The sequence below is a fragment of the Syngnathus scovelli genome, chromosome 9, assembly GCF_024217435.2.
Source record: "Syngnathus scovelli strain Florida chromosome 9, RoL_Ssco_1.2, whole genome shotgun sequence".
In the NCBI taxonomy this organism is placed as follows: Eukaryota; Metazoa; Chordata; class Actinopteri; order Syngnathiformes; family Syngnathidae; genus Syngnathus; species Syngnathus scovelli.
In genome coordinates, this window is record NC_090855.1 from 3,462,490 (window position 1) to 3,573,312 (window position 110,823).

Here is a 110,823-nt window from a genome sequence, read left to right on the forward strand (position 1 = left end):
GAAGGTCCGCGCGATGACTCGCTTACATAAATCACCAGATAAAAAGTGATGAATGGAGAAGTGTTTGATGCTTATCTTGTTCTCCTTCCTTCAGGTGGCCTCTCTCAATAACACATCAGCCATTCAAAGAGCATAACGGAGCAATCAGCCGCCAATTTAACCTCGCCTCGCACGCTCGCATAAGCGCACCAGCGGCGGCGTGGCTGCCAATTCACAAAGCTTTCGCTCCTCAAATTCCCTCGCAAAATGATAACTTTCGGGCCCCCCTAGCGATAAAGTAATTTCTCCATCTCCTGTCGGGGTTTAGGGGACGACGGAGGGCTGCGATAATCTTATAAACAGAAGCTGTGGAGATACGGGCCATCTATTATGAGCGGGAAGAGTCGCGCGGATAGAAGCATTTATTACGGGCGACAGCAGACGATGCATTCTCATTGTGTGATACTACTGGTGACGGACACGCCGCCATCCATCTTCAAGGGAGCGACAGATGGGAAGCGAGTGAGGTGCGCGCACAGTGAGCGGGGAAGGGCAACAAAGAGTACATGCAAAGGGGCGTGAACAGGATTATCCTTTTGCACTTAGACATATTTGGAAGTACTGTTTGCACGTCACAAATGGATGGCGAATAAATACGTTACAAGACTGTGATTTTATTACGAGCTTGTAATATTGTTGTTTATTGGTCATTGCGCAGCTCACCAAGCGGTTGAAAATGTCTCGGGGTAAATATCAATCCTATAAATTGACTCTGTGGCATATGCATTTATTTTTAAAAAGTAAATTAATATGCAGTTTAGTTATGAGTGGTTTGTTGAGAGTAAAACACAGACTTTATATTAAAATGTAAATAAACTTGACCAAAAATATTCATAAACAGATATTTTAAAGCCTATCAACTTTGTTTGTTACAATAAAAATCCTTAATGTTATCGTAATAAGGATGAATTTGTGCTCGCATGTTAAGACTAGCTTAGATGCTAACAAGAATTAGCTAATTTTTTATTTTTCTATTTTAGGAGCATCTAAATGGGCAGGATGTTAGTTATAATTCATTTAAAATGGCTCACTTGCAAAAATATATGTTAACTATACCGTCTAATCTATTTTAACATATCTAATATAGTTTGTTAGCTTAGCTTAATGCTAGTCCAACGCTATTAGAGTCTTCCACACAGTCTTAAAGTTAGCTACTTTCAATGCAACAATTAATCTCTACAGGTTCCTGGCATTCATTTGATATGATAATAATGGTGTTTTGGCAGATTAACCACAGAATCTTGGGCAAACTAAGTCAATAAACACGCTTGAAAGGAAAGACAGTGATTAAGTTGGCAACTGAGACAGTGTGACGATGGAAAGTGTCCAGGTGATAATTTTACATGTTCAATTGTGTTTGTTCCATTCAGGTTTGAGCATGCACAGTGGACTGTGGAGACAAAAAAAAAAAAAAGTCTAAAAACAGCTTGTTATCAGTGTGGAATGACAGATGAGAAGCAATTAGAAGAAGCCATATGGATGATCATATGGTAATGTTATAATTAGCAGCATTTTAAAATAGAACACTTCCATAAAACAAGAGAATAAATGTAAACAAAATGTTAGTTGATTCGCAAATGGCTCTTTAAAGGGTAATTTAAATCAATTCGCTGATAATACCAAGCAAAATACAATTTACAATGCGGCTATCACTTTGTTACTTTTATCTAATTACAGCCTAATCTAATTGTTGTTTTATATCAAGTTCCTTCGGCACGTCAATAGGATTATTTCTCCAGGATGTAAACAACCCAAACGAGTTATTTTTTTTTCCCCCTACATGACTCACATTTGTCTTACCTACTGTTGTGTTAACGTTTGAAGAAAATAAACTCATTGCCGCACCACTGAGAAGAATAACTGCTCTTTTGTTTAGGTAGCAATAAAAATGTAATTAACACATTTTATGTGAGCAAGTTATAGAATATGCAGTGTGACTCCAATTACGATCTCTGTGGTTTGCAAGCATTTTATTCTTCCGTGCCATTCCCCCTCATCTATTTATCAAAGTCATTGAATCATAGATAAACAAGAAAACTGAAGAAAGGGAGTCGATGCAATCAGCTCTCGTTAAGGTAAACAATGATTCCATAAAGATGAATAATTCACTGTGGTGCCTTCAGGACATTGTTATTCATCAAACACAAGAGATATGCATCAGTTTTTTTTTTCTTTTAAATATATTTATTTCCTATTCTGGATACAGTAGGTGCTTTTCAAAAGAAGGAAGAGAGGGGAGGGTGCTGAAGTTCAGAAACAGAACTTCCATTATTTTTCATTTAATCATCGATTTTGGGGTCCCGCACGGCAGAGTCCTAGAGCCATTATTTGTCTGTTAATTGGAGTACACATACTTTATCTCCATAATAAAATATATTATATTTAATGCTGTATCACACCTTTTTTTTTTAAAGCTGCAAAGAAATCTGATCAATTTATTAAATTCAACAGATTTCTACTGACCTACATGACTGACCTACATGACTGACTTATCGATCAAAATGTAATGATTAGTGAATTGTTTTTGTATCTTGTTAGCATGGCATTCCGTGATAATATATATATTTTTTTACTTGTACCTTTAAGAGTACACAGGGGGAATGACCTTTGCATAGGTTAGCATGCCATATCTGGTGGCTTAGAACCTAAAGATGATTTACTTGCAATAGAGATTTTCCCATGTGCCCACGCAACTCCCGCATCCCCGACATCTCGAAAAGGTCACAGCCAAGTGAAACATACGGCAGCAACGTTTTCACACAACAAACACGAGCAGGAACCCCGGGGACAACCTCGCTGTGTCTATCTCTCCAGTCCCACTCAACTTCATAGTCTGCCTCATTTATACAGCTGACCAGATACAGATGAACAGTTTTCCGACATCTATTTTATTGCCAATAAAAATGCAACAGTTTGCTCGACGTGTGCTGATCTGACATTTTGTTTTGTGTTAGCTGTCTGGCTAGGATGGCTATTTTAATTTTAATTTTTCTTTCATTGGTGCAGTTATAATTGAGCCATGTGATTTCTGCCTGGCAACAAGTGACCATGCGATTATAAGACTTGACTGAGAGGAAGTGCAATTTATTTATTTTTTTGCTGATGTTGCTAGCTAAAACTTTGCTAATGGTTTTCTATTATGAGAGCAAAGCAATTGATGCCCCCGCTATTTTTTTTTTTTTACAGCATATAAAAGTTGCACTGCTGTAGATAATTTCTATAACTATACCTCATGTTTTTTTTTTTATCCTTTATAGATAGATAAATAAAAGGCATACCAGGCATGTGATGCCTCAGGGGCTCAAGTGCGCTAACTCTTCTATCGCTTCAACTTCAGAGGCAACATAAAAACACAGAAACCGAAACAACTTATCGCTTTATTTTAAAAGCGCATTCGATGAACATAAAAGAATATATATAGGATCAAGTAATGGGTTCATTGTGGGTTCACGTCATTACTTCATAACAGAAGTGTGTTTAGAAGCTCTCTGTCCTCTGGGGGTTAATAAAGCTGATTTAGCGGTATTGACAAAACATGAGAGCATTTCCATAGTGGTGTGCTGGAATAGTTACGGTTCGTCCTGCTGATGGAACATCGCGACTGGTGCTAAAGGGCTGCCTCAGGGTTGCATACTACACCCATGCTGTGTGTGTTTTTTTCTTTTTTTACTGCGATTGTGAGGACATAAATCAGTAGAGATTGTAATGTTGTGGTTTGTCCCACTTTTGGAGACACAAAAGTCTTTTTTAAAGTTATTCATTTTTATGATGAGAGCTTTGGGGTATAGAGAAGAGTTAATCTCGGAGAGGAATATAAATAAATGAAATGTCCTCTGAAGTGGTTAAAAACCGATGCGTGTGTGTGTGTGAGAAAAGGAGACAGAGTGTGTAAGACAGAGAAGATGCAACACACGTGAATGAAAACAAAGAATGATATTAATGGATACACTCAGACCTGGTGAAGAGGATGGAAAAGAGGAAGAATTGCTTTTTTTCCCTTTGACCTATTTGTAATGTGTGCAGCCCCCTTACTGTCAATAAATAATGCAAAGGCCATACTAAAAAGAAAAAGAATCTAAAAGATAAATAAATAGTGTTTAAAAATAATTCTGAAGCAATGGATAATATAAGTAATTAAAAAAATATATATATCAAAAGATTACATAATTATAATATTTTCTGTTTTATCATTGACAAAATAAAATGATTGGAAATGACTATCAGGCCTGAAAAAGAATAGCGTAATATCTTAAAATGCAAAGTTTAACCCCAGCTTACGAATACAATGTCAGGACTCAGACGGACTCATGTCAGCAAAATAATCGAAAGCGTTTCCGTGCGATGCCATGTAGTCGTAAAGTCTCGTCGCTCGGCTCACTCCTCTGATAGAATTCCATTGTAATGTTTAACTCGGCTCTATCTGCCTCATTTCTGCTCCATCTTCCAGGAAGAGCCAATAAATGGATCAATCTCCAAGACAAATAAAAATGTCACCCGCAATGTTTCCACAAGTCTCTTACTTACTCCATCACTCTTTTATCCCTTCCTTCATTTTTCTTCCCCTCCCTTCAGTGGCGAGCGCGCCTCCCTCTCGGCTTTCCCTCCCGAAATATGTCCCTCTTTATCGCATGTGACACGGCGGGATAGGCCTGTCCGGGGCAGGTAATGATTTTTTTTTGTTCTTATTTCAGTGTTGAGAGGGATCTGCGTGGTGCTGGTTATCAGGCCATTTATTACCCTGCCAGCTCACCACTCAGCTGTCTGACTAAATGCAATCTGCCCTGATTCACACAATTACCCCAAGATGGCGAGAGGAAGAGGAATAGCCCTCTCGCTGTGGGTCACCGGGAGTTTAAGGAAATACACAAAGACACCTCGGTGCTTTGCCGGAGCGGACGGCCATTTTCTTTAAGCGTACAAGCATTAAGGAATGGATATTTGCGCTAGTTACGATAAATTTAACAGTGTATGTCTACAGGCTGTTTATTTCCACTAAGCGGTACCCACTTTCAATTCATTCGAGACTGGCGGTAGGTGCTCCTGTTTTGGTTAGCAACAGACTTCACATTGGCTCGGGGGTTAACGCTTTGATTTATGTGTGATTGACCTATTAAAGCTTAAGCAATACAAATTTTACCATTACCACCTGCTACTGAACCTAATCTTTGATTCATAAATATTATTTAATTATAATTATTTATATTTAATTATAATATATAAATTAAAACAATGAATTATTATTATTATTATTATTATTAAAACTTGATGTGCTAGTGAAAACATAAGGGCAGATCAAGCACAAAAAAAATAACGTGCTTGTAGAAAAGTTTATTGGCATTGCTTTTTTCTTGAGTGGAAAGCAGACGGCATCGAGAGACATTTAAAAAAAACAGCAACAGCTTGCAGGTAAATCTGCTCCTTCCTTGATAATCGCATCGTATTGTTCGTGGTTCAATAAACTATGTCAAAATCAAAATGTTTCCAGGTAAGAACACCAAGGATTGCATTTTTTTCAGTTTTCTCGCAGCAACTTGATATGTGTGTGAGCGTTAATTGTCAGTTTTGCAGGTGCGAGGTGCTGACTGTCCATTCCTGTCGTATTTAGCGACATCGCTCAGTAGGAAGAGCTAAAGTCGTGTCTCGTGTCTAATCTTCACTTCTGCACCAGAACTAGTCCATTTTGTGGAAAGGGGAGCCAATGAATTCCCCCCCCTGCAAAGGATTTATTACAAAGATTATACATTTAGATTATCCACTCTTAACCGGAGCGGAGCCCCTCTTAAACGACCAATAAATCTTATGATTCATCATCACATGGTGAATAATGCAGCGTGTCCACTGGGTCAGACAGTGACAGCGATTACAACTTCCACCATGTGGAAAATGAACATATTCATTTGTTCCAAGGCCGCTCAGGCGGGATGAATTCACTCGCTGGCATATTGTAAGGCCCGATTCACTCAAGGTTTGTATTTTAATGTTTCACCCGAGGTCGAGACCAAAAAGAAAAAAATCGGACATTTAAGCAACATGTTTTTTCAGTATTCCCGCAAATGATGTCAATGGACGGAAGGATCAAACGAATCGATATTTGGATTAGAGAATCGATTTTTAGTGCAGGAGGTCAGTGTCGGGTGGCCAATAGAGGGTGCTAGGACACCGGTCTGGATTGAAATGCTCACCTTAATACCGCAGCAGCTGCACACCCAAATATTTCAGCTCAAGGTCTTTTATCAAATCATCATCAGTTTGCTGTGCTAACGTACGCTACATTGGAGTACAACGCGAGTCATCAAAACGGCAAAGAAACAGGCCACATTTCTCCCCTAGACCAGCAGTTTTCGTTTTGTGTGTGTGTGTGTCTGCGACAGGCTTTGTGTGTTGTTGTTGTGCCTGATGAGAAGAAGTGCTCAGCAATATTTAGCATCACTGCAGAGCGAGGCGGCTTTAGCACAGAACACGGCTCACCTCCACAAAAGAGGAAAACGTGTGATGCAGAACAGAACAAAATCTCGATTTGGGTGTGAATTGGCCAAACATGATACAGAAAAACAATATTGTAAAATAAATCAACTAAAAAACTAATTAAAAGGCAGAGAAGGGGATTTTTTTTTAAAATTATTCATTCTATGAGCATTTTAATGCCATTTATGAACCTTGACTTACTTTGTGTTATGTCAACGCATGTTTGTGTTTGCATAACAATACAACATAAGCTATTCAAAAACAATGGACGTCGTCAGATTGTGTCAAAACTGGCCTGCAGCAGCTGTTGGGCTGTCACACACACACTCACACACACCGCCCAACATACAACACGTGTGTGGGGAACCATCATGGAGGGCCTACCAAAGAGAACATTCTCTTCTCATAGGTATTTGAAATCATTAATGTAAGTCAGTGTTAACTATTCATCGCTGTCTCTTCTCGCTTTTCTCAGGATAAATAAAACATTGTTGAAAATGTCAAATGATTGCGCTTTCCCTGCTTCTGCTCAAACTGGAATTTACGCATCATCGCACTAATACATACGTAAATATATAAATATATAAAAATATATATGAAAATTAATATATAAATATATATTTTCTTAAAAAATATATACATTTAAAAAAAACTATTTTATATATATATATATATTTTTTTTTTTTTTTAACTTATTTTAGTTAGCTGACAGGTGATTAAGTGGTGTGTGCATTTTGTGTGTGTGTGTTAGTGTGTGTGTTTAATTGGACCTCCCTGAGCTAGTCTCCAGGTGATGAACCTCATCTGCTCTTTTTCTGATTAAGGACAACAGATGGACTTGGTAGCAACACACAAACAGGCCACACACACACACGTGGACACACTGAAGGTGGTTAAGTTCAATGACCAAAAACTAGTTAGTGTTTTAACAGCCTGGTTAAATGGTTTGAACGTCTGACTTACAGGTCTTCCAGCGAGGCCACTAATTCTTCTTTCATCGACTTTCTATTGAATCGAAACAAACATGAAGAAGAAAGCAAAAGCACCGGTTGAACAAAAAAATAGGTCATATTTGATAATAACACTCGGTGAGGTGAGGGAAGTGACAAGTCAAACTTTTTTGAAGTTGCTCCTATGCACAAACTTTCACATTATAGCAAATTCTTCATCTTTAAGTGGTTTCCCTGCAGATCAAAGACGTGCGCTGAAATTAATCTGAGCCTTAACAGATGACCACCAACTTTCCCGGCCTTGCAATTATGAGCCACGGTGCTGCCTCGTTAAAGCTACGGCAAGATTCATTTTTATTCGACGGATATCACCTAAATCGCTATTTTTTAAAATAGTATGAATGTCTCTTTACTATTGCGCAAGACACACAAAGGTCCTCAAACCATCAACCACAAAAGATGTTGATGAAATCGAGTGATAGTTGTGAGAAGAAATGGAAAACCCAGACGAGCGAACACTTCCTCTTTTGTTCTCGCCGATGATTCGCTTTTTCTGTCTTGGTGTTGCTGTTGTTACGCAACGCGCACAGAAGCGAGACAGTCCTCGTTTTTTTTGGGGGGGAAGACGTGACCCCGGCTCGTTCCCAGTTGTCACGCAAGGCGCCGAGCAACACTCCACATCTATTTGCCTCCGGGGGCCGCATTCGCATACAATAATGATAATGACAAGGCGCTCCGGGTATGATTGCTCATATTCGCCTGGAAAATTGGCGTCGCCCGAGATGTACATAAGGAACACAGTTCCAAAAAAAAAAAAAAAATTCTTGAAAATATAAACTTGAATGTGCCCATAATTGACCTTGACAAAGGTTCACAAATGCCCATCGTAACGACATCTTTCCATCACTTCCAAATATGCTGACTTCTTCCAGACAAAAAAAAATTAAAGAGAGTGATGAAAGATAGAAAAAAGACAAAAAGAAGGCTAGGGGGGGGGGGGCAGGAGGGGGGGGGGGGGGTGGGGGGGGTTAACAGCTTCAATAAATCATCCGGGCCAGTCACCGCTCCCTGGAGAGGAGGGATGGATTAAATTAAGCACTCCTTCGTGCCCCTCTCTCTCTCTCCCTCTCTTGCTCTCCCCCACCCCTCCCTCTCTCTTTCTGCCCCCCCACGCTTATAAATGCAGTCAGCTGATCGTCAGACGACACAGGCGCGGAACAGCTCGTCGCACAAAGCGGGAGAGGAGAGAAGAGAGAGGGAAGCAGCAGTAAGAGAAGAGCAGGGCAGGGGGTGGGGGGGGACTGCGATGAGCCGACGAGTCGCCGGGCGGACTTGAGGACTACTTCCACCGAGACCCTGGACCGGAGGTCTCCTTCCACAACGCTTCCCGATTCCACTCTCCCTTCCCTCCCTCTTTCTCCTCTCCTCATCTTTCAAGACAAACGCTGATCTATTTATTCGACATCGCACGTGAGGGTGGCGGCGAGTAGACTTCCGCTTGTCTGCTGCACAGGAAGCCGAGCGAGGAGGGGGGGAGCTGTCCGGTGCTGAACTTGCTCTCGCTCTGCCGAGGAGGAGCCAGTGGTGGAATTTCTACAGACTAAAAGACCTTCGCAACTATTTAACGAGATTGCTCCTGGTGGGCACGCTGGCCACGCCGGTCTGCTGTGTTTGCGTGCGTGCGGACTCGTGTGTCTGAGTGTGTGCGTGTGTGTGTGTGTGTTGCACCACCATGCCGAGGTCTTTCTTGGTGAAAAAGGTGAAATTGGATGATTTCTCCCCCGCGGATGATTTGGAGAGCGCCTACCGGCCCAGGACGGAGCTCAGCCTGCGGCTACATGACAAAGGTAGGTCGGGCTCGGCTTGAACAGGTGTGTGCGGTTGTTGCTTCACAAAGTGTGCAGTGCGACCGCAGCCCGTGACGGAATGTGCTGAGGATGCATTTGCTCGTTTACAAGCAGGATTTTTTTTTTCTTTTTGCCCAAAACTTCACCTCTGCATTTAATTACACTAGCCAACATAGTGAAGCTGTTTCGAGAGCTCGCCTGCCTTGCTCACGGGCCGGAATGGAACCTTCACATTCCTAAGCACTCACTCGGCCGCGACTGTCCCAGACGCACACTCTCTCCCCGCTGAGCTATTTTCAAGCGGATGTTAGCGAGAAGGTCGCATGAACTCAATCCGTCCCATGTTTTATTGATTTTGAGCTGATAGTCAACAGCCCCCCCCCTCCCCTCCCCTCCCCAATGTGCTTCCCTCCTACACAGGCTAAGTAAGGTTAAAGGAAATAAACAGGGCATGAGAGGTGGCAACTAACCTTTCAACTTTTAACTTTATAGGTCATTGAAAGTCCAAAAAAAAAAAAAAAAAATCAACAGGCTTCTGGCAATGATATTTATGCTTTTTGTGGCTCCAAACACGAGGGATGAAGTAAAAACCTCGAGCTTGTGCATTTTGAACCTTTTCAGATGGCTTTGTTTGGAAACGTCGTCTGTGACGTCATTTTAATGAGCGTCAAAGGATTAAATGTCGTTCATCTGAAAAGTAGAGTTGTCTTAAGAGGGGGTGATTACGCAACGCTTGAGTTGAATGTTTTGTTGTTTGCCCCTTTTTACAGCAATTAACTTCTTTTAATTTAATTCATGGCACACCTTCTTTTTATACCTTGGTCATTTAAGACCAAGCGCCATTATTATTACCATCGTAAGATTTTAATAACAGTGGTTAACCTCCTGCTACCTTCACATATATTCATAACATCTTTTTGTCCTTGGGCAATTTCAACCTTTAGAAGCCTTTATGTGGCAGCTGCTTTATTTGTTTGTAGATTATGGAAATAGATTTTTAGAGGGAACAACCTCCACGCATCGTGTACATCCGGAATATCTGTTACGCAATAATCGAGAAACAGGTAGATCACGTTTACTTGACTTTGGGGCAAGCAGAGTTCAGAGTGCATCAGTTGGGATAGGTTCCAGTTCTCCAGAAAAATAAAATGGATGGATATTTATAGCCATCTAATATATTCATATTATTTCAAAGTACACATGTATAATCCAAACATGTGAAATCCAAACTGTCATTGCTGCTAAAAATAGTGCTCGCTGAAAAACGGTTTCTGTTGTCAAGAATAGAAACAAGTATAAGGCTTTGAACCTTGTGGGTCACTTTTACCTCTTTGAGGATTTTTACTCAATTTCATACATTGTCGATAAAATGTTACTCAAAACAACTCCAGTAGAGTTAATAGTTAAAAAACAATTAAGTTTTATGATTTAGATAAATTGATTAGGAACAAAGTTGATGCTGTTGATATTTTTTATATTACTATTATAAGTATTCTTTTTTTTAAAAAGTAAAACTTTTAAAACAGGCATTATGACTTGGCATAAATAGGATCTGTGAGAAAAAAAAAAAAAATCACCCGTCCCTGTTCCTGCTTTCATTTTGGGCCTTTACTTTCATACAAGAAACCACCACGCCAGAGGAAAAACAACCAATCACCAACAGAAGGCGGGACTATCAATGTGTCAATTTTCCTTTTTGCATGACGCTCCCTATCAGTTAGCACGGAACAATCAATTGACTCAACAAGTCACAGACGATGACATTTGCACTCGCGGCGTTTAACGGCCCTCATTGCCGACACATCGTCAAGCGGCGGCAGCGTGACTCATTGTTGTACACGGTGAACTTCAATCCACCCTTGAACAGACGTCTCCGCGTTTCCTCTCCTTTCCTCCTGCGCCCGGGCGCCACTGACACGTTGTTGCATCAGCGAGCGCTTCCCGCGCCTGACCCCTCGCTTGTGTTTGCGCGTCGGCGAAGACAGAAAAAAAAAAATAATCTGTCAGTGGCGTATTCATCATGTCGAGGCTAACAAGCCCTGTGTGGCTTCACACGCGACCCGCAGTCCTCCGCTACCTTTTTCGACTTCCTCCTCCAAGCTTGACGTGGCCGTAACGCTCACCGCAGTGCGGGATTTAGCAGCAACTTTTTTTTTTTTTTTCGTCAGAGTTGGGAATAATTGTTTCCCTACTTGTGTTGCTTTGTGAAATGGGACTACTCGGATCGGAGGGGAAGCCCGCGGATATAAACAAAGTCATGCAGAGGTTGGCTCTTCAGAATAACAGCCACATAAAACTAAGATGACTTCATGCTGGGTCGAAACAGTCAAATAAAAAGAAAAAAAATACTTGGAAATTATGAGGAGGAGGTATTTAAATTCAAATTTTTTTTTTAGGGCAATTTCTTCAAAGTCATGGCAGTGCCCTGAAAACACGACAGGATGATTCCTTTAAAAAGACATTAGGGGGAGGGAACTCTCAAGAGCCAGAGGAGGTATTTTCAGGCGTTAAATTATATCTAAGGATACAGTCGCGCTTTGTTTTCATGCTCTTCTTCCTGGAGCCATTTCAGTTTTTGTTCGAATTAAGCTGTGACACTCATGTTGAATGCACAAATCTACTTTGCTGCTGTCCAAGTTTGCTAACGTTTGCTAACACTTTTCTATAATAGCAATCAAAGCATTTGAGTTTTAATTGCTAGCTTAATAGCTCCTGATTTGGAACAACGCTCATTTTGTTTACTGCTCTTTTGATTTCCATTTGGAACGTTTTGGGTTTTATTGCATTAATGCTAACATGCTAACAAATAACAACAACGGATTCGGCTTCGGGTGCAGCGAAACGGAGATTGAGGAGTACAACTTTCTGCAATTACTAATCCCCTAGACAAGATGGTGTCCAAAAGTGGTGAACATGAATTTCCAAACATTTATCGACCCAAGGCAGAGATTTTACACTATAAAAAAAATTTATGAATCTGAAATATTGATGACCAAAGTACTCCCAAATTTACTTCCTCAATGTAAAGTGACACCAACTTACAAAACATCCTGTTGTATTGACTTGGCCTGCTTGGAAAGATGGCTGACACAAAAAAAACAATTCCTGTCTTTGTCGCTTTACGTTTCTGAAATTTCATCATATCAAAAAGGTCATGAGGAGGACTCAAAGCGCATTGTTTTCTTGTCGCCCGGCAGCCGGCTACATCAGCGACTACATCAGCCCGTCGGCGTACGATGGCGAGAGCGACGGCGGGATCAAGGTGCCCTCGCCGGACCCCCTCTACGACGGCATCCACAGCGACTACGGCGCCCCGGACTCGGAGTCTCCCGACAGCCCGGGCTCGGAACTCACCGACGGCTACATCAACGGCGACGCGGCGGTTAGCGACGGCTACTCGGTGGACGCCTTCTACATCACGGACGGGCGCTCCAGAAGGAAAGCCATGGGCAGCCCGCGCAGCATCCAGCGGCACACCTGCAACGAGTGCGGCAAGACCTACGCCACCTCGTCCAACCTGAGCCGGCACAAACAGACGCACCGCTCGCTGGATAGCAAGCTAGCTAAAAAATGCCCCACCTGCGGCAAGGTGTACGTGTCCATGCCCGCCATGGCCATGCACCTGCTCACGCACGACCTCAAACACAAGTGCGACGTGTGCGGCAAAGCCTTCAGCCGGCCGTGGCTCTTGCAGGGTCACATGCGCTCGCACACGGGCGAGAAGCCCTTCGGCTGCGCCCATTGCGGCAAAGCCTTCGCGGACCGCTCCAACCTGCGCGCTCACATGCAGACGCACTCGGCCTTCAAGCACTTCAAATGCAAACGCTGCAACAAGACCTTCGCGCTCAAGAGTTACCTGAACAAGCACTACGAGTCGGCTTGCTTCAAAGGCCCCTTCTCTCCTCTCGGGCCCCTGGATGCGTGACCCTCTCGCGACGAGAACAAAAAAAAAAAAACCCCGCAAACCGTCCATTTTGTGCTCTGACCCGGCTTCCTCGCTCACGTTCTGCACCTCGCTTTCCCCTTGCGGCCGATCCACGGCGATGACGATAGCACAATTTTTTCCTGGATGGAACTGTTTTACGCATGCACTTCCCGACAACAACAAACTGTCGACGAGTTCTTCCTGTTCCGGATGGAGACGAGAAGAACGCAAACGCGGCATCCGGACGCCGTTGAGACTTTCACAAGGCTAGCAACGGCTGCTGGCTTCCTCTCTGCACTACCACGCGTAGAAAAAGAGTTTCTTTCTTTTGCTTTCGGAGGAAGAATAGTAATAACTATAGTAATAATGATGATAATAACGCTAATGTTCTTCTGCACCAAGTGACCATATTCTCGCCACTACTGAGGTAGAAAAATAATGTTTATTTATTTATTTATTTATTTATTTATTTATTACTTATTTGTCATGTATTTTTTTTATGTTGCACTTTATTTTTTTAGTTACTTCCTATTTCTACCACCACAGGCCAAAGCATATGCCACTTTTTAAGTGCGATTTTTTTCTAATTATTTTGTTCAATTTATTTGCATGCAAAAAAAAAAAATCTAATCTATGCCAACATCTTATAAAGCTTTTTCTTTTTTTTTACTTTTTTTTTTTTTGCCAAAATTGAATAGACGAGGGCAATATTTTTCTCTTGGAGCCTCCGTAGGACTTTTTTCAAAGCAATAATCACACTAATGCATGGTATTTTATGATGAACTTACGAAGTATTACCTACTACTGTATAGCAGTTTTAAAAATCAGGTATGTTTTACTTCACCTATAGTTATAAACAGAAAAAGACAAATATTGCAGACATCAGGGAACATGCCAATGTAGTGTTAGCAAAACAAAAAGAAACAAAAAGTCTTTCCTCTCTCGTTATGCACTGCCTGCCTCTTAGTGAGTAGAACTAATGTAGGATTCTGGAGGAGGGGGGGGGAGGGGGAGGGCTGGGATCAGCGGCTTGCTGCAATTCTGAACAAAAAAAAAATAATAACAGCCCTTTTGAAAAATTCAAACAACAGTATAAGCTGGACTCGAGGGGTGACGTGCAGGTGCATCCACCTGAAGTGAAGGCTGATGCATGCTATCGTCCGAGTTGCGCTGTGGTCAACTTTAAATGCAATGCATTATTCAACCACACATCAAGTGTGCATTCCGAGACCAAGCCTGCACTTATAGTTGGATGGCCTGCCTGCCACCTTCGTGGTTACAACACACTCGGATTCCGCAGCAGGCTTTGTCCGTTCCTCTCGAGCCGACCAACGGGATTAACCCACGAGTCGTATAAGAGCCCGGAACAATACGTCGATCCGTACGACTGATAGCGGCTGAACCCAGCTCTCAAAGCCCGCCCCCCCCTGAATAAAATCCGCTGTAGATTCCTGGAGCTTCCCTGGAGACACTCGCAGAACACACACAACTGCGCACAAACATTTGTGCTCGGTAATGACGATTGGCGTTACGTAACCTCGGCGAGACGCGCACGCACGCATTCGGAGCGACCCGGGGAGAACATCTGGGGCGTCTGATTAAACTCCACGCCCCCCCAGTCAAGCTTCCGACAATTGGAAATAATAGGTTTAATATGAACAAGTGATTCTTTTCAAAAGGACTTGTGATAATTACGGCGGTTCCTCAGACGTGTGTAATCTTTATTTAAGAACAACGGCGAGATGAAGATCCCGAATTTAATAAGATTATTCAATTAGTGATTTCAGCCTTCCACGACGTGATATTTTAGGGTGATGAAGATAAAAGGAGAGTTTGCACTGAACATGCACTTCTGACCTACTTTTACCTTCATCTCGGATATAAACAAACGGCAGAATATTGTGAAGGCAGCCATTTTGTATCAAGGTGTTGCTTTGTTGCGGCCGTCAATCTAATCTTGAGCTCTTTGAAAAATGAGTCTCAATGGAAGAAATATTTTTACCCGGGAATTGGGTCAAAAATCCAAAATGCAATAGCATAAAGGAGCTTAACAGAAGATAAGAAGTTGAAGAATAATGTGAATAAATTGCGCAGGAATAATTTGAATGGAATGTAAACAATGTAGTCAGTATAGTTACACTCCCGTCCTGTAGATGGCAACAGCGAGTATTGCAGGAATAAACAAAAAAAACCTGATTCTCTTGAGATTCTAAATAAGTCCAGAAAATGTTCAACATGATATTTCATTTGAAGTCATATCCAACCTGACAACCACTCCACAAACTTCCCACGCTAATTAAAACTCTAAAATACAACATCCTTACTGACAGTTGACGGAGTTTGAATGGACAAGGCATCAAATTTGTAAAAATGCTTTGGGCGTGCTTCGAATACTTTCCACTCAACTGTCAATCGTACGACCTGAAAAACGGATGCTACCTCAGCTAGCATCTTCCTTGTGCCTACACATACATCACTTTAGCCCCGCCCCCTAAAAATCGCAAATGATGTAATTTGCCTTCCATCAAATGATCTTCAAGCATGTTTAACATCTCGACAAGGGTCTTTAAGAGCAATAATCTACCGACCTGCAGTTGTGTGTCTCTCCACGTGAGCTCCGGATCTTTTGCTCTCCAAGCACTTCCATTGGAAATCACGTCCACCTTCAAAGAAAAGTAGCACAATGAAACTAACTAGAATTCAGGTAGAGAAGAATTGAAAAACTTGTACTAGCTTGACCTCTCTTCTTTTTTTTTTTTTGTATTACCGAGCTGAAGGGCGCTACGTTGACCGAACTAATCACTTCTTGGACGAGAGTTTGTAAAAGGACTTGAGGCGTTTTTAACCGCTGTACAGTGATATCCGACACACTTTATCTCAGGAGGTTCTGGGCTCTCTGGTGCAGAGGGAAAGGATCTCCTAGGTCTTTTTTGAGCCAGTATTTAGACAATGTAAGCACAATGAACACAAAGCATTTTGTGGCACTTCATAATAAAGAACTATCTTAACCAACAAAGATGCTTTGTTGTCTCGTTTTTTTTTTTTTTCTTTCACGTCGAGTGCCGACGGGATAGAAGATGCTTCGTTCTGGACCCATCTGATATCGGTTGAGCTAATATTGTGTGTTTAAAAGAGATAGCGAGAGGGCACAGTGGGCTCATTAGCACTCTTAAGGCTGCGAGCTGCCCGGCGGTAATGGGCTGCTTTTCTTTGCTTAAACAAACACTGCAGTTTCCTAAATCAATATGTGGACATTTAGCGGCGGTTAGCTGGAGTGACGCAGAGTCCCCTTTCACTTTCTAGTGTAATTTCTTTTCGGTTAGCTCGGTTGAACGCTTGACCTTCATCTGCTAAAAAAGAGGGGAAACTTGAAAAGGAATTATTTTTCGTATGTTTGTGGGATTTTTTTTTTTAATCAATCATTGATGAATGTTAATGTAGTGTGAAGGAAGGAATGTGATCAATGGGATCTTTTCGTATGATTCATTTATAGTGAATTTGTTTGATTGATATTTTTTATACATAGCTCACTGGCGGAGCTAGAGGGTGGCCGCAGGGGAACTGGTCCCCCTAAAAAAAATACATGCTTGGATGCCCACCAGGTAATAGGTCAGATAATTAACTTTTTAATATTTTCTGATTTTTCTGAGAATTTTTTCCTACATTTTCACCTGGCACCTGCAAAAGAAATAATTAATTTTTAATCACCTTTTTTTTTTTAATTTGATGGAACAATGTGACCCAAAAAAAGATTTGTTTTGCCGTACTTTGTGATGATTCAGACCAAAGCCTTCCCTCCACAAGACTTTGTTTGTTGCAGGAAATTAAATAACCTTGTTGCTTTTCCGCTTTGTTGATTTTTGTGCTTTTTCATTACACTTATTATTTACCGACGCCTGACCTTGAGGGTGCTTCAGGCGTCTCCTTTTTTGTCATAAAGATCCAATGTGGCTGTTTTTTTTTCCTTCTACAAAGAAAAAAAAAAAACTCTCTGTTGTCGTTGCTGTCAACACGTGTAGCATTTGCCGCTAAAAACAATCTCGGCTATCTGTAGGAGCTGAGCGGTTTCAAAACGAAAGACAATGCGGCAGCGTTTTGCAGCTTTATCAACTTGAGTACATCTCACGACTTCAACTAGAAAATTGGTTTCACAGCAGTGGCGGTCCACACCTATGAATCACCTTCACCCCCCCATCATCATCACATCTTCATTTACCCTTCTACCTCCAAGCTCTCCTCTCCTCTACCGCCAAGTTGAACCAGGGCATCAGGCCTTTGAGGACCTGCAAGTCATTTAACTCCTGCTAGATAATAAGTCTTCGAATATAGCTCCCCTCAGATAATAAGCTTTATCGCTTGATTGCTCTGCACTCTCCCCACTGTCTTTAGATTCCTGTCCAGGGACCAAGTCAAGCGAATCACACCATTTCCTTCCTGGCAAGTCAAATTAACACTGTCGGTGTGCGAGTGTGTGTGTGTGATTAGCAAGGATTGAAGAGAGCGCCCAGGGTGCAAAATAAAAATCCAACAAGTAACGGTTAAGTAAGGATTGCGAGGACACCTGTATCATTTAACAGCTCCACAAGTGTTTTATCGAAGGGTGGTGAATTTTTAAAGTCGTATACGGTTTTCGATGCTTCATCAGCAGTCAGCCGAAGGCTCAAATTTAGCAAATACTTATGCGGCAGAATCGCTAATGAATAAAAGGATAGCGAGGCAAAAAAATGGCCACTCAAGTGAAAATGATATTAAATCGGGGTCACGTCGGGCGTGAAAGGGCAAAGACGTGTAATAATGTGATGTCATGGTGATGACCTCCGCTTGTATGTGATCAGTGCAGGTTGAGGGAACAGCAATCTAATGACGATGTGACCTTTCCCCACCCCTTCTCCTGAAAAATTCTTCATCCGAGACAAGACAGTTTTAAGGACTTTTACTTGTCGTCACGGCTTTAAAACGAAGAATTTAGCGTTACAGCATTTGCATTATGATTTTTTTTTTTTTTGGTGCGGGATGTTGGGAGCAATGAGGTGAACATTTTCACCGCATTCCAGGCTATTTGTGGAGATGGCTGCTGTCATCAGAAGCATCAACAAGTGCTGCTCACAGCTCTTGGCGGAGGTGTGGACTATTCTGCCACTCGGGTTATTTAATCATTTGAGAAGAAGCATTTCTTGGACTTGCAAGCACGTGCCACTTTTCCATTCCCCCAATGGCCACGGCAGAAGGCTGGCATGCTAATTCCAGCCTTACTTGTCAAAAGACGAGCTTTGTTCCCTGGGAAAAAGCGTTTACAGGAGAATATTTTCAGGAGCAATGGGCAGAGATGCTGAACAAAAAGCCCAACAGCATTGCTTCTTCTGCAAAAGATTTGTTGAAAGGGATGTCAAAGCTGCAAAGAACCACGTCGCACTTTAAAAATAGCAGCCACTTCTAGTTTGGGTGGCAACAGGCCTGATATATTGGAGAGCAGGTTTCGTTCAACTGTTTTCCTCTTCAGTAGTGCTAACAAGACAGGGCGGGCGCACGGGGAGATTTCGGCGCCTTTCATTTTGTGTGCTGCATGCTCTTCAATGTTCTTTTTTTTTTTTTCGGGATGTGCTTCTAGTGGCCCATTTTAGTCCACAATTTGAAGAAGTCCAGCTGCCTCTACTCAAATCAGCAAAAAAAAAATGCTTATGAGCAGATGGAAACAATTAAGTCAGCATAGTCACTGGCGGAGATTTTTTTTTTTCCTTGGGGGGTCGTGAGGGGGGGGGCAAGGATCGCTAAAAATTCATTAGAAAATGCTGAGAATATTCATTACATGTTTCCCACTGGAGAACATGTGGAAAGTTTGAAATAAATTCCGGCAAAAATCAGAAAATACCTGGGGGGAGGAAGGGTGCTCCTGTGACCCCACCCCTAGCACCGCCCATGTGTACAGTACATGCTTCAAAGTAAAATTAAATATGCTCTGATTGTTTTTTTTTTTTTATATCGACAGGATCGTTAGCTCTGACGCTAGAGATGTCCCGGCTGGTCCGACACGATTATGGATCACGGGAGTACAGCATCTGCCATCTCCAGCAAATGTGATTCTCCTTATTATAACCAAGTGCGCCATCAAAATGATTTTCAAGCTTTTTACCTTGGGAGGAAATTAGAAATGCATGGCCTTAGAGGACCAGAATGCATCCCAATGGGGCCGCACTTGATTTTCTCATGCATTCTAATAAGCAAGGGAATAATCACAATGGGAGTTGCTTTTCATCAATTCTACAACGCACCGAAACAACATGTCATAAATACAAACAAACCTAGGAATGCGAGGTTGTAGTGTAGTGTTCATAAAAGCTTTTCATCTTTTGGAAAAATGTCATGAATGTGACATAATTTTCATCCTAAAATGTGAGGTCCAGTATATTGTAAATACAGTCTGTTCCAAATAGTCTGTTTCCCACATAATAAAAGTCCTTGTTAGTTTTCAATGTCAAAAGTCTACACACCCCTGTTCAGGTGCCAGGTGTTTATTAGATAAAAATAAAAACATAATTTCACGCCATTAATATGACTTTTACAACACCCTTGAAAATATAAAATTAACACTCAAATTGAGGTTAAGTCAGCACACACCTATCACTATTCATCTATATTTTAAGTTCCTCTGATTAACCCCAAAATCGATTTCTAATATTTTAGTAGGCTTGAAAAATAAATAAATACATACATAAATAAATATAATAAATATTTTCTTTAAAAAATAAATCATAAATATATATAAAAAATCCACCTTGGTTTTATTCGACCATAAAACAATTCCTCATGTAATTGAAAAATTCTGTGTATGTATCCATGCAAAGGGGAAAAAAAAAAAAAAAAAAAACAGAGAGGTGGGTATTGTCATCATGAGTAATAGCACATACTGCATGACTGCCTTGCACACCTGTATGGACACAAGTCAGTGGTTGGCCAAGCAGTTGATGGATGAACCTCTAATCCCGAGAGCCACGACGCCAATATCATAATCCCATCGTGCTATAAGGGCTTTTGATTCTTTTGCTGGATGAGAGATGAAAACAACCTAACATGAACGATTACCAGCTATTGGGGTCACGCACGCATGCACACTTAAAAATAACAGTAATTATTCATCATCGCTCAAAAATTTATAGGCCTCTTTATTTGACTTGGAGAATGGATGGGAGCACGGGTCCGCCTGCGAGCTGTGTAGCTAAGCAAATACTCCCTCCGAGAGCCAGCGAGAGAGAGAGACAGACAGACACAGAGGCAGAAGGGAAGAAAAGAGAGAATGTGGGAGGAGAATAGGAAATGAGATTAAAAGGCAAACGACATAGAAAGTGAGTGAGAGCGAGAGAGAAAACACTCGGGGAGTTGAGCCGAAAGAGAACGACACAAATGGGCGAGCGAGGGAAAGAGGAGGAGGATGGAGGGATGGAGGTAGCTCAGGGGGGAGAGGAAGGAGACTTGACCCAGATTGGAAGCCCAACAGCAACAGCGGCAGCAGAAGCAGCAGCAGCCGAGTGAGCCGGTGAATGTTTAATAGCTTTGACACACACACGAACACACACATGCTGTTGACTGGGACTCTTGTTGCTGGAGTTCACTTCAGACCTGTTGAATTGCAGTAATGGGGGATGCGATTATCATTATATTGGCAATAAAAAAAAGTCACGGCGATATGATAATGAGATGCAATAATATTCAAATGTGAATATAATGCTCCAGGGGAAATTCTCGGCGCATTTTTTTTCTTGACTGAACCGAGCGAGATGTGATTGTTAAACTAGCGGGTTATGAACGACGCTATATTCTTAAGGTTAAGTAATTCTGTTTTATTACGTCGCATTCATTCTGGCAGACAGCAGAAAAGTCTGTTTTATATATATTTTTTATGTGTTTTGCAGGACTATTTTTTTAATACTAGTCATATATTTTGTAATTTAATTAAGCACAAAAGCAATATAGTCACCTAGATTAGAGTGGGCATTTTTTTTTTTTTTTTTTTTCCTCTTGAGGCATTCAATCATTTTTTTTCTGGCATACATATTCCGACCCAATTCCATACAATTAAACATTGCGTACATTTTCTGCATAGTAACTTACAAGAAGGTAAAAAGAGCGTTCAGAACACCATAAAGGTCAAACTACTAAGTGACGTGACATCTGAAGTCAAAAATCTATCTTTGTTACTGGATATTAAAGACGATTGTGATTCTCTTTCCTTCTTTGAGCCTCATTTCAGAAGTCAGCACTTGTTCATGTTTTCAGTCCGAGTGAGTCACCCCTGCGTGTGCGTGTATGACTGTGTGGCTGCTATTTCAGCACTTTCCGGCTCTATTGATTCAAACCAGCCTGCAGGGGAGGAAAGCAGGCCCCCTTACAGCAACACACACACACAGATAAACGATGCAAAAAATATAATGCTTCTTTCTCGTCTACAAACGCTACAAAGTACCGCGAGAACATTCCCGCATATTCTTTATGTCCACTGCATATTTATGTTAACGTATGTGTGTCAGCTTCGCGAGCAGGCGTACGAACGCGGCAGGGAAGAGCATCAATTATTCGAGGATGAGCTTTAAGTGCTATAATGACTCAGTTGTGTTGTATTTCGAAAGGGAAACTTGTAACGTTCGCCCACACCAATTTGAAAGCAGGAGCTTCATCTTTGTGTGCTCCTCGTCAAGGTCACCGAGTATGCAGACACACACCTAACACCTGCATTCTCACACTTATCTGGACACACACACGCCAACGCTAGAGTACGCAGCAGGTGGAGGGTCAAACCCAGTGCGCCATGTCACACCTTTTTTTTAGTACGGCGTACTCCTCCGCCGCTGACCTCAGCTGAAAATAGAACCAGGAAGTTCTTATTTTGGGAGCTCATTTCCAACCGCAGCGGGGGCGGAACGTAATTAGCAAAACGTCTCTGTCTCTGTGACCGCCACCTACTGCCGTACGTTTGAACAATGGCGATGAAGCACTTGGCGTTTGGCGGTGATATGTTAGCTCAGCTCCTCTTTGTCAGCTAGTAGTGCCAAAAAGGTTTGCCCCCTCCTCAGAAGTTCAAATAATAATCTTTTTCCTCTCTTCATCATTGGTTAATGACGCACATTGATAACGATCTTCTCGGACCAATCGCGCGATAGAACAGAGCTAGCATTTTTAGAACGATAAGGTAGGAGGTACCAACAAATACGAATAAAGTAGGGTAACTGGGCCAAGAGTCGAGTCGAGTCGAGTCGAGTCGAGTCGAGTCGAGTCGAGTCGAGTCGAGTCGAGTCGAGTCGAGTCGAGTCGAGTCGAGTCGAGTCGAGTCGAGTCGAGTCGAGTCCAGTCCAGTCCAGTCCAGTCCAGTCCAGTCCAGTCCAGTCCAGTCGAAAGCATCAAGACTACATCATGCTATGCGGTCTGAGTCTCTTCGTGTGTACTTCCAAGTCGGTGCTTAGAATAGATTACTATTATTTTAGGGAATGGATTTTGCAGTCTGGCGAGCGTCATTGAAAATCAATGCACAGAGTAATGGATAAACAGATTGGATCACAAATGAATGTCTGGCTGCGTGTTTGTGTGTGTTCCTAATATATAATGAGAAAGTTCTTAGTCACAGAGAAGAAAGATGGCGGCTAATCTGGAGTTTGAGCAGCTTTGGTTGGGCGTAGTCTGCACGTTACATACGAATCCAAACGTACACGGAAAATGCAGTCGATATCTGAAAAGTGGAAATGTGTCGAAGTCAGCCAGAGTTCTTCTATTGAGCAACTTTCAATATTGGCACTAAACTGATGCGTCACCATCTTGGACAGCATGACAGTGGAAATGCGCCTAATTATTTTTCCATTTTTTTTGGGGAAAACAATTAAAATCCATTTTTCACTCCCTCCCTCTCGCAAATATAGAGCGCTTAAATTCTGTTTTTGTTATTGGATTGAGTCGCTCGCCAAAGTGATTGTCTCGCCTTTGCGAGATGTACAAAGCTCCTGATAAGATGCTGACAAGCTGTGACGGATGCTTTTATTCCTCCTCATATTATGCTGACGTGCACTTTCTCTGCAAAGTATCATGCGTCTATTGCGAGACGCAAACTCGAGCAATCGGTAAACAGACACACAATACTGCTGCATTCAAAGTGCCAATTTGTGTCCCCTTTTCTCTCTTTTTTTTTTTTTGCAGGACTCTGCCTGTGTAATGCGCACATTAGGAGATATTTTATGGAGCCCACTGGGCCTCTTTCTCTTCACAGGTCATAACTTCACTGTCTGGCAATATTTTTTTTTTTTTTTTTTGCGACTCAAACAAATACCAGCAAAGTTTAAACGAAAATACTGTATTCACTCCAGGCCACTAGGGGGCAGGATATTACTAGAGAATTCCAAAATCCATGCCATCTGTAACTAAAGAAGTGAGAGATTCATGATAATATACAATAATAATAATAATAATAATAAATATTATGAATAATAAATAAAATAAAAAATTTAACTCGACAAGCAAGTGTCTGATTTTGTGTCTGATTAAATAAAATACATTTTGGGTAAAATATTGAATTTTTTATTGATTTACTGCAACTCTAACTGGAAAGAAAACTTGTCTCCATAGCATCAAATATTTAAACGAAAATACTGTATTCACTCCAGGCCACTAGGGGGCAGGATATTACTAGAGAATTCCAAAATCCATGCCATCTGTAACTAAAGAAGTGAGAGATCCATGATAATATACAATAATAATAATAATAAATATTATGAATAATAAATAAAATAAAAAATTTAACTCGACAAGCAAGTGTCTGATTTTGTGTCTGATTAAATAAAATACATTTCGGTTAAAATATTGAATTTTTTATTGATTTACTGCAACTCTAACTGGAAAGAAAACTTGTTGTCTCTCCATAGCATCAAATAAATGGCCTCAAGACAACACATGCACGCACATCTCGATGCCGGAAGCTCTCCTTATTGCCTCCGGGCTTCCTGTTCTGCTTGTCACCGCTCATCTCTTTTATATTTGATAGCGTTACTACCTTCCTGATGCATATTTTAAGAAGTTCAAACTCCTGCCATGTATATTCCTCACCGACTCGCTGTCTGCCACCCACCCCACATCCCTTGTCTCTTTCCCTTTCCTCCATCCTTGTCATATTGCCGTGTTTATGGAGTTTAAATATGTCTACCTGGAGAGACGTTGGATCTCCTCGCACTCTTCTCCCGCCACCTGTGTCTCTTCTTAGCGACGGATGATTCGGAAGAAACGAGAGAGCCTGTCTCCATCTTTACATGTGTGTGTTACAAATGTGTTGATATTTTTACCCGCATTTGTGTTCTTGCTAATTTGATTAATGGGGGGAAGCAGTTAAGCAAGTGGTAATGACAAGCAAGAAGCCTGCTGTTGTAGCCAGTGGGCTTCTTCTGCTGATTACTATCATCATGAAAATAAACCCATGGAGCTATGGTGTTATGCGGTCAGTGATGCATATCTTTACAGTGTGTGTGTGTACGTGTGTGTGTTTCAGTTTCTAATCTTTAATAGCTCCCAAAGAATAACAATATGCACTGCGCAGACAAATTCCCGCAATGAAAGAGTGACAGTAAACAAGCTCTCCATCTTGAGATCTCAAAATGTCACCGCGCAGATGTGATGCTTCTTTTGCCAATTTTTTTTTTCCCTCTCCTTAAAATGGTGACGGAGTTATCACTGTTATCGGACGACAAACTGTGTCACAGGATGTTTTATTTTTTTTCCCCCCTCCCAATATCCTCAGGCTCACTGATGCTCCATTTTCAGTTAATTCTGCTGAAAAATGAATAAAGGATAGATTATTTTTCTCATCAAGGTGGACTTGCTTGAGTTTCTGCAGCCTGTTGCCTTGAAATACCAAAATATATCATAATTTGGGTGGCATTTGGAAAAATATTTTGCATTTTAATATACCTATGTTATGTGTTTTTGTGTGTTATAGCAGGTTCACTGCATTTTTTTTAGCCAATCCTGTCTATAATAAGGGTTGGTTGCTAAGCAACCAACCAGGAAGTAGCCTGGTGCTTTCTCCAGCTGCAGGACGGCAACAGGCGTTCGTTAGCACTACAAATTAAAGTCCTGAACATTTAATTTGGAAGTGCATGTCAACACATATCTTGACAGGTGCTTCTGTTTTGGTTAGCAAATGCCTTCAACCATCCGACATCTATTTGAGTAGTTTTCCTTCAATTCTAAATCGTCATACCTCACCACTAGATGTGTCCTGCCGCACCGTCAACATATGACATCATTCAATTCGGCGTAATTCACCTCCCCCACTAATCTAATCAATAACAGGTGCCTGCATTCAAACTGTTGCTGAGCACTTTGCATGTATAACCTACTTAAGCAGTTTCATTGGCGGCGGACTCCAATTCTGATGAGTTCCACAATAAGCTCCTCTGCTCCCCTATCGGCTTTCTGCTCAGCATTTGTGTTCACGGGCGTGCACGCGTGCTACATCCAAAAGGCAGCCATGAAAGCTGACAAGCAGGGATGCGAATAAACACTCGTGCACGCAGTCACACGTCGGCGCGCAAATACACACACACACACACACGTGCAGTTGGAATGCAACTGGGAGGCTGCTCCCTTGTCTTGCCTGGAGAGGGAAAAGCTTATTATGGAGCCTTATTGAAGGCTTCAAAGAGTTTAAATTAGGGTGGAGCGGAGGGATTAGAAGACAAGCAAGAGAAAGAGGAGGAAAGTGAGAAGAAAGAAAGGAGGCAGACGGAGTGAAGGAGGAAAGCGGTATGAATGAGAAAAGAGGCCATGAGATGAGAGAAGAATGTGGAGGGCAGAGGAGGAGGACACAAAAAAAGGGGTTTGCTGGCTCAAATTGATCTGTGACTCGACCGCATTTGAAGGTGGTTAGTAAGCAAGTGGGAGGCGACACTTGTGGAGGAGAGACTTGAAATGAAACAAAAAAAAAAAAAAAATGTTTTAGCCCCGCAAATTCTTCACAAAAATGCTATTTACCATTCTTTATATGTTCCCTGCAGGGGATGGGGGGGGAAATGTGGATAAGAATTCCTAGCGAAAAATAAATAAATAAATAAATACAAATAATAAATAAATACAAATAATAAATACAAATAATAAATAAATAAATAATCATAAATAAATACATTAAAACATTCAAATGAATAAATAAATAATTTCCCAATCATCTGGCTTGACACCTAGCGGGGTCTAAAAAAAATAAAATAAATAAAAACAATAAATAAATACAAATAATAAATAAATACAAATAATAAATAAATAAATAATCATAAATAAATACATTAAAACATTTAAATGAATAAATAAATAATTTCCCAATCATCTGGCTTGACACCTAGCATAATCTAAGTATATTTTAGGGGAGTCAGTGCCCCGGTGCCCCCCCTTAGTTCCGGCAGTGGGGAAGGTGTTTACCTCACAGTGTCTACTTTTCAGCTTTCTTCAACCAAGTCTGTATTATTAATCCCCAAGACCAAGATGAACCAACCTTTACGCTCTGTTGTACTTCGATCAACACTGACCTTTCCCACATATAGCCAACATGTTTAAAAAGGCTTTGGCGCAGTGTCGGAATCCATTTTTTTTCTTTCTTTAATTAATACAACTTTTGTAAATAAAAGCGAGAACTGTGAGTTGGTTGTTTATCTTTTCAAACCAAATAGGGCACTGACAAAATGTTGATTGCAGAACTTAGAGGAAATAACATCCAATTTGCTCCTAACCTGACTGAACTGAAAACACTGTCGATTATGCACATTATTCATTTTTATGGAAATTCACCGTCCTTGTTTGGGTTTTGTATCCAAATGAGCTGTGTTTTGTAATAGCACCGACTGCCTTGAACCAGAAAATGGGCGCCTTGGAAGATTTCCTTATTCCTGGCACTGTACATTTAATTGATTTATTTTAAATCAAGAAAAAAAAAATCCAGTTGCCAATTTGTGCTGATTGTTTCATGTGGGGGCTCTATGAGGACTTGGCAGCACACATCAGTTGTCTTATCAGTGTCCCTGTTGGCAAGATGCATCACATTGTTATGAAACAGGATTGGCAATCAGCTCAGGGAGGAACAGAAATAGCAACTTGACTAGGAGGATGTTTGCAAAAGTAAAACATCATTGATGAGGATGTTTTTATTCATTTATCATACAAGCGCTAATGCTAGTTGTTTTAACTTCATCATTGACCTGGAGAGAGTCCACATTTTCCATCCAAGTAGGACGATTAGTAGCCTCATTGCAGAATATTAAACATTGATGTGATGGTATTGTAAAAGTTGCAATTTGAAATCTTCACAGTGAATGACCTCGAAAAACTTGCGACGAACAACGCAAATTATAATGCGGACTTTGGAGGAACTTGCTGAGAGTACAGTAAATGATTTTCAGCTCTTTTAAAATGTTCCAGTCCTGTTTTAACATTACAATACGGCTGGTTGATTTTTTTTTTTGGCTTTCAGTCGCTCAGCTTGACTGCTGTCAGACTTTGCATCCTGAGTTCCCAGCCTCACGATTGCTTCCGATAGCTTCCTGAGTGCTTCTCGTGTTTTGACATTAAAGGAAATGAGTGGTGTCACATTCATTAGCCAATAACAAAGTTGGCTGTGTTCACTCCCACAACGGCGCAGACGCCCCTTTCAGCCTATTTCTGGAATAATAAAGAATTCTTATCCACATTTTGATGATGGGGTGTGACGTAAAGGTGCTCTACACAACCAGGCTGTTTGATTGAGAAGAATTTTGAGGCAAAATGAAGACTGAGAAACAGAAAAAGTTGGGGACTAGCAAAAAAAACTCCCAATGAGTTCATGTCACTTCTCACAATGCAGATGAGGACCTCCAGTTTCAGTCTGTCACATCCACATTTAAATTAGACTGCTGCAGTGGGACGATTTCATTGCATGGTAGGAAGGGGGGGCGGATTAGAGGGGGGTTACCGAGGGAAAGATGGGGGGGGGGAATAAGAAAAGGAGGAATGGAGGGGGAAGGCGCAGGATAAGCGAGATGGAAGAGAGAAGACACCAAGGAACAGGACTAGTTTTTCTTGCCAGACACACTCAGCACAATCAAGTGTTGTTGTTTCACCATCAGACCCGGTCCCCATGACAACTGTCCTGGATTCTGATTTGTGCCATCTCTTATAACAACACACATCGACAATAAAGCAACTCCAAATCAGACATGGCATAAAACAGAGCAGTCCAAATCAAACGTGTCACATTCATAACACTGCGAGTATATTTCCACCAGCTGAAAAAATTCCACTTCATGGTTTTCGATTGTACGTGTTAAATTGGTGATTCTTAGAGAATAAAATAACAGATGAACCCGACTCGCCGTGTGTTCTGCCAAGTTTGATTCCGTCTTACACTTAACACGTTTGTCTCCAACATAGTTGCAATATCCCCCGAAAGAAAATAACACAGTCTGTCTATAGCCTCCAGCTATAATAGAGATCTAATATAATAATATTAGAAATGATGCCACTGCAAACTCCAATAACAACAATTTCGGTTCTTGCACGAGTTTTTTTTTTTTAACTTCTTCCGAGTGACACATCCCTGAAACAGCAAGTGCCAAGCATGATGCACATTCCATTCACGTGATATCTCCTCCTTCATGATATGTGACATTTGCATGTGCTTGTGTTTTGTCAATGTGCGTTTGTACACTATGGGCGTGCGTAGGTGTCTGTCACATCCAACAAGCCCCCCCCCACTCCTCTCAACTCGCCCGTGTCTGCCGCTCTCCGACTCTCTAACCAGTGGTGACGGCTGTTCTTTTTAAAGCGAAGCCGATCGCGATGCAGGCGGGAGTGGCGCTTAATTATGGATGGCCTGTTTATCCTCCCAGGAGCACCCAGGGAGGGAAAACATCCATTCCAACTTGGCCCTGCGACGCCTTCACGGAGCTGATACAGTATGACGAGAGTTCCCGCTCTTAACGCTGCCTGCTAACACCTCAAAGCAGGAGACGCATTGAGCATGGCTAATGCTACAAGGACGTTGGCACATGAACATGAACACAATTCCAACTGGAGTCAGTTCATTGCTAATGATGTTTGCAACTAGTAGACGGAACTGATACCCATAAAAAAAAGCACCGATACTAGACAACCGATACTATTTCATCAGCCTGACCAATAGACTTTATCAAGAAGTAGTCCCTATCCACCAGATGATGTTAATCTTGTGACTCACATTTTTTTCTTTGCCTCTAATCAATGCACAACTTTTACATAATAAAATGTACCTGAATTTATTTATTTATTTCTGTATTTCTGTATTTATTGATTGAAAATATTTATTTATTTAACTATTTATTTATTTGTTTATCTGTTTATTTATTTATCAATTAGCAAACAAAAGTGGTAATATCACATCTTTTCTGCATTTATTTTGAAACTTTAAGAATGGGTCAATTTGACCCGCAATATAAAAGGAGAGTTGAATTACAGAAAGAGCAGCGACAATGCTGCTGTCTTGCATCTCCAGCTGCCATTTGGCATTAAATAACGTGTCACGGAGTGCTTTAAAAAAAAAAAAAATTAAAAAAAAGAAAGAGAAATCTTGCTTTGCCTTCTGAGAAATGTTTCCTGAGAGGACCTATCACGTCCACAAAAGCCCAAACCAATCAAGTCAGTCCTCTGACGACTGAGGCTCAATTAGCTTTTTCCTGATTGGCTCTGGAGGTAAGAAAAGAGCTGAAATTGCCCCAGTGGGAGGTTAGAAGACGGCACTTTTCAACTTCTTTATATGTTTCTGTTAATGTCCTTAAACTCTTAAATGCGTGCGAGTGTGTATGCGGCGAAAGCTTCTGTGAAGTTTTTAATTAGCAAATGCTGTGACACATTGTGGCGATGTGTGCTAGACAGAAAGCAGATGTTTATTGTTTTTAATAGTTTAATGGCGGAGATCTCCGTCGGTGCTGCACGTTGCCTACTGTGTTTGCGCTCTCGACTACACAAATGACGCATCTTCTTGCTTTTGCTCTCCGCTGTGCCCAAGACACTTGAATTCATGTCCTTATGCATACGATTTGAACTTATACACTACTAATTGCCTCGAGAAGATGCTATCGTATTGTATAACCCTTGATGATACTGGTCATATTTTTTTAAAGGCCGGTAAAGTGCAGTTAAGCACAGCTAGCTGCCACGGAATTATGAAAATAGTTGAACAAATAATTTGGGTGAAAGTAAAACTTATAACCGCTCGTTGGTGTATTCATCGTAACTAACTTGGTGTAAAATAGCGTTTTGCATCTTTTCGCTTTTCCTACTTCTCAGGAAATACCGCGGAAATGTTCAGCGCTATGCTAGCTAGCACGCCACCAATCTATGAACATTAGCTGGGAAGCTAATTTGTCGAAACTGTCCTTTCATGATGAAATTTTTTTTTCTCCCCAGGTAGTTGTATTTCTTTCTATCTCAAAAAAAAAAATACGTTAGCTTAATTGTGTATTGTTTTTCTGATTTTGCCCAAAAATTAGCCTCCAACTCACCAACAGGCCGTTTAAAAATAGCAATATATAATGAGAACATATTCCATCATTAGACAACAAATTATTTTGTTTGGGGCCGGTCATTTTGTGTGTTGTTTTTACTTTGTCCTATTTGCAACAAGAGTTAGCAAAACACGCACACCTTTAGGACACAGGAAGAAGAGCAGGATGTGGCTACAGGCGTTGGCCGGTCAGTCTATAACAGCACAACCACGGTAGGTTTGCCCACAATGCACACACACACACAGACACACACATGGATTGTGTTGCCATAGCGCCTAGGGAGTTACACCAGTAGTGAAAGGACACTGGGAAGGACTGCACACACACAATCAGACACACACACACACACACACACACACACGGTTTCTCGCATACAGTACATTCATACACAGGGGAGCAGGATAAAAATACAGTGCTGACAAGTCAATTAATCAGATGTGAAGGTGCTGAGCAGAACAATCCTTTACAAGGCCGCACTTCAACACACACCGAGTGTGTACGTGGTTGAGTGGGACTCTCTGGTTTTATTCGCATGCGCCATAAATTGTTGATTGAAAAAACATTTGAAAGTATATTTTATTATGGTGTTGAAAGGGCGCTGAAAATGCGATCATAAATACCAAGTGCTCACGTGATGTCGTTGGCATGTAAAATTAATGAAATGTACACAATAAAGCAATTTTATTTTGCGTAGACTGACAGTTTATTATTAGTATTATTATTCCGTTTGGTTTAAGGAGTACATTTTCACGAGGAAAGTTAATGACCACACAAACGGTGATCAATCATTTATTGAATTTTTCAAGTTCTCGATTACAGGCAAAAACAATGTAACCGGAGGCTTTTGGGGCTACAATTTCTCAAATTCCTTTCTAAACAAGGGTCTGTTTACTGAAAACATGAAGAAAATGCAAACTTATTTCAATATATTATTTAAATATAATCCTCTTTCTTTTGTGTTAGCTTTGTGTGAAGAAATAAATAGCTTGAAGCAAGCACATGCCATTTTTTTGTTGAAGAACTGCCTGCTATCAGGCCAGTATCGGATGTCGTAGTATCGGAGCATTTTTTTTTAGTCAGAGAACACGCCAGCCATATCCGTCTCAAGTTTGTGAACAAACGCACAATATATGTCTAACTCAAGTATTGGATGTCATTTTGAAGGATAATAAAGGTCTTTATTTTGCAAAATCAAATATACAATTTCTTAATGATTAAGTCTTAATTGATGCAGTATTATAGAGCTAAATTCTGCAACTGGTGGTATGTACCTTTTAGTTCATAGGTCATCTAACGTAACCATGCTACAAACTGATGATTAAACAATAATAAAGTGCACTTAAGCGACACCAAGTGATTGCACCGAGTCAGTGTTTAGTCTTTGGTCTCCTGAGCACTGTTAAGAGCAGTCCAGGAGCTGGAATGACAGCGCTGTGTGCACTCCCTTGAGAAGAGCTGTCAGGTCAGTGGATCATTGCTACACTGACACACAAACACACACACACGCATGCATGGTGAGACAATAGAGTGCTACTAAAATATGCGGTGGTTTTGCATGTGCACACAGTGTCAAAGTCTCAGACAGTTGAGTGTTGACACACTGGTGTCGCTTCGGTACTGCTATTCATTATGGATCCTTTGCAGTGCGTTGACACACAAATACAAACACTGCTAAAGCACTTCTTTGCATCCACTCAGCTGGATTAGAAGTGACACTGTATTTTCAATAACATGAGAGAGAGAGAGAAAGTGAGAGACTGAGACGATGGGTCGTAACACTAGGTTGTGCACAACTGCTAGGAGAGAACAGCTTTTTGCCATTTGATGGATGCTTCCTAATCCTGTTTGTTGCAGCATATTTGATGTGGACACTTTTCGCACGTTGGGTCCCCACACGACAACAGCGCTAATATGTTTTAAATTGGCTTGGGCCCTGGGGTAGGAAACTAGACTTGCACTGTTTGTTTGGGTTGGGGTGTGACAAAAGAACTATTTTGTTATAGAGGACTTTTCGACCACACATCATATTGAATTCACGGATTTATGGCTAAAATGTTACGGAAATGGGGCAAAAACATTATTTATTTTATAATATTAAATATTATATATTATTAAATACATATATTTTTTAAATGTATATATATATAAAAAATTAAATATATATTATAAATATATTAAATGTTATATATTATCAATATATTAAAATAGATATATATATATGAATATATTTTAAAATATATATATATATATATATATATATATATATATATATATATATATATATATATATATATATATATATATATATATATATATATATATAAAATATGCTTGTAAAATTTCAAGAAAATTTAGAAAATTTGTGAAAATGAAATTTCAATATTCCAGGAAAAATAATTCCAAGAAAAAAAGTCCACCTTTAAACGTAAACGCAGTTTGTTCGAGACCACCGAGACGAGCAAACAATCAGACAGGTTGCTACGACCTTTTCTGATGCCCTTTCATATCATCCGGGGAACATAGGTGTTTACGAACAAACAGAAAGCGTTCAGACTTGTTTACCAATTAAACAGTAGTGACAGATGTGTTTACAATCAACAAACGCTGCCATCCTCTGATGAGTTTAATATTCATATACCTGCTCTCCCTGGAGGAAAAAAAAAAACTGTGTAAAGCAGCAAACTCACTTTGAATACAAAAAAAAAATGAGTCTGGACGAGAAGACAATAGAGTCAATAATGTCATTTTGAGTCAAATGAAAAAGCAGTGAGGATAATCTCCATTGTGTTCATTTTTAATTGTTAATTAGTTAATTTTCAGACACTTCAACAGAGCGCGCATGTCGTTCTCGTTGCATCGTTAATCAAAAATGTGCATAAACAATGATCACACTCGCGGCGACACGCTAACAAAGACTACAACGTAGAGCGAGAGCGTTCCCATTTTAAATGCAACGCCTCGTCTGTCTTGTCACGGCCGTGTGTTTATGTGTGTGTGAGTAATTCTGTGTTGGCGCGCCGACTAAAGCGTGTTTGTCAGTTGCCGTTGTTTTTTGTGTTGTTTTGTCTCGGCAGAAAACGCCTCAACGGGCTGTCTGTCTCTTTGGATGGAGCTCGGCATGACAAATTGACAGCTTCACACACACGCATAGAAATACTATATGAACCGCCGCCTGCGTACTCGACATGCAGGTGGAGTGTTTAACAGACTGAGTGACAGTTTACTTTCAGAGGCGTGCACTTGATGCTCGAGGATGGAAAAGGAGTCCACTTTCGATACTGAACACGCGCACGCATGCCTGCGTCCAATGTTGCGTTCAATGACGGAGCCGCTGCGAGTGTTGGGTTAAAAAAAAAAAAAAAAATGAACAAAGGGAGGTCAGGAGACCGCAGCGGTTTGAGATGTGGATTCATCATGAAATAAACATACACTACATTGCCAAGCTTTGTCTAGACGTTAATGTGGGCGCTTTGTGTTTTTCCGGTTTTTGTGCTTGTGATGGGAATATTTGCAGAAGCATGTCTAGCTTCATTACCACGAGATGCTCTGTGCCTCCTTTAAGTTTCTTCTCATTAGGCTAAATATGATACACTGAGGCCTTGACTCATAACATCTCAAACCAGCTTTCTAAATATGTCATTAATCTGTTCAAGCCCCGCCCCTAAAACAACAAAAAAAATTCTGTAGCGTGTTTTAAATAGCACTCAATATATTGTATAAATAATAAAAATAATAAATTAAATTAATGAATGTTGGTGCGCCATGATTTCCTGTACATAAATAAAAAGGTAATTGATGGTGCTGCTCCTTGTGGTGTGCACACCTTGGCCACCAGGAGGCATTATAATACGTACAAAAACAGAAGAGGAAGTTTTTCAGAGGATAAAGAATATATGCATGTAAGTTTTGGTGCATGTGTTTTGCTTGAGTTTAAATATAAGTTGTTTTTCAGATTTATAATTACTGCATATGTGGAGTGGCGTGAATGACGCTTTTGCAAAGTAGCACAATCTCCGGATACCAGATTGACCAGCGACGTTCAAAGCCTTTCAAAAGAGGAATAACCAAAACAGTTTCAGTTCCTCCAAAGCCATTAAAACACAGCAACCCTAACCCGCCGCATGATTGGATTGATTGTCATAGGAAAAGCATTTATCTCAAATTAATAGTTAGCGTTAGAAAAAAAATAAAAATAAAAAAATGTAGCTTTGATCATGGCTTTAATTTTAAAGCAGATCATTTGAATGGAATCGGGAACTCCAGGGGCAGAAAAGCGGTTAATTAAGATCAATAGAATCTGCAACATGTTCCAGTTTGTGAGCACGGAGAACGCCGCAGTATCATTTCAATGAGCGAGGAGGAAGAAAACTCAATGGCTTTTTATTGCAGGCCCACACTGATGCTTTCTCTCAAGCCTTATGTGACGGTAGGTGGTCGACTTAATCCAATCTTTAGCGCGATGGCACACACTGGACTTTTTTGTTTGGAAGGAAGGAATTAAATACATTTGAAATCGTAAAACAAAAAGCCCACGTGGAGTGGAGAGCAGCGTGGTGGAATGGATAGCGGCATTTATTTTAAATTTTTTTATTGGGGCTGGATTAGTGCAGAAGACGTCTCACCGTAATGGAAAGTTTTCTTTCGGTGCATTATGTCATTTCTATTTAATACAGAGAAGTGACATCATCAATTTATTTCTTTAGGTTATGTCATCATTAGGAACGAAGTGAACTAGAGTTTATCCCAGTTGACAAATTACCACTTGTTTATCACCGATAACTCAAATTTACAAATACAGTTTTGATATGTAGCCGACTTAGACGTCCCCCCTCATTCAAAATGGATGGATGACTTCCCATTTTCCCACCGCACAAAACCAAGTGACCATGAACACCGGTGACAAGGCCTCTAAAATAAAACATCAGCACCGGAGAGCCGAGGTCTGAAAAGGTTCAGACAACAAAAACAATTGGATTCTCACAGCTGCCGACACATTTACATTAGCTTGTCAAAAAAAAAAAAAAGCCCGGCGCAACATGTCCTGACCTCCCGACGTGCTTTGCACACCGCTCTTGCCTTGCCGACCTTGGATAAGAGAAGAAGAGCAAAGAGAAGAGCTGACTTGGAGCTTTTCTCTTGCTCTGCTGTGTCGTCTAGTGTTACAGAGGAAGGAGGATGGCGACCCGACCTTCAACCCGCACTCACGTCTGTCCCACCTTGGATGAAGGTTTCTCCAGGCTAGATGTCGTTTCCACTCTGCTTGGTTTCTCCTCCCGTCTTTATTCCATCCCCCTTTTTTTTCCGCCTCCTCAGGCTACGTATCACATACATTACCCTGCTTCTCCTCTAAACACACTTGCTCTCATCACCCCGCCCCTCCCTTCCTCCATATGACCGCTTACCCTCCACGCTACTTTTTTTGCCTTCTCTGGCTCCTTCTCCTTCCAGCTTGTCCTCTATCTCACTCGCCCCCCTCCTCTCTCGTTCCCAGTCCCAGGGCTCGTTTAACAATGTCCACATTCACCTTACACGATCCTCAGAGACGAGCCAATAAAGGTAACAGTACGCGCAAACCGTGGCAGGCTCGTATAAGATTGAATATTCACGGGATCCGCGGCTTTAGGAGATTAATAAGCGAGAGTAACAGACACACAGCGATGCACACATATGGCGAAATGATTCATTTTTTACTTGATTGCAGGACTGTCGTGTTTCCCTGCAGATAAATTGTTATTCAAGCTGTTGGTCTCGAACAGTCACCAACTTTTCCCTTCACTCTCCTAATTCCTTTTTTGGGGTCTGTTTGTTTACAGATCTGTCGCAGCCATTTTTTTTTTTTTTTCCTTCTTCCCACTCTCCCGAATCTCACTCCGGCTGCTTTGAAGTCGGCTCATACCTGCTGTCACGTACCACCTGTTTCGTTCCCAGCCGGTCAGCGCCAGATTAAATGGACGCGGGACGGAGCTGAACTGAGCGGGACCGGCCTGGAGAGATGATGAAAATCTTATTGACGTGATTATTCTATTCGGGTTCCTGGGGTGCGGATAAACTGGATTTATGGGTTATAGGGGTAACTTCGGGTTCAGCTTCAGACTTTTTTAATAATAATAATAGTCTATTATATTCTATTGTAATATAATATAATAATATCAAATAAAATGAATCTTGTTATGCCGTATTTTCCGTGCTATAAGGCACACTTAAAATCATTTAATTACCTAAAAAATTGACAATGCACCTTATAATGCTCAGTTCTGATTCACCCTGACAGGTAGTCATAATGAAAAAAAAGTATATTTATCAAGATCTATCTATGATGCATAATATGTTTGATATATGATATAATGAATTCACATACAACTTTTTGTGTGTCCGTGTTCACAGGTTATTTTTTGAAAGTTAGCATCATCATTCATCCTATCCGACATCATTCGACTTTACCCTTCTCCTGTTTCCTCTGATCCAAAGCAATAGGTGAGTTGAAAGGTTAGTTCCTACTTTGACCGGGACAACTCAAGAATCCTGAGCAGAAGCCATGAACATTGCAACACACTCAAGGAAAGGCCGCTGTGTGGATGTGTGTTTCCTCCCAGGTGATGAGGAGAAAGTGAGAAACTTGTTTGATCCTTAGAACAAAGCGAGATGGGGATGGAAGCGAAGGGAGCCAGCAGGAGAGCGGAGAAAAAAAAAAAAAAAAAGGGAAGAGCGTGATGGTTAGCTGAAAGATGGGCGAGAGACAGACAGGACACAGCAAAAGAGCGAGTGAGATGGGTTGAGGGGGGATCAGGCCTCATGAGAAGAGCTTTGTTGAAGTGGCTGGGAAGATCACCCGTGGCTTTGTCAAACCAAGCGAGAAGGAAAGGAACAATCTGTGCCGTTAACTGGTGCCTGCAACACGTGGATTCTTTTTAGACCGCCATTTGTTTTCAAAACAAACCTGCTAGCTAGTCTGTCCTTGAATAATCAGCCCATTAGACCAAGAGGCTTATGCAAACTAAGCCCTGATTCCACAAGCAGAATATTTGTCGTCCATCTTTGCGCTAAACTTTAGCTTCCGTAAGTGTATTCACAAAGTCACATTATTATTTTATCCTGAACAATGTGACAAAAAGCTGACAACAGCATATCGTTTTGGAAGACGGGATTGAATTAATTCACTTAGATTGCAGCAAGTAAGAAACAGTGATAGACGTTAATGCAGCAAAATATAAGCTAGGCTGTCTGCTGCCCCGAAGATAATTACAGGACACGGCTGCATTATGTTGTTTTTATAGAATGGAAATGCAACATATGCATAGCGTACGGTTGAGAGGAGGTGCATTCGAGACTACGGGGAAGTCCCACTATCCCCACTTGGACTTTACAAGGGCAAATGAAAACAAAAAACATGGCTGAGAAACCTTTGGGGCAATCCTTTGCCACTTTTTAAATACAGAGAAGATAAAGGGATCTTAGGTTGTGTTAAATGAGTATATCTAGGATATCAATATAATGTATGAAGTCTTAGTGTATGCCCTGGGGGTCCCCCCTCTAGCTCCGCCAGTGAATTAAAAGTTTTTGGCTTTTTACAACATTTCTAAGGTATGATTTCATTTCAAAATGCATGTTCTCGCGGGCCATAGATGGGTTGTAGTTTTCCCACCCTTGCTTTTTTATACTCTAAGACCCCATCTTTGTTTCTATTTCCTATGCTTGTAATTGCAAATTGCTTATCTTTTGTCAGAGGCGACTGACTACAAACTGTCCACCTGCAGGCCTCCTATGCGGAATAAGCAGTTTGGATAATGGATGGATGCGTACTTGCATAATAATTAATGTATCACACAACTATTATTCGCAGTTGTCATCAATCATGCCGCGTGACGACCGCATTGGATTCTTTCATTCCCACAACACAGTGCGCATGACATTTTACTGATGCAAGTGAAATCATTTTACACGGAGGTCTGCGATCAGCAGGTCCCGCTGTGAAAAGCTCTCCAAAAGTGCTGAAACAAATAAAAGGAGGCAGCCGGAGGAGACGAGAAGGCGGGAAAGAGAAGGAATCGGAAAGCTAGAGGTCGAAGCGGCGAGCTAAAAACAATCTTTAATCTTTGTAAAGCGCAATTACATTGGTCTTCTTGAACCTGCTGTGTGGATTTTTTCCAAACATCACATACTGTTTATGTGACTCGGAAACCTTTTTTTTATTAATCCTAATTGAAATGTTATTTTGTTTGGCGCGCACACAACGAGCTAAATAAAAAAAAAATCTGCAATGATACAATAAATGTTGATTGAATTCTAAGCTACCAAAGACTCACCAAGCTCTTATTTATTTTTAAGAATCATATTTTGGGCAAGTTTGGTTTGAAGCAAAATTTTAGTCCAGTGATGATAAAAAAAAAAGTCCAATTTGAGTTTGGTGATTTTCTCAGACTTGTTGCTCTAAAAGAAAAATTTCCAAAGTAGCTGACATTCAACACCAGACATATACGAAATGAATCGCTAGGCAGATCACTTTCAACTGCTTAATCCATCCAGCTTTATACAACTGTCGTTTTTTTTAATAAGAAAAATATAAGAACATTTTTCTTGTCAGACTCGACTCATCTGAGCTTAAAAGTTCCGCCGTCCTCGTTATTCTTTTTTCTATAAACTTCCTTTGAGAAGCAAGATTGCATCACCGTATTCAAACAAGCAATCCCGCTGCTATTAATTCTGCGGCCTTGCGCTGCTTTTTGCTGTCTAGACTGGTTATCTGCCTATAGTTCAATCTTTAATTGGGTTTTCTGGTCCAGAATGCTTTGGTCAGCTCACAAAGACAGAAATATTGTGTCATTATTTTTGCACTAATTAGCATATGTTGCATCATCACAACAAGGCTTGGCGTTTGGGAATAAACTGCAGGATGAAGCAGATCGGTTATAAAAGGAACTCAGACTAATCGAGCACCTCAAGGAGGTCACATGTCCTGTCTGATGCCTTCAAGAGAAGATCTGAGCCACATTATGAGCTGAAGTCAAACTAGCACAATTCCATGTCTTGAGCTTTTTACATAAAGTTCAGTTCAGCATGATACCGCTCCAGTGATTGTGACCCCGTGGTGCCAAAGTATGTACGGAGAAAGAAACCAAGATGATCATTAGAAGGGGCTTCCATCAGCGACTGGGACAGCGTTGCCTCCCTGTCAGACAAGAGCAGTCGAGTGCGGAATACGATCCGGGAGCGTGGTGAGTCAGCCACCGGCTTTACATTTAACACATGCCAATGCTAGCGGGACTGAACAGTAGCGCGGCGGGAGGGCGTTCATTCCCGCGCCGTCTCTGCCGGCTTCTCTCCTCTCACTCGCATTCGCCGCTTTTTATTTCAACCAATTACCCATTACCCCCCCAAAAAACTACCCCCCCCCCCCCCCCCGCCCTTGTTCTCGCTCTGAAGTCTCCCAGTGGTCTTGCTGAGGGGCATATGCTGTTGCACAGAGGGGGGAGGGGGGGAGGGATGTCAGCTCGGATTTCAGCACTGTCACAACGGGGGCAACGCACGTGCACATAAACACACAGTGGCAAAGGAAGCAAATGGCCGTTATTAAATACTCGCTCACGCACACACGCGTGCACAGTCGCAAACCCGAGCGAGAACATGAATCATGCGGCCACTTGTACAAGACGAACACATACTGAGAAAAGAGGCTCTCCGGGGTGTAAAACGATGCTTCTCGGTAAACTGCTGGACAGGCAGAAAAAGAGTCCTTTTCAAAGAGGGGAGGAAATTGGGGAGAGGGAAATGGAAAGAGGGCCTTTTTGACCTTTAACAAACACTTTATTGGTTCTATTTTGGTTGAAAAGGAAGTCATAGAGTTAGTAAGTACACATTTGTAGACCCCTTTGCTCCTTTACATTAGGGATGGAGAGCGAGGGGAGGGGGGGGCTTTTAACAAACACTTGGAAATAAACCTTTTAAGGAATGAAAAACTGATGAGGTTTTACGTTTTGAGTCCGCTGGGAGTCGATTTTTTTTTTTCTGAAAATAAGAACCATATAGAAAGTTTATGAGTGGTGATATTCAAAATCGAAAAAAAAATCTCTCCCGTTGTATATAATAAAAAGAAAAAAGTGATGATTTGGCGTCATCCCTTAAGAGATCATTAAAGGTAGGAAGTAATTTAAAAGTACTCTTGTAAGTTATAACATGAGTTCTTTGAAGGGTAAAAGGAACAACAAGTGATGGGAAAAGAAAACGGATAACCCCTTGTGAGTGCCAAAGAGTTCTAATTAGATCCGTTACAGAAGAACCAAAATCTGACCCAAGTTTCGCTTGCATGCAAGAAAAATATTCCCAAAATATTTGTACCTGTTTGACAGAATAAATTAAGTCCTGTCAAGATTATGACATCAAAAATAGCGTTTCACATCAATTATGGATAAACAACAACACACAAAGTGTTTTTCTCCTCTCTGCCTTCGCCATCCAAATCCCGCCGCTATTCTCAGACATGCTAACAATGACCTTAGCCCAGTGCGGCGCGGTCACATGGGCCTGAGCAGAATCCCATTACTGACACCCTTCATGTGTAACATTACATCTCCGACTATGCGTATGACGCCGCTTGTATACATGCGTGACATTGCCCTTCCCGCCATCACTACACAAAATGCAAAGAAGAGCGGCGCAAACAATTTCAATTGACACAGTACGTAAACAAACCGCACACACACACACACGTACGCAAACCGGTTGTGGAATTACTCTGTCGTTATTGTTAATCCCTAACATCTTTTTTTTCACTTTTCCATCTGGGAACAAAGCTGATTAAAACAGCACTTGTGTGGGTATATTTGGGTGGGAGGGGGGGACGAGGAGTGGGGGGGGTAGCCTCTGAAGCAATCTGCAGCCTGAGTTGAAAGCGGCGCTAATATTTTTATGAAGTATGTATTTCTGTCTTCCATCACACATGAGGTTTTAAAACCCACAGATGGAAGTGCAATAACAACATTTGCTGTAGTTTAAATGCGTTTATTGCCGACGAGTGGCTTCTGCTCTGAGGTCACTCGTGGGGGGGGGGGGCGGTTGAGGGCTGCTTGACTCCTTACATTGGAATGATGAATTATGTTAATCAATAGCAAAGCTCCGCCTTTTGCATCAATTTTACCAACCTCCCAAAAAACATATGAATTATCTTTTTTTAATCGGAAGACTGCTTTGTAACCGCTGCTACTGTTATTTTCTACCTGCGATGATGATAATTGAACAAATTGTGCTCGTTCCGCATTTTAGTCCAAATAAGTTTTCACGGTGGGTGTAATGAACTTTGCGCTCGTAATAAAGTTAACCGGGAAGCTGAAATATTTAAATATCATACGCCGACACGTTTATTAGAATGATGTACGGCCACGTCAAGAGACTTAATGACTGCGACGTTGACTTTAATAGAAGAATGATTGTGATTTTATAAGCTGCTGAGGAAAACCTGAATCAGCCCTATGGCGGCCATCTGCGTTGTTTTATAGGGCCAGACGCGACCATGATTTAGTTTGTGGGAAGAGAATTCAGACAGTAACAATCAAAGTGAACACTGGGGCTGTGATGAAGAACAAAGTTATATATATATATCTCACAAGGTCATCCAGAATTTTTTTTTTTTTTTCAAAGGATGTTTCCACTATAATAAATTCAATATATTACATTTTATTTGACACATCAGGACAAATAGAACTAACGTGCAGTGCTAGCTTCCGTCAATTAGCAATCAAAATAATTAACAGGAAAAAATAAGTGCCGAAACAAGCAAGTCTCTGTTTTGTCTTTATCGCTAGTGCTGAAGAACAGCGACGCAAATTTGTCCTCTGTGTGTCTAATGAGGAAAAAAAAAAAATATTTGTGCTGAATGTTTTGTTTTCACTATTAATAGGCTTATAATGGGCCAAATGTTGGACATTGATAGAGAGTACTCACAGAAAATAAGACATGGGGCAAACAAATCTTCCAAGGACTAATTCATCCCGGAGTTTGTTCAATGTTTGTTCTGAATTTAAGAGGATACAATAATTTTTGTGTTGTCATTTAATAGTAACGTTGAACGTCAAATGTTGCGTATCCTTCAAATATTTACATATATCTAAAATAAAAGATAACTATTTGTGTCGCGATATATTTTAAATTTGAATGTTAAGCGTCATGTTCCAAGACAACTTCAAAAAGAAGCCAAAAAGCAACAGTGGAATGGATAGATGAAGCAAAAACAAAGAAGCAGAGGGGAGGGGGGGCGGAGCCAGTTGGACAGGGAGGGCGCAGAAAGGTGTGATGAAAGACCCACGATGAGTCTCTAATGAGTTTTTTCAGCTCAAACTTTCAGTGGCTCACAGTGACCTTAATAAACCGATGGGATACACACACACAAACACACACACAGCACAGTATGATGAAAGTGTTACCTCAGCATTTTCCCGCTAAATGTACTCATTAGCCTAGTTGCACATGGCTGCCTGGGAAAACAACAAAGTCAGCTGCAGAGAGCAGCGAGCATTCATCTGAGAGGCTGTCAGAGATTGTGACAGAGAGCAGAGGTCTCATGGCTGCATTATTTTTTTTTTCCAAGACTGACTTGTGTAAAAAAAAAAAAAAAAAACAATCACTCATGAAGACAGCAACTTTACAGTCGACATGCTACGTATGCGTCCGCAAGCTAACATCTACATATGAATTAAAAGGGTGGATTTTTTTATTTTTTTATTTCAGCTCGTATAGTTTAATGCAATTAGCTTCCGCCAGCGCATTTAATGAAGTGGTCAAAGAGTTTGTATATAAATAACGAGCCGTTGGATTTCAACTAAATGACTCGCGCTCGGCAATTAACAATTAGCCGCGGCTTACTGCAGCGTTAGTGTAGCCGAGTGCAAGCTTATAATGAGGGTTGCGCTTGTTGACCTCGAGGCAAAGTCGCACTTTAAGCAGGAAGTGACCCGAGCAGCACGATGATTACAGTTCATTTCGAGTAAGAACCTCAGGGAACAAACCCATCCAATTCTAATGCTTGCTAGTTGAATCAGCAATGTCACGTAGATAACAACAAATACTCAATGTCCACTACGTGCACCTTGGAAAGTAAATGTTGATGTATCTCAATGTATATACATATACTTTTTTATAATAAATCAAATGGTCAATTGAGGTTTTGCATTAGCAGTCTAGTTCACTCAATGATGACAACCTAGTTTACATTTCCAGGGTTCTAAAGAAAACTTTTTATCTTTAACATCACTGTGTATATCACTCGTTAAAAATCTAAGATATGTTTTATACTTCACAGCAAGCAGAAGTTTGACAGATTGTGAAAAATTCTTCTAAAAATATTTTTTGGGGTGGGCCTGGAACAGATTAATGACATTTCAATTCATTTCAGTGGCAAAACGTGATTTGACAGTATGAATTTTTTAATTCAATGGAATTTGGGAGTAAAAAAAACAATATCAAATGTAAAAAATATTTGGAGTAAATAATTAAATCAAAAATTATAAAATATAAGCATAAGCATTTTTGTATAAAATATAAAAAAATAAGTGTTTTTTTAATAATTTTACGAGGAACAAAAACACAAACACCCAGGTACCCTTTAACAACTCAAACAGACATCTTTGTTCATCTTTGTATGTCACTCGAAGGAGATACTATTGCAGTATGTCCCGCTCCGGGGCGTACGTATGTACTAACACAGCAAAGCCGTTTGAACTGCCCTCTCCCTGCAATGTGTCATCCACTCCCCCAAGTCCAAAGGGCACAGAGAAGATGACAAAATCAAAGGCAGAATCGAGAGGGTGGAGATCTTCATGAGATTCCCCCTTCTCCAAGCTTCGGGCTCGCGTGAGGAGTCACGACCCTCGCGCTTTCAAAGGAGACAGAAAGCGAAAACACAGGAGAGACAAAGATGGTGTTCGCCGAGAAGCTTCGTTATATCGGCTGCGGTTTCACCCGCTTGGAGTGAAGGTGCAGTAGAGCATCGCATGACAGCAAATGAGGTCCTGGGAGATGCGTCGTCCTTCAGTGTGTTAGCGAAAGGCTGATTTGGGCAACAGGGGGGTTCTCTCATCCAACTAGTGGCTGAAGGCTTCAATGACTTTAGGGCTGGACCGGTTCTACTGTATTCTGGGAACACTTACAGGTAGACTTTGAAAAGTTGAAATCCTCCGGGGACCAACGCAAACATAATTCAGCTTCACAGCGAGACACTTTTGATGTAAAAATAGGAGGAGGAAGAGAGGCGAGTGCAACACAAACTGGCCTGGAAGTGAAGACAGACATACTGTATAATCACTTTGGCTGCTTGTTTTTGTCTGCAACCTGCTCGCCTTCTGTTTCCACACAGCCTCCTCCACAAATATTTCCAGTTACGCTTTGGTAAATCAATTTTTGCCAGTTTTATTGTGATTAAAAAGGGAATTGAATAATTTGGGGAATTTGGCAATTTGATTTTTAGCCTCAAACGTTAAAACAAAAAACATTTTTTTTATTTAATCTTAATATTTTGAGCCATACATTTAAATTGAATACCCAGAAAACCGACAAAAACATTTTATTTTTCCATATTTAAAGTGTCTGTTTTTTATACATAATATAATATTTTGATGCATATAATATACAATCCAATATATTGTCGGATTATAAACGTAATAATTAACCTTTTAGCTTAATGCACAATTAATGTGCAATGAAAGATCATCATTGGTGCTACGGGAAAGAATCGAGTTTCACTTAATGGGTCAGAAAACGATTCTTCAATACCAAAAATGTATATTTGCTCATGTAGCTACACTCAGACAATGTGCCAGTCAGAAAAATCAGTAAATAAACCATCTAGAACACTTGTTGCATTGTTTACGCTCTTGTCATTCTCATCATATGGGGGTGACATTGAACGATAAGAGTGAGAAATACATTTGTACGTTTTTCTCTGCGACTGCGGAGCCAAAAGGACATTTTCAGACTCGGAAAATAATTCAGAAGTTTCGTTTATACATATTCATTTTGTCATAATGTGCTGTATATATCATCTATGAGAGCTGGAGATACAAACAAGCTCCTTGTGAGTTTTTTTTTTTTTTTAATTGGCTCGTTCTATTTCCATTTCAATAAGATAGCCCCTCCCCTTTCATCGTAACTTCTACCTCCCTTGCTGTCCCCTCCGCCGTTCTCCTGCATTCCAGTGCCATATTTGACATGTCTCTTTTATCTCTTTACATCACGGGGACCATTAACTTGAGGATTCGAATCTACATATGTGAAGACATCTTTATACATGAAGACATCACAGATGGCTTCATACACGCACACACACATGCAGAAAGGGAAAGTGAAAGCACAAGGACAAAAAGGAACGTTGGAAAAGCAGCAAAAGACGTCTCCACAGCTTCATAATAGGAATGCAAGTTGATTCGAATCAGGAATCAGGTAAAGTGATCGTTCATATTAGTGCAAAGATGAAGAGGGAAAAACCAAACAGGTGATTTTAAGTTTCTGTCATTATCAGTCCTGAATCACTTTGTTTGCTCCCTCCTCGCCCTACCTCTTATTCGTACCTTCTATCTAGCTCTCTTTCGTGACGTTTTCTCTCTCCCACTCCCTGATTCATTCTTTCCCCCCTTGTCTTTGTTCGCCTTTGTGCGCTCTGCCACTCTCCGTGCCGCCCCAGGCTCCGACATATGGCGCTCTCCTCTCTGCTATTGTCATCCATTAACACCGTTGTCAGTGGGAATTACCCACACATAGCGCAACATGCGAGCCTTTGCTCTGGCTTCTGATGTCAGACAGAAAAGAGAACAAGGCGGAGAATTTAAAAAAAAAAAAAAAGAGTGTGGCGTCTGAAAAAGGGGGCAAAAAAAAAAGAGCCGCACGTATTACCTCAGACAAGAGTTCTGTGGTGAGGAATTAGGATTACATAATTTTCATGCATATAGTGGGCCCTTTTTCGGGGATTTTTTTTTTTCCTCCCCTCTTCTTTAACGCTGGGTGGGAAATCACAGCATGAGCGGGACCACTCGCACAAACACATGCATGCAAACTTCTGCTGTGTTCTAATTAAAGTGGTTGTGATGACGGAGATTTGAGTGTGTGTGTGTGTTAGTGCAAGACAGAGATAACAGCTCTATAATAATCAGTCCACGGGGACTTGCGGAGCAGGCGACTGTGACAGCTTGTCCGCCAGTAAAGCGTCAGATACACAAACCCATCAGCGCTGATCAAACCTCATTGTGATCCAACCTTAAAAAGTACTATTTTTAGATTTATTTTTTTCCCTTGCACTATTGTTGCCGTGCAATGGGAAGTCACGCGGATAGTGTGCGAATGAAGAGAGGCATTTGATGACATGACAACAAGACGAGGCTAATCAAAGATTGCGGCGGTTGCAGCCGTGATGATGATGATGCGGGATAAATGCCACTTTTTGCAGGAAAAAGAAATTCACCGTAGATGTAAAGACAGATTGACAGTCAGCTATGGAGGCAGACATCCTGCCCGAGGTGGTACATTTGCATCTTTCCTTCACCGTCTGCACGTTCTGATTCTGTTTGAAGTTCCCTTTTTCAGCGATGGGTTTTGTTAAGTCTTTTCAAGTTTGTTCTCCCTTTTTTCTCACTTGTCAAGACAAGATTTCTTTAATCTTCTCTACCCACTATCGGCAAGGGAAAAATATAACTGTTCTTTCAGATAACGGCAAATTGGGGAAGGTAGAAGTGTATTGCAATAATGTGAGTTTGCGTCGATTGGATCGTTTGGAATTGGAGACAAAAAAAAATTGGATTCCTTCTTTGACCTGCAAAATGGAGGAGGGCTTTCTCAGGAATAGGTCCAACTCTGAATTGAGGGTGATTGGTCTGTCTCTGCATGTCAGTGACAGGAGATCAGTCCAGGATGCAGCCTGCCTTTCACCCCAAGACAGCTGGGATAGGCTCCAAACCTCCTGACCCTCAACGTGATAACCACGATGGGAAATGGAGAGATGCACCAAGAGTAGATAACCAATAAAACAACCTTTCCTAAACTTGCCTACAGCACCAATTAAAAAAAATAAATCAGGAATTCAAATTGTGATGGGGGACATTGTCGAGGAGATCTCGGAATCCTTGACCATTCGAGTTAATCTCATAATAATGGAGGTCGATTTACCAGCTTGTGGTTTGCTGACGGAGGGGAATCAGCACGCTGGGGGGAAACCAAGCATTGACATTAAATTAGCGCTGCACGCATCACACACAGGAATAAACGATATGAAAATAAAACTAATGTCGCGAGCACGAACAAGGAAGACGTTTTCCCGCCAAGACTTATTATCACCCGATAGTAGTCAAACATAAACGACACAGCAAATGGAGCCGCATGATCACTAATTGATCAATTGCCTTTTAAGGAGTCATGAAATAAATCTAAATCCTTTCCGTACAGCTGAAATCAGATGATAGTGTAAAATTAATATTGCGAGCGCTGAAGGCTGACAAATTAAAAAAAGGTTCCAATCTGTGCTTCACAAAAAGAAATAATCTACTTTTGATTCATATTGACGGGGGAAAAAAAAAAAAGTCTACACTTCTTCTGATTAGTAATTGTGAAGTGTTATGTTGACCAATCACGATACAGTATTCCTGATATCACCAATCAGGCATTAAGCCACCACTGTTTTTTTTAACGTCCTTAGATACATACTCCGTGCTCTGATTTGCTTTCTATTTCCCGGACTCTATTCATCTAGAACGTGTTCGCTGATTAGACAGTAAAGGGTGAACATTTCCAACAGCCAACGATAGCACATTAAATTACGTGTATGCCGGGAGAAGCGGGGAAAAGGCTCTATAAGTCTATTAGACTTTAGAGAGCTTCTTAGTCAAGGTCAGTCTATGCATTTGGGCGACTGTGCATATGCATGTACCGAGTGTGTGTGTGTGTGTGCGTGTGTGTGTGAATGTCAAATACAATACTGCAGCCACACCACAGCACAGTAAAACCATTAAGCTTCAGACAGAAGTGCTGACTGGAGATTAGCGGTGCTAAATCTCAGTCGGGCGGAAGAAGTCACTGTGCTTTCTAAACAACATGCGGGATATGTCAATGTCTGGGACTTTTAATGCGGCAACCATTTTTTTTACTTTTATTATTTTTTTACAAAAAGTGCAACATGTTGATTAATTTTATGTATTTTTTAAAAATTATTATTATTTTGATTTTTTAAATTATTTTTACATAATTTTTATTATATAAATTAAAATTAAAAAATAAATGTATTGTTTTTTTGAATTTTTTTTAAATTAGTCAGCGAGGCAAAAATTTGTCAATTACAATCAATCAATCCAGCTATTTTAAGTCCTTAATTGACTAGTCCCCTCGTATAGTTTCACACGAGTATCTGTGGCAGTGGTTCAAACTCTCGGGCTCAATACATCCTGCCTGGCAATTTTCTGTTAGTGATCAGATGTTTGGCGGGATCATTCATCTCGAGTTCCCCGCGACAGCTCAGCCAGGAGGGAAGGAAGACGAGCAAGACAAAAGAGAGAGTGAAGGAGCAAGTTGGAAGGCATTTGGGGAGAAAGCGGCAGATAAGCAGCCTGCGTGAGCTTCCTAACCACCAGCTGACATTCTTCATCTGGAGTTGCCGCGCCTGTTTCGCCATCGGAGCACTGTGGGTTTGTCTGACTACATGAAAAAAAAGAAAAAAGCCAGGAGAGGAAACAAAGCATTTTCTTAGAGCGCCGCCGCCGCCGCCATCGGCTTTCTGTCTGACTTTCTCTCATTTCTCTCTGTGTAATATTATTTCCCTCCTCTGTCCTGCTTTTATCACCCCCACCGACTCCCGACATCATCAGCAGCATCCAACAAGCACACACCCAACAGTTTCTGTCTCGCTCGAAGATGCAGAGTTGGGAGCAAAAGGCAGGAGACAGACAAGATAAAAGATGCTTCCTGATTCTTCAGCTCTCAGCTACTCCGCTGTCAACCGAGAAGACAGCTAGTCAAGACACAGAATTTCCTGCCCAAAGTATCCCGCGCTGGAGCTGTCGCTAACAGGCACGGATAGGGGGGGGGGGGGGGGGGGGGGGGGGGGGGGGGGGGGGATGGAGAGATGGACAGGTAAGCACATACATGATAAGTACAGGGAGAAGGAAGATAATCCTGCATGTCATCCTGAACCTTTGGGCACAGCATTATTATTAGAAGGCCTCAAAGGGGATTTCAACTTGCACAGAAACATCCAAAGAACCTGTATGATGAACTTCTGGAGCATGCCTGGCTCATGGGCACCTTGACAGAAGGTATCTATGCATTGGAATTTAAACAGTTCCAAAACTATTTTTTTGCATCATAGTGTGAGCTAACAGAATTTAGTAGGATTTGATATGTCATCGAATACTAATACAAGTACCGATACCACAAAAACTTATGAGTCAATAACAGAAAATGTACAAGTACAGAAAACCTTGAAATACTTGAAATCTCAATACTTGCCCATTCCTACAGTAGACAAATTCAATAATTCAGGATTTAGCTTCATTTCTGACTAAAAAAAAAATTTTGTTTTTCGGAGTCTCTATTGTAAATGGTTCCAAAATACCGTTTCAGCACACTAGGCACCGGTTGCATTGATATGAATAGCTTGCGTATAGCGGTACTAAACATTCTGCTCTCCGTTGATTGGTCAACAGAGAATTGAAATAAAAATATGCTCGTGGAATACTTCCTAAGCACATTAAATTCCATTCTCAACCGCTTATTTATTGATACACGTATACAGCAGTTGTTTTATGGTAGATAAAATGGCGGGATTCACAATACACACTGCTGCAATTACTCTGCCCAGGTTTATTGCCTGTTGTTGTAAATACGCACTCGGATATTTTTGGAAGCATTGCCCAATAACAACGGATATTTATTACCCAATGAACCAATGTCACACTTACACACACTCTTCCATATCATCTTCGGAGGACGTGTCACAGCTTGCAGCGTATTGCCCTGCCAATTGCCTTATTTAGAAAAAGTGTCTCCTTGCAGACATCAAGCAGATTGTCAAGTGTTGATCTTTATTAGCTGATGCGGCGGCAAATATTCACAAAGCCAGACACCAGACGGGTGGTCTCATGGCTGTCTGGCTGAAATGTCACTACCTCGCTTTCATACCAGAAATATCACTTGTAGCATCAATTTCGACTGACTCTCCCTGAGGGTACGTTTCTTTATGTATGAAAATGTTGGACACTGTAACGTTCTCAGACATAAGGTCAATCATACTAACCCATTATAAATATAAATTTTAGAAGCAACATGCATCTCGTGAGATGCGCTAAATAAAGCCGCCTTGCCTAGCCTTGGTAACACAACTGAGTACACACGTAGTCCGTCTGTCGCACAATCAAACACGCCACGTCACGCGCTGAGCTGCAAAATCCACTAGCAACATGAGTCCCTGTCATTGTTCAGCCAAAAGAGCCTCAGTTTGATCATGTATGGGTTGGGTGGTGTCAAACATGAGGCTCGGGTGCTATTTTTCGGTCCACAGGATGATATTTTGTGCCCCCACCCTAAATTGACCTTTTTTTTTTTCATTAATTTTGCATAACGAGGACAATAATACAAAACAACTGATATAAAAACTCCCAAACACTAAAACACACCAAAGTGTCGGGGCCAGAACACTAAAAATTGTAGTACGAGACGCAACATCTAGTTTTCAGCCTAAATCCATTTCCTTCAAGATTTTTTCAACATCTACGCAAAAGGAAAACAATCATGCCAAAGTCCAACTCCAAATCAAAAATGACATTCATCAGATAAATTTAACATTTTCTGACATCCCAGTTTAATAACGTGGCCCCCATGTGGGCATTTTTTTTGCTTTTTCTTTTCTCTTTCAATCGCCCGTGTTACGATAGCTCAGGGTCATGCCATTTTTCGACAATCTAATTTTGAATGGACACCATTTTTCCTCTTCTTTCTACTCCACATCAACATCATTTGTTTCATTTGATGTGATCCTCCTGGCTGAGGAACATCTCTCCCTGCATCACTCGTCCAAGCCTTCAGGAAGTGGCCTCTGGAATGATGTTGCAATGTGTGTCCATCCTAAACCCCACGAGGCTCGTATAGGAGCCCGGGCCCTCCGTTGTTATTCCGCCAACTTTTTTTTTTTTTTTGCCTCTGAGCCTTCCGCGGGTATGCATGAGCATGTGTGCGCCATAGGTGAGTTTGTGCATGTGTTAATTGTGACTACGTGCAGCTTCCCCGTGCCAAAACTCGGCTTCCGTCTATTGTGTCTGCTCCGGTGTTTGGTGGCTTGTGGGCATCTGGCCGCTTTAGAGGACAATGCGGAGCGAGACAATGCTTGGAGAATTGATGAGATACTCTGCAGTACACAGGGATGAGGCAGCTAGCATGGACTTAAAGCTCCACGACTCTGAAAATCTGCAAGGCTTTGTGCCGTTTTGCATTGTGCGAGAGATGTGAGCTCTTTGTTGAGACATGAAGCTGTATAGTTCACCCGAGTGCTGAAATAGCAACAGATCCCAATCTCGGCAGGACAAGCAATCCCGCGACGGGATACGTCCGGCTAATTCCCACTGACCTCCTCCATTCAACAGGAGCCAGCTGGCAACTTGTGCTATCCAAAATCTATTAGTCATTCTTTCTTTGTCACTCCATCCATCTTTACGTCGACGTAAGCCATCAGTGTTTTTGGTCGGGATCCAAATCAATCCGGTTCTGACACATGACCTGAATCATTCATCTCTCCCCCGCTGTCTCTCTCTATCTTTTTCACCTCTCTAACTGTAGGAGTGTGTAGCCAGCTGCCAGCTAGCATCAGTCACATTGTCAGTGCCTGCCTGGCTTTGGGGCAGCTCTTGGCTTAGAGGGCAAGCTCTGGCTCAAAACTTTGCCTCGGAGTCCGACCCCAAACTGCCGAGATTGCGGCTACGACGTTTAGCATGTTTAGCCTTGTCACATTTGCGGAGCAGGTTGAGTGTGCATTACTGTATGAATCGACCGCTATACCACAATACAAACTTGGTGGACATTTTGAAAATATCATGCAATATTTATCCAAATAGAGAAGTATTAATAAGTGTTAAATGTTCAAAAATATATCTATATTAAATATGGTTCCTTACCCAAATGAAATACAAAATAAATTAATGATTACACAATCTAAAAATATAGAATTATAGAAAAATATGTACTTATTCCCAGAAAATTCATGACTTCCCCCGAAATTCCTAAAAACAATTATTAAAAAAATATGATAGTGATCTAACTCTAAAATAATCTAAGCTAGTCAAATTTATTTTTAATCATTCAGCTATTATTCATCAGCTGCTTCTTCCTTGCAACTATTTTATTTTGACAGACAAATCTGTGTGTTAATTCGTAGATCAAAATCCCTGTGAGAAGTTTATGTACTATTTTACTTGACATTCTGAAACATATTCATAAATCATTTTCCGAGCTCTGGTCAAGCCACTGTTTAGCCTCGGGAGAGGAAAAAAAAAATCCTGGCACCGTCCTTGTAGTCATATGACAACTTTTCTTTAAAAATCTAACTATCGCAAACTGTTTAATGTTACCAATGTGTCAAAAGGTCACCCAAAGCTAGCATAACTTTCAATACATTTGTTGGCATGAGCGAGAAACAAAGTGTAATCATGCTTGTGCAGGGTGTTGCTTCAACGTGGATGCTGTCTAATTAAGAGTATCCTCTCCTCGGTGAGACGGGTTCCCAAAGCCCCGGCAGCCATGATTAAAAGACAAGCTCTCAAAGGACTTCCAATCCGCTGCGGATACTTCCTGGATGGCGTCCATACGCAATCAACCATCTCATCTTGACCAGAACGGACGCTCTTTCAACTCTGCGTCTCTCTCCGGGTCCTTCTCAAGTGTGCTGGCTTTTCTCTCTCGTTTCCTTCATCTGTTTACAACCTTTTTTTTTTCACCCCCCCCCCCCTGCCCGCTCTCTCCCTCTCTCAACTCTACTTCTCCCCCAAACAGCCGTTCGCTTCCCTCCCCTTTTCACTTCTCCCAACCCTTCGTCTGCCAAGGCTTCACATCAAAGCCACTGATTGGTTTCTGACTGTTCAGAAGGCAGCATTTAATCCCGCTTTGTGTGGAAAAAAAAAGACCAAAAATAATCAGCATGAATATGGAAAAAGCTGCTTCGGTGGTAATATCCAGCTCGGTAATATCCATATCAGTCAAACTAACTTGGCTTCATTTGACTTGCATACAAAAGGGAAGGCCGTACTTTCCTCCAAAGTCACATTGTGCAGGGATAAATATAGCAAGTTGACAAGGTTGTTGATTCAGGGCTGACATTGAGTCATGCTCGCAAAGCAACAATTTAATACTTTAATTCTCTTGTTTCCTCGCTACTATCTCCACCTTCTGATGTACAGTCCCTTCACCTTGGCTTGACTGCGCCATACAACATTGTTGCCCAAGGTTGTTTAGCGCTTTGGGAGTTTTCATTAGAAACTTTAACTCGTTAGCGCGCTTTGAGTTTGAACTCCAGGAAAAAAATATATTTAAAGACGATTAGTGGCAGACAAAGTTATTTAATGTAAAAAGATATATTACTGTAGAGTTAAGAGGAGTATAAAATATTAAGTTAGATTTGTGTTGAGGTAATTGTTAAGTGGGATTTGAATTTCACTTTGGATGTTTATGAGGATTTTTTTCTTTTTAAATTAAAAGGAGCTTAATTTGAACATGAAGCAACTGGTGGACTCGTCTATTTTCTTCATCGAAAATTATTTACCTCCACAAAAAAATATTTTCTTTTATTTTTGCATGATTGTGTAAAGCAAACAAAACAAATGAGATCACCAATTAGAAATTTCACTTCTATGTCTGCATAAAATTCAGAGGAAAAAGAAAACTGCATATATGAGTGTCTAAAAATAAATGCATAAATGATTGTAACACAATGCTGTACAATACATTTGGCCAAACGCCACTGTAACAATGGAAAAAAAATAATTCCACCCAATTTTGCTGAGGTCTGGCTGACATTCTTTCTAATTATCACCACGGTTTGTCAACATCTGCCACATTGTCCATTTCCTGTTGCTGGTGAAATGAATGAACGCTTTTTATCAATCGTATAATAGAAGATTCGCAGAAAGACTTTTACATATTGAGGGAGGACAAGGGGGAGGGTGCTAGATAGATTCCCCTCTCAAAGATTGATAAAAAGGGAGATATTTCTGTAACTCCGGGCTAATTCTGCAAGTAGCGCCAGATCTCGCCAGGGATTTACAAGGCTGGCTTCAAAACAATTAGTTGGAGAATGGGAGCCATTTAAAAGACAAGGAGACAGATCTTAATACAGCTGTGGGCATTTCCCCGCGGAGGACTCATTTTTACAACCTCCTTACTGAATCTCTCTCTCCCCCTCTCTAGCGCTAATACTCCAAGCCAATCTCCTCCGTCTCATTTCACACAGAAGAGCATTTGATGAAAGTTACCATTGGAGGAAACAAAGAGGAAAAGGGGAGAGGGGGGGGAGGACAGAAAAAGAGTCAAGGAAGTTTTACAGACAAAAGCAATAGCGAGAAAAAAAAAAAAAAAAAAACACGCTCAACAATGCGATCAACAACACATAAGAGACACGGGGCCAAACACACATCGAGGGAGCCGCAAGATATTAAACATCCATCTCTCTTTATGAGGACTGTCTGCCTGCTTCCCTGTGTATAGCGAGGACCAATCAGCGAGTCCACGTGTCCACGGGGACCAATCAGTGTTCAGAGAAGGACTTACTCAGCATGTCTTGGTATGCAGGTAAACGACACTGTTAAGCCTTCCTGGGTCTACGCAGGCACTCAAAGGAGAGGCAACAACCCGGTTCTTGTTAATTAATGTGCTTTGTCAAGCCTGAATTGAATTTTGGACTAATATTACGCTCATTAAGAGGCTTTTCAGGGAGAGCCGATCCGGACATGACATCGTTCACGTTGCATTACACTGTCTCACAAGAACGTTATTGGAAGTGAGACTGAACTCGTCGTGTGCACTCAATAGAAATGGGCGTAAATGCTGACTAAAACGATATGTATATGCAGAAAACTATAGGTATGGACAAAAAGTTGGGGGTTTTTTTACAACATGTTCACATTTTAAGTGTTCCTAATAGTTTTCAGTATCAACAATCTCCTTCTTTAGCTTTAACACAAAATAATGGTCTTTTTTTTTCACAGAAAATACAAAAACTGCACCAAATAGTGATCAGATATTTAGATTTCTTTTTCAATTCATCTCCTTTTTTTTATATATATTTCTTACCAGGATATATTTTCAATCAAATTCAGCAATCTTGCACAGTAGAAAAAATAATTCCGCAAACTCAAACTAACCTAACATTATACTGATAATGTATAGATTTTATGAAAACTGCAGCTAATAATGAGAATTACAGTATTTAAAATATATGTTCTTCCATTGGGATGAACTCAACAGCGCCCCTGTTGCAATTGCAGAGTACTGCACTCTATTTCGACTCATTGATGAGAGATGCAAATCATCAACAGACTCACTTCTTAGCAATCAATCATTCGACTGTTAAACCCTTGCCAATGAAATAAAATGCCTTCCTAATGGTATATAATTCTCCAAAATTCTCCCCATAATAGGCTTGCCCATTAATGTTAACTATTTTCCCGAAAGGCTTGCGATCCAAAGCGCACAGCAGACTCATCAACATACCTGCCATTTGTCGAGTCCCACTTAAAAGCTCGGATGTCACTTGCGCTATCAGCCTGCAGAAAATTGAAAAGCCGAAGCAAAGAGGGGGCTGCAGTTGTCAACTACTCACAAATGCCCCATTCAAGACTCTCTGTATTGGGATTTTAATTCAGAATTTCTGTATTATTTGCATGTTAAGGTGTCTTTTACACTGGGGAGCAATTAAATGATAAAGCGCCGCTGTTGCAGGTTTATGTAAATTCCCTCTGCTCCAGGCTTGTATTGAGAGAAGGCTCGGAATTACAGCAAAGCAAATAACTTCAGGTAATGCATATTATTTTTTTGCTTTTAATTCTTTTCTTCGTTTCAGCCTTTATTTTTTTTAGTCGGTGCCGCGCAAGCAAACATTATAAATAAATAATTAAAGCAATATCGACGCAAGGTACAAGCAGAAAACAAAACAATTTCACAGGTACGTGCATACTCGGAATGGATTGAGTCAATGATAAAATATGTGAAACAAAAGTAATCAAGGCATCCACCAGAAATTGTAACAAATGCTTAATTAAAAAAATGAATTATGTCATTTTTTAAATTTATTTTATTTTATTTTTTCTAAATTCATCTGGAACATTTAGGATATTTAGAGAAAAGGCATCTTTATATTTGTTCTACGTCCTTAGTTTCCTAATTGGGCCTTGTTTATTGGCAACAAAATTAAAGATTTTTTTTTTTTTAAAGCTACATTACGATTTGTGATAACAGAGTTACAAAGGGCACGTCTCATTTCTGGTTTAATGTAATATTGATCAGTTGATATTTCCTGCAGAATGTTTTGGTGTCAGTAAATAAACGTCACTCAAGTCTTTGTGATATTATGCAACATACTTTTTTGGAAACATACAATTTTGCATTTATGTGAGGGAATAACAGTTACAATAGGCGACCACGTGTCAAACCGGTGTGAAATATATCGCCTGTGACACAAATGTCGAAGCACTTGCGCTACAGGTGGGCACTTTTCTCACACTCACCCTGTGAAGGCCCTCGTGTGCGCTTTCAACCTTCATCTTTCCAGCTCATCAACTCCGATAGGAGGGCTTGGTATTTCGCTTTCAAGTCACCTCTGAAACACAAATGAGAAAGAAGGTGATGTGCATGAAAACGGAGGGGTGGCGGTGGCGGCGGCGGTGTTCTCTGACAACTTTAAACTGGCTTAAGATCAATAATGCAACCCCGAGCTACAGTGGAGCTGACAGCGCTGACTGACTTAATTGCTTTGGACTGTCATGGCACACTCTGTAGATGTTCACCGGGTGGGCCGTCCTACAGGTTTGTCCTCTGTTCTTCACGTTACACCGCGTATTAGTAACTTGGTAAGAAGTCTCAATTCGTATGTTCTCTCGTACTGTAGAAGCTGCGAGAATTGTTATGCTTGTGACTAATATTGATCATGAAAAATCTTTTTTTCCTTACCTGGCAAATCAATTTTCCCAATTTGCTAGGAAATTCTATTGTGGAGCTATTCAATGCTGCTCGCAAGATTGCCCATACATGCTGGAGAGAAGCTTTATATACTGAAAGAATAATAGGCGTCAAATCAAGAAGTGGATCTGCCCTAGGCTGTACTACTGCTATCAATGATAAGAGTGAAAAAGATGTGCCCCCCCCCCCCCCATTTAAATCAATGGCGACTCTAAAATCTATTTTCCCTTACATGAGAAATGTTGCATACCTCTTAGTCAAATGACCCTGAGGTTGAACAATGTGGAATTTGAGCCACAATTTTGTGAAAATACTCCTAAAATTGGACAAAAGGTTAAAGCCTCAATGTGTAGCAATTTAAGGATTAACTCCATAAGTAAGACTACATAAAAATTTGTTTTCCTCATTACAGCCACTGGCGGAGCTAGAGGGGGGTTCATGGGGGCACTGGACTCCCTTGGAATATGCTTTGTGAATTTTCCCATTTTTTTTCTGGATTTTATTTTTAACATTTCCCCCATATGAAACATATTGATTTTTTTAATTAGTGTCTGAATAATTTTGGTTTGTTTGTAAATTTATTTTGTTTTGTGGACCAATTGAGATATCCCCGGGAAGAAAGAAATCCTAGCTCTGCCAATGATTACAGCCTCCTAGAGGACTGGAGTAGAACTAAGTCCAGCTCTTCAACTCTTCAACTTTATGTTCGAGTCTTTATCTGGTTGACACCTGTCTGAGTTGTTCGCTTATAAATCATTCAGGTGACACCTTAACAGCGGTATGTGCTCTCTTTTGTTTATATTGCTGTCATTTACACAGGTTTTGTTTGTTTTTTTACACAGAAGGCATTAACAGGCAAATGGAGTCCGGCTGCTTAACATTCAGACAGTCGGTAATCCCAATGTCTTAACAACTGTTGACACGCTCTTTAAAATATGCGCATCTGTGTATGTGTGTCTCGAGCTGTGAAGGAAGTTAGAGGAAACAGTTGGCACCACCGCGTCAACACCCAGCAGTCAAGTATTGATTTTTTTTTTTTTGCTTCACTATAGCTTTTTTTTTTCCTATCATCAGTTTATATTTCACTCGTCCTGCCTTGTCCACCCAATGGTTTCATTTTAACACCTTTGCCCAAAGCTAATGTTTTAGTTTGTGTAAAAACTAAGAAATATAATCCCCAAAAGAACAACCCATTAAATTTGGGAGACGATCCAGAATGTTTTGTTTATTTCTTTCGGAGGATTTTGCAAAAGCTTCTTAACTGTACAATACAGCATTCTACAAAAAAAATAAAAAATTGAAAGGGAAGGCCATGGGCCGTGAAAGTTCTATCTCCCGCATTGCAACAAATGTTAACCAACAACAGTTGTTTCCTCAGGTTGGAGCAACAGAGTGAGAAAACAAAACTCAATACCGCCACCCTCAGGTGATGACATGAACTTACTCACAGCAAGACGAATAAAAACCGTACATACATACAAAGATAGATACATCATTCTGCTCCATAAGCTAGTTTGGTAACCTTGGGAAAAGGAGGAGGGAAGAGGAAGAAAGTGTATGCGTGTGAAACCGACAGAGGGCAGGGGGGCAGGAAACAAACGAGAACGCGTGTGTTGTCAGTCTTATTGCCGTTTCAGCATCTTGCTTGTCAGCTTGTGTCTGCTAAAATGTTGAAATTGACATCTGGGCCAGCAACAAAGACAAAGAGACCCATATAGGAAAATAAATAAAACTACAATGAGAGAGTGACAATAGCAAGTTAGCTAAAAAATGCGCTATTGCGTTTATATTAAATGAACTACTGCTAGCATAACAGCTAGCATAATAGCATTTAGGAGTCACTTCTGGCAAACATGGCGGTTAAAATAAACTGAGCCGTTTACGTCATGTGACTTTCCAAAGCAATTAAAATGAGTGTCATGTGTCACTCTGGACCAACATTATTCAAAACCAGTGTTTACTTTCCCTTAGTCTGATTTGACTAGCACAGTCTACACAAATCCCCTTTGGTGCTGATTTAATTGGCAATTTAAAGATGATGAAAATAATTTTCAAAAATAATTCCTGCAAATTTGAGGCCGTTAGCAACAAAACCTCTCTGATCAAGTTGCCCCTCATGAAAACAAACAGCAAATAATCTCTGGAAGCTTTTGCTTTAAACTCCACACACACACACACACACACACACACACACGCGTGTATATATTTTGAATAGCGAAGCAGAAACAAACATGTGCATAACGTTCACACATGGGGCGATGTGTCTGCGCACGTACCTTTTCTGGCAGAAGATCAACAAATGAATGTGAGTGTGTGTGTTGTGTACAAAGTAAAAAGAACAGCTTCTTGGACAAATCCAGTCTAAATAATCATCCCGTCCTGGCTGTTCAGATCCCAACACTGTGTCCCATGTGGCTTCATTACTGTTGCTGCTAATTAAGCAGCTCCAAATAAACACCATCTTCAGCCTTCATTACCACAAACACAGCAGCAGCGAGCGGCAGCAGCGGCAGAAGCAGCATCAACACATGCTTCAACTGGATAGCTGTCCATGCTGGCATGGATAAATATGCAAATGTTTTATATATTGTTGAAAAGGCAGAACATATAAATATATAATTAATTGCAGACTGATACTCATACTGTTACTTGAATGGGTCTGTTGATGTGAACTTGTTGAATATATTTTTTTATTACAGGGAACATTTTTCTATTGCATTAAAAACTTAGCAAAGGTGAAATCTTAGCTGTTATTAAATTTAAGAAAACATTTTTATCGGTTATTTTAAAATTTAGTTTTACTGGACAAGTATGGAACTACTGAAGTATGGAAAAAATGTTTGACTGGAAAATGGGTTCAAACGTACTTGCGTAATTCCTTTCAAATGAATTTCACCGAGTTGAAGTCTTGCAAGTTTTGCAGAAATCTTACATGAGAACCTCTTGAAAATTTAACCATTGTAGGATTCTGAGGAAAATATTCCACGAGAATTTAGTCACTTTCTAAAACCGTTTGATGATCAACAATATCTGCACTTCTTGACCCGTGTCGGTCACGAATAACGATTTCGTAGCAGCTGGCAACGACGCAGTCGACAACAAAGATCTGCTTTCATTAATTGCAATCTGCAGTTTAAGTGTAATTACAAAAGCGCCGACTTTGCCGGAATTACATCCGAATTATAGAAAGCAAAATGCTTTGAAGTCCCCGTAAATACAACACACACATTCTTTTCAAAACGCGTCTGCCAACATGTGTCTGTGTGTGAAATAATGAGCTGCGTATAAAAACATAAAATCGTATGCGGAAATGGCAGAAACTTCAATTTATTCCTCCATTACGACTCGGAGTTCAACACATAGTCGAGCGAGGGGGTGCTTTTGATTATGAAGCTGTTAAAAAGTGGAGCACAGTGTAAACAACAGGAGCTCCGCCAAACTGAACTTGTACATTTCCCTCCATCAAAAACAGAATTGATTCTAGATGTGCATACAAAGACAAGTCGGGGCTACAAAATGCTCGGGGATGTGAAAACGTTTGAAGACTGCAGTATGGCAATTTTTGCAACCAGGGTTTAGCTTTCACAAGGCGGGAAAGGAAGATAATGTCAGAGGAGATTTGATAAAATGCTGCATAACCTTGTGGCTTAAAGGACACAACACCTCTTTTTCCGGTTACGCTTCAAAACGCAATCTTACCTCATCTTTCTTTTTTTCTTTTTTTCTTTTTTGCAGTCTCCTTGAGCGAGCACCCACTGAAATACAAAAAAAGACAAACACTTATTTGTAGTCACGGTCTGATCTGACCAGTGTGTTTGAGATTTAGCAAAAACAAAACATGACATTCTCTGCAAAGGTTAGGTCAAAATCTATTTTAAATTCTCCTTTTTAAATTCTCCACCCTAATTATGTGAAATTAAAATCCATCAGGTGTTAGGAAATAAAAAATATTTCATTGGAAAAAATATTTGATCCCTGTGTATGGCACCCACGCATGATGACAGGCGGTTCAACTTCAGAGAAGTTTCGGACGATGACCATTTTGACATTGGGTTAAAGACGGGGCCTGTAAATGCGACACGGATGAAAAGCTTCTCCATGGAGCTCAGTGCAAAGTCATTTACCTCCTACATCCCAAAATTCAGTGAGAGAGTAGTGAAGGACATTTCCCCAGGCCTGCTTTTGGCTTCACACGCAAAATAAAAGCATGTGCATGGCAACACATGCAGCTCTCTCTCTCTCATGCCCTTTTATATTCCCAACCAAGTCAAACTATTTTCGGTGCTCTTCAATTCCACTTGCTGCTTAAATTGCCATAAGTCTCCAGGGGACATGACAACATTACCGCGAGGCTTTCAACATGAGATGATAATCTATGAGTTCAATATTTTGTCACCTTTGTACTTGAAAATTACCACACAGAGGCAAGCGAGGTAATGAGGCAAGAGTTTAGACGAGGGGGAATGTCATGTGACAAGTTTTGATTCATACTCAGGATGACAACATTGTCAACGTGTAGCATGTGGTTGCAGCCAATGTGACACAGACATTTATCGTCAAAATGCACCGTGCATGACAGTAAAAGGTTCACATTGGCACACTGTGATGACCTTTTTCTCACTTTTTAAATGAGCAACTAAAGAATCTATATGTCATGGTAAAATATCATATAATCCAAAAATATTGTTTACATATTCTTGTATGTTTGTGAAATCTGTTCAAGAGCAATTTCTTACTAAGTTTGCACACATCCTGGCACCCAGCCACTCCCACCATCTCCCATTTCGACATCCTGTTACTTACTTGAGCTCAGTCACAGAAAGCGCATCTGCCTCTCTCGCTTTCCCTGGGTGAGAGATGGATGCAGGAGTCCTTGGGTGAACTGTAAAAGTGCTGATGTGGCACCAGGCCCACTAACAGCATGATGACGTCTCTATCTGTCTCCCCATGACATACCCCGCCTCACGGAATCTGAGAAAAATATAGACATTTTACTGTACAATGGTCACCAGCTCAGCAGTTTTCAGAGTTTGGTCATGTGACATTACAAGCTGAGCCCTCATTGGTCGCAACTGTGATGTCATTTTCAGGCTAGAAAATGACAAAATGGCCGCCACTAAAATGGCTGAACAGGTGGATTTAGCTAATTAACTCCAAAACTCAACACCACCGTGTTTAGACTGGTGGGACTGTATAGAACACGGATGACTCATATAGATATAGATATATTATGCGTGTATTTTTGTAATTACCCGAGTTTAGTTGTTTGAAGACAAGTGAATCAACCACGGACGTGTAATTGACGTAAATGACATTGTGGGGGGGAAAAAAGTCCAACTCCCATTCCGTATGAAAGTGATACATTTTTGGCTTCCTACTTGGGCCAGCAATGATGGTCATAGACTTTTTTTTAGTTTAAGAGAAAAAAAAGCGAGTGCTTACCATCCGTGCGTTGGCGCCAGGTTTGTGTATGGGCGTTTGGCCGCTGCGGTGAGGGGGTGTGGTCACTGTCTATTGCGCATGTGCAGTTCACTGTGCTTGCCTCCCAATAGGCTTACCTGTCTGTCAATCAAGCGATGGGATGGATTATTGAAAAAAAAAAATATATATATATATATATTTATATATAATATATTTATTAATTTATATATATATATATATATATATATATATATATATATATATATATATTTATTTATTTATTTATTTATTTGTTTGTTTATTTATTTATTTATTTTATTTTTTTTTTAAATATCATGTGATCGACCAGTAGTAGGGATCGACGTAATGAGCACCACTGGTATCGAACATATAAATAAAATGTTTGGTTTTGACCTACCAAGATGAATATTTATACATTTTTCAAGGTGGCAAAATGACCAACTAGCACCATTCATGTTACAGCATGATCGTCATTTATCACACACTCCTTATCTTGCAGCATCTTTATTACTCCATCAAGTCTCCCATATAATCAGCATCTGTCTCAGTTGTCCCTCACACTAACACTAACCAATACCAACCACCAGCAAGCCATCACTGACTCAAACACACACGTTCTGGCTCAGATTCACCCCCACGCACAAACACAAGTTCATGCAACATCACTCAGCTGACCTGAATGATGTTGGAGTGTGGAGTTCTTCTGCGCCCGTGTTCAAGTGACTCATCTATCCTGCCGCTGCTTCATTACAGCCTGCAAGGGCAAACGCTATCTCCCGCTCCTTCTGCCGCCCCAGCTGGAGGCAGAGAGATGGAGATATACAGTAGGTAGAAAGTGTGATATCGCTCTGTCTTCCGTATCGGCTCCCCCACCTTCATCTTGCTTTTCTCTATATTTATCTCCTGTCTGCACATCTATTGCTTTCTATCTATGTTTTCAATCACGCTCACTGCCCTCTTTCAACAAATACCTTGAGTGAGTGTTGGGATGTTTTGGTAGCTAAATGTCAATAGTGTAACCCCCTAAAAAGTTGCAGACTTGACGGCATTGGAAAAAGCTTTTTCGAGTGGCACTGCCTCACTGCCCCATTTTTCTGCTTTAGCCGAGGAGGATCTAAATCCCCCCCTCAAAAAAAAATGTGGAGGAGAGGTTTCCGAGAAAGATGTAAGCCACAACTAGACGGGTTTTTAATCTGTTAGGGATGACATGAGTATAGCTTAACGAAGAGATGAAAGGTAAATGGATACAATAAGAATGATATTTTCCAAAAGGCAGAGAGCGAGATTGTGTTCTGCTCAGAGGCACAGCTTTTTTTTTTTTTTTGCGTCTTTTGAGGCCCTGGGGTAAGGCATAAATAATGGATTGCTAAAAACCTCTTATTCTCTCAATTTTATATGGCTAGCTGTTATCAAAAATAACCGGATCGGTGGCGCGTTAGCAGACTTGCACGCAACAGAGTGGTTTCTAGTCTGAGGGGCTTATTGGGCTAAAGTACAACTTGCTAACTTTTTCTGTTGTCATTGTGCAATGCTTTCACAAAAACTATGCCAGCAAGAGCAACACACTTGGTCTCAAAGTCACACAAAAACTTGAAGGTCAAATAATCTTTGGACCAAGACATCAGCCTATTACTTGAGACTTTAGCAAATCTGGTGAAAGCTCAGCTCAGATGCATTGAGGACTGAAGGGATTAACACTAAGTATATTTTACATTTTCTTTTAGCTATTTTCAGAAAGAGGAAAAGTGTGATAAACATCCAGCATTTTTTGGGGTCAAAATCTGAACAGGTTAGGATAAAGTGGTTGGAGAAAGGAATGGATAAAGCTATGAGCAAGTTAGACTGAGGTCAACCAAGATTCTGAAATTGTATGTTGCAGAAGTTACACTTTAAAGAGTTGCATGTACGATAAGTTAAAGTTTTAATCGATCTATGATCTTGGTTCTCTTATCCCAACAACCACAGGCACCCAAAGCTCATTACTCTTAAAGACAACCGTTTCGACAGAGAGGACTGATAAAGCTGAATCAATGCCAGTGATCACTTGCCACCATGATATGTAAAAGCGTACTGAAGAAGAAACGACAAAAGGGGTCAGTCTCATTGAAAGAACTCTTAAGTAGTTTCATCACGATAAGGACGATAATGGAAATCGAAGTGCAACTTTTCAGTTGGAATGGTCATTAAATTAAAAGATATGCAAATATGTATCCATAGAGCTAAGGTAAGTTAATAATAAATTATTATTATTATTATTATTATTATTATTATTATTATTATTATTATTATTATTTACAGCGTCAGATTACAGCGCGGCCCTCTACGTCACTATTCGTGACGTCACGACACCCCTACCTGTTTAGTGACTGTGCGGAAATGCGACTTTTGGGCGGATTTGTTTGACAACTTCCCGTTTCCGTTTGGTTTATACCCCCACGGGACTCAATTCAGCATCAAGTATGCTAATTCTCGAAGGGAACAAGTGAAGAGAACTTTATTCTTAAACTTTTGGTTTTTTTCCGGCCACCATGGGGGATATGGACACTACCGGGGCCTTCGCTCGCAAACGAAGGGGTACGTTCGCGGCGGGGAAGGGAGCGAGTCTGCAGCCGATGCATAAGAAGTGTATGTCGGCCACTCAGTTCTTGGTGACCGCTGACAGCAAAAAGGCAAACAGCGATCCAAGCAAAGTTGACCGCTTGTGGCCCACAACAAAGGGGGACAAAAAGAAAAGAAAAAATGATATAAATGACAGTTTAAGGTAAGTTATATAACAGAAAAAAACTTTCTAAGTATGTTAAGTTATTTATAATCGAGCGCACCCATGACGTCACTAGGCTGGAAGTTTACATGTTCGCTACAGTTTGGTACACATTTAAATGTTTGAGAAGATGTACGAGTTTAAAAGCTAAGCTTGTAAACCAAATTCTAATTCGAAATGTACACTTTGAATATTGATTAGTTCCAATCAATTTTCACTATCAACATTATCTTAGCGATGTGGCATTCAAGAACTTAAGTAAACTACAACTATCACCTCCCTGCTGTTTGAACAGAGTTTGCCAGAAGTTCTACCATCAGTTTGCAATCAAAGTGTGTCATAGTTCTAGTGAAACCACACCCAAATGATATTTCGCTCATCCAACTGTCGTTTTTATTCTTACCTCATCAAGCTGTCACAAGACACAAGAGTCCCTGCTGACGTCATCCAGTGGTTTCAGTAACTACAGGGGGATTCTAAACTGGTGTGTGATCATGCTGGTAAGATCATGCTGCACGTCGTGGAGACATTTATGGACATGTGTCTGTAATATTGCTTTTCCTTAGGTTGCAGTGATTTTTTTGATGAAAGTTACACCTATGGACAATTTAGTGCTGGCATGTCCCTGTTCCTGTTTGGTTGCTGTCCTGTCTGTTTTCCATGTCTCCCTGCTGCAAGCTTCTTCAGGTGTGTTGCAGCAGAGAGACATGGAAAAAAAACAACGGCTCTTCAGGACCGAGTTTGGACTTCAATGAGGAAAAAAAAAAGAAAATAAATAAACAAATTTCCACCATTGAATTCCTTTACTACATAACCATGTTCAGGTGAATGAGTTTGGTTTATACTTTAAGTTCAAAATTATTACACTCTGAGTGATTAAAAAAAGAAGACACTCACATTGTCCTTTTCATTGTCAGAATTGATCTTTTGCCAACTTGAACACTATAAATATACATCTTGGCAAGGTGTTGCGTTTTCAATCGATAGTCCCCTTAATGTGCTGTGAGTAAATTTGACAGTGTGGTCAAATCCACCTCAGTCAAAATAAAATGCACTTTATGTACTCTCAACCCAGATTATTTCCAGGTATAGCAAAATGTTATTATAACTCATTTGACCATTTTCCGTTTTCTCTGATGGAATAAGGGACTGAATGTGTGAGAATAGAAGCAGGGATGCAGCTATAGCAAAGCCTGCCTGCTGCTAATCCAGCCTTTGAACACAAATCGTTGTGTTCATCACAAGAGGTTTTCCCCTTCTTTCCTACTGAACTTCTGTCCCATCCCCAGGCATGGAATGGAGCCTTTGTGTGGGGTAATGAGATATCACCATCCATTCACAAATACAGAGAGTGAGCCAGAGAAAGATGTATAAGAGAAAAAATGATGAGAGAAAAGTATGATGAAGTAGAAGAAAAAGTAGAGGTGAGGAAGAATGGTGAAGAAAATGGAGGATTTATCTCATAAATGGAAAAAAAGTGATCTAGAGCAAGTAAAAAGTGACATTTTGCCAAAGAAACGCATGTAACTATCCTGTAACTCTTTTTTGTTGTTGTTGCAGGTACTTAGTAATGCTCGACTCTTCTTAGAAAACCTGTTGAGGTGAGCAAGATTTACTTTTAAATTCCGTCGGTATTACATACAACTTTTACTGTATAATATTTTTATTCTATTACAGCTATCTATTTTACTGGGTCATTGAAAGAAATTAATTTATTCAATAGTTTTTTTTGTTTTGTTTTTTATGAAACCGCTATGCTAAGCACTTTAATCCGGCTCTTAATGTTATTTTTTAATTATTATTTATTATTATTATTTTTATATACATATATTTTTTTTAATTCTTTTTTTTTTCCCACAGATACGGGATTCTGGTTGACCCTATTCAAGTCATTTCCTTATTCTTGAAGGACCCCTATAGTTGGCCAGCAATGTGCCTGATAATTGGTAAGCACTATAAATGTACTGCTTGGGTAACTCTGAAGGCAAAAATTATTGTAAAATACTTAAAAGGATGTCCTCAAAATATGAACCCTGATTCAGTCCATTTATTACACATTACACATTATTTTTGTAATTATCAAATTAGCTGTTTAAGTAACACAACCAGTGACCATGAGAAAGAGGCACAGAGTCGTGTATATTTTTTTGTAATAGGTGAAAGTCCGCAGTGGTGCAGCTCAATTTGTCTCCTGCAGTTTTGCCCTATATACTGATATACCGCATAGGTATTGTGCTGCAAAAAAAAAAAAAAAAAAAAAGCAACATATGCTGCTTTTGAACTATCCTGACTCAACTTTTTTTTCTAGTCGTCATCACTCCCATTCCCCAAGTGTAGCAAGAAAAAAACAAATACTACAACACATCTTTCTATACTTTTAAGTCTTTAAGGATTTCAACCTCATGGTATCCATCCAAGCCTGATGTATCGTTTCTTATTATAAATGTCAGCCTTTAATAAACCTTCTGCAGTCGAGCAAAACAAAAGAAATTAATTCCTTGTAATACTTGTAGATGTAGCATGGCAGGCAACCCCGACGCACGGTCTGTTAGTGCTAGCTCATTTCTTTTGGCAGGATTGCTGTTAAATTGAGTGTGATCGTGTCTGTGAAACCAAAGCCAAGAGGCTTTGTGTTGATTTAAGCGAGGGACATTCAGTTGGAAAAATTCGGGAAAAAAAATCAGAAAAAAATAATTTGGCTACAAAACTGGTTGCTGAAATGTATATGTTATTTTCAACAGTGTCCAATGTGTTTATCATGGTGGCTCTTTATACAGAGAGACAGTTGTCAAAGGTAAGTGGCAAAAAAAATATCCAGCATATATTTTCATTATCTTTCTCAAACATCGTTATAATCGAATAACGCAATTTTTTCATCGCTAGCATTTTTCTTCCAACTAACTGCGCTGACCCTGTGTCTGTTTTTGTTCCTGCTCCTGCTTAGGGTTCATTCAGTGAGCGTGTCGGCTTTCTTATCCATACTGTTAATTTGTCTGTTATGCTGACATTCCCTGCCGCAGTGGTCCTCCTGGTGCCCTCCACAACCCCAGGTAAAATAAAATAAAAAAATCTTTTACATGCAATTGAAAATGATGTCATTGCAGTAAAGATTAAGAGAGCATTCCTACAGTATCTTTGTCCTTCAAAGCCGCAGTCGTCCCATTTGATTGTGCACTAAAAGACGTCTCCTATAAACCTGTCATAATTGGAGTCGGTTAGCGCTAATGGAGCAGTTGGTCATATCTGGATCGGATCCAGCTGGCGAAGGAAGAGAAGGCGAGTGTTGTCAAAGTGTGTATGGTTTGCAAGACGGGGTCATCACGGGTTCACAGTCTTCCTGGGAGCAACCCACTGCAAAACACAAAGCTCTAGAATATACTTCAGGCTGCTTTTCAAGTTGTTTTGCCCTTCACCATAATCAGTAAATAAAATCCCTATCAAGGTCACTGTTGTCACTTAACCCCCAAAAGTTTCACATCATTAACATAATACAGTACGGTGAGTGCAGATTTTTGGCATGGCTTCTGTCTTTTAGTCATCCGTCTAGTTCAGCCATGTATAATTTTATGAGACATATTATGAGGCCGATAATGGGTTTCTTGCAAATGCATGGTAATTTACTCCGTCTATTGCATGTATTAGGCTGAGATGTTGACTTGGCATTGAGATGAGTTTGATGTCCAAACATCATAAAAGGGGGAAAAAAGTGTCACTTTTGCTTTTTGTAATTTGTCCCCCCTCCTTCCCCTCCCCTCTGGTCCTGTCCTCTCCTCTTACTGGGAGGTGAATGAGGAAAGGAGTCAGCCCATCTGTCCGTTCTCCTCCCTAGCTCGGCTGTTCACACCGGAAGGGCAGTACGAGAGGGCAGGTGTGTGCGTGTGTACAAGACCACCAAGTGTGTATACACACAAACCGGACTCCACAGTGGCCAATAAAAACAACAAAACTGTTTTTTTTTTTGCTATCCCATCCACCTCAATATTTCATAGGTTCCTTTTTAACTTACTCGTTGGGTTATGGACAGACATCGAGCTAGTTAAGTCCAGAATTATTATTATTTTTTAAATAGGGACGTGTCCGAGAAAATGTTTGTGAGCTTAATGGCACTTTTATGACTTGGATAGAAAGTCACTCTGATCACCGGTAGCTGTCTGGAGGCTACATTAGCCAGAGAGACAGATGGCATATGAATAAGATGGGCTGTGATTTGACGCCAGGTGCTCCGACCTGCACCTTACCCCTGCTGGCACAACAGTCTTTATTTGTGCGTGCAATTGTATCCGTGCGTTTAAGTGTATCAGTATCACAACATGCTCGTCTCTGCAATTCACATGCCATCTTGTCTTCCTCTCTTTCAGTCGGAGGTGCATTTGCACTCGGTTCGTACACCATTCTCTTCCTAAAGCTTTACTCCTATAAGGACGTCAACATGTGGTGTCGAGAGCTGAGCGTCATTAAGGCTAAGAAACTGGCAAGGTCACTGTCATGTAAGTTGCACATACAAACGGCTGGTTCTATTCTCTGCTTGTGTTCTTACAGTGACCTCTATAGGCAAGCGTATGTTACTGCAGCATGTGATGGATCTTCTGAGATTTTTTTTTTTTTGGTGTCCACAGGTCCATCATCAAAATACTTCAACGGAGATGACCAAAAAGTGTGTTACCCTGGCAACCTTACAATCAGAGGTACTTTTATTTATTTTATTTATTTTATACTATTCCGAACATCACATGTAGCCCCCTCATTGTGTTTGCTTAGACCTGTACTACTTTGCTTTTGCTCCGACTCTATGCTACGAGCTCAACTTTCCTCGCTCGCCGAAGATCCGCATGGGTTTCCTCCTAAGGAGACTTTTTGAGATGGTAAGAAGATTTTTCATCCATCAGCAAATAGTATTCATTACTCAACTTCAAGTATGATCTTCAGCGTGTTGTCCACTAACAACATTTTAACTGTTTATCTTCAGCTCTTCCTCATCCAGATGTTAGTGGGCCTCACTCAACAGGTACACTTCAGTGTCTCTCATCATGATGCATATCTGAGAATATCCTACCACTATTTTTATCATCTCTCTTCTAGTGGATGATTCCTATTATTCAAAGCTCCATGAAGCCACTGGAGGTGAGCGTGGAGCATGTCAGGCAGGTTTAAAAATTGTTTTGGGTGTGTAATCGTTTTCTCCTCTTTCCACTCTTGTATTGTAGGACATGGATCTATCTCGGATGACTGAGAGACTCTTAAGACTGGCTGTGAGTAAAAAAAATAAAAAAATGTTGTAGCTTTGCTGATAACAGACGGCTATTCATTTTGATGGTCTTTCATTCTTCTCATGCCTCTCTATAGGTTCCCAACCACTTGCTTTGGTTGATGTTTTTCTACTGGTTCTTCCACTCATCTTTGAACTTCACAGCGGAGCTCCTGCGCTTCGGAGACCGGCAGTTCTACAAAGACTGGTGGTAAATATTTGTTTCTTGGAGTTTTTTTATTTTTTGGAGGTTTTCATTGGACTGGTTACTGTAATTCGTGGCTGTGAATGCGGTGAGTGACAGTTGATCATTTTGAAAAGCCTAGCGGGTGTGAGAGGGTATTAAAAGTGTCTGATAGAGTTTTCCATCAGTATTAATGAAAGTGTCATACCCAGTGATCCATTATTTAGACTCTGTAAAGCCTCTGTGTCGATTTTCCTGACTCATCTTTCAGGAACTCGGAGTCGGTGACATATTTTTGGCAGAATTGGAACATCCCCGTTCACAAGTGGTGTCTCCGGTGAGTTATTCACACACTTAAAGTTGGAGACAGAGCAGCGAAATTTCTCGACGTAAACTCCGGGGGAGCGTTTGGTTTGATGCGAGCACACTGTACATGACACTGTTACGTGTTTGGAAAATGTCTCGAAAGAGAAGTCCGAAGCAAGAAAATCGAACTCAGCAAATTTAAGATATTCTAGTTATAAGTCAAACTAAAAATGACACAACCACAAAGCTTCAACTTTGGCTAAGTCTGTTTAGCTTCATGCTAACAAATAACGGTGGAGCAACACATGTAGACAGATAAAATACCAATATTCACAGGCTTATATATAAAAAAAAAATACCCATATGTTTGTACCATGATAATTCAAATAAATAAAATCTGTGTTTTTTTCTTCATTTAATATCTCACATGTTCTTCTTCCAGGCACTTTTACAAGCCGTTGCTAAGGAGAGGTTTTAGTAAGATAGTCAGCCAGTCCGCAGTCTTCTTCTTGTCGGCGTTCTTTCACGAGGTACAGCTGAGCCCTTGAAATGAAGACTTTTAGAAATAGATATCATGCCATCTGTTGTTGTTTTTTTTTTTTCTTCTCCCAATCTCTATGTTAGTATCTGGTGAGTGTCCCTCTGAGGATGTTCCGACTGTGGGCCTTTACGGGCATGATGGCTCAGGTAAGCTGATTTGGAAAAATATTTATATATATTTTGTGATGTTTTAAAATAATCCTTTATTATTTTTCTGTTCTTCATTAGCTTCCATTAGCCTGGTTCGTTGGCCATTACCTGCGTGGTAACTACGGCAACGCCGCAGTGTGGATGTCACTCATAATTGGTCAACCAACCGCTGTCCTGATGTACGTCCATGACTACTACGTTTTGCATTACAGACAAGAAACACACTAATATTTTATATTTATATGTTGCTTTATCTGTTCTTGTCCTGAAAAAATAGGAATTATTATTTGAAAATATTTTCAGGTGACTTTTTGCCAGTATCCTCATGCAACTTGGTACGAATAGGATTTTTTTTTTTTTTTTTAGTACTGCAAACCTCGAAGTATCCTGCACTAAACACTATTTTGCAAGAAAAACAGTTTTTGATTCCGTCGATGCACTTAATTTTTGAAAAAAACATACTCGTAAACTTCTACAGAAACTGAAGTGCCTTCATAGTGTTCTTGTCATCCAGCTTTATCAAAAAAAAAAAAAAAACGTATGCTGTTGAGATTTTTGTTATTTTTTAATCATGTTTATACAAAACTCATCTTGCTGTGCTGTCAAGCGTTTAAGGAAATAAATGTGAATTTGACTTGAGCAACAGTCTAAGGTTGTTTCTTCTATTTACCATTCGCTCCCACTTCATAAATGCACAGCACGTTACGTTGTAAACCAACCACAGTTTGGAAAAAATCAATACCAACTTCAAAAAGTTCAACCAACTTTCTACGTGTTCTCATCACCATGACGGGAAGACAAGCCTGCTTTCCTTCACGGTGACATTGAATTAAATAGAACACCTTCAGGAATCACAATAAGATATTTTTTTAATACTAGATTAAATAATATGTGCAAAAAGAACAAACATCTAAACATTCCGTCAAACTTGCAAAAAAAAAAATTCATCGTGCTGCAAAATGAGACAAGTGAAGGACAGACACATCCATATATCGTCCTCTCATCCATGACAAATGTATCACGTCATGCATCATGAGAACGGATGGAGCGACATAAAAGGTGCCGAAACTTTGCCGTCTGTCGTCCATCATCTGCTTCATCCTGACGTGAACAGTCTTTCACTTCTCCTTGCTTGACTCACACCCTGGAACGTCATTAGTGACCCTCACACTCCCGCACAAAAACACATCATACTCTCATCCACCTGTCATTTCTATCTTCATACATACAAACACAATCATAACCTTCATTTACTCGCTCCGACTTTATTTCGTCGCCCTTCGCTTCTTTTCTGTCTACCGTGTCCTGCGTCTTTTCTCCGTGTCGTTTCTCAGTAACAGGTTGATCCATGGCCTCTTGTCCAGACATCCGTTTTCCCGGATGTTTCCGAGGAACGTTGCCAAGCTGTGAGTGATGATGATCCTCTCAACAGGAAACCGGGAGACAAAAACCTGTCTTCAGTTTGTCAGATGGGATGTAGCAGAGACCTTGAGGTGAGGCTTAAAAAGACTCTGGACATTTTTTTAAATCAGTACATGTTAGCCGTTTAAAGCCAAATATGCTAATGCTAATTAATATTTGGGATTTAAGTTAGCATAAATTACCTTCATGTCTGATTTATCCTTGATTATTTTTGTCTTTGCCATTAATTCAAAAATGTGGGGTGGCCACGGTCACCGATGGCCACCAGCTAGCTCCGCCTCTGAAGGCCGGCGCCCAGATTTGAACCCCCAACCTCAGAACTATGTGATTAGTGTGTGTCTGTGTGAGTTGTGCTATTAGCATACGATTCACATGGGCACGGCATGTCTGATCAAAATGTAAACAGATTCTCGGACTTCCTGTCTGAGGGCCAAACGGAGGGAGGGATGTTGGAATCCATTTGAAGAGGGGGATGAGAAGTTAATAGAAAGACAGAAGAGACAAGGAGCAATAGAAAAACAATTGAGGCCTTTGGTGAATTGAGGAACCATGCATGAAGCAAAGAAGCTACAGGGACACAAAATGATAATGATGATGATGACACTTTGTGTGAAATTTTGTAGGGCAAGGTGAACCAGGACAATGAATGCAAAGCCCTGCGTGGAAAACATCACTAGAATTTGAAGCCTCCTTCGGGACTGCGTGAATCTCCTGTTGGGCTATTTTGGTTTTCTCTCAAGGTAAGAAATACTCTCATGCCCTGAGCGATGCAATTACAGATTTTTATATTACAGCAAAATCGTCACTTTGGGATCCAAAGTGGGATTTATTTGAGTGTTTACAAAAATATATACTGTTGAGCAGCACTCCCTTTGCTATAGTCCTCACATGCACAAGCTTATAGAGACTCCCACGCTGCTAGAATTTATTTGTGATGTGCCTCTGAATCCCTCCGGACTCCTCGCCGAGACTCTTTGCAGTCGTTGCATCAGCACTATATTTGATGTATTATATATACAGCAACGTGCTGACACTATGCATTGATGTATTGGTTAGAAATATGCACTAAATAAATTTTGAGAGTCCATTAGGGCGACCACACAAGTATGTTTCCGAAAAAAAAGAATATATTGACTCGGAGAGTGTGTCTAATGGTTTAACTGTGGTGGGATCACAAAAAAAAAAAAGGAAATTAGCAGATTTTTCACTGGCTGTGGAAAAACATTGTAGATCTTAACAAATAGTGGAGCTGTTTAGGATGGCTGCAAAAATAATGTCTTGTAGCTAGCCAATTTTTTTTATACTGTGCAATAGGTAAAGGTCGCCATGATGTATTACTTATGGTTGTTATTGCTCTCTGAACATTGTTTCTCCTTTTTACAATGAAGGAGTACACAGCCTGGTAGAGATGAAAAAAAAATTCAATTCAGACAAGAAGTAAATGTCATTGTTGCATTTTTTTTTTCTTACCACCTTTGTTTTGTCTCAAAAACAAGGGACATTATTCACGTCTCACTTTATACAGTGAGTGTGTCGTCAAGTCAGAATAAAATTCATTAGCTGGCACTTTAGGTTGCATCTAGCCGCTAGATGGATGATCGATAGATGGATAAGATTTTTTTTTTTTTAAATCCACTAAAAGCAGGCAACTATTAAAATCCGCAGGCAGTATAAACACAAATTGAGACATGTTGGATATATCAGCCCATATCAAAAAGGTTTCTCTTGATGAGAATGAATAATTTGTATTTATATTCCCTTTGCGCTGTGGCAATAAATAACATTATAAATAGATAGCATAAATAAACTGAAGATGGGTTTCCATTTTTTTTCTTTTGGTTGTTGTTGTAGCCATGCCAACATAAACAGCCATACGGAAGTTGTGCGCTGACATTTTTTATTTTAAAGATGCCCTCCTATTTATTTATTGTATATATTTATTTTTGTTTATTTTTTATTTTATTTATTTTATATTAATTTATTTGTATTTATTTATCCATTCATTAAGCAGGTTTCGAAATTAGACCTTAGATAAATGTAAGAAAACAGTTTTTATAATTATCTACACGTATTCTTTAATCCATGTACAGCTTAATTTGCACTCTGCTGTCATCTTCAGCATCCATGTCCGTCATGATCACCGTGAATGCAAACAGCACGCCATCCTGGACGGTTAGCAACACTTCCCTTGTCAGCCACTCGGACGTATCCAGTGTCAGCAACACAAGCGGCATGGAAGCCTATCTTCAAAAAATAGCTCATTTGGATGAAGGCCTTTACAAGGACTTCTATGGACTTTGGATCACGCTCATGGTCATAAACTTCCTCATTTTCCTGGTATGTAAATTTAATTTCTGAATTAGCATATTTTCTGATTGTTTTGTTGACGAGAGCATCTCCAATTTCAGGTGGGCATGGTGCTCAACACGTTGGCTCTTTATGTGTTCTGTTTCCGCACCAAGCAAAAAAGCTCCTCGGTGATCTTCACCATCAATCTGGCCGTGACTGACCTGTTGGTCAATCTCTCCCTGCCGACACGGATCCTGCTTTACTACAGCGGAGGGGCTTGCCTGACTTGCTCCTACTTGCACGTCTTCAGCTACTTTGTCAATATGTATTGCAGCATCCTTTTCCTCACCTGCATATGTGTGGATCGATATCTCGCCATAGTGCAGGTGAGTCTGCCGACAAAAGCCGTAGTTGGGGGAAAGAATTTTCTTAACCCTGTAAAGCCTGAAATGTTTAATATTTGATAATCAAAATTACTTTTTTTTTTTTTAAATGAGCTTTAATTGCTTCTTCTGAAATATATATATTTTTTTTTATCAAAAATCGATTTCCAGGTAAAACATTTAATCTTTTTTTGTGGTCACAATAACCAAATGTCAAAATGTTAGTGGCTTACAATAACGCTGGTCCAGATTTTATTTTATTTTTTTAAATCAGAGACAAGTAAAGGTTAGTTAGGTGGATTTTTTTTCTGAAACACCATAATAGTAAATCACAAAAAAAAAGAAAATATCTCAAAAACCTGATGTGTAAAAAAATAAAATTAAACATTTGTTTGTTTTGTTTTGTTTAAATCAGCATTAAAAATTCAATTTAGGGACACTTCTAGCCATCTCTGATTAAAAAAAAAAATTAACTAGTGTAATAAATAGACTTTTCAGCAACAAAAACTTTGTGTTGTCTTTGAACACTTAGGCCTAGTACGTTACTGTACATTATATTAAAACGGCATTTGTGAGGTGATAGTTGGTCTGAGTGGCGGCTCGGTGGCGCACTGGGTAGCACGTCCGCCTCACAGTTAGGAGGGTGTGGGTTCGATTCCACCTCCGGCCCTCCCTGTGCGGAGTTTGCATGTTCTCCCCGAGCCCGCGTGGGTTTTCTCCGGGCACTCCGGTTTCCTCCCACATCCCAAAAACATGCTTGGTAGGCCGATTGATCACTCCAAATTGTCCCTAGGTGTGAGTGCGAGTGTGAATGGTTGTTTGTCTCTGTGTGCCCTGCGATTGGCTGGCAACCGGTTCAGGGTGTCCCCCGCCTACTGCCCGATGACAGCTGGGATAGGCTCCAGCACGCCCGCGACCCCCGTGGGGACTAAGCGGTTCAGAAAATGGATGGATGGATGGATAGTTGGTCTGAATTATTTAAGAATCAGATTTATTCTAACTATCTGCTTAATAAAAGCATTAACTGTCATGTCCTTGCAGGTTGAAGCATCTCGTCGGTGGCGCAACTGCACCGTGGCTAAATGCGTGTGTGTCTGCGTGTGGCTTTTCGCCATCGTGGTCACTTACTCCTTCCTGTCCACGGCCTTCCAACATACAGGCTGCTTCTTCTCCAAGCTCCTCTTCCTCACCCTCACCGAGTTCTTTCTACCCCTCGTCGTCATCGTTGTGTTCACCTTGCGGATCGTATGGGCGCTTTCCGATCAACGCCTAATGCAGCAAAGCAGGTACAACCTAAATTCTGCCTCCATTTTGTTAATATAAAAGGTCAGTAGATTGTGTCGTATCTGTGCAGGAAGAGACGAAGGAGGGCCATCCAGCTGCTGACCACAGTGCTGATCATCTTCACCGTCTGCTTCACGCCATTCCACGTACGACAGGTAGAGCTGGCACGCTCTTATCAATATCAAAAGTCGAACAAATATTGAATTGTGCGTCTATCACGTAGGTAGTGGTGCATTTCTACCCCGATATGCCTCACCAAGCCATCGTCTACCATTTGACCGTCACGCTCAGCAGCCTGAATAGCTGCATGGATCCCGTGGTCTACTGCTTTGTCACAAACAACTTCCAGGTATATGGATTTGAAAACTTTTTTTATCATTATCAATGTGAGATGGAAAGTAAAAAAATTAAAGATGGAAATAATGTAGTTGCATAATTTCGCACACCCCAGGACAGGTTTTCCCCCAAAATTAAAGCAGTCTTTATTGAGTAAATTAGTTATAACAAAGTTTTACTTTCCCGCGCAGGCGACAATGAGGAATATTTTCCGCCGTGCCGAGGCCGAGCAAAGCAGCGGTGATATCATCAGCATGCAGCACAGCTCCAAGGCCTCAGGAGGGGAGGCTGCCACCGCTGTCCCTAATAATGTGATCATGATGAGCACCATTCCCTCTTCACCACAGAAAGGCACTGAAGGGATTCACAAATTGTAAATCACATGAGGAATTTACAGCATCAACTGTGGGACAGCTAGCATATTGGACATCATTGAACAGAATTGATAAAACGAATACAATTCATCATTGAGATGATAAGGACTCGCTTCTGGCTTGACATTTTACATTGCAGAAGGAAGCAAAGCGGGAGGACTTTAATGGTCACAAATCAAATGTTGCCATTAACAAAGGAGCTCGATGGGAATGAGAAAGAGGGATGAAATACAGCAATTTTAAAATGAGACAGACTACACCTGTCACTGTTTGGAGAAATCATTTTATGGCTTGGATTACCTCAGAAGAGTTCAAGACAGCGCCAAGGAACAATGATGCTTTTTGAACAGCAGAGGGCAGCATTGCTGGGAGAAACATTCTGTAGAGCTTTTGATATATTGTTCTGTGCAACACTTTTAACAAACTACCTGTCATAAACGCCACATAAAGGGTCCATTCAGCTTTAAAAAAGCACTTTGAGGTGGATTTTTTTCGATTCCAATGACGTTTTACCGTTTTGGACAGGGAGGAATTTCAAAATTCGCAAAATACCCAAATCTGACACACTGGGCTTCAAGTCAGAAATTAATGAAGCAAATATTGAACCTAACCCAAGTGAATAAATTAATAAAATTTGACGTCTTATCTCGGAAATAATGATGGACTACAAATCGTAAAATATTGCAATATTAACATGAACATGATCGCAACAAAAATTAATACAGTATCAATATGTAATATTGATTAAATTGACAATTCATTAAAAAAAACTATTTGCTCAAATGAATTTAGCATGAGAAATAATTTACATATGGGTGTGTTTTAAATTTCGGATACTAATTAAGATAGCATCATTGGTTTAACCGCATATATTTAAAACACTATACGTGATTTTATTTTTATATTACACCTTTTTTTAATTAAATGCATTTTCAATGGACCGAATAGTAATGATTTATATACATTTAATTCGTTGATTTTTTTATTATGTCGTCACCTTCCGGCAATAAAACGTATGATGACGCAACTCACTGGCTTTTTTTGGCCACGCCTCTCTTTGTTACTGTGGAAACCGGTGAGATTGAGGGGGCCGTACTGTAGTTGCAAGTGAAGCGTTAAAACCTCCCGCTTTAGCTGCCAAAGGTTAGCCAAGCCCGCTAACCCAAACTAAACGCTTCGCTGTCCGCGGTATCGAAGACAATTCGCGACGATCAACCGGTGTTTTTATGGAATAACATCCCTCAGGTATAGTTTCTGCACCGTTATTCATTTCCAAAAGTCAGATTACTTGAGTTACCGTTTTACGACAGGTTAGCGTTTCTAGCCAACAAGTCAAATCGTTTCCTGCAGCTGGACTTGACTTATAAAAATGCTTTAATTCTTTTTGCTCTACCTGACAACTGCTAGTGTTAAATAAAGAGTAAATCAGAGCATGTCGTAACATCAACAGGTAGAGACAACCTACTAAAAACATGTCCCGACTGGAGCAACAATTTCCACTAATACCAATCATTCCAAGGTGGTGAAACATTAATTTAGGAGGTGCTATTTACGTACATATTGTTCTTTTCACGTTAATGTATGATGCAACATTCTTTCATTAAAAAAAAAAAAAGCTGCATCTGTTTGGATGCTGACAAAGCCAAGTTGATTTATGATGATTGCTCATCATGTTAGTCGCCTATGGCGTTTTGCAAAAAGATCATCATCAAAGTCTGGTGAGTCAGACGTGGCGTCATCATTTTTGGCATAAAGTCAAATTCCTGTGAAGGAATTTGCATCAAAAGTTGAATAAGCTTAAAAAGTGATGATGGTAGAGCAATGATATTAAAATCCACACCACATAAAGTGAGGCTTAATTTAGCTTTAGTTCCAAATCCAAATTATTATTATGTCACAAAACATGGTGTATTTTTAAGATGGATTTTTCCATAGCCTTCGGAATTCTTGACACTGATGACAAATGTTGCTTCATCAGAAGATCTTCACATCATCAAATTGCTTGTCATCCCAATGTTCAAAGCTCCTCAGGGGGCGTGGGGGCATACTGGCGTGGTTATCTTGGGATAAACTATATTACGATGCCGCCGTTGCATGAATTCATTTCTTTCTTCTGTTTATTAACTGTATCATTGAGCAGTCACACATGAGAGAAGTGGTGATGGAAACATGATATACTGTAACGTGGAGGCTCCAGATCAGCTCTTACGAATGCTACTCTATTTTCTCACTTTATTTGCCTGAAGGTTGATTGATAGCCAGATAAATTTGTTTTGCAATTTTGTCTTAAACAGATCACGTGTCAGTGCGTTTGCAAAAAAAAAACGTTCTGCATGTGGAGGATGAGTTCAAATCAATACAGGTAGTGTATGCAATCTTGTTTTTGTCCTGTTTCTCTGCAGGTCACCGTATTTATCGAGGAACCCGCATGCATTTTGACCCCGAGCAGCCTTTGCTTCTGCCTGGACACGCTCTGCTGACAAATCTTGCACAATCCAAAAAGCTTCCACTACCCCATGCTGCCGCTGTTACTGCAGTTAGTGTAACTCCAAACCTTTACCCAGCACTCTCCTTTTAGGTTTTTTATTTTATCATACTGAGGAACATTGCCGCTTCCCTGCTGAGCTACGTTATCAAACCTTCAGAAAACGGGATGGACAGGATGAGATTTTCATCATCACCCATTTGTAGGTAAGTGGTGGAGGTAATGCAAGGAAGCAAAATATATTTATTTTTTTAAATATATAATATATAATACAAATTTAATCTATTTATATTATATATATTTAAATTTTAATTTAATATATATATAAAATATAAATTTATTTTATTTTTAATTTGATTTATTTTATATTTATATATATGGAGGGATATTTCAGCTAATGACTTCTCTCGTTTCTAGAATTACAATCGGAATTTAACTCGGCAACGAAGCACGTAGCAAAGCAGCAATGGGAGAACTGTCACCCTCCGAGCTCAAGAAGAGGAGGCCGACGGAAGACGAAAGTGAGCCGGAGGATGCAGAGGAAGCATCGGGGCGAGGCATGCAGCAGATCCCCCTCCACCGCTGGGTCATGCACGGAGCCGTGATGTTCGGTCGAGAATTCTGCTACGCTATGGAAACTGCCTTGGTCACACCTGTTTTGCTTCAGATAGGTAAGAAAACATTTCCGCAGTGATAAAGATCATCTATAGTCCCGCACTTGCTAAGCTAATTGAGTTTTCTGCCACTTTTATTGCTAACAACAATAAACTAGTTTAATGATTTCAGTTTTGAAAGTCAAATATTAACATGATCAAGTTGATGGTTGATGGATGAGGTGTGGGATATTCACTCACGGAAAACAAACACTTATAATAATTGACGGAATCATAATGAGATGTTCCTAATATTTTGGTGATCTGGTGCACTCTCAAGAGAGAGTCCAAAATATGAAATTATCAAAACTGCATTCGCAGGGCATAAGATTGGGCCAGCCAGCAAATAGCGAAAATCTGCATATAAATTTAGATGCATTAAAATGCATCGGCGGGAAATCAATATTTCTTCCCTAAAATGATGACAATTGTGTTTTATATCAAAAACAGGAGGAAAATGCACAAATAAGATTCCGCGAGTGCCGACCGCCGAGGATACAGCTATAAATTATAAAAGCAAAACATTAAATAATGTTAAATATTATCATACCGTGTTAATGTTTTTATTTATTGTTAGCGTTCATAATTATATTGATATTTGTATTTTGCGAGGCCTGGAAATTCTTAAGCCAATATTTAGAACTCTGCTGGCTTGACCAGAGTGTCTTGTTTTTTAAATTTGTCTTTAGCATTTGTGTCAAAAAACACTTTCTGCATTTAGCCTTCACAAATGAAGGCGCTCGCGAATAAATCAGTGAAAAATTAAAATAAAAAAAAAAGAACAAGTCAGTGCAAGAGTTTCCTTATGTTGCCGTTTTCGACTGTAGAACTCTCATTATAAGGTTGTTAAGTAAAAACTCGAACGGCCCTTACTGTATTTACTTTAGCTTCAAAGCAGCATGTGAAATCCTCTGTTTGCCCCGCTAACTTAGTAAAAGTCATAAAAGGGCAAGGCCTCGCTTTTCCATTTCACCAAGCGTAAACCTTTTATTGCACGAGCTGCTTTTAGCAATGCCCATCTTCAAAATCCCTGTTTTGGGAAGCGGGTCGGCATTGCAGCATAGTGTCACGTAACCCGCGTGCCGGGCCGCCAATAGCTCTCAGCAATGTCAATGGCAAACGGAACAAAGGCACGTTTTCCTGGTATGTCAAGAATGTCCAGCGCAGCGCATTTCAGCTTCACCGTCTTTCTCCGCGTTTGCAATATTGAGAGAAAGATTAGGTTTACGAGCCTATTCAGGGCGTTCCGGAGGTATTTGCATTTTCTAAGCGTCCCGCTTTGCTGTGCTGTTTCCCAATCTGTTGAAAATGCAAATGCGGTTCGTTTTGTTGTGTTTTTCTTGGGAGTTGTGTTATTTGCCTTTAAGCCGGTTATGCAATTTCCCAGTGCTTAAAATACATTTGCAAACACAAACAGGTCAGAAATATTTTTTTCTCTATCACAACTTAGCGTCGGCGATGTCACAATGGCTTCGTTTGAGACCAATAGCACCTCTGCTGGTTGCAGTCAAGTACTGCACTCCATTTTTTTTTTTAATCGCCTTCTGATATACGTTTTAAAACAATCCAACGGCAAGAAATTTGCTTTCCGATATGTTTTCCGACAATATGTAGTTTGGCGAGATGAACTTTGAACTTGAAATTTGAATTAACTCTCAGAAAAGCGGAACATATATTTTGTCACATTTAATCTTAATCCTCACCTATTAAAAAAAAAATACAATCTAATTTTCCTAAACTGCTGAATGTATACTAACTACCCCCCCCCTCCCCCTCCCTTTGCATGCTTTGCAACTGTAGCCGCAATTGTGTTGACTTAAGAGGGTATTGAAAACCTCAGCAGAGGAAGGCGGCGTGGGTAACATGTTCTTCCCGTGAGAACCGGCCAGCTGACTGGCTCGGAATCCAATGGAGACGAAAACAAAGCTCTACTTCTCTACAAGGGATGGAAAAATCTCAGCCGTTGTTATGAAGGCAGACCAACATGAATGCGTGTACTTCAAACTAACCAAATGTGTGCAGGTCACAAGTTCACGTGGAAGTCTTATTGTGGTTGGTAACTTGTGCGCTTTCATAATAATCGTCATCGGTTAGCGCAAGCTAACTCGAAACGAAGAGACACAAAGTGTCCCCCGTTCAAATCCGAGTCAATGCATGACAAAAATATGAATGCTGTCATTTAAGACCATTCGTTCCAAAACGGCAGCCTCATAAAGAACCGATTCATGGCAGTGATTCATTTTACAAACGATCACAACTCTCGACTGTGTTGGAGACTCAAGTTAGAAGGTTCTTTTGTCAAAGTGAACCGTTGCGTGTCCTGTGACCTCTCCTTGAGTCGAAAATTTCTTTGAATGAATCGATTCTATTGTGTGTGTGAATACAACATGTGTGTGTTTGTGTGTCCTAGGTTTGCCTGAGCAATATTATAGTCTAACATGGTTCCTCAGTCCCGTCCTCGGTCTCATCCTCACACCTGTGATGGGCTCGGCCAGCGACCGCTGTACGCTACGATGGGGCCGGAGGAGGCCATTCATACTGGCGTTGTGTGTCGGCGTGCTGCTCGGCATGGCGTTGTTCCTGAACGGATCGTTAATCGGTGAGGTCAAGAGGTTATTGCTAAGAAGAACGAGAGTTCACCAAACAATATTGTGGTTTTCAGGTCTTTCCATCGGCGATAGCCCAAGTAGCCAGCCCATGGGGATCGTCCTCACCATTTTGGGAGTGGTGGTGCTGGACTTTTGCGCCGATGCGTGCGACGGACCCATCAGAGCTTATCTCCTCGATGTTGCCGACACGGAGGAGCAAGATATGGCGCTGAATATCCACGCCTTCTCAGCAGGTAACCATTCCCACGTGTGTGTGGGAACATCTTTCCGAAGGACCCATCTCTCAGCTTGGATTATTTCAATAATCGATTATTTTGTCGATTAATTAATCAGATTATTTTTAAAGAGCATGTTTATTCAAAAACAAGGAAAAACAGAAAATACATAAATAATAATAATAATGATGATAATAATAAAAATAATAAAAATAAATAATAATAAAAATTGGATCATATTTACTGTTGAGAAACTGAAATTTCAATCATTTAGACAATTTTAAATAATTAAAAAAAGTTTCAAAAATATTGATTATTTATATACTGTGTGTCTCTACAGGTCTTGGCGGTGCTTTGGGCTACATGCTAGGTGGTCTCGACTGGACCGGCACAGCTCTGGGCCAAGCCTTCAAGTCCCAGCAACAAGTGCTTTTCCTTTTCGCTGCCATCATCTTCATCGTCTCCGTCATCCTGCACATGTTCAGCATCCCGGAGAAGCAGTTTGTGCCAACTCAGTATCTCAACAACGCGGCGAGAAGAGATTCCACCAGTCAGTCGTCTTTCCGACTTGTTAGTCACACCTCGCTGCTTCTTGAAGCTATCGTAGAAGAAGACCCGCCTTGCCGAGAGAACCAGAAATCGGAACACGAGGCCAAGGAAATGGACTTTCTGGTCATGGAGCGAATGCGGAGTAAAAGCGACTCAGTCTTAGCCATGCCAGACACCAAAATCAAGCTGGATCCTGACCTTGACCTCCAACTTTTCCTCCCAGAGGTACAGCAGGCTTTACCTGAAATCCAGGTAGGGCTGGAAGACTGCTTCAAGCCTTCAAACCAGAATATTGGGTCATTGAGTCCCGGGGAACCGCCCAAATTTACAGATGGAGTTGTGGAATCTGGAGATTCTGCCTTATCTGAAGTTAATGGCCTTTTGAATGGTCCTCATGAAGTTAGTCCTGCCTCTGAAGGCCCACATATGAAACCAAAGGTAAAGTACAGCTCTTCTATTAGATCTTTTGTTTCCAAAGAGCTGTAAGACTTTTATTTCTTTTTTGTGAAGCAGACCAAGCAAGCTAACGGGGTCAACGCTGGCTTGTCCCCCACCGAGAACTGCAACGCCAACAAAAACCACACCTCCAACAAAGCCGGTACTCGACTCCTCAGCGCCACCGCTTCTCCACGGCCGCACAAACATACCTTCTACCGACAAGTAAAACGCATTCCTGAATGTCTCCAGTGAAGACTTGTGAGTGCCAAAGCAAAAAAAAAGCTTTTGGTTCCAAATTAGTTGTCCCTCTTTCTTCAGCCTTCCTTCACATTCTCCTATTACGGACGAGTGAGATGCCAGCGTCACCGACTCCGACGGGCAACCACTTCAAGCCCCGCGCCCATCGCCACGTCACGCAGCCTGAATGATCTGAGTGATCTGCAGCTGCACGCCTACAGGCGGGAGTTTCAGTTATCTGAAAGCAGTTTGTCTTCAAAAGACTCCAGCAGCGATGACGGACCCAGCAGGGGAACCACCGTACGACTGCTCTGGTTGTCCATGCTGAAGGTGAAGCACCATTGCAGTATTTTATTTTATTTTTTTAAAATGATGATGTCACGGTCTCTTCTGGTTTTTATACCGTGCAGATGCCAAAGCCGCTGTGGAGGTTGTGTGTCTGTCACCTGGTCACATGGTTTTCCTACATAGCTCAAGCTATCTTCTACACAGATTTCATGGGACAAGTCATCTTCAATGGTGACCCCAAGGTACACACGTACACACACATACCTTGCTTTGTTGCTGGAGAAAACTAATATAGTGATGTCACTATATTTTCCTAATCCATTATTCAATGGATTAATCTATCAATAACATTTTAAATTTGTATTTTAAATTTATGCAAAATATAATTTTATTTAAAAAAAATAAAATAAAATTGCATTTAAAATGGTCAATATTTTTATTTAAAATGTATTTAAAAATTTTAAATACAATTTTATTTTGCATGAATGAAAAAAGATACTTTAAAAGAGATTGGCTTGTTAAAAAAAAAAATACACAAGCGTACTAATTCAACGTAATGCGTTTGGGAATGTGGCATTCAAATCATCAGTCTGTTTGAAACACTTGTAAAGATTTTGCTTAATTCATCTCTTTATAATATTATTTTTCCAGGCACCGGCCAATTCCACAGAGTTTCAGAATTATAACAGCGGGGTCCAGATGGGGTGTTGGGGCCTGGTGGTCAATGCGGCAACTGCAGCTCTCTGCTCAGGTATAAAAACTCAATTTCTCCAAAATGGACTCCAGTAATGCTCCAAAAATAACCCTTCTCTCCTACGTGGGTTCTATTTCCAAACCAGCCGTCCTTCAGAAGTACCTGGATAACTTTGACCTGAGCATCAAGGTCATCTACATGTTGGGCACTTTGTGTTTTGCAGCAGGTAAAGGATGCGTGACAAAACCAACAACAGTATGTCATGTTTACAATTTTGCCTTTCTACTCTTTTAGGAACCGCGGTGATGGCTCTCTTTCCTAATGTGTACGTTGCCATGGTGATGATCAGCAGCATGGGCATCATCTCCATGAGCATGTCCTACTGTCCTTATGCCTTACTTGGACAGTATCATGAAATTAAAGAGGTACAGATTTGTCAAAATTGAATCTCTTGGCATTAATAGTGCATGAAAAAACAAATTTTCTTTTTTTTTTCTTAGTTCATCCATCACAGTCCGGCCAACACAAGAAGAGGTTTCGGCATTGATTGCGCAATCTTATCATGCCAAGTGAGTCAGCATCCTTATTTCATCTTGGATGGAAAATGGATGGATGTCGAATTTTTTTTGGATCTTCCCAGGTTTACATCAGCCAGATTCTGGTGGCATCGGCGCTGGGAGCAGTCGTCGAAGCCGTCGGCAGCGTGCGAGTCGTTCCCATGGTGGCTTCCGGCAGCTCCTTCCTCGCCTTCCTGGCCGCCAGTTTCCTGGTTATATACCCCGACGAGGAACCCGAGGGCTCGGACGAGGATTCCAGAGACCGGGAATTGGCCCGTTTGTCACCTGAGCTTGACCACAATGAAGAAGATGGTGATGAGAAGCGGAATACCACCATCGCCTGAGCCGAAACAAAACACAAGAGGAAGAAATGAGGCAGAGATGGAAACGTATTAGGAAAAAAAAGCGTTATGGTGGAGGTCGGATTTGCACATATAGGTCTCCTTTGTGTTCTGTCCCATTGCTACCTCAACTCAAACAAGGTAAAGTGGACTAGACGGACTGAATGCGTGTGACGAGAAGCATTTCTAGCACTTTGTGTCTCATCCCTCGATTAATAATGCTGCAGTAATACCTTCCAACTACTTCAATAATGATCGCAATGCTGTTTAATTGTCACCTCTCCTGCATTTCAGCCCAGGAGGAAAATTGTGTTCCTGTCTTGTTTTTCCAAATAGCTAACCTTTAGATTTCGCTCAGCAGCAGGTTTGACTCTTGATCTTAATTCACTGCGATCACATTGATTTACATAACCAGTTTTTGGGATGGGAGTGTCATGCTCTCTTATGCTGTGACCCCAAGTGGCATTGTGAAATGATATTTTATGCCAGTTTTGCTCAACTACAAATATTTTTTTTTTAATATAACTACGCTCATTGTTCATTTCCCAGCTCACATCTTCAAGTACCTACTTGGAAGTCAACTAGGGTGAGTGACTTTTAGTTCATAAGGGCCTTTTTTTTTTTTTTTTTTAACCTCCCATTGTGATTTTTAATTATATTTTTGGATTAATATAAGCTAACTTTGGGCAGCGTAAATATGCAATTTTTATTTTTTTTCAGGAGTTGTAATTCAACTATGCAGGCTGATAAGTTACTGTTAAGTGCCTCTTAGTGCAGAAGGGTCAATGTAGGCAAAGCAGTGAGTTTTCAAGTCATAATTTGGGTTATGCAACGTTTAACTCAGCAAGCCTCAGGACATGACGCCGATTAATTTTTAAAAAAGAAAATTCCTTGCTGTGAACTACCAAAGGACTTTTGTTTATCTTACCGATACGGATGGTACCGATACGGATGGTACGTTGAAGCCTGAAGCAGGGTGTGTTTATTTTTTCCGTGAGTGAAAGTAGTTTGGATTTTATGTACATGTCAAGAACTTTTAAGATTCTGTCCTGTTTTGAGTTGAAAAGGTAATCACCACCGTTTGGGGTGGTTTTTTTTTTTTTGCTGCTGTACAGATTTTTATATCAAAGATTTAAACTGTTTTCAAAAACAAATACTTTGAAGAAAAGAAGGCTAAATACACCAACAATTGTCATTTGTCATTTTTTACAGTACCTCCCATCACATTCTCCTCAGATGGCTTACTATTCTGCTTGAGTCTTTGTATGTTGGTGTAAAAACCTTTATAGAAGAAAAATCTCGGCTAAACAAAACAAAAACAACTAAATTGTAGTTTTGGTTGCACACTCAAGCAGACTTTCTTATCCTATAGGTGGCGGTAATGTGCTTGTTTTCCAATTAGCCGATTTATTTTCTTTAATTTTTTACTATTTTTATATTTTCTAAACTTTAATTTTTAATTAAATTCCTAATTGAAAACATCTGACAATAAATTACTAAAATATCAACAAATATGTACGAGAAAATTCAAACGGGATTATCCGGATATGACGTAAAGTCTGTTACATATGGCCTCTGACGTAATTTTCCTGCGACCGGCGTCTGCACCATGAATTTCCATGTGAAGCACCATTTCCATTAAGTATATAATATAATTTGTGTTGTGCGTTGTTTATGACAATCAATGGTGTTGCGATACATGCCGAGCGACGTCCTTTTGCAAAGAGACCCGTGAGAGGAGAAGAAACTACTCATTGAGTCCTCTTTCGTCTCCGCGACAAGGTCAGCATTTCACTTTTCTCGATAGCGCGATCACCGCTCCCTTTGCACGCACGTCCTGTCTCACGGTACTACTTGTCAATTGCGCTTACTAGTTGACTTTTTGTCATAACATAACACAAATTCCATTTCATCGTCTGTGTGTAAGACTCACTATGTTGTCCAATGTCATTTTAGGACAAATGTGGAATGGCTGCTGACAACTGAGATTATATTCTCCTCTTTCTGCTGTGGCCTCACCTCCGGAGCCCAATGGCCACTCGTTTCTTGGGCAGATATGTCCCTCTGCTATGCAGGGCCTCCTCTCGAACCTCATCCGCTCGCCTACCTCCATCAGCCACCGGCCTGGCTAACGTGCAGAGGAATCGTTGCCGGCCGTGGACTTCGGAGAGGTCGCTATGTGAGAGCCGGGTGCTGGCAAAAGACGAGGTGTATTTAACCATGCCGACTCGCACCCAGCTGGATGAGATTCTGGAAAAGGCTGCGGTGCCCGAGGAGATCCTCGTTGCCTGGGAACAACATGGAAGAAATGGTAATCAAGCAGCTTCTACTCTGTTAGCGTGGACGAGGATGATGCAGAAGACGCAGGGTAATACTCACCAACTGCATACCAAGGACCCAAGGCTGCGGGACATCATGGACACTATAACTCAGCAGGTGAGGAATCTGCCAGACGTCAAAACCGAGAGGATGACTGACCCATTTCTGTATCTTCCAGATATCAACTGTGTGGAACGGCAATCTTGTGTCCGTCTTGCGGGCTCTTTGGGTGATGGGCGTCCCCAATACAGATCCGGTGTTGGCTTCTGTACAAACGGAGGTCTTGTGGCGAATCCGCCGACTCGGCTACAAACAGCTGGCCTTCCTGGCCGAGTGGGGGACAGGCAGAAAGACGCCGCAGGATGTAGCCATCGTGACGGCAGCGCTAAAACAGCTGGAACTGCGCTGGACTGAAATCTCCGATGCCAAAACTGTCTGTGCGCTCATTTCCAAAGGACAACACTTGTCGCCTGTCCTAATGGACAGACTAGAAGACAAGGTAAGGTGTATATTATTAAATGTTTCATTTGTATTATCTTTATATTGCCATGATTGTATTATGCTGCCTCCTAGTGGCAAGTCTGAAAATGTACACACTGAATGCCCCAGCTAATGTGTAGCATAAAAATTCTCGATGTATACTTTTTTTTTTCCATCTCGAAGGCTTTGGAGCTCGCCGAAGTCTTTTCAGCTGAAGAAATTCGCAAAGTGTCCGTGTCTTTAGCTGTGCTGGGCCGCAGATCCGTGCCCCTCCTCAGAGCACTGTCCTACCATCTCCTGCAGAAACCGTCGGCGGAGTTCACCACGCCGCTTATACTCCAAATGGCCTTTGCGTTTGGTAGTAACACTTTTTATGTTTGGTCTCACATCAGTTCTTGGAATAATTTCAGTTTTATGCTCTGGTATTTGATTACATTTTAAAAGTTGCTGGTTCTTTCATCATTGTGCTTCTCCAGGTAAGCTGAATTTCCACCAATCGCAAGTGTTTCAGCGAATGGCATCCGAGTTGCTGCCCAGAATGTCTGGACTGACCTCCGGCGACATTATGCGCTTTGCAAAATCAATGGGCTTCCTCAAATGGCTCCACATCCCGCTCTTTGAGGCCTTTGCCGAGGTCAGTCCTTCTTGCGGTCTTGTTCAAATGATTTATTTGATTTTTGAACCTTTGTTTTTGTTCCCCAGCACTATGTGGAGCACAGTGACAAATACAGCACTCTGCAGCTGTGTAACATGCTCATGACGTTTGCCAGACTGAACTTTCAGCCGAGCAAAGGAGACGAGTTCTATGCAAAAGTAAGATGATGCTACCACCTCATCACTGGTTTTTAAAGTGCGACCGCAACTTGAGTTTGTGTGAGCCAGAAAGTAATAAAATCCATTTGTAACTATTTTGTGTTGCGTTCAGGTTCATCCCGTGCTAGAGAGCTCCCTCTCGGACATGGAGCCTTTTCTTCGGACGGATGTCGCGTGGTCCCTGTGCGTGCTCCAGCAGGCCAAGCCTCACCATCTCATCCCGCTCATCCAGCCGGAACACGTCGCCAAGTTGTCAAGTGAGAAACACGTCTCCAGCGCAAGTAGTCCCAAAACATATCGATCGTATTTGCCCTCACCCCGCCGCAGATGGCAGTCCGGTTCGAGTGGAGAACTACCGACTAAAACTGCTCCATGTCGCCGCCACACTGCACCTGGAACATCCTGAATTATCCTCATCCCGCATGGACGTTCCACCTGTCCCGGCCAGTACCTCCAAACTCTCCCCGCTGCAGAGCAACCTGAGAGAGACTTTAGATATTTTGGTGAAGAGGCCGGAGATGCTTCGCACGGGCGTCAGCACTGTGTATGGATGGACTATCGGTAAGGCGGCCGATTGTGGTCACACAGAAAGCATGACTAATTTATAAGACCACTGTGAATATCGTTCCACTCTTCAGAGGCTGAAGTGGTCCTGGATAGTGACAACAAGCCCATCGACTTATCCCAGCTGAGAGCTCCTCATCTTCCGAATGGTGGCGGGAAGCAGGCGTTGCCTGAAGGGGCACGGCGGTGAGTTAGGGAAAATAGTATTTTTGTGTCCATGTCTTTATATTTTTTGGGGGTACTTGCTAAAGTTGTTGTGCTTCCCCGTGTTGTGTTTAAGGATGGCTTTTCTAGCGTGGGATTTCCCCAACTTTGGCTCCAAGAGTAAAGACCTTCTGGGACGCTTCATCATGATGAAGCGACACTTGCAACTTGCCGGCTTCGTCTTAGTTGACGTAAGAAATGTTTAAATAATTAACCCATGTGTCTCAATTAACATATCTAAAAAAATTGTTTTCGTTGCGCAGAGGCCATCGTTTTTTTTGTTTTTTTTTTTATGATTAAGAAATTTCTACAACTGATCTGCTCACTATTAACTTTGGTGACGCGCTGGCAAACCAGCAGGGGGAGCTCTGCTGTGATTTTCATTATTGTTTTTCTCCTTGATTGCAACAAGTTCTGGTTCTATGATGATCATCACACTTTTCCTTTGTCCAACCAATCTGTGGCAGCTCGGCAAAATATCGAAATGCGCGTTACTGTTTCAGGTTCCTTATTTCGAGTGGATAGAACTGAAGACGGAGCATCAGAAGTTGGCCTATTTAAAGGACAAGATGGGCAAGGCTGTAGCCGAGGACATGGCCAAGTGAACCGGTTCACCTTGATCACAATTGCAAACTCGGCTAAATCAGAAGCTTTCCCTCACAAACGGAACACCGGGGAATGCAGTAAACAAACACACACATACATTGAAGAGTGCAGCATTGCAGAGGAGTGCGTGTGCACCGAAAACAAACCCAAGTAAATATCATATATAGATTGACTGTTGTTCCCGTGGCAACGTGTTTGGGGGCTTTCCCTGTTTCCATGGAGATGCTGAGCAAGAGTTCCGGAGTCAGAAAAAACAGCAGCAAGGTCTTCACTTGTTCTGGATACGCTCAACTCTGAGTTGCAGCATCTGTAAGGAATACAGAATATTTAGCTAAGATGTGATCTATGAAAGCATTCAATTGATGATAATAATAATTTATGAATGTGTTTGAGTCATCATGTGATGGAATTAAAATTGTTTTGTTAATTGATTCTGTCGTCGTGCGGACACTGCTTCACGTTTGAGTCCAAAGCCCAAAAAAAAAAAAATATTTGGACACCATAGTGATGTCAGGAAGGATTATGCAATTCACTCAATTTAAACTTATTTGTGTTTAGCTCAGTTGCACTAATATGTGAAGCACACTCCACGAATATAAATAATCACATTTAATTGTATTGTGTTGTCTATGTGAAGCCATTAGACCCATTTGTATGTTCGTCATGACTTCTGCTCTGCTCTCTAACACTTAACAGTGCCGTGGGAAGTTTTGGGTTGCCATAGAAACAGCCCTTGCTGGTCATGCGGCTGAGCTTTGCAGCCTCCTCTCGCTTTCTCTTTCCATTAGCGCCTATGCATTCACTTATCTGCCAAAATATGAAAAGGAGGAGGCAGATACTGTAAGGTGGAGGGGGGGGGGGGTGAACAGATGCTCTCACTGGCCCGAGGGGGCTCATTAGGGATGCGATCCTTGCACGAGGCAGAGAGGATGTAATTAGATACATTTAGTTGGCTCCTTGTGAGTCTCTCTTTTAGATTCCACTTGCTTGTCTTGTTTTTGCAATATCTTTCTTCGCAGTTGAGGGCAGCACTGAGAGGGGATGCATGAAAATCTGCTGACATCATCTCCCCAAGATCCAGTCAGAGCTTGGCTGGCAGAGAAGCGGATAGAGAGAGAGGGAGGGAGGAGAGGAAGAATTGTACATGAGACTGCGGATTCCACATGAATATAAACAGGCGAACACTAGACGGTTAGTTTGAGTTCAACACACCAAAGCAGCATCAAAAAAAAAAAAAAATCACATCCACAAACACGTGCTGCAGGGAAGAAGCGGGTCGCTAAGTACTCCGCTCCCCCCCTCCTCCTCCTCTTCCTCCATCGCCATCCCTCCTCCCCTTGTTCACCTTGTCTCTTCTGGCTTTTATTGTTGCGTCAGAGCCAAAGAGAGGCAGCCACGAGACAAGCATGCCGGGGGAGAGCGCTCACAGATCCGTCAACGAGCATCCGGGGCTGGGAGAGGATGATACCGGACTCCCTGGACCAGGTAGGACCTCTGGGGCTTTTTCAATACACTGTGATCGGGTATAAAAACACAATGTCGACTATTTGCTAATAAGAGCTCTCATTCCGTGATGCACTTGGTTGTCATCACTAAACCGGATGATAGTTAGAAACTCCTCCGCCCTTAACCCCGTGACTTGCAGAAATGGGATGTTTTTTGGGGGGCTTTTCTGCCCCTTCCGGAACCCTGCCCTCGGTGCACTGCCTCATCCTCTGCGCCATGTCTTCATGCGCATGCAGTTTCATCCTCATGCAGTATGCATTTTTGGGAACTGTCGGATGAGCTATGGCTCCGCCCTTCCCTCTCTGAGTACTTTAGCTGGATCATGACACAGCAGCATGGCAGAAATCAAATGTGCAAGAACATGCTTAGCTGCTGGATGTTAAAACTTTGTGATGTTATGGAAGGTTGACAAACTGTTGACAATAGTTACACCCAGGGGCGTAGCCAGAAATATTTCTGGGGTGGCACCGCCTCACTTAGGGGTGGCCAAACTGCATTCTTATATCTCTCTCTGTAACTTAGAAGTCATTTTTTTTATCTTACCAGCCACAATCAGGGTTTGATTAAATAAAATGCACATATTAGGAACTCACTCATAATACAGGCAAGTCTAAATAATAAAAATAGAAAGTAAAAACTAATGTTATATTTTGATGTTGTTCTGTCCTGGAACAATTTTTTTTAAGTTTCCTTTTAGATCAATTGAACTACTACTACTACTACTATTATTATTATTATCATCATTATTATTATCATTATTATTGATAATATAAAATAAACAATTGTATAATACCAAGAGGACTAAGAAGACTGCATCCATGTCAAAATGAAAAATGTTCTTCTGGTTGTGGAAGTGGCCCAGAGGGTGACCACAGAGTGACAAGTGGTGGCTGTGTTAAAGAATGAAAGTCAATTGTTGTTGTTTTTTTCTATTCTTCGTCAGAGCACTAGCTAACTCCCCTCAGGCCCGTCGAGGAAGCGCTGCAGCCTCAGTGATTCTGCTCCACTTATTGTTCCACTGCCTTCCCCCAAAGGAGCAGCATATAGCTATTTAAGAAACTGCTGCTAAGATACGCTAGCTAGCTAACATTTAAGCTAGTTACCTCGTTTCCTTTTAGTAATTTAGCCACGGTGAGCATTCATTGTCCTGCTCGGCTACACTGAGTTATGCTTAGCGGGGTCAAGGCATGACTCATCTCAAACACAAACACACTTCAGAGCTTATTGTTGGGGTGGAGATCAAGTAGGAGATGCTAAGTGCTGATGCTTGCACAGCTACAGCTACGAGCGATAGTGAGGAAACACGGTGACAGTGATAACCGGCAGGGTGACGCATGTGTGTGTGTGTGTGTGTGTGTGTGTGTGTGTGTGTGTGTGTGTGTGTGTGTGTGTCGGTGGCTGGCACAGAGCTGTGCCACTTGTGTGTCAAAATGGCCAATCAGCATGCGGATTGAGGTCATGGTGGCAACGGCCTAGTTAAAATGAAGCCTCTGTTCCTTCTGTGTCACAGAGAGAGACTCACTCCAGTTGAATCTTCTTGACGAAGATTGTTACGAAGAAAAGATTTTAAGCGTGTCAAATGATTTTTTTGCTTTCCAGGCAAAAGCAGACACCCATCCACAGCGTCCACGCCCAGCGACTGTGGCTCTTCTCCTTCCGAAAGCGGTTCAAGTCCTTCTCCAAGCACCCCTCAGAAGCTTCTACCGTCACACACATCCCCGTTTGGACCCCGATTATTTCATGTGACATCAAACTCCAGCGGGACTCCGAGACCTCAACCTGAAGGGTCTGACCATCGGCAGAACAACCTGCCGAGATTATCCGTAAAGTTAGGCGGTCATGGACCTTGTGGCCGCCTTGTTCCTGTTAAAATGGAGAGAATCAAAGTCTGTGTTAGGCTTGTGAGATATATTTTTCTTCTGATAACGATATGATATTAATATGCGTGTATCGCCTACAGGTTCTAACCGGTTCCGAGGTGGAGAGTGATTATCCAGAATCACAAACCATGGACACTCGAGTGGTGATGGGTCAGGAGACCCTCCTTAAACCGTCAGAGATCCTGAAAGGGGCACGGTCTCATAGCCGCCGCGATCAAGCTAGCCCGTCATCGGTTAGCAAAAGCTTTTCTGAAGCTCAGCCAAAAGTAAATAAGACCCAAATGGAAACGAGCAATGAAGAGTGCAAAATAAAAAAGCCGGACAAAGAAGATAAACAAACCGAACAGGCTCCGCCCCCAGCCAAGAGTCTCGCATTACCTTCCTCATGTTTGGAGCCTGAATTCACAAATGAGCATTTGATGATCAAAAAAGAGGATCAAAGCTTTGCTAGTGTTGAAGTGCCTTCCCAGTCCGTCCACGAGCAGGCCTGTCCTGTGACTCTGTCCTTTTCCGAGCCGACTTATTCGGTAGACCCGCTCCGAGTGGGCGTGCCCTCGTCCCTGGACCCCGACTTGTACTACACCGCCCCTTCCACTCCCATCAAGATGGCGTCACGTTCCTCACATCTTAAACATCATTCCTATCCCGGCTCTCCCGCTTTCTCCCCGTCACCGGGCTTACCCTCAGACAGCGATGACCTCTGCTCCCCAGTGACCTCCCCTTCTGGCTCTTATATGACAGCTGAGGGTGGAAGCTGGACCTCCTCCTATGCATCCTCGGCCTCGTCCTCTACTTCCCCCAACCCTCTGCTCGCAGAAGACGCACAGGAGGCCCGCGCTTGCTTCGTTGGGTCCTTATCCGAGATTGGAGATGAAGTTGGCGAGGATAAAATTAGTCCAGAACGGGAGAAGGTAGGCCAATCTCCCGAGGATACCATCAATCCTCGGCTTGGGATAACAGGTACAACAATCCTTGAAGAGGAAGAGGCTCAAATTGATGAAGATGAGAGCAGGATTGCTGGAGAAAGTCGGTCTTGTTGGGTGAGGAGCAGTAGCGGCCACACCAGTGACTCCCAGGAGGATGGCGGCGAGTCCGAGAGCTCCCTCTGTCCACTAGAGGAGGCTAGCGAGCATTCACCTCTCAAACTGGACCCGAGTGCATCTGACAAAAGTGATCAAGAAGAAACAGCGGCGGATAATCCTGCTCGATCTTCATCTAACCCGAATCGTGACCCCCCTGTCCTTCTCCGTGACTCTCTCAGTGCTGAAGCCTTTGCTCAGCTTTGCTCCGCCGGTTCTTTTATGTTCTCTCCGGCAGCTTGCGCTGAGGATATGTCAGAAGAAGAAAGGATGATCCCCGTCTCCCTCATCCCATTTCCTCCTCACACCAGCCTCATCTTTAAAGCCGATTCTTTTGAAATCACTCTTTTCCCGACCGAGGATGACAACAAAGTAGCCGTGGACGGAAATGAAGGCGAGGACGTCGACGCGTATGCGGCCGGGGAGGAGGAAGCGGATGTTGAAGATGATGATGATGATGACGATGAAGAAGACGACGACTACGCCGTCAATGGTCCAAAAATTGCAGAAGATGACGGTTTGGACAACAGCGGTGAGGTGGTTGAGGAAGCTAACGTGGAAGTCAAAGTCGTCGAGGAGGAAGAAGATGAAGAAGAGCAAGATGATGAAGAGGGAGAGCACGTCAGGGAGGCTGCCAGCGCCGGCGACGAGGAAAGCTCAGGCTCGTTTCTTCATACGCTCTCAGAGACATCGATAAATGACGGTCTGGATGACTTCTTCTGCTACCAAGATGATACGGATGACTCATTAGATTCCGCTTCCTATAACGGCGAGGAAGATGAACGGCTGTACAGCACCGAGAGGCACGCACAGTCGTTAGAACCAACGCTCGACTCTACCGAGAAGCAATCAGAACCGCAGCAGGAACCTGCCACTGGTCAAACGGAAACTTCTCCCACTCGGCAAAGTCCGATGATGGATCGCCTGGACACAATTTGTCTTTCTGCAGATAACTCCGCCGAGACCGATGAACTAGAACACAAACCTCCAGAAGACGCAGAATGTTCTGGTCCATTAGACCAAACAAAAGATGAGATCTCGGCAAAACAATGTACGGTTCTCCAGGAATCCAAACACGAGCCATCTCCCCAATCCACGTCTGTTGGGACACCAGAGATGACCAACCCAGATAACCCGGTTCTTCAAAACCAATCAACAGATGAAGAACTTCCGAACGACGTCAGTCCCAAACAGCCTGACGAAACCAGAGAAGATTCCATTCCAGAAAGGGATTCTTATAAATTGCTCATTAAGCCAAGTCGTTATGTGTCGGGAAGCGATGTTGATGGCGGGGCGAGGAGAATTTTATCATCGCATTGGTCCTCTGATAAGGCTGAGCGAGAAGATCGGAACAAGAAGAATGAAAATGGCAGAGGAGAGATTGTCCATTGCAGAGCTACCGATTTGGCTTCCTTGACCACGGCTACTAATGACCTCAACAAAGGTGTCCTTCCTCTCTCCAATCCTAAAGACCCAAGTCCCAACCCCAGTAACATCCCGATCTCCACATCTCCAGAAGTTATTCTCGGCCTTGCAGACAATCTGACTCTGACTCCTGAACATTGTCCCGGTGACTCCGGTCAGGAGAACCTAAGTACCGACGAGAGGGTACTCGGAGCGTCGGGATCGCCTCACTCTCCTCTTGCCATCTCGCCCAAAAGGGAGAACTCGGAAACAGATACCAGAAGGGGTAATGATCCTGAAGTCGGGATTTGGTGTGATGATAAAACGGAATTACATTCTGGATCCGTATCTGAATTTGAAGTTTGGGGAGCAGGGGAGTCGCTTTCCTTGTCTCTCGGGAAGAAGTATGACTTTGAGGCTGACAGCGTACTCGTGTGTGACTCACGAGGCCCAAGGACGGAGACTCTCAACGTGAGTAGTGAAGCGTATGAAAACTATGGCGATGCTTTTGGTCATGTTCTGGAGATGAAAGATAACAGAATGGATGGAAAAAGCCATCGGGAAGAAGAGAATGAACTCCAGGGGACATCCGTGTCCAATTTGGTTGGTTGGAAGTCCATTGAGGAGCTCTCAGAAGCAGGTGGAGGGGAAAGAAGATTCCTGAATGATGATGTCAGCAATTTAAATCATGATAACGCAGACACACCAGAACGGATAACATGGATGGATTCCAACAATAATAACGACGCTACTTTTGATTGCTTGCAATTAGCAATGCGCGAAGGACTGAATGCTCTGTCTGAAGACGCCAGACCCGATTGTGTGAGTGTCAAAGTCAGAGAATCCGTTTCTAATATTCCCCTTGAGGAGATGCCGTCTGGGGACAAACAAGTAGCGGAAGACGCGTCTGGATCGCAAACAACGCACGCCGACGTGGGCAAACCTGCAGCAAGCCAACATCTGAAAAGAAGTCAAGGCGATCAGACAATCACCCCGGATCATAACATAACGCTAACCTTACTCGACGGCTACTTTGGTTACTTTAACCCGAGATGTAAATCGAATGCAGATGAAGGTGCAAAAAAAGTTTTGCAATCCGAATCAGACGAGAAGTGGATGGAGCCTGAAACTGGAAGCCAAAAAGCCATGGATGCTAGTTCTGTGACTGACAAACTTGCAGATGAACCAAAGATTCAAGATGCCTTGACGGGACAGCTGTGTGATCGTTTGAACTCAGGGATGGAAGAAGATACTAAGAAATTAAAGAAGAGATGTGCAAAGAATGATGAAAAGATTACAGAAAGTCCCTCTTCTCCACAGACTACCTTGGATAGTTTTGCACAAGACGATACAGAAGGAGCACTTTGCACAGAGAAAGTTGGCGCCACTAAGAAAGGCCGAAGACGGAAACAAAACAAGGCCTTGAAGGTGACCGCAAATTTGGACTCCGGCCTTGACGATCTTGATGAAGAAATAATTCCCCTTGCTTCCAAAGATGCAAGCTCAAATGCGTCTGACGGCCTTTCGGTAACAAATAAGAGCAAAAACAAGAAAACTTCGTCAGTCCAGTGTCAACAGAAGAAAGACAAAACCGGATCACAAGTTCAAAAGAGTCGCAACTGTGACACCAACACTCCACTCAACCTCAAAGCTCCAGTAGAAACCAATAAAGAACAAGATGGCCGACAGGAAGTGCCTGACAACAGACAGGAAGTGCCTGGCGACAGACAGGAAGTGCTCGACAACAGACAGGAAGTGCTTGGCAACAGACAGGAAGTGCTTGGCGACAGACAGGAAGTTCTCGACAACAGACAGGAAGTGCTTGGCAACAGACAGGAAGTGCTTGGCGACAGACAGGAAGTGCTCGACAACAGACAGGAAGTGCTTGGCAACAGACAGGAAGTGCTTGGCGACAGACAGGAAGTGCTTGATGACAGACAGGAAGTGCTCAACAACAGACAGGAAGTGCTCAGCAACAGACAGGAAGTGCTTGGCGACAGACAGGAAGTGCTCAACAACAGACAGGAAGTGCTCGACAACAGACAGGAAGTGCTCAATAACAGACCGGAAGTGCTCGACAACAGACAGGAAGTGCTCGACAACAGACGGGAGGCGCTCGAATACCGACCGCCGACAAGCGGTGAGAGAAGAATCCGAGTGGACATTAACGACAACAACATCGACCATGACCAGAATTCCCCACCGGAGGCTATCGCACTATGCACTTCGTTTTCCTCCCCCCTCCCTCAAACTTCCAAAGAGCCACCATGTGACCTTCCCACACCTGTGCAAGAATCCCAACCCCAACTCCCTCCCCTCATCACATCCTCTCCAGCCGCCACAAATTCCTCCCAGCAAGTACTTTCCCGCCAATTTCCTCCCGATAATAAAATCGCCACCCATCCGACGACTCAATCTGACTCAAGCGTTGCTTCACCATCTTTTGCCGTATCCAAGCCAACCCAGGAATCATCTTCCATCTCTTCACACCATCACACCAAACAAGGCAGCACAAACATATCCAAAGGTAAGAATCATATTTTACACTCCCATCACAAAATCTTGACTCTCAAGTATTTTCCCACTAAGATTCCAGTTTAGTGGGGAGAAGAACAGACAGTGAGGAGGATTGCGGACTCCCCAGATGTGTTCAAGGGTCTGTGCTCAAAGCAGCGGCAAACCGAAGTGGATCCACGGAGAGAAGTGCCACGTCAGATCAAAAGGAAAGCCACCCGTTCGCTTCTCATCGACTAAACGACAAAGAATCGGGCTATTCAGTCAAGCGCAACCACGCAATTTCTGAAGACTTCAAAAACAGCTGAGTTTTTCCCAACACCCCATTTCATTCGATTGCACCATTATATTTCTCATTCTGTTTGTAGTCTTACTATACATCAGACAATCTCTCGAGAGCTTAAATAATAAGGTAAGGTATTAAGATTTTTTGATTGCTCTATACTTTTGAAACATTGACCTAGATTCTTTTTTTTTGTTGTGATTGGTCAGGTCTCCTTTGGAGGATGATGATTTAAAAATGCAGAATTTGAATAAGTTGCTCCAGCAATTTCAACTAAGTGCATCCGGCTAAATAAATAAATAAATAAATAAATAAATACATAAATACATAAATAAATAAATAAATAAATAAATAAATAAATAAATAAAATAAAAAAAATAAAATAAAATAAAATAAAATAAAATTCTGATTGACAAAAACACACCAAATTTACTGTTTGCGTGTTTTGTGCGTCTGCTTGTCCAGGTTCTCTAGTGTCCTGTAACGAGTCCGATAGTGAGGGCTCGGTCCTTGAGCTGGAGGAGGAGCCAGTGAGACCTCCTCAACCGCAGGTGATTCTAGGAAGTTATTTTTGCCTCTACTGATTCTTGTGCAAATATAACCTGCCCTACTTTTCGCTAATTACTTTGGTTGAGTAGTTTTAAGCTAACATCCAAAGGAGGTTTTGCTGGTTTTGGTGCCAGGCTTCTTAAAATAGACTCAAAATACCAACTGGCTTCCCCTGCAGTCCTTCTCCTCAGCAGACGAAGGCCCGAACAGAACCAAACAGAGCCGCAGTGAGAAAAAGGCCCGCAAGGTCAGACAAGCAATATTTCCTTTAAAAATATGAACGCCAGTATCTCATGAAATTTCTTCCGCTCCTCTGCATGTAGGCTATGTCGAAATTAGGTCTAAAGCCGGTCCACGGTGTGACCAGAATAACCATCAAGAAGTCCAAGAGTATCCTGTTTGTCATTAGCCGACCAGATGTCTTCAAAAGCCCCGCGTCGGATATTTATATTGTATTTGGGGAGGCCAAGGTAAGTCTCATCTGCGATGCGGATTTCCAATGATTGCATCATTTCTGATTCCTCTCTTCTCCCTCTGCCAGATTGAGGATCTTTCTCAACAGGCTCACAAAGCTGCTGCAGAGAAATTCAAGGTGCCTGTGACCTCCACTCCCTTGGCGCCCCCTGTCCCACCCAGCCTAAGCATCAAGGAGGAGAGTGAAGAAGAGGAAGAGGAGGTATAGAGGGAAAGGGGGCGTGGCTTAAGGCACTTTTTGAACCCATGGCCATCCAGATGCTGTCTTTGCAGGTGGACAACGGGGGTCTGGAGCAGAGGGACATCGAGCTGGTGATGGCTCAGGCCAACGTGTCTCGAGCCAAGGCAGTACGTGCGCTGAAACATAACAAGAATGACATCGTGAACGCGATCATGGTGAGGATGGCAGATGGGAAATAAATTAATGAGTCACAGAGAGAGCGAGGAGGGGAGGGGGGGGTGAAACAATGAAGGTCAAGTTGAAGTTCTCCCCAGTAACTTCTCTCATTACCACTAGATGGCAGTATAAGCTAAGCATTGAGAAACAGTACACAATATCTGGAGTAATTGAAGCACCTCAAAAGGTTTTTAATTCCCTAAAGATGCTCCAAGATGATGGCTGAGCATAATTCCTCTGCATCAAGATGCCACAAGGTGGCAGCAAAGCACCTTTTAATCTTGAATCTCTTTTTATCTTTGTCTTTTTTTCCATCCAGGAGCTGACCATGTGAGTGATGTGGGTCGTTTGAAGCTTGACCTCCTCCTCGTCAACCTAAAGCCCAAACACAACCCCGTCTTGCTGCTACTGTATGTTGCGTGTCCAATACCTACTGAATAAATAGCCTTTTAGGACGCCAGCTCCGGCCTTTTTGGGTCCTTTGTCGACATATTTAAAACTAATATTTCACATGCAAATCAAATAATATGGTCTAAAACAGGCAATGATAGTTTTCTGGTTAAGTTTAATTGACAAATTACAACAAAATGACAATTTTTCACTTTAATTACATAATACTAGTAAACAGACACACAAGATCAAATACAGAGCACATGGGGTGCCTGTGTGTTAGCAAACAGTAGAATCTCTTCAATCACCGTACCATTTATAAATCCTTTTCCAAGGAGGAAGTGGTTCCTTACAGTAATTCCAACGTAGGTTGGCAGTACAAGGCAATAAGTGGTGTTCCCCTGAGAACTCTCTTAAGTGGAGTCCCTGGTGTCTTTAAGAAGGCGAGCCTGGAGCTTTAGGGGGTAGGACGTTGCTGTCAAAGTGCCCTTGGTTGGTGATATTGCCAGCTGGAAAGTATCTGGCCACCACGAAGGAAGAACCATCTGATGCAATGGCCTTCCCCACGCCCAGCATCTTGGTGTTCTTCCAAACCATTGCGGTGAAATGGCCTATTGGTGGAAGGTAAGGGAAATCAATTCACACACAAACTTGAATGCTATTCATACTTACAGAAAACGATTTGATATTCCTTACCTTTTCTTTTTGTATTCTAGTAAACATGCAGAAATCCATGAAATAGCAGTCAAAACGTATTTAAGAATAAATCTCAATATGGCTCGTTTATATGAAAAGTTTTGCAGGAGAAGAAAAATGTATGCCTGGTGGGTTTTACTAAAGGGTAGCAACCAGCAGAGGGCGCAATTGATCCATGACTACTGCTAATACAGTTTGAAACTACTGATTAAACGTGACGCTAATAGTGCCGGTTTTTTTTAATCTATTTTTTTAATTTCTAAAAAAATATATATTGTCATTTTAAACCAATTTCTTAAAATTAAAAAAAAAATATATTAAAAAAAACCTTTTTTTTTTACCTTTTTACACTTGAGTAAAACCTATATTAAACATATTTAATGATACTGACAGTTTATCCTTGAACGAAGTCATTCTTTGCCTCGTTTTAGACTTCCTTTGAAGAAAATGTCACGAGACTGTTCTTACAATATGTCGACATACTTTCCCAACAGAAATAGATGGGCCAAAGTTCCTCTTTTTTTTTTTTTTTTTTAATTAGAGCTGACTTGAGCATTTAAATGTAAGAGTAACTTTGTTATTGACAGACCAAGCCTTTTAAAACAAATGGAAGTTCTTTCAAATATTTACACACACAGGAATCCTAACCTCGGTCTCTCTTGGTTTATCTTTCCCCCCATTACTTGAGCATGAATCGACATACTAGGAGCGTCAAATCAACTGCAGTCAAGTCATGTAAACCAAAGTCTACAAAAAAAAACCCAACACAATTACGCCACACTGAAACTGACACAAAGACTAGGAATGTGATTTATCTAAAACTATTGACTGTCTGAGGCAGATTCTAATTGAGGCGTGACATCAGCATGACAACAACCTCACGCGTGCCTCGGCTAATGGATGAGAAATTTATAGGTAAAATGAAAGGTTGCAAATAACAAACAAAAATCGACGTCAGTCTGTAAATTGGCGCCTTTGGTTTTGTTAAGAATGATGGATGCGCTCCTCACCGGTGCTGGAGGAGAATCCAGGAGAACTGAAGTTGTACTGTTTCACTTCATCGTACCAGCGGTCGGCCACATCCTTTCCTGCACGAAGAGTAACCTCAATTTAGGCGCCATCAAATCACTCTTCTGTCACACACCGTAATCACAATGACAGCATTGTCATGGAATTCTTTTTTGATCAGCACAAGTCCCTACGGGCGACATTTTTATTTACAATGCTGCACTTTTGGTCACCCCCGTGCGGCTCCAATGGAGATACTTTATGACTCACACACTGACGCATTTTTCCGGCACTGAATCACGCGTTCTAAGATCCAAAATGGAAGAGAAGAAAAAGGATTCAAGGTTCTCAATAGAAGAATGTGCTTTAGCGGTTTACTTCAAATGTCACGCTCAAAAATTGCAAACGGATGACAGGAAATATTAGAAGGCCGCTTCTCATCCATCAGCAGAAATGAGCTTGTTTGGTTACATCATATTAGCTCATTTTTAATGTACCTGATTGGTCATAGGAAGCCCACGCCAGGTTCTCGCCACAGCTCCCCCTACTTGACGCCTCGCTGTGTTTTAGGATGCGTGTGCTAGCCAAACTCTCAGCATAACTGGAGAAGGACAAAGACAATTAAGCATACCTTGAAATTATTAAACAAAAGTGCTAGTCAAACTCTCAGCGTAACTAAAGAAGAACATGGACAACCAATAATATCTTGAAACTATTGAAACACTTGACACAACAAGCAAAACAGGTTGGGGTTATGGTTGGGCCTAGAGTTAAGGTTAAGATTGGGGCTCGGGTTAGGGTTGGGGTTAGGGTTGGGCCTAGGGTCAGGGTTGGGATTAAGGTTAGGGTTACGAGTGAGCTGCTCCATAAAACCATATGTTGGTGCAATTTCACCCAATACAAGCCAGGGCTCCATAGTATAGTGGTTAGTGCTCTGGACTCTTCACCCCTGGTGACCTGAGTTCAAATCCTAGTGTGATGTGCAATATTTTATCAAGGAAAATTTTGCAACACAGTTGCTCATGTGCTGATCTATGAAAAAAGGTTGGGGACCACTGATCTATAGCTTATGAGCTGCTCCACAAAATTATAGCTTGGTACAATTTCTTGCAGTACAAAACAGAGCTCTATAGTGTAGCGGTTAGTGGTCTGGACTCTGACCCAAGTGATCTGAGTTCAAACCCCTGTGGGACATAAAGTATTTTATCATGGAAAAATTTGCAACACAGCTGATCCATAAAACTCTTTTTTAGGTTTTTTCAGTTCATATGACTTCAACCAGTAGGGGTCAGTAATGCCCATTGAAGCTGGTGTCACCTCGCCATAAAACAAAACGAAGAAGAAAATGACGTCACTTGCCGTTCAAGTGAGGGAAGGAATACTGACTTTCCCGTTCGCGAACGAGTCAATGGCTGAACTGCCTTCCTTCCCGTGCATCAACGGATCAGTCAGTAAACGTGTTGCGTCTCCCTCCTGGCGTGAGCTATGGAAGCCAGAATGTAGATTTACGATTTGCCAAGGAAAGAAAGAACCACTCACTGAAACACCACTTCTTAAATGCGCGTTTTCTCCAAGCTAATGGCTAACTTGATCGCATGAAGGGATGCGCCGTTATGCAACAACGGGGAGATGATGCTTCTCTTTGGGTCATCTTGATTTTAGAACACTTATAGTAGTTTCTAATTAACGTGTATGCATATATACGCCTAAATATCGTTATCCACTGCAATTTCACATTAGATTGCTGGTTTGATATGTACTTTTATTATTATTTCAATAAACATTAAAACCTTTTAAAACTTGTCTGGTGTTTTATTTTTTTTTGTTTTTATTTTTTTGGGCATGAAAACAAAAATCTGTAATTTGGTTAACTGCTTTATATGACTATGTATATGTGTTTTACATTGTGTAATATGTGTTGGTGTCCCCAAAACAAAGAGCAAGTAGTCAAATACATATTCTTGACACGTACAAAAAATGCATATATATATATATATATAGTCCGTGTGACGTCACAGATCAAACAGCCAATCAGTGGGGGCTTTCACTTAAGCTTTGGCCATGATTTTTCCCTAATGAACTGGCCTGTTATTAGGTACACTTGAAAATGGCGGTGTACCTAATGGAGTGTCCAAGTGACGTCACAGATCAAACAGCCAATCAGAAAGTGGGGGTGAGGGCGGGTGTGGCACTTTTCGCTTTCACTTAAGCTTTGGCCATGATTTTTCCCTAATGAACTGGCCTGTTATTAGGTACACCTAAAAATGGCGGTGTACCTAATGGAGTGTCCAAGTGATGTCACAGATCAACCAGCCAATCAGAAAGTGACCCTCGTTAAACACACCTGCGTGAAAACTTTTAGCCACTTTCACAGTCAAAAGGAGCTAAAAGTTTTCACGCACCTGCACTTAACGAGGGGATCTTTGAAAACATGTTGGAACGCGGCCCTGTGACCTTTGACCTTATTTCCCTAATAAAGTGACCTGTTATTAGGTACACTTGAAAATGGCGGTGTACCTAATGGAGTGTCCGTGTGATTCCCTCGTTAAGTGCAGGTGCGTGAAAACTTTTAGCTCCTTTTGACCGTGAAAGTGGCTAAAAGTTTTCACGCAGGTGTGTTTAACGAGGGTAACTTTCTGATTGGGTGGTTGTTCTGTGACATCACTTGGACACTCCATTAGGTACACCGCCATTTTTAGGTGTACCTAATAACAGGCCAGTTCATTAGGGAAAAATCATGGCCAAAGCTTAAGTAAAAGAGAAAAGTGCCACACCCGCCCTCACCCCCACTTTCTGATTGGCTGTTTGATCTGTGACGTCATCTTGGACACTCCATTAGGTACACCGCCATTTTTAAGTGTACATAATACAGGCCAGTTCATTAGGGAAAAATCATTGCCAAAGCTTAAGTGACATCCTCCACTTTCTGATTGGCTGGTTTATCCGTGACGTCACACGGACTATATATATGCATTTTTTGTACGTGTCAAGAATATGTATTTGACTACTTGCTCTTTATTTTGGGGGACACCAACACATATTACACAACGTAAAACACATATACATATTGTCATATAAAGCAGTTAACCAAATGTCAGATTTTTGTTTTCATGCCCAAAAAACAAAAATGAGGTATAAAACACCAGACAAGTTTTAACAGGTTTTAATGTTTATTAAAATAATAATAAAAATATATTTCAAACCAGCAATCTAATGTGAAATTGCAGTAGATATATTGGATAACGATATTAAGGCGTATATATGCATACACGTTATTTAAAAACTACTATAAGTGTTCTAAAATCAAGATGACCCAAAGAGAAGCATCATCTCCCCGTTGTTGCATAACGTCGGATTCCTTCATGCAATCAAGTTAGCCGTTAGCTTGGAGAAAACGCGCATAAAATATTTCAGTGAGTGGTTCTTTCTTTCCTTGGCAAATCGTAAATCTACATTGCGGCTTCCATAGTTCACGCCAGGAGGGAGACGCAACACGTTCACTCTCTGATCCGTTGATGCACGGGAAGGAAGGCAGTACACCCATTGACTCGTTCGCGAACGGGAAAGTCAGGATTTGTTCCCTTCTCTGATCCGTTCTCGCGATGAACTGGAAATGCGAATCACTCACTCACAGATTTGTTCGTTGGTGAACGGGAAATGCAATTGACTACTCGTTCGCGAACGGGAATTGACGTCATTTTCTTCTTCGTTTTGTTTTACGGCGAGGTGGCACCAGCTTCAATGGGCATTACTGACATCTACTGGTTGAAGTTGTATGAACAGAAAAAAAAAACTAAAAAAGGTTAGGGTTTTATGGATTAACAAACGAGCAACTGTGTTGCAAATTTTTCCATGATAAAATATTTTATGCTCCAGGGGGATTTGAACTCAGGTTGCTGGAGTCAGAGGCCAGAGTATTAACCACTACACTATGTAGTCCTGACTTTTCCTGTAAGAAATTGTACCAAGTTATGGTTTGATGGAGCAGCTCACAAGTGAAAAGTATAGATCAGTGGTCCCCAACCTTTTTTATGGATCAGCACACGAGCAACTGTGTTGCAAATTTTTCCATATAAAATGTTTTAGGCCCCATGGGGATTTGAACTCTGATCACTGGGGTTAGAGGCCAGAGTATTAACCACTACATTATAGAGCCCTGTCTTGCAAAGTGTGAAATTGTACCAAGTTATGGTTTTATGGAGCAGCCCATAAGTAGTATAGATCAATGGTCCCCAACCTTTTTTATGGATCAGCACAAGAGCAACTGTGTTGCAAATTTTTCCATAATAAAATATTTTGGGTCCCACTGGGAATTGAACTCAGGTCAGTGGGGTGAGAGTCCAGAGCACTAACCACTACACTATGGAGTCCTGGTTTACCTTGCAGGAAATTGTACCAAGGTATGGTTTTATGGAGCAGCTCAAGTACCACTAACCTTAATCCTGACCCTAACCCTGTGCGGCTTGGCGGCCCGGTACCAAGTGACCCACGGACTGGTACCGGTCCACGGCCCAGTGGTTGGCTCTATATGACATCCTTCAAATTTTCTCATTTTGTTATTTATGATTGCATCCCATTCTACAAACGTATTATTTTGCAACCTGGACTCAATTATGTGTTGAGCGTGACAATCTAGTCCTTGTTCCATAAAAGTGCCTATCATTAAAATTTATTTATATGGTTCAGGATGTCGCTTGAGCAGGATGTGGTGGTTTCTGCAAAGATGAATCTCCACAGTCTGCTCTGTTTTTTTTTTTTTTGAATCTCCATAGTTACAACATAAACTTCAAATATACAAAGGATATTTCACAAGAGTTTGTTGCTATTGCATATGTCGATAGTTCCAAATTAGTTTGCTTTTGTGTATGGACCCACCGTGCAGCCTCTCCGCTCAGCTTGCTGCTCAATTTGAGTGCGGGAGCTTGGTGCTTCTTCCTGTAGTCGTTATGGCACTGCAGCACCTCCTCTGCAAATTGCTTTGAGGCTGAGAGACACATCAAATAGAGACAGCAGGGAATGTCAGACATCAGCCCTGGCAAAACGGAGACACAACTATTGAGCACCGAGTTCAATAAATGTTATTGCACAATCCATACTGGAGCTCAAGTGTGGTCGTTTAAAGGCCAGACGGAGATTACCGGTGATTGTCGCCAAAGTGTGGTGCCGTCACTCACTGCTCTTTTCAATGCTACTCCAACACAATGGGCACATTCATGCCAGTGCTGCCTCACATTGACTCCAAAAGCAAACAAGTAATTTGATTTACGTCTTTGCAGAGTTTTGCGAGGTGTGGTTCTTACCTGACTTCCCCATCTTGCCAACACAGGAAATGTTCAAAGTCCACAAACAGACTTCCTACTGGTGAAAAATTATTTTTTTTGTGCTGCTGCCTTGATGCAGCTGTTTCTAATGCAAATATTCCAAAAAGCAGCTGCCTCAAGTTTCAAGTCGAGCCAGGCTTTCAATCTAATGTCGGTCCTCCTTAAATTCTGCAAATTTGCCCTCGAGCTGTTTATCTGGTTGAAACACCTTCCTCCAAACTGTGCATAACTTCACGTGGCGGTTTGTCAAGTTGTAGACATCTGCCTTGAGTGTATCTTTCGTGGCCTGGGAAAACACACCCACTGCCTGCCCCCGCATTGATAGAGACATGACACTTCATGACATCATCACAAGGAGACGTGCCCATTTTAGGTGCTAAGATTTTTTTGGGGCCCGGATACTAAAACATCTGTAAGATGTCAAATCCAGATCCAGAAAAAAAAAAAAATAATCTTGCCACAATTTGGTGCTTGTAATCTAATCAAGTGAATATTTTTTTTAAGTTTTGCAATTTCTTCCTCTAATAAGCAACATTATATTTAAAAAAATTCAACCTTCATAGATATTTAATATAAAAAATACTAAGTCGATTTGAAATTCTGTCAAAAACCATCACAGGTATTAT

At 41.3% G+C, this 110,823-nt stretch overlaps 7 protein-coding genes and 1 long non-coding RNA gene across 13 annotated transcripts; 6 read left to right on the plus strand and 2 right to left on the minus strand.

Moving 5' to 3' along the window:
* The first annotated feature begins 8,649 nt into the window (after positions 1-8,649).
* Positions 8,650-13,498, plus strand: LOC125975428 (transcriptional repressor scratch 1). The gene is made up of 2 exons (XM_049731013.2): positions 8,650-9,301; positions 12,499-13,498. The coding sequence occupies exons 1-2, from the start codon at positions 9,187-9,189 to the stop codon at positions 13,224-13,226; spliced, it is 843 nt and encodes a 280-aa protein (XP_049586970.1). The 5' UTR covers positions 8,650-9,186; the 3' UTR covers positions 13,227-13,498.
* Positions 13,499-13,879: 381 nt separating this feature from the next.
* Positions 13,880-63,449, minus strand: LOC125975469 (uncharacterized). 2 transcript variants are annotated; one of them, XR_007483961.1, is made up of 5 exons: positions 63,371-63,449; positions 62,732-62,899; positions 61,628-61,683; positions 57,478-57,569; positions 13,880-15,889 (listed from the first exon to the last, which is right to left on the minus strand). It is a non-coding gene; the product is annotated as an uncharacterized lncRNA (long non-coding RNA). The 2 variants fall into 2 exon arrangements; XR_007483963.1 differs by lacking the exon at positions 13,880-15,889 and adding an exon at positions 32,021-32,231.
* A 2,287-nt stretch (positions 63,450-65,736) lies between these two features.
* Positions 65,737-73,195, plus strand: dgat1b (diacylglycerol O-acyltransferase 1b). Its single transcript, XM_049730963.2, has 17 exons — positions 65,737-66,131; positions 66,544-66,631; positions 67,692-67,732; positions 67,992-68,077; positions 68,873-68,925; positions 69,076-69,181; positions 70,490-70,618; positions 70,748-70,816; positions 70,890-70,993; positions 71,098-71,136; positions 71,211-71,252; positions 71,336-71,380; positions 71,475-71,587; positions 71,832-71,897; positions 72,309-72,396; positions 72,491-72,553; positions 72,635-73,195. Exons 1-17 carry the CDS (start codon positions 65,899-65,901, stop codon positions 72,782-72,784), a joined length of 1,515 nt encoding a protein of 504 aa, XP_049586920.1. The 5' UTR covers positions 65,737-65,898; the 3' UTR covers positions 72,785-73,195.
* Positions 73,196-74,398: 1,203 nt separating this feature from the next.
* Positions 74,399-79,201, plus strand: gpr20 (G protein-coupled receptor 20). Its single transcript, XM_049730989.2, has 7 exons — positions 74,399-74,718; positions 76,098-76,315; positions 76,387-76,653; positions 77,692-77,936; positions 78,005-78,089; positions 78,158-78,283; positions 78,462-79,201. Exons 2-7 carry the CDS (start codon positions 76,103-76,105, stop codon positions 78,645-78,647), a joined length of 1,122 nt encoding a protein of 373 aa, XP_049586946.1. The 5' UTR covers positions 74,399-74,718; positions 76,098-76,102; the 3' UTR covers positions 78,648-79,201.
* Positions 79,202-79,708: 507 nt separating this feature from the next.
* Positions 79,709-88,647, plus strand: slc45a4b (solute carrier family 45 member 4b). 2 transcript variants are annotated; one of them, XM_049730846.2, is made up of 14 exons: positions 79,709-79,889; positions 81,047-81,335; positions 81,547-81,800; positions 84,193-84,381; positions 84,445-84,624; positions 84,947-85,593; positions 85,669-85,815; positions 85,894-86,160; positions 86,241-86,360; positions 86,770-86,869; positions 86,958-87,038; positions 87,107-87,237; positions 87,313-87,381; positions 87,453-88,647. In XM_049730846.2, exons 3-14 carry the CDS (start codon positions 81,596-81,598, stop codon positions 87,711-87,713), a joined length of 2,397 nt encoding a protein of 798 aa, XP_049586803.1. In that variant the 5' UTR covers positions 79,709-79,889; positions 81,047-81,335; positions 81,547-81,595; the 3' UTR covers positions 87,714-88,647. The 2 variants fall into 2 exon arrangements, with proteins under 2 accessions (XP_049586803.1, XP_049586804.1); XM_049730847.2 differs by having other exon boundaries at positions 85,912-86,160.
* A 629-nt stretch (positions 88,648-89,276) lies between these two features.
* On the plus strand, positions 89,277-93,127 carry tbrg4 (transforming growth factor beta regulator 4). The gene is made up of 11 exons (XM_049730921.2): positions 89,277-89,492; positions 89,667-90,146; positions 90,208-90,528; positions 90,693-90,867; positions 90,986-91,143; positions 91,212-91,322; positions 91,435-91,579; positions 91,650-91,883; positions 91,961-92,072; positions 92,167-92,281; positions 92,594-93,127. Exons 2-11 carry the CDS (start codon positions 89,742-89,744, stop codon positions 92,693-92,695), a joined length of 1,878 nt encoding a protein of 625 aa, XP_049586878.1. The 5' UTR covers positions 89,277-89,492; positions 89,667-89,741; the 3' UTR covers positions 92,696-93,127.
* Positions 93,128-93,612: 485 nt separating this feature from the next.
* On the plus strand, positions 93,613-103,240 carry nacad (NAC alpha domain containing). Of its 3 annotated transcripts, none has more exons than XM_049730764.2 (11): positions 93,628-93,887; positions 94,074-94,181; positions 95,802-96,088; positions 96,163-101,092; positions 101,155-101,382; positions 101,828-101,913; positions 102,090-102,158; positions 102,235-102,381; positions 102,453-102,587; positions 102,659-102,781; positions 103,102-103,240. In XM_049730764.2, the coding sequence occupies exons 1-11, from the start codon at positions 93,860-93,862 to the stop codon at positions 103,114-103,116; spliced, it is 6,156 nt and encodes a 2,051-aa protein (XP_049586721.1). In that variant the 5' UTR covers positions 93,628-93,859; the 3' UTR covers positions 103,117-103,240. The 3 variants fall into 3 exon arrangements, 2 of the variants coding, with proteins under 2 accessions (XP_049586721.1, XP_049586723.1); XM_049730766.2 differs by having other exon boundaries at positions 101,167-101,382; XR_007483934.2 differs by lacking the exons at positions 102,235-102,381; positions 102,453-102,587; positions 102,659-102,781; positions 103,102-103,240 and having other exon boundaries at positions 93,613-93,887; positions 101,155-101,491; positions 102,090-102,125.
* Positions 103,241-103,330: 90 nt separating this feature from the next.
* glipr2l (GLI pathogenesis-related 2, like) lies at positions 103,331-110,493 on the minus strand. Of its 2 annotated transcripts, XM_049731044.2 has the most exons (5): positions 110,177-110,493; positions 109,752-109,860; positions 105,374-105,477; positions 104,879-104,956; positions 103,331-103,783 (listed from the first exon to the last, which is right to left on the minus strand). In XM_049731044.2, exons 1-5 carry the CDS (start codon positions 110,187-110,189, stop codon positions 103,608-103,610), a joined length of 480 nt encoding a protein of 159 aa, XP_049587001.1. In that variant the 5' UTR covers positions 110,190-110,493; the 3' UTR covers positions 103,331-103,607. The 2 variants fall into 2 exon arrangements, with proteins under 2 accessions (XP_049587001.1, XP_049587000.1); XM_049731043.1 differs by lacking the exon at positions 110,177-110,493 and having other exon boundaries at positions 109,752-109,918.
* Between the last annotated feature and the right edge of the window lie 330 nt (positions 110,494-110,823).

Excerpts from the sequence above, each read along its gene's own strand:
- LOC125975428 (XM_049731013.2), top strand. The coding sequence starts at position 9,187 with ATGCCGAGGTCTTTCTTGGTGAAAAAGGTGAAATTGGATGATTTCTCC. Across the intron at positions 9,302-12,498 it reads CCTGCGGCTACATGACAAAG|CCGGCTACATCAGCGACTAC; the intron begins GTAGGTCGGGCT and ends GTCGCCCGGCAG.
- dgat1b (XM_049730963.2), top strand. The coding sequence starts at position 65,899 with ATGGGGGATATGGACACTACCGGGGCCTTCGCTCGCAAACGAAGGGGT. Across the intron at positions 68,078-68,872 it reads AGCAATGTGCCTGATAATTG|TGTCCAATGTGTTTATCATG; the intron begins GTAAGCACTATA and ends TATTTTCAACAG. Across the intron at positions 70,817-70,889 it reads TGGCAACCTTACAATCAGAG|ACCTGTACTACTTTGCTTTT; the intron begins GTACTTTTATTT and ends GTGTTTGCTTAG.
- gpr20 (XM_049730989.2), top strand. The coding sequence starts at position 76,103 with ATGTCCGTCATGATCACCGTGAATGCAAACAGCACGCCATCCTGGACG. Across the intron at positions 76,316-76,386 it reads TAAACTTCCTCATTTTCCTG|GTGGGCATGGTGCTCAACAC; the intron begins GTATGTAAATTT and ends CTCCAATTTCAG. Across the intron at positions 77,937-78,004 it reads CGCCTAATGCAGCAAAGCAG|GAAGAGACGAAGGAGGGCCA; the intron begins GTACAACCTAAA and ends GTATCTGTGCAG.
- slc45a4b (XM_049730846.2), top strand. The coding sequence starts at position 81,596 with ATGGGAGAACTGTCACCCTCCGAGCTCAAGAAGAGGAGGCCGACGGAA. Across the intron at positions 84,382-84,444 it reads CCTGAACGGATCGTTAATCG|GTCTTTCCATCGGCGATAGC; the intron begins GTGAGGTCAAGA and ends TGTGGTTTTCAG. Across the intron at positions 85,594-85,668 it reads GCCCACATATGAAACCAAAG|ACCAAGCAAGCTAACGGGGT; the intron begins GTAAAGTACAGC and ends TTTGTGAAGCAG.
- tbrg4 (XM_049730921.2), top strand. The coding sequence starts at position 89,742 with ATGGCCACTCGTTTCTTGGGCAGATATGTCCCTCTGCTATGCAGGGCC. Across the intron at positions 92,073-92,166 it reads TTGCCTGAAGGGGCACGGCG|GATGGCTTTTCTAGCGTGGG; the intron begins GTGAGTTAGGGA and ends GTTGTGTTTAAG. Across the intron at positions 92,282-92,593 it reads CCGGCTTCGTCTTAGTTGAC|GTTCCTTATTTCGAGTGGAT; the intron begins GTAAGAAATGTT and ends TTACTGTTTCAG.
- nacad (XM_049730764.2), top strand. The coding sequence starts at position 93,860 with ATGAATATAAACAGGCGAACACTAGACG. Across the intron at positions 93,888-94,073 it reads AAACAGGCGAACACTAGACG|AGCCAAAGAGAGGCAGCCAC; the intron begins GTTAGTTTGAGT and ends TTGTTGCGTCAG. Across the intron at positions 102,159-102,234 it reads GTGAGAAAAAGGCCCGCAAG|GCTATGTCGAAATTAGGTCT; the intron begins GTCAGACAAGCA and ends CTCTGCATGTAG.
- glipr2l (XM_049731043.1), bottom strand. The coding sequence starts at position 109,903 with ATGTCTGACATTCCCTGCTGTCTCTATTTGATGTGTCTCTCAGCCTCA. Across the intron at positions 105,478-109,751 it reads CTGAGCGGAGAGGCTGCACG|TTATGCTGAGAGTTTGGCTA; the intron begins GTGGGTCCATAC and ends GTCCTTCTCCAG. Across the intron at positions 104,957-105,373 it reads GGCTTCCTATGACCAATCAG|GAAAGGATGTGGCCGACCGC; the intron begins GTACATTAAAAA and ends CTCTTCGTGCAG.